At 38.6% G+C, this 144,179-nt stretch overlaps 1 protein-coding gene across 5 annotated transcripts; it reads right to left on the bottom strand.

Moving 5' to 3' along the window:
* Nucleotides 1–24,680: 24,680 nt before the first annotated feature.
* On the bottom strand, nucleotides 24,681–126,388 carry SMAD2 (SMAD family member 2). Of its 5 annotated transcripts, none has more exons than XM_082853099.1 (12): nucleotides 126,118–126,388; nucleotides 125,708–125,791; nucleotides 98,698–98,986; nucleotides 67,667–67,756; nucleotides 66,423–66,616; nucleotides 65,503–65,637; nucleotides 63,059–63,133; nucleotides 37,894–37,947; nucleotides 36,490–36,702; nucleotides 33,593–33,730; nucleotides 33,265–33,409; nucleotides 24,681–29,973 (listed from the first exon to the last, which is right to left on the bottom strand). In XM_082853099.1, the coding sequence occupies exons 3-12, from the start codon at nucleotides 98,931–98,933 to the stop codon at nucleotides 29,850–29,852; spliced, it is 1,404 nt and encodes a 467-aa protein (XP_082709225.1). In that variant the 5' UTR covers nucleotides 98,934–98,986; nucleotides 125,708–125,791; nucleotides 126,118–126,388; the 3' UTR covers nucleotides 24,681–29,849. The 5 variants fall into 5 exon arrangements, with proteins under 5 accessions (XP_082709225.1, XP_082709226.1, XP_082709228.1 ...); XM_082853100.1 differs by lacking the exon at nucleotides 126,118–126,388 and adding an exon at nucleotides 126,063–126,106; XM_082853102.1 differs by lacking the exon at nucleotides 125,708–125,791.
* Between the last annotated feature and the right edge of the window lie 17,791 nt (nucleotides 126,389–144,179).

Here is a 144,179-nt window from a genome sequence, read left to right as displayed (position 1 = left end):
GCCCTGGGAGGGAGGGAGATCTAAAACAGAACCATGGCCGTGGTGTCATGAGCCATGAGACCTTGAGAGCGGGCTCCCTCTGTGGAACACATCCTCACTTGTCACGTGGGGGCATCTCCATGCCCCTTCCTTCAGGAGGCACTTTGCTGAGGGCGGATGGGGGTGCCAGGAAGGCCCACAGAGCCCACGTGGAGGGAGGCCAGAGTCCTGTGGAAGAAGTGCCCGGCCAGGGGTGTGGCTCTGCCCAGCCAAGCTGTGCACCCTGCAAGCTTGGAAAACGGGGCCTGTCTGCACACTCCTGCCCTTCGTCATGTAGCCTCTTTTAAGTGCCAGTGCCTGAGCGGAGGCTGAGAAGCAAAGAGTGTGCGGGCTCTTGGCCAGCGTCTTGGACTGGAGGGGGGCAGCTGGGAGAGGCATCCAGTCGTAACTGCTGCTTCCTTCCTGAGCTCGGCCGGGAAGGGGGCCCGCAGGCTGGGGCCAGAACTTGCAGATCGTCTCTGGGGGCAGAGCCCATGGCTGTGCAGGCCCACTTGTCTTCTCTAACAAGGAAAAGGAGGTTGGGGGAATGGGGAGCCTTCTAGCCCCTTGCAGTACGGTACAGGGAGAGGTGGGCTTAGAGTCGAAGGACCAGGTTCCAGCCTGCCCAGCTTCCAAAATGTGTGATTTGATCCCTGTCCTTGTCTGGAATAGACAGCCAGTGATCAGGACCTAGAGGGTGTGGGCAGACCACGTAGGACAATACTCACCCAAGCGCATGGAGAATCTGTAAGAAGCAGAAAGCCTACCCTCCCAAAGGGCAAAATGGGAGGGAACTTGTGTTCTTATTCTCTCTCTCGCTCCCTCCAGTCAGCTTCAATCTGAAAAGGACAAAACAAAAGCAGGTACCTACAATAGCTGTGGCAGAGGCTCTGCTGGAAAGAAAAATTAAAATGAGCCCTTGTAGAAAGAAAACTCAGTGGCTCTCATTGTTGTCAGAAGCTCCACCTGGACACGGGGGGCACGTTCTCCCCAGGGATCTGAGAGGAAGCATTTTGTCCTGACTGCCTCTGGCCACCCTCTCGTAACTATCAGGGGAGGACCTTCAGGATGAACCTAGCATCTCCCTTACCTCTCTCCTTGTCCAGCTCAGGCTTCATTAAACACACACTCAGTGTCCTGTCCCTTGCTCCCTCTGTCATGCCTCTCTAGCAAAACCCCAATGCTTGTTAAACCAAGAGTCCATCCTCTCTGGACCTGAACTCAGGAAAGGGAATATAGTTGGAGAAAAGCATGCTGTATCAGTCAGCATAGGTTATGCTGCAGTAACAAACAACCCCAGGTCTCAGGGGCACCACTCCAAGGCCAACAGAGAGGAGGTTCACTGCAAGTCGGTGTGGCTCTGATCGCCAGCAGCATGTGACACAGACAATCATTCTGTCTTCCCTGAAATTTGCTCTCAGGGACAACGTTTTTCCTTTGTTTTCCTCCTACTTCACTGGTCATTTCCTGTCAATCTCCTTTACTACTTTCAACTCATCTTTCCAACCCTTAAACTTTGGAGAATCTGGGGATTAATCCTGATACCTCCTTCCTGCCCACACCCACTTCCTCAGTGGGCTCATCAGGCACACAGCATTGAGCACCACCTGTGTCCCAATGTCTCCACTTACATCTTTGCCCAATCATTGTCCCTAAATTTCAGATTTGTACATTCAGCTGCCAAATCAACAGCTCCACTTGCACAGGTAAAAGGTGTCCAAAACTAAACTCTTAATTTTAACCCCCAAACCTACTACCACTGACCCCCAGTCTCCCGTCCCAGTTATTGGCAACTCCATTCTTCGAGTCATTCAAGTCAAAAACCTTGAATATCCCTTGACTCCACAGCCAATTCATCAGCAAACCCTGTTCGCTCCACCTTCAACATACACACAGAATCTGAAAATCTCTCATCATTTCTGCTACCACCCCGATCCAAGACAAACATCCTCTCTCACCTGGACGATTATTGCCAGAGCCCTCTAACTGGGCTCTCTGCTTCTGCCCCTACCCTCTTCCAGGATGGAGTGATTCTTTAAGACTAAGTTAAATCAAGGCACTCCTCTTCTCAAAATCCTCCAAGAGCTTCCATTGCAGAGTAAAATCCAATGTGCTCACCATGGCCTATGAAGGCCTATGTGACCCAGCCCACTGCTGCTACCTCTATGTCCTCATCTCCCTCCATGCCTGTGTCCCCAAACTCACCAAGCAACTTTCACATCAGACCTTTGTACTCGCTCTTCCCTCCACCCGGAATGTTCTCCCAGAGACCCACATGGTTTGCTTCCAGGGGTCTCTGCTCAAATGTCATTTATCAGAGAGGTCTTCCCTGACCTTCTGTATAAAATAGGATCCAATTTCTGACACTTTACATTCCCTTGTCCAGCTTGATTTAGTTTCGTATTATTTATCATCATGTGCCCCTTTTTGTCTCTCTCTCCAAAATAGAATGTAAATACCAAGAGAAGCGATTTTATTTGTTTTGTTCATTGGTGTAGCTCCCGCCCCTAGAGCAGTGCCTGGCATGAGGCAGGCACCCAATACGTATTTGCTGAATGAATGAATGTGTGCCTGAGCTAAAGGGGGAGATAGCAGAGCACAGAGGCAGGAAGTAACTCACTCCCGTGCAACACAGGGAAAACACTATGTTAGACATGTATTTTGTGAGACATTAAGCTTCTTCACTATTTAGGCTATTTTCAATTGAGTTTCTGTTCTTTTCAGCCAAGAGTATCCTAAATGAATCATTGCCATTCAGCCTGATTGGCTGGGAGCAAAAGTGCACAGGCCCCAGTAGGAGACTCCTGCCAGCTGTCCTTCCACAGCAGCGTGGGGTCAGGGAGCTGCCCCTTTTGATCCGGCTTCCTGGGCCTCCCCCCCAGGTTTACATCTAATGTGGTGGGACAGTGCCTCAGAATATACCACCAAGCTGGCAGTGCACCACAAAACCTATGGCCACTCATGCCTCTGGGTCCCTGGGTAAGGAGCTCAGAGAGAGGGAAAAGGTCACAATAGAACTCTGGTACTTTGCCCTGAACATCTAAGAGCAGGCCCCTCAGCCCTGCCTATTCTATTGTAGGGACCAGGTCAGTGCCAGCCTCCCCTGGAGAGAGATGGAGGAAGAACCTGGTAGTAACGTGCCATTGTTATGAGCCAAGCATGCTACGTGCATTTTACCTAGAAGGGAGGCTGCCACAGAGTGCTGTTTAACTCCTAACATCTATCCCTCTTTTTTTCCATTGTTAAGCTTCTCTTAAACTCACTCTGATTAGCCTTTCACCCCCATTGCTTCACTAAATCAGCTCCTGCCGACATTATCAATGACCTCCAGGATGCCAAACCCAGCAATGACTTCTCAGTCCTCCTCCAAATTGGCCTGTCAGCATCAGCAGTATGTGACAGTCTGACCCTTCCCCAAAACACCACACTCACCTGGTTTTCCTTCTTCCTTTCTGGCTGTTCCCCCTCAGTCTCCTTTGTTGGCTCCTCCTCAGTTTCTTATCCTCTTGATATAGGAGTACCCAGAAGCAATTCTGTCTCTGTCCATAACCACTTCCTTGGAGATCTCACCCCATGACTTTGTATTTACTCACTGCTATGGATTGATGTTCCCCCTGCAAATCCACATGTTGAAGCCCTAATCTCCAGTGTGATGGTATCTGGAGGTGGGACCTTTGGGAGGAGATTAGGTCATGAGGGTGGAGCCCTCAAGACGGGATTAGTGCTCTTATAAGAAGAGGAAGAGACCAGAGCCCTCTCTCACTCTACCTTTAGAGGATAGAACAAGAAGGTGGGCATCTGCAAGCCAGGGAGAGAGCTCTCACTAGAACTTAATCCTTCTGGCATCTTGGCCTTGGACTTTCCAGCCTCCAGATCTGTGCAAAATAAGTTTCTGTTGTTTAAGCCACCAAGATTATGGCATTTTGTTACAGCAGCCCAAGCTGGCTAAGACACCCTCCTACTTACCAGTTCCAATGTTCTTCATCCCTTTCTACCTGATATCACTTCCTTTCAGCCTGAAGAACTTCATTGAGCATCTTTTCTTGTGTGAGTCTGCTGGAAACAAATTCACTAGGCTTTTGTTTATCTGAAAATGTCTTTATTTCACATTTGGTTTTGATATATATTTTTGCAGGACATAGAATTCTATGTTGACATCTTTTTTCTTTCAGCACTTCAAAGATTTACTTATTGTCCATTAACTTTTATTTTTCTGAGGAGTCGACCATCATTCTCACTGTTTTGCCCCTATATGTCTTTTTCCTCTTGCTGCTTTTAATATTTTAAAATATTTTTTCTTTATCTTTGGTATGCTGGTTTAGCAGTTTAACTATGTGTAATTAGTACTGAATTTCTTTGTATTTATCCTGCTTAGGATTCACTGATATCCCTAGACCTGTGGGTTGCTGTTTTTGAGGAAACTTGGAAATTTTTGGCTAATATTTCTTCAGATATTTTTCCCTCCTATTCTCCCTCTTTTCCTTCTGGAATTCCAGTTACATGCCGGCCACAATTTCTGATACAAGTCATTGAGGCTCTAAGCATTTTTTCCCAATATCTTTTCCTCTGGGTGCTTCATTTGGAAGATGACTTGTCTTCAGGCTCACTGATGCAGTCTTTTGTTGTAACCAATCCTCTGATTTTTTTAATATAATGTATCCTCCAGTTCTAGGGTTCCCATTTAGTTCTCTTTTAGAGTTTCCATATTCCTCCTGAACTGTCCTATCTTTTTACCAATTAATCCATCATTCCTATTGATTCTTTAAAAGACCTTATCAAATTTATTTTAGAGTTCTTTTCTGCTGATTGCAACATCTGTGTTATCTGTGTCTGCTTCTGTTGACTGATTTTTCTTTGACTATGATCTGCATCTTCCTGTTTCTTTGAATTTTTTTTGTAAGTTTGGACTGTATATAGGATATTATAGATGATTTCGTATAGAGACTCTAGATTCTGTTATCTTCCTCTGAAGGGTACTGTGTGTTGCTCTGACAAACTGTTAAGTAACTGACAGATCATTTTAATCCTGAGGTGGCTTAATTTTAGGTTCTGTTATGGTGAGTCTCTTTCAGTTTTGTCCTTAGTTGTAGGGTAAGTCCCTGAGACCTGGGATGTGTCTTTACTTATGGAGTGTGGGCTTTCTGGAGTTTCAGTGGGAAGCCTGACACCAAGCCCCTGTACATTGGAAGCACTGGAGATGCAGTGGGAAGCTGCAACCTCTGCTCGGTTCTATCAGTCTTCCAGTTGCTTTTTTCCTCTGGGCACCTTGGAGTTTTGATCCCCACATGCCTAGTTAAGGAGTTAAGCAAGGATTCAAGAAGAGTTTATACACAGATTATGGGGATGGGCCAAGCCTGGTGCATTTGAGAAGGAACCAGAGGGCCTGGAAGACTACAGCAGAGTGAATCGGAGGAGAGAAGTGGGAGATAAAGTTGAAGAGGTAGCAGGGCCAGATCTGGAGTACCTACTGGGCCATGCTCCAAGAGTTGGGATTCAAAGAATGATGAGAAAACAGTGATGGTCTTGAGCACAGGAGTGACATAATCTGATTTACCTTTTAAAAAGATCAAATCCTCTTACTATTTTTCACCTTCCAGATGGAAAAGGTTGAACAAGTTTGATTAATAGATTGGGTTGGGCTTCCCTGGTGGCGCAGTGGTTGAGAGTCTGCCTGCCGATGCAAGGGACACGGGTTCGTGCCCCGGTCCGGGAAGATCCCACATGGTGTGGAGCAGCTAGGCCCATGAGCCATGGCCACTGAGCCTGCGCATCCGGAGCCCGTGCTCCACAATGGGAGAGGCCACAACAGTGAGAGGCCCACGCACCGCAAAAAAAAAAAAAAAAAAAAATCCTTAAAATAGATTGGGTTGATGAGGGTATGTGGCAAAAGGCACGTTCTCATTCATACCTAGTGGTAGTGTACACTGATAGAAATGTTACAGAAGGTAACTGCAATAAATCAAAATTGCAAATGGAATTAGATTCAGCAAGTCTACCACTGAGAACTTATCCTACAGATATACTGTATTTGTGTAAAATGACATAAGTACAGTGTTACTCATTGCAACATAGTGTAAAACACTGGCAACAATCTAAATGCCTACCAGCGGGCATTAAATATATTACGGTGTATCCATACAGTGGAATATTATGCAGTTGTTAAAAAAGAAATGAGACTGTTCTTTGCTAATATGGAATAATTTCCAAGAAATAATAAGTGACAAGATTAATTTACAGAGCAGTGGATCTAGTATATTTACATTTAAAATGGGAACTATAGGTGATCATGAACTATACCTTAGGAGGATATAAAAGAAGCTGGTAATACTGACTACCTCTTAGGAAGAAGAAAGAAACCTCAACGTCCACCCTGTTAGGCTTTTTCAATTTTATACTATATCAATCTATTTCCTATTCAAAAAGAAAATGAAAATAAGAACACCATTCTGGCTTCTACTGGAAAAGAGCAGAAACTGAGAGACCAGTTGGGAGGTGGGGGGCTGTGTGGTCCTTCACAGAGAACTGCTGGTGCCTGAGCTCAGGTGGCAGTGGGGGAGCTAGAACATCTTCCAGGCCATTGAAGCCCCTTCTTTTCCAGAACTTCTGTGTGTTACTTTCTCTCAGAGGATTTTTCTGAAGAAGAAATCCTCCCAGTAAAATCCCCTCATCAGGCCCAGAGAAGAGAAGGGCCTTGCCCAGACCACATAACTAGGTGGTGGTGAGTAGATATGAGATCTTAGGTCTTTTGAGTCCCAACCCAGTGCTGACTCAGTTCTAATTACTAGAGTCTTGAAACCAAACCCCACCTGCCTCCTGCCCCACTCTCAAGCCACCACCTTTTCCATGCCCCACCTGTGAACCCACCTGCCTCCTGCCCTGCTCTCAAGCTACCACCTTTTCCGTGCCCCACCTGTGAACCCACAGGTGGCAGCAGCACAGGTTCTGTGGCTTCTGGGGTCTTTTCTCTCTTTAGCCTTCCTTCTTGCCTGATGCCACCTCTGCCATGGAACTCAGTTATTCTCACCCTCCTACTCTCCCTGAGACCCTCACTACACACACACACGTGCACACTTGTGGGGCTAAGCTGTTTCAAGGACCACCACTGCAGTTCCCACCCCAGGAAGACTCTTCAGACCTCCGGCTTCTCTCGCATACACCCACCAGCATCCTCTCCCACCCATCAGGCTCAAAACTTGCCCGTCCTAGGTTCCCGCCCCTTTGAATCCTTTTTCTAACTGATCTAATTAATAACAATTCTACCTGCCATTGGTAACAGTGTGTTTCTTTCATCACTGCCCTGGGTGAGAGGCCTAAGGGGCAGGCATTTCAGGCTGCTTCCGTTCAGATCCACTGAGCACAGGCCAGGGTGTTCCCTACCACACGACCACGACCCCTCCATGTGCCCAGGACGGGACCGAGGCCCCTAAATCCTGTGCTGGCTTTATACTCCCCATTCTACTTCTTATTCTAACATTCAAACTGAGAAGTCAATGGATTAATCCTGCACCAGTTCATAAACATTTGCATGTGAGCCAGAGACTCTGGGAGCCACTAACGAGAACAACTAAATATGGAATGACAGCCACTTGGCAGGCAGACTGGGGTATTTTTCTGGGATAGGTCTTCACCTAATTCCAAAGAGACTGGACACAACATCTCTCCATTCTTTTCCTGGAACATTGCTGGGCTTTAAGGGGTCTCTGGCTTTGCCCTCTGGAAGCCTTCCTGTACAGACCCTGTGTTGTTCATGTACGGTCAACCCTTTGGCTCCATGACACCACATAGCAACTATGAAGAAAATAGAGTGGACAGGCTTCAGTGTAGGCAAGTAGGAAGCCACAGACCTCAAAGCGGAAATAACTCCCGTGTGCTCCCAGGGACCTGGCTCTGGGTGCTAATGCCAACTTCCTCTGTTCAGAGCTTTACACAGTGTGCCCACAAAGTAACATAGGCAACTGTACATCATAAATGCTTTACTGATAATTCAACACACACTGTGCTCAGTGCCATTCCCTGATATGTTTAATGTGCCTATCATTATCAATGCATGGTTCAACGTGCTGTGCAAAATCACAACCAAACCGGCGCACTAATGCGACGTTTCCATCCAGCCCTCATGATGAGTCTGGGATACATCATGCCACACACTTTTCTCTGGTTTTCACTGAATAAATCTGTGCTTATAGCACACTCAGAAGAGGTAATCTCAAGAGGGCTCAATCGGGAAAAATAAATGAATGAATGAACAAATGAATGAATGAATAACATTACCTACATTTTAAAACTTTATGGCCCCTCTCTAGTTTGTGAAGCACTTTTGCAATCATTGTTTTTTACCCACAGCTTTCCTCCCCTACCAGTTACAGCCCGGGAAGAGAACCTAAGAGTCACAGAGACAGTGCCCTGAAGACATCAAAGAGCATCAAAGACCCCAGAGGGCCCTTCGGTCCATTGCTTCTTCTTCTGTACAAAATCACGTGCCCTCCACCCCGAACCTGGAGGCTGCTCTGATCACTACCTACCCCACCTCCTCAAGGGAGATGGAACCACAGAGCAGAAGGCTCAGCGGAGCAGTGGACATAACTAAGGAGACGGGGGAAGGGGTTGCTACAGGAGGACAGCTCAGAAAACTCAGATTCTGACCCTCCTTCTTTCCCATGGCAAACAGGAATCAAACTACCACAGATGGTGTTGAAGAGGGTAAGCAGAGCCAGGCAGCTTCTGGTTCAAATCCCAGGTCTAAAAGTAAGTGACCTCGGGTGAGTTAGCTGGGCTGAGCTTCTGTTTCCTCACTGGGAAAACAAGGACAACCTTGTGTGCTACAATCACCCTTTACATTTGAGTGCACAGCTCTGTAGAGACGCAAATTAGAAGACAGAGCCCCTGCCCTCACGGAGCGCTGGAAATGTGACTATAAAATACAGTAGTCCCCCCTTATCAGCAGGGGATACATTCCAAGAACCCCAGTGGATGCTTGGAACAGCATATAGTACCGAACCCCATATACACTAAATTTGTTCCTATACAAACATACCCATGATAAAGTTTAATTTATGAATTAGGTACAGTAAGAGAATTGCTAGCATCACTTCTCTTGTGCTTTGGGGCCATTAAGTAAAATAAGTGTTACTTAAACACAAGTCCTGCCATACTGCAACAGTTGATCTGATAATCTAACCCGCTACTAAGTGACTAAACAATGGGATACACTGAATATATAGGATGGAGCTGGACAGTGCCAGATTTCATCAAGCTACTCAGAACAGGCGCAATTTAAAACTTATGAATTGCTTATTTCCGGAATTTTCCATTTAATATTTTCGGACCACGGTTGACATGGTTAATTGAAACCATAGTAAGCAAAACTGCAGAAAAGGGAGGACCACTGTAACGTAAATATTCTTACATCAGTGGATCTGTTATGTTCCAATGAGAGATGCCCTTTAAAGTAGAGAGAGGCAACTCGGCATCACAGCTAAGAGCTCAGGCTCTGCCTCCAGAGGCCTGGACTCAAACCCCACCCAACCACTCACCGGCTGAGTGGCCTGGGCAAGACACTGACCTGTGTGTGCTTCAGTTTTGCCATCTGTGAAATGGGGATGTTACTAGGAGGGTTGTAAGGATTTCCGTGAGCCTTGCTTTGCTGGAAATATTTCTGGACTTTAAGAATGGATATCAGAGTTAATTTACAAACAGCAGAGAAAAGCACTCCCATTGCTTCTGTTCCACCTTTATTGCTCAACAGCCCCTTACCTGGTAATCAACTGAATAATTTGGGTTGCTTCCAACAATTTGCCCACTGACCTCACCATAGTAAAGAACTACTAAAGGTGTCGCAGGTAGAGCTCAAGGAAGAATTCTCAGTAAAGTTCTCAACAATAGCATTACAGGAACAAGTCTGTCCTCCAGCATCTTTGTGGGAGTTGGTGGTCAGTGGGAGGGAGATCTGTGCTGTCATGGAAACAGGCAGTCTCTACACAGCAGGTCAGGCCTGAAGCTTCTCTAGTCACCCCCACCCGCCCCTTCCTTTTATTCAGTTCCCTAAAGCATAAGGCAGATGTCAGTTGGTGTAAAGGGATGTCAGTTTTCCAGGCCAGAAGCAGGCAGTGTTGGGAGGTGGGGGATGGGAGGGACACACTTCAATCTGGAAACTGAACCAGGAAGAGGTTAAGAAACCCACAGGGGATTTTAAAGTAGACTAGCCAGTCTAGATATGTGCTCTTATGAAGAATGGCCAAACCTGGCCCCCCTTTCCAGGGGGCTAAAGAGGACCCAGAACCAGAAAGATAATTAAGCACTCTTGAGTCTGTGCCAGGTCTCCCAGACCTCCAGGTCTAGGTCAGAGCTCAAAAATGGGGCAGTGACTCCAATCTTCTAAGAGCTTTGTTGGATGACATCCAACATTCAGCCTTGTCTGTCTGTAACTCTCTTTAAATCTTCTGAGGTTCCCCCATACCAAGCACTCCTCTGCCCCTCTCCTTACCTGATGATTAAGTAGTGAAGGAGATCTCATTTTTTCCCACCACATACCTGTTATTTGGGTGGAGTTTTCTTCTGAATTCTCAACCCAAAATAACAAACTCCCTACTTCCTTTTGCTTCCTGGTCTGAGACGTACTTGGATATGGAGTGGAGTGGAGTTGATACAGAAAACCTTTTAAAGAGGAGACTGGGTATAATTTTTTTTACTGAAGTATAGTTGATTTATAATGTTGTGTTAATTTCTGCTGTACAGCAAAGTGACTCAGTTATACACATTCTTTTTCACATTCTTTTCCATTATGGTTTATCACAGGATATTGGATATTGTTACCTGTGCTGTACAGTAAGACCTTGTTGTCTATCCATCCTATATGTAATAGTTTGCATCTACTAACCCCAAACTCCCAGTCCATCCCTCCCCCACAGCGCCTCCCCCTTGACAACCACAAGTCTGTTCTCTATGTCTGTGAGTCTGATCATTTAAATGCGTGATAGATTTCTACCCCATTTGCCAAGCCATCCTAAAGAGGGCTGATAAAAGTCTGTTACATGCTGGTAATTATATAGTGGAAACAGGTACCCTCGCAGACATGAAGTCAGAGGGCTCCTACCGTCCTGGCTGCCTAGACAGCTCATCTGAGTGCGGTCACTGAGGAGCCACAGCCAGGTACGTGGGGCCCATGCAATGGCTTCTCATCCTAGGAAGGAGTAACCTGACCCAGGAATTCTAGGAACCAAGCAAATTCAAAATTCTACACATATGAAGATAAACTAAATGGCCACCAATCAAGTCATTTCCCTGTCCTAGACCCTCCTGAACTTTCCCTTTGCCCACTCCCCTACCGCTCGTCCCCTGCACACTCACCATCCCCACTGTGCCTCTGCTCAGGCTATGTTCTCAAAGGCGAATGCTACCCACCCTCCCCTCGCCACCTTGGCCCACCCTCATTGCTCCCTCTGGGACCCTGCAGCACTTTATGCCACAGACTGTGCTTTGGATCTGATTCCATACTGCTTTACAGTCAGAATTGGTTACATCCATGACAGCACATCAAGGTTCTCCCAGATAGGTGGTGTTTCTCCTACAAGCACCCACAGTGCGAGGCACAAAAAAAGACCGGTTGATCAACCAACATATTTGATTTAGAAATGTAAATAAAATAGCCCCATGCACCCTCAGGCGCAGCCATGGCTGAACGCTCACACTCTTGCACTGTCTTCCAGATTCAGCATCTTCCGCATTCCCTTGATTTGGGGGGTGCCAATCCTTGTTTTCTCATGTCAAAACAAATTCTGTGCCTGTCTAGCTCTCTAAAGACATAGTTATTGACTTAGAGGTTTTTCTGTTGGAATGAGCACCATCGTCCGCCAAGGATTGGAGTGCCATGGCGTGTTCATTAGGACCACACTGCAGCCTCTACAGCTTCAACTGAGACCAGTCTAACTCACAGCCCCCAGCCCCGAATGGAGGGTAAGGACTAAGCCAAGTCCACTTGGCTTCCAGGGACAGGATGAGAATCACAAGGCTCATGGCCTCCAGTGTTTTGAAAAAAGCTACCCCTGAAACTCAGAGAAGTGCTTTAGCACCTCCAGTTACCATTTACTTCTATGAGCTGGATTGGGTTGGTCCACAGTCCCAACTCTCCCCCTGCTCCCACCCCAAGCTCACACTCATTTCAGGGCTTGCCAAAACCTGTGATCACAAAAGAGAAAATGAGAGCAGCTGATCAAGATGGGACCCCGTGGAAGGCAAAAAAAAAAAAAAAAGTGGAGGGAGGAAAGAAGCATACCAAGCATTTCAAGGAAAACAACTTAAAAATTAATGAGTTGTCAGAAAGGGAAGACATCACAAGAGGGTCAATCAGGGAAGTTTTTCGGAGCACCTGTCAGTCGATCAAGGAACATTTACTGCAGGCCCGCTGTGCATAAGGCACTCCTAGAAATGTTGAAGTGGATACAAAGATGTAGCATATATAAAAAAGAAATGTTTGGGAAAAACTGATTTTAGCCTCTGACGTCAAGGAGCTTATAATCTAAGTGGCGTTCATTAAATCTAAACCACTCTTCCTGAAAGGCCCCGATACTTACAAACTGGCTGTCGAGGTTTCTTTCATGAGGGCCCGTGTCACTCTCTCCCAGGGCTTCCATATGAGATTTTGTGTATATACCTCTCACGAGCATCCAAGTGCTGCGGCCAGTCATTGCTATGGGGGGAGGGAAGTTTCAATAGCGGTGGTTAGGGAAGACTTCGCAGAGGAGATCAAATTTAAACTGGGTCAAGAAGAATGGATAAATTTGGAAGTGCAGAGTGAAAGCTGGAGAGCTTTCCAAGGCAGAAAGGAGCTCATGGTTTAGCAAGGAAGTTAAGTGTACACAGGCCTAATTATAACATGATAAATGCCCTCCCACCAGTATAGACAAATGACAAAGGAAATGCTCAGAAGGGACAAAGAAGTGTGGAGAGAATAAAGAGAGGTCCTTGGTGGGGGTGATATCTGAACGGGGCTTTGAGGGATGACTAACGTTATATCAGGCTGAAGAGAGAAGGACATTCAAGGTACTAGGACCAAAACAGGCAAACACTGAAGCCAGAAAGAGCACGTCTGGGGTAAGAATGTCTATGTAGAGCCAATACTTTGATAATATTAAAGATTCCATCTTCCTCATCAGTATTCCTCCTGCAGTCTTTCCAATAAAGCAAGGCCATGCTTAATAATGGCAGAACAGAAAAGGCTGTGTACTAGAGTAATAGCATTGTAACTACTCAGCTGTGACGTTTAGAGTCTTTATTTATTATTTTATTATTCTTTGATATCTCTAGGATGAAGATAAGGAGTCTTGAAAGTCGGGTTTTATTGAGAATGAAAAGGGAGTTCTAAATTCTAAGAACTCCATTCACATATCAAAAGCAAACTTGGACAACTGAACGTGGAGATTTACTCTAAGCCATAGATACAGGGAACTTGGGATATGAGGTAAGGAGAGTCGTTTCATTAGGGAGAAAGTAGAAAGACTCCTAGCGTAGGGAGAGAGAAGGATTCAGAAAGGAAGAGTAGGTTTTAAAGAAGTAAGAACATCTGTGACTTCACTTTCCTTCCTCTCAGGTCAATACTCGTGTGTGTGTGTGTGTGTGTGTGTGTGTGTGTGTGTGTGTGTGTGTGTGTGTGTGTGTGTGTGTGTGTAGGGGGCAGGATGGGGATGGAGGGTGAGACAGAAATTGCATGATGGGTAAATGGACCACTTTCCTAGGCATAGCCTGGGGAAGATTGCGAGCCACTCAGAGAAGTCCTTCTTGTGACTCAGAGGCATATGCAATACGGCTTAGGGGCACTAGCTCATGATTGGTAGAGGGAGCTGACCAGCTAGTCTGAGAAGACTCTGTTGGCTTCCCAAAGCTTGAGCAAGATGCTCAGGACATCCCAACGTTCCAACCTCCCCCTTTTCCAAGAGTCAGCAGATAAAGAGTCCTAAAGTTGGAAAATGAAAGCTGTTGAAAGGGGAGACCTTGAAACCACGGGCAATGGCAGAGTTGTGGTCAGCAGCGGGACATGCCAACATGTGAACAAAAGCCAAGGAGTCACTCACATGCACCAGCAGATTCAGTAAGGACAGTAGCCACTGAACAGAGACAGCAGGATGGAACAGCAGAAGCAAGACTGCCCAAGGACCTGAGCACAGTCACTGGAGAACCGCTTCCCCCATCACCCAGAGGTGACTTCTACTCCCCCATCCACTAGAGCCATCTCGGGGAGGAAGACTGGAAGACACTTTGAAAAGCTGAGCATTTATTCCAAAGAGGCAATTTGAAGCCCAGCATAAACTGTTGGAATAAGAGAATGAGTTATCTTTGACTGGCAAGTTTAAGGTCATCTACCTCTTCCCACACCCTCCTAAATAAAGCCAGATGGGGCTGATGAGGAATTTTCAATTAATTATATGAAATAAAGAAAGTGCAACTTACTTTTGCACAGTCTAAGTTGCAATGTGTGGGAGGTGGGAAAATGGAATAGCATTGACGGGGCAATGTCTGAAAGCTCACAGGGAAATGCGGTCTAAAGCAGGGGTTTGCTGACTGACAGTCACTTTGGGCTTTCTAAAAATGCAGCTCTCATTGTTCCTTTCCAGACCTGCTAAATCAGAATCCCTCAAGGGAGGCCAGGGAAGCTGCATTTTAAAAGCTCTCCCTGTGACTACATTTCGGAAAACAGTTATCTAAGCACTGGTACAAGAATTAGCCTTGGACAGGACGTCACTTCCTCCCAGTCTGAGGGAAAAGACAAGTGCAGCACCCAATGGCAAGTTCAGTAATTGGAGAAGTGACTTCAGCCAGTAAGGTGGTAGGATAGAAAATCGAGATGGCTGGTACAAACTGGTCTCAACACGCTTGGTTGTGAACAGCAGGACAGAAAGTCGTTACGGGGTTGCAAGGAAGTCTGTCTTCATTTTCCTGTTGTCTTTTAAAGTGGGAGTTACTGAGGACATATAGGCTGCAGGAAGGGGCAAGTGGCCACTGAGAACTGAAAACCTGAGAAGGAATAACTGATTGGAAACCTTCTAGAGGAGCCAGGCAGAACCAGCTGGGCTCAGAGTCCATGGCTTAGTCCTGACACAAGACAACTTTTTCTCTGCCACTGGGCTGAGGAAGGGAGAAAGAGGCACTGGTGGTGAGGAGAATGAAAGTTCTGGAGAGTCACCGTGGGACTAGCGGGGGGGGGGGGTGGGGGGTGGGGGGGAGTCACCTAAGGGCCGATAAAGATACATCTCACCGTGGGGCCTCTTAGAACCTGGAGATAAGATCAACTTTCCTTGCAAATTTTAGCTCCCAGTCCACATTTAGCAAAGACAAAAATACCCAAAGGCTTTCTTCAGGGAGGGCTGTGGAAGTGGATTGGAATGGAAGGAAATTCTTTTTTTTTTTTTTAACTATATCTATGTATTGTTCAGAAGTTTTGGTTTTCATGAAAAAAATGTTCTTATATAACCATGTAGCTTTTTAAAAAAATACCAAAGCGCACTATGACATTTTTGGATTGTATGTAAAATGCCTAATACTTTTGGATAATATAAGTTGGAAAATAAGAAAAGATAGAACTTCATCTAATAACTGCCTAAACAATTTACCGAAACATGAACAAGGAAGTAATCACGAATGGTTTAATGTAATATTACTAATTGATTAACTTGGCATGTTTAATACTATGTATGTCCAATACATTTTCTATGCTCATTATATCCGAACATAATGCTAGCTGATCAATAAAATTCTTTGGTTCCACTGCACACTTTTATTGTAGGACACTTGCAACAGACACGACAAAGAAATGTTTAGCTTCAAATACACTAATGAAAGTATATAGTCAACTTAAGGCACATTAAAAAAATCATGCATAAAAAATGTCTAAAATGTTTATATTTAATTTCAAACACCAAATTTGCGTGTTGCTCAAAGCAAGTTAAAAAAAATTGTCCATTATGGCTTGCTGAATGGCTTAATTTTAGAGATTTTTCTTATGATTTGTAATAGCTTTCTCTAACTCAACGTGCTGCTGGAGATGCGTCAAACATTTCCTGTTAAAAATACATATACATCCAAAGCAAGGAGGAGAAAAAATTACACCACCTAAACAGTGGTTTTCTCTGGTGGTTGTAATCTGGATTATTTTTTTGCTGGTGCTTTTGTATTTTACAAAAATAATGGGTATATTATAACGTTAAATATAGTTTCATCCACTGTGCCGCCCGTAAAAGACCACAGAATATTTCTGTGTATTTACATGAATGTGATAAACAAAAGGAGTTGTGTGGGCATTAAAGAGGAATATGGGGAAGGGGAGCTCATTTAAACATATATTCGAGGAGATATATACTCAGTTCTCTGAAAAATGTGGTAAGGAAACATTGGGCACCTAAAAGTTGAAGGCTGAAGTCAATTCCACTTTCCAGGGCTGCCAAGCCTAGCCATGTCTCCAAAGAAACGCTCGCTCCCCAACTTCAACAGCAGAGACTCGGACCCTCCAGACAATTTTGATACTTGTAATAAACAGGACACAGATAATTGTGGTGTTTCCTTTTTTAAAATGTGTGTCAGAGTTACAACATACCGTGATCCATCATTATTATTGGTGAACCTTTCCTAAAGCACTTCAGGCCTCCAGAAAGGTCCAGCGTTAGGTACAGCAGGCATACAGCTTCTTTGTACGTAAGAAGTCCCAGAAAGGTTTTGGAAGTGGCATTAATGAATGTAAAGTTCATCATTAAGAGAAAACGTTTCTCTGAATCAAAGGCTTCTTTTTACCTCATTTGTGAGGTGGACTCTCCTAGTTCTGTACAAGCCAGGCTCAAAGTTTAGAGGGTGCTAATTCCGGTCATATGATAATGACCAGGGGCAACCGCAAGGAAGAACCTCGAGTAGACAGAAAATACACTGCTTTGGTTTTAACTCACCTTCATGGCGTATGTCAGAAGAGGCTTCTACTTAATGCTTCATGGATTGAAAACACTTGAACCAAATATATCCCAGCTTGGGATGTCCTCAGCTTCCCCACATTTCCCACTCTTCACTGGCAAACAAGTACAACAGTGAGACAGCACAAAGCGTGGGCACGGTGGATTGATTGCTGTTAGGGCCCCAATTCTTCACCCTCCTGGTACCCTCCTCCTTTGCCATTTCACTGTGTGGTGCCTTTCCACTCTGAGCTTTGCTTGGGGCTTGCTTCTGGGGAATGCCGATCAGTCAGTAGGGAGGGTGCAGACTTGAAAGGGGCTCCTGGGACTGGGCTCGGTTGCTGTTCCCTCCTGCCACCTCATGGAAACATGCCTGGGGTAGCTGCAGGAGGATGAGACACAGAAAAGGGCTGAGTCAAGGCCACCTCCCCAGCGAGCCAGGCAAAACTAGAACTACCCAGAGACGCCCCATCTAAATCACTGACCTAACTCGTAAACTAAATGAATGTTTGCAATTGCACGCCACTGGGCTTTTATGGTTGTTATGCATTACTTCTGTGGCAACGGTTAACTGCTCCCATAGGTTTTCATTTACTTGACATCTCTCAGTGTGGTATCTCTTGCCGCTTTTCTGAGGCAGGTTTGGTAGCAAAGACCTTCTTTGCTGCCACCACCTCCTGACACTCCCTCGACTGTGGATTCAGTCCTCCAGCGCTGAGCTTCTACTCTGTGTAAAGTGTTCTCATTTAATCCTCATAACCACCCTGAAAAGCAACTTCCTCATTTTGGGGAATTGGAGGAAATGAGGAACTTGAAGCAGCAGACTGTTGAAATTATCTATCTGATGTCACCATAAATTGGCAGAATCAGGGCCCAAACAGAAGACCTCTGATTCTGAGTTCAGCTGTATTTTCCATTACATCAGAAATGATAACCAAGGCTTAAAACTAGCAGAATGTGATTCTGTCCAAAGTCATTAAAGACAGAAAAAGTTTGTTTTAAAAAGGCAACTGAGTTTTATTCCATTATCCAAGATAACTGAAGTAGTTGACCATTACAGGGCTCTTTTCTTCAAGCATCCCGCCCTTAGCATTTTTGTTGCTTAAATGTCCCTTAAGACATTGCTATTCCCAGTTGAGAAACAGCCAACCAGGAGACTAAATTATATAAATCTTCCATTTCTCAGTTTTATCTAAGATTTTATGTTCAATACCCCTTTTCAGCCAATCACTAATTATGTAAATTGTAAATGTGAAGATTAGCTGTTCCTTGGTTCTTTCCTTTATTCAATAGAATAAAAGTACACCCACAAAACTAGAAATTAAGAGAGGATACACAAAATATGCACCCATTTTAAAGGTGATTTTCAGAAGGATGTAATAACAAGCCAGATTCTTAGCCATCACTCCCTTTTGTGATTTTGGCTCTTAAAAAACAGAAACAAATCAATTAAATATTCTAAGATAAGGCAGTTTTCTAAGGGTTAATTGCAGGAAGTTATAGGGGTAGGATGGAAATGGGGGAAGCAGAACATAGAGAATTAAGTAACATTTTGCTGAATGAAAATCACACCATATGAGATGTCATATAGACACTGCTAGAAACTTTACTCCAAATTTAGTTTACCAAGTCTAGCTTGATTTTATTAACATATTTGATTTTATACTTATGTTAATTTAAGTACCTAGATACTGGAATGATAAAAGACAGGAAAACAACTGTTTAGTTAAAAAGTAGTTAAACTTTTAGAGGATAACATTTTGTCAGTGGGTGTTTCTTTAGAATTTAAAAACTGAATTTTACTTTGCATCTTACTTCCTTTATGCATGTAACTTGGAGCAGAAAATTCCCCCTTTAACAACTTCAGAGCAAAGCAAGAAACCACAGTGGTTTGCAGGCCACTAATTCTGTTACAGATGAAAGCATTCAATTATCTCTATAAAATTCAATTCCTTAGAAAATGTGTTTATGATTGACTAAGTACGTTTTTAAAATGTGGTGATACCACATGCTATTATTCAAGATTTTGATTTAAAAGTTGGAATGAAGTAACTTGTGGTTCTTGGGTAAAACAAAGACACTAATCTGTTTTTTCAATATAAAAATATTTTCATTATAAAAAGGCAACCTAGAATACTTTTATTCCAGATGTTAGGCTAGGCTTGTGTAAATCTTCATTTTTTCCCACTACAGCCCAAACATACTTAAAAACTGCAATCATTTAAAAGTGGGTCATCAGTTATATTAATATCTTATTTACATGGCATTTATGTTTAAAATAGTGTGATCAAATACTGCCAATAACAAGTTAAAATAGCTTAGAGATAAGATCTCTCATGGAAAAAACCTTAACAAGATCTAAAAACAGAGTTAATTCTAGCTTAAGTTCAAGATGGGTGGTCTCAATGGAATCACTGTTGGGCAGTGGTTAAGGCCTCTCTGATGATTGCTACTTCTCACCATAAAAGTCTACAAATACACAAAATTCTGCATAAAATTTCAGAGGGTTCTCTAGATTAATCATCTCCAGCTGTGAGAAGAAAGTTAAATTTCACTTAATACACACACACATACATGTACATGTTTAAACTCCCCCTGCCCCAAACCAGCAGTCCATCCCCAGCTGGGGTTATGGCTGGTGTTCTCATGTCCTCTGCCCCAGCCAGCCAGCTCAGTAGCACAATCTCTGTGTAGATTACAAGACCCAAGGTGTAGAGTTATGTATGGCTTTTACCTCCTGGCTATCTAGGTGCTACTATTAGATGTGGGCTTCACAGTAGCACCTACCTAGCTTGTGGTTGTCAGTTTTCTGCTCACCATTCATAGCAGCTCAGTAAAGTTGTCCAGCTTTCATGCACGTTCAGATCCACAAGTTCTGTTCCAAGACCTCATTTTGACTGGCCCCAAAAGTCCTCTCCATCTATCCAAATTCAACGCATCCTTGAACACTGTGCTTAAATCGTATCTTGTCCTTCCTCGTCCTGCACCACACAGTTCAGAAACAACTTCTCCTTCCTCTGTGACCTTATCCTTCCTGAACTACTTTCTAAACTTTTTAAACAAACTTATTGCTGCACAGCATTAAAGCAGGTACAAAAAAATTGAAGATTATAAAAACTATGGCAAATCCCTCTCTCAAATAAGGTCATGTAGCTTGGACTGGAGCACAGTAACACACTCTGTTCTCATAGCTTCCTAAAGATCGTGTTGGCTTATCACAGAACTTGCTACCCATAAGTCTGATTCAATGTTCTTGCCCTCAGTTAGTGTGGTCCGCTTTAAAAATGTAATTAAGTCTATGTGCAAACTAGCATCCGATCAATTCTACAAGTATTTTCATATCTATTCATTGCAGCAGAAAACAGCTTTTATGTATGCCTTTGACTTTTTCTTTTAGATCCCTACATTTGCAAACTTTTAAGTTTTAGATTGGCTCATCTTGTATTATTTTGATGAAAAGGATGAGTCTGTTAAAAAGAAGCTGGATAACTGCATGGTGCAAATATATTCTTGGGCAGCGGATGAACATGACCTTCACCCTAGTCTTTGGGCACACCTCACGCTGAGAACGAGGGCACTGGAGTACATCTGTGTGATATTAATAGGCATGCTTCCCACACTAGGACTTCCAATTTCTTCTGAAGTGGGAAAAAAGGATTTGCCAACTGGAGAGGAAGGCCAAACATACAAATAATACTTCTCTCCTACCCTCAGCCCCTTGAATATGCACAATTATGGACACTGGGGTTGCTATAAAAAATCTTCCGATGCAGATAACCAGTGTCACTAACACCAGGGTAACAAGCAGGAAAGTTCCCAGGGTGAAGTGACGATGGAAAAGGATCTCTTCTAGTCGTCAGTCAACTGAAGTGATGTTGCAGTTCAATGCTGGAAGGCTCCTTTTAGATTGTTTATAGAGTTGTATGGTGTAGCAATTTAAGTAGGATTTGTTCAAGTAGGTTTCCTACCAACACAAAATTGTTAACGAAATCAAGCTAGGCCCTGGGCTGTTCAATGCCAAGTAGCATAGTGTATTTTAGATTTTGAGGTCCCTTTTGTTGCATCCTAACGTAGGTGTCTTAAATGGTCTAATGAAAGCAGTCTGCTAATGAGAGAAGTATTGATTCATCCTAGGAACTGAGTTCCTGCGAGGCACAAAGAAAGTCTGGTTGATCTAAAAAGTTTGTTTTTCAATTATTTCATGATGATATTAATTATGAGTACACCTTATGTATTATTTTTCAATGAAATCTTTAAAAGAATACCATTTGCTGTTTCTGCTAAGAGTACATTTTGAGGGTAAATGTGAATTTCACTTTCTAGTCCATTTACAGCACAGATCATGTGTATTAGATCATTATTTGGTACAGGCAAGCTCTGAAGTAAACTAAAATGCCTAACCTACTAGCACTATGAGGTGCGTTTTGTGTGTGTATACTAAGCAGTGCGTTATCTGTCTGCCAGGGGAGTGGGATAATCTTTTTATATAACACCAAACTTAAAAAATAAAAAGATGCACTCAATAGCATAATTCCATTATGTGAAAATACACACAACAAATTTTGTTTGTTTCTGTACAATTTAGAGTGTGGTCAGCAAAATATAATCCCCTCTAAAAAAAGATCAGTTTAAGTCAAAATCAATGAAAACGATTAAAAATTAGTCCCATAATAACATGGTAAACAACTCAAATCGCTTTTTTTTTAATGCTAGGAAAAATGTTCACCTTTCAATGGTGACAGTACTATTAACACAGGTAGAGAGCCAACAAGGTAAAAAGTGAAAGCACATACACAGACACACACAAATATATATAAAATTTGACCAGAAATCACAGGACATTTAAGCAACGTTTTCTTAACTTTTTTTTTTTTTTGTACTTTAAATAGACTAAAATATTTGGTGTGGGTGGTGGGAAGGAAATCAGTATTTCACAATTTTAACTTGAAAACCAGCTGAAATAAAGCCTCAGCTCACTGTTTAATTAAAAAAAAAAAGGAAACACATCATATTTTGACAATCATAGGATTAAAGCTTACAAAGAACACATCTACCATCTACATCACAGTGCACAGAGGATGCAGTCTGAGGACTACCACAGGGAAACAATAACAGACTCTGCATCCATCATATTGCATTACAAAATTAATGCCGTCTTAGAAAAATCTCACCTCCCGTGGTCGGTGTTGCAGCTGGTAAGCACCTGAGGGGTAGGAGGCTATCAGAACTTAGGGTGCTGCTCAGTCTGGATCAGGACACCCAATTCCTTCACCTGCCATTGGCTGATGCATTTAATAATCTCAATACAACATTCACTGAGAATAAACATAATAATGCCACATTCTGGCTTCTTGAGCAGGATAGTCTGGGGAATGTAGTAGAGGATAGAGCATCAAAGGCCATATTTTCCCTCAAGAGAGAAGAAATCCACAGCATTACTCAGTTTTCCTTTACTGTGAAAATTTAAATTTAACCCCATAAAGACATGATCTGTACTTACATATACACACAGGTTCTGAAGAACTTTGCTATCTAGTTGCCTCTTCTGTTTCATTAAACCACCAGTTATCTTCCCTGGATTACTGTGTTAGTCTCACTACCACGTTGGTGCCATTAGCTATTATTGGTATAAATCTCACATTCCATACACAATAGTAAGTGATTGGAGGACACATATGCTATAGGGCAGCTGAATTTAACCGCAACTATTACAATGTTTAAGGTGAGGGTAAGTCACAAGAACACTTAAGGCTATCAGCTCCTCCTTGGTGTGCCTGGGGACTTCCTGGGTTTAGCACTCAAAGTCCTGCATCCAGGGGACTGCCTCAGTCCCAGGCACACCAGGGCAGTTGGTCACCCTAAGAACACTACTCACTCCTCCCTTATTATCGCTAGAGAAAGGGTAAGAATTTTCAAGAGTAAATAGGGCTACTTACGAGGGAACTGGCTTAAAAATATTTTTAGGACATTTGCTAATCATTAGTTCCTAGAAATATCTTATTTAACAGTGTCAATTTTAAGAATAGTTGGTAGAACGTAAGCAAATTGTTGAGCAGTGTATAAAAGTTCATCCTTAAAACCTGTTTTCCCACAAATCCTCTACACATTCTTCTGGTTTTGTCCAGTTATATAGCATTTTACCGTATCTTTTTGAGATTTTGAGAGCTAAATGAATAATAGTTTTATATTTTTTCATATTATTTTCTTTTTAGGTGAAAACACGCTTTGCCAACTATTTCCTACATTCTTGTTTCATATATTAACATGAAGACTGCCAACTGGGGCTATTTCCCTCAGATTACAAAGGCCCAGAATTATGTTACTTTTAACTGTGCTCTACCAGAAGGTCTGGCCTTGGGAAAAGATGGCCAAAAAAAAAAAAAAAAATTCTCAGATATGAATGTTTTTATTTTGCCTACAAAATGCTGTGATCTAGCTCAACAACCACACAACTGCTTTCATCTTAATCTTTATAGTTTTTCTTGTTTTGCTGTCTTGTATAGAAATGGTTCGTGTCACAGTTTCACTATCACTAATAAAAAGATATAAATGTTTATGCCTTAAAGGCCAGGGTCAAAACAGCAAAAATGAAGCCTGAGGTAAAGTTGGTCTGAGAAATGACCATTTTGGGTTCTACATTTTGCCAAAAAATAGGGTGTTTTTTAAAAATGTAAAAGCCATGCATGTTACCTACTTGCTATGTATGTGATAATTCTTTCTCCTGATTAAAATTAATGTGTGTATATTAGTTACATAAAACCAACAAATGACTACATTCTTAATGCAGGTACGTACATTCATCAGAAAAGGACCCTAATCGTTTTCACCAACATTTTTTTTTGCTGTTTGAACAATCCAAGAACATGAATAAAGAGAGTGACAAACAAGTATTTTCTTAGGAACTTACTGAGAAAGGAAAATCTCTTTGGAAGAAAAAGACTTCAGTAAGACTTCTATTCCTACGGACAAATGCTGAGAACTAACTTTATGTCACAGCACTGTTATCGGTAGGACTGACAGAACCAGAAATATGGCAAGTTACCTAGTGACTAACGCTGCAAAACCGCCAAAAGCTTTAAAGCCACAGGGAGAAAGAAGAGTCAAGTGTGAAATGAAAACTCTGTAATAGTGAAGCACTTTTAAAATTCTAAACCCTCACTTTTGTCCTTAAATCAATATATTACGGATTTCATGGTTCAATAAATTAGCATTTAATTAGAAAGAGAAAGTAAATCCCTACCCCCCCACCCAAAAGAGCAAACTGGAAATTCTATAGAAAGTAAGAGCTTTTTTTTTTTTTTTTTTTTAAAGAGGGTAGAAGAATATAATTTTGGGGGAAATTTGGTTGGAGAAACATCTAAGAGTCCTTTGTGTAGAGTCAATGAATCCTCACTTCACTCCTAACATCAGTTAGGAGTGAAGGGCCCTTACATCTCAATCAATGGTGAAATTTTGGGTCTATTACGGATCTCATGGCAGCAAGCCAATTGACACTGAAGTTAACTCAGGCTAATACACTCTGGTCAGATCCTCTGTGAATCAGAAATGGCCCAAAGAACTTTGGAAAATCCATTTCTGTTGAGCACAGCTAAGAAAGTCATCTTGAGGCTACCCTCTTCAATACAGGAAAACTTGACTTGGTAGTGGTGCTTCCCAGGGTATCTTAAGCAGCAGTCTTATGCCGGGGGAAAGAGCAGGTGTGGCGGACACACAACCTAACATTATTTAAAAAAAAAAAAAAAAAAGGTAACCTTAAGCAAGTACCTTCCAGAGACCACTCAGAGCTTTTCTTTTTTGATGTTCCAGTTATGATTCTTAATTGTCAAGCTGCCTAAAAATGGCATATTAACTGAACTGCCAAATTAGGACCCTGGCAGAATAAAAAATTTACCCTGATGGTCTGTCCATGAAAGGAAAATGTCTGCAAGAAACTTAAGAATTTTTTTACTGATATGAGATTTAAACAATAGAATCATTGAACACTGTTAAAATGTATGCAAATGACCCCTACTGTTAAGATTTTTCTGTGAGTGTATATATAAATCCATACATACACATTATATAATTTATTTCCTACTAAAAAGATTTAAGGCAGTTATGCTATATATAAAGTCAGCTATAATATCCAAGATAAAACAGTTCCTACTCAAGAAATTATATGAACACATTAGACAAGTTCTCATCATAAAAGCTATCATGAGGCTATCTATATCTAGTATAGCTCACATTTCCTGGTTGAGGTTTCAAACATAGGAATTCCACTCCAAGAGATAATTTGTCCCTCAATCCCCACACACAAAAGGTAGTCTTGAACAGACAAAATATTTATGAAAACTTGAAAAGGAAGATATAAAAGGAATTCAATAGGACTCTGACAACCTCTAGACACCACACACTATCATTATTACTCTTGATTGTACTAAATACAACAACCCAATATGCCCCAAGGTGGAAACAGGGCTAGTATTATGAGGAAATAAATCATTGGCTGCAACTACCGGAAAAGTTGATAATCCTGAACATAATTTACAACAGAATCTGACGATGTACGCTATCATCACAAAAACATTTAACTGGAGAGAATTTCTGAGCCATTTGTAAGATTTAAGTGACTGACCAATCTCAACAATGTCAACCTTCGTGGTGAAGAAATTAGGACCCTGGGATTGAACAGCACCATCCTTTTTGGTCTTTAGTAAAGTTCAAAGGAGAGAAACATTCCGATGTATGCAGATACAACACGGTTGGCAAGGAAGAGGGCAACTGGCAAAACCACTAGGGATACATGTTGTCAAGAGAAGGGAAGGAAGAATAAAATTCAGTTGATGAATATAAAGGACTTAGCAAAATAAAGTTCACGAAGGAAAGAAAATGGGCAATAATGTGTTATGTCTAAACCTCAATGTGTTGCACCAGAGTAAGAGACAAGATCACGGGTTGCTTATGTCCACAGTCTACTTAGTTATCTAAAGAGATACTGGGGAATGGTGGAGGGGTGGCAAACTGTGAAGCTGGAATGTTTAGCTATGAAAGTAAAGACTGTACATAAAGACAGATGCTAAGTACAGTGAGGATTGTCTTGCGTTACATTACTTCCCACCATCAACCAGATCAGGAGGGCACTGATTATTGAGTAAATGCTCAAAGTATTTAGTTATTTAAAAAAAAGAAAGATGTTAAAGGTATATTTGGACAATTTTTGGAAGAGGTAGAGAAACCAACTGGGTATATATACTCTTTTATTTGATTTCAACTAGCAAGAGACTAGACTGATTGTTTTTCAAGTTCAAAATCTTAGTCTTGATGAAACTGACAATAAAGGCACAAATAAAGTGAAACTATCAATAAAATAATTTTAACAAAGGAGAATATCTGGCAATGTTTAAAGGACAGATGAACCAAGCAAAACTAGATATGATGTGAGGTTTAAAAAGAAACCCAGGTATTAACAATTTGCAAATATATACTTAGAATACAGAATAAGAATAAGAATACAGAGTAAGAATATATAGCTTTCAAGAAAAATTAGGCAGATTTTCTTCTGGCAAAGTGACAGGTCCTGAGAGAGAAAGTAACCCCACACGACTAAGATGGCTTGAGAGTCAGTACCAAATCCCAGTCATCTTCTTATTACTCAACATCTATCATACTGGGTAGGTAAAGAACAGGCATCAATAAATGTTTATTGAACGAATGTATATCATAATGTACAATTAGCCCACTAACTGGTACAGTTCAAATCTAGTCAGGAAAGTCACACTTTTTTTTAAGCAGTAAAACTTTTTTAAGAAAGAAATCATTCTATTGGAGTTCCTACGTGGAACTCCAACACAGAATAAAAATGAAGCTGCCACTGGCCAGGCCAAAGTCAGTGGGAATGTCACCAGCCTCCAATTCCCTAAACCAGCCCTAAGGTGTATGTAATCCACTGTGAAAACCACCATTCATCTTAGAAATGTGACAGAAAGCATGATCATTCAGTTCTCATGTTGTTAAACTGAGGAAATTACCAGCACTGTGTAGAAGAAATTCTAAATGATGTTGCTAATCTAAATAAAGACAAAATTCTACAGAGAGATCTTATCACTTAGAAGAATGAAAACAAACCCTATAAAGGGAAAAAACAATCGGCAAAAATTAGGCCACAGTGGCCAAAACAGAATGCAAAACCAGCATCGCATTAAAAAGCAAGGAAGACCACTGAACACACTCATACAAATGTAACCACCACCACCACAAAGTCAACTGCTTGACAGGTCTAACCGCTGAATACATGGGCGCTTCCAAAGAGGTGAGTCCCAGTTTCATACTGTACAGAAGAATGCCACCAGAACTGTAGAGATGTGACCCACTACTGAAATGCTACAGATGGCACTGCTCTGCTTAACATATCAATGCAAGAGCAACTGCCAGGATGTTCTATCACTTTCAACCAGACAAAGAACAGTGTTCCCTAACACCACTACAAGTCCTCTAGTAAGCAAACACTTCCAAAGGGCAGAGCCTCCACATTTCCAACAGGTCTGACTGTGGTAATACCTGGGACATTTACTCTATCCACAGGATGGGCTGCAGAAGTAATCATTTCGGACAGCAGGACATCTGGAAGCAAGCAGCCAGTCACTACAATGGTGAAAATCTGCCCAAGGCAGAACTGAAGAAAGGGTTGTTCAATTAAATGGTATTGACCTGGTGTAAACTTTTTACAGGAAGGATTTGAGGAAGAGGAAATATTAGTGAGAATGACACAGGAAGCAATCTATCACAAAGTAAGGCCACCTTCAACTATTACAAACTGTAGAACCAATCTGATCCTCAAGTTTGGACCTGTGTAGAGGTTTTTGTATAAAGCACAAACACCTAGTAAATTATGAGTTTCCTTTAAAATAAGCCTTTGCATTTGATGCCATTTTCTTTGCCAAGAATGCCTGTTTTTCTCTCCACAAGGCTTGCTCCTTTCTCACCGAAGCGTTAGCTCAAGCATCACTACCTTTCAGAAGCATTCCCCCTGCTATGCTTTATCACAGTACCCTGTTTTATCTCCTTCATAGACAAATAAGCTAATTAAGCATTATAGAAACTGCTATCTCAGCAAAGGCAAGGGCCTTATCTGTCTTGTTCACCTTTACCCAAAGGCTAAGAAAGTTCCTGGCACACATAACAGGTGAACAATAAATATTTGTTGAATGAATAAAAAATTACTATACCAAGTTTACATAAACACATACATGCATACACAAATATAGAAAAATGGGGAATATCTAATAGAAAACAACCAATGCTGAAAGTATTGAAAATAACACCTGTAGATAAAGGTGAATATGGTTTCAAAAAACAAGTACCAAAGATAATCTGTCTTTAAAAATATGAAAACTTACTAGAAGGGGACCAGGAGTGGTTACTTTCCATTTCTACTGAGACGCAAACAAGAAATGTTTAAACTGCAATGAGTTAACAATAAACATAAGGATTATCTGCTGCAGGGTGGACTTCCAACCGTTTCCGACATCTCCTGTCACTGTAGAGCAAAATGCATGGTTGGTTCTAATAGTCACCACATATTCAGGATTAGTTAAGAACAGCTCAGAGTGTAGGTAATTGTAAGCTAAAAAACTTGCTAAACTGCTTCTCCCCCAAATTTTAAAATTCAGAATTCATAATTATGTAAAATAACACAGATTGTATAAATTTAATACAACATACCTTAAAAACAGATGGCCTTTACCTGCTGATCATACCTCAGCATTACTTTTCTAGGTATTCTGCTGAAGCAATTACATTTACAAAAGGTCCATTCCATAATACAATCTGGTAACTAAATCAAATGAAACTCAACTCAAAGAGCACTAGGTTTGCTACTGAAATATTTTAAAATACCTTTTTAAAGAGTGTTTATCTCTATAGATTGAATTTTTAAAAAGGATAAATATATTGAAATAATTGTAGCATATCCCTGAAAATAATTATACTGCCACCTGTGCATTTTTTATGAGGTGTAAAGATAAATCAAAAGACTGCTAGGTTACACAAGTCTATTATCATCTGCTGAAACTGAAATCTGGTGTAAGACAAAGGGACTTACTCCATATGACTTGTTACCGTACCCCAGAATTAACTGGTGCTGGCAGTATCAGTGCAACCATTATTGGTGATGGATGTCACGCTACACTGTTTTGGTATCAGGACAAAAGTGGAAATGGAGGAGAGGTCTGGAAAAATTTCCATAAGGTTTTAGCAGTAAGTAAACAAACACAAAAAGAATGAATATTTAAGACCCACTGAACACATTAAGGTCAAGGATTTCAAAAGTTAATCCACTTTTCTTCCCCCAAGAGTTTATTTTTGGTAAAAGGCAGAAAAATTAGTTTTTCTACAAGGGAAATCTGCTTCTAAATGATAATTTGAAAATCTTGATATATATTATATATTAAAAAAGACACACAAAAATAACGAAGAAGTGGGAATAACAGATTAGGTACTGTAACTTTATAAAGGCTTGCCTAAATCAAGAAGCAGCACACACACACCTAATTTATGCAAACTAAAAATGTATATAAACAGCACAATACTGTGATACTGGATCATGATACATTACCTGTACACATAACTACTACTGTTATTAATAAACCTTTGGGACACTCAGTTTTATGCCCAACAAGACATCAGTAAGTCTTTAAAATCTTCTCTTCCTCCTTTATGGGAGGGTATTTCTAGACACTAATTTTCCCATCTAATATTCAAACATAGGAAACCGATTCCACAAGGTGCTTTAATTGATGAGACCTCAAGTGCTGTTTTCTCTTGAATTTTTGGATAGTAAACAGTCCACGGGGACCACACACAAATACTATGACAGAAGAGTTGGTACATTAAGTCTTTTGATGGGACTTGACTGGTGACAAAGCTTTATGACATGCTTGAGCAACGCACTGAAGGGGATCCCATCTGAGTTAATACTTTGTCCAACCACTGTAGAGGTCCATTCAGATGAAGTTCAATCCAGCAAGGAGTGCTTGTTACTGTCTGCCTTCTGTTAAAAGAATGCAAGAAAATAATTATGAAATTAAAAGAATAACATGGCTATGGAAAAATTTAGATAAATCAAAAGGTTGTATCAATATATACTAAAACCTAGATTCTTTTCTGACAGAGTATCAAGTTTGCATATCTACTATTTTGAAAACTGTTTAATCCTCAAAGTACTTATGTGACTTTTTTTCTTTTAAAGAGAAAAAAACCACTCTTTTCCCCTCAAATTAAAATTAGTAGAGTAACCTTACATCTACCGTCCAAAATGGGACACCTTTAAGAGAGAATGTGGTCACTATAAATAATCACTGCCAGGGCAAGAGACGTAAGCCAGCACTGTCCCAAGCAAACCAGAATATATAAAGTCACCCTACTTATTAATCTCCACAGAATAGAAGATACTCAAATAGCAAATGAAGTCCAAATGGAATAGGATTCAAATTTAAAGTATAGCAAAACAAAAGAGAATTCTGACCCAAGCTTATCACAGAATGTTAAGAGTTGGGGTTCAACTTTCCCTGACAAAGCCAACAACCAACATTCCTTTTAGCAAAATCATGCAGGCTTTTACTAAGAAGCACCTTTAGTACTTCAAACAAAATGAGCTACCCTCTGGGAATCGCAAATTGTTCAGTGACATCCTGTCACTTCCACATACTGATTTTAGTTCTTATTTATTATATACAATAAGTCAGTAAGTCTGCTTGCTTCTTCGACATGACAGCCCTTCAAACATGAGAAAAGGCCATTATCAACTCTTCACCTCCATGTGACACATGCTCAATATAATTTAAAACTGTATTTCAAAGGATGTGGTTTTCTGTAGCAGATGGTGTCACTGCCCCACTATACCCTTCAGATTTTCAGTGTTCTAGTCTAGCCAATTTCCAATTGTAGGCATCTGCATTTCTGTGCCTGAGAACTTCTCTGCTCCGTCCACATATAGAGCAGATCAGAAGTGCCAGGAAATTAACATCCCCAGGAATAGACCTCAAGCAATGACACAGGAATTGGCATTTAAAGGTCCAGTTTCCCTTCCCTCTGGGTGGGATAATTCTGTGTGTTCTTTACTGTTTTCCAAAGTTTTCCTAAGGGAACAGCTCTAGTGACCCACCCACTAGAGTAGATGGGTTAAGAATGGTACTGGCTGCCTTTCCTCCCTACCTCTCTTCCCTACTTCCTCCTTCCTGACCAGTGCTCCCTCCATTTCCTGAATAAACTTCTTGCATGCAAACCCTTGTCTCAGGGTCTGAGACACACATTATGTGTCCCCCAAATGTTTATTCGTTTCAGTACTAATTCACTTAACTGAGACATATTTCTCAATTAACTATGAATTCTTTATACATCTATGTTTCCTGCTTACTTCATGTCCTGATTTTTACGCTAAGCAATCAAGCTGGCAGTAAAGAAACTAAAAGATAGTTTTAGAAATCCAACCATTAGATCTATCTCCTCCGCACCAGTGTCATTAAGGATAAAAGGTTCCACAGTTCACAGATATATGGGTATTTGATTTATTTTGATCTGTAAATGTTAAAGGAAACTACTTTATTATCCAAAGTAGATGTACCTGACTCCATTATCCATGAAAACATACTGTATATTACTGCTTCTCATATAGATTTTAAATTAGCTCTGGGTTAAAGAACAGCAGAGTCCACAGTGAATGAAGGGCAGTATCTCTCTCTACCAATCAAAATTGGTCTTAACAGGAGACCCACAGATATACATGGAATTCTCCCTGACCTATGCAATTCATATCTAATTCCACTGAATTTCTACCATGTTCTTCAACATTATGATCTTTTGAAGAGAAAAAAAAAATGTCTGACCTAATAAACTGGTATCAGATGGTACTATCTGAATCTAATTTTAATATCAACTATCAATCTAATTTAATATCAATAAAATCTAATTTTATTAACAATTTGATAATTTTTTATCAAAGGGAAAAAAACCCTCAGCATTCTTTAAAGTTATCACATCTCAAAGGGGAAATGATTAAAACAAAAGAGAGCTACAGCAAAGTCAAAAAGTGAATTCTTCTACTAACATAACTTGGACAAAATAGTGACAAGTCTTCATTCTAGAATATACATATATAACACATATATTTATAAAAGTATTCAAACCAGTAGATCTCAAATCTCACCATCACAAAAGTCACACACCTCACAAAACTTAATACAGGGAATCAAATTCAAATGAAATGAAATAAATTCTGAAGAAGGGCCCAAACTGCTGAATGAAACAGGAGTACTATTACCATTCTATATGAATATCTTCTTAAGCAGACATTCAGATAGTAAGCAATGTGAACTGAAGAAAGACTAAGTATTTCACTTACACTTTCATTCTTTAATATGCTGATGAAGTATTCCCTGTCTTTGCTGTGGAATCTAATCAACTGTTTAATTTATCAATAGCGTAATCTATCTTACCCCTTGATGACAGATTAGCTTTGGTAAAACTCAATTACATAACTGCTACTTACTATCCTTAGAGAAGAGGTTAAGAGTCAAGCAGAGCTTTCCTCAAGTCTCATCTCTACCACTTAGAATGTGTCCTTGGGCAAACTATCAAATCTTTTCTAAGCCTACTTCCAAATAAATATTAGTCTGGACCATTTTTTACCTTAGAAAGATTGCAACCTTATAAAGAAAGGATAAAGACAGCAACAGTAATTCTTAGCCATGTTGAAAGGCGTGAGATACTGCACCTAAAACACAGCACAGTGCCTGGCCCCTAACAAGTACTCCCTTCTATTACTGAATGAAGTTCCACCTTTTAACCTTATACTGAAGTTGTCTCAACTTATTTGTCCAGCCTTATTCTTCTTTACTTTCTATACTCCAGTCAAACTGAACTGTACTCTACTGCCAGGATCATCACTTCCCACCCCACAAACCTGTGACTACTGAAATCCTAGGCATCTTTCAGAACCCAGACCCTGTGTCATCACTACCTCCCCCAGCCCCAGCGAAACATCTCTCCTTCCAGGAACTGACATAACCCTTCCAATATGCCATTTATGGTATTTAACACTCTGCATTCTATTACAGTACCCGTCCATACACGTTTTAATTCTTTGTTCCATAATGCCAGCACAGGAATTTGCAATAGTTTTGAATCCAGAGGCCTCCAACTTTCTTTTGTTATTTTACATAAAGATCTGCTGACTCTATAAACCTCAAGGAAAATAAATACACATGAACTTCAGAAGATACAAAGAATGAAAGAAAAAAGAATTACGTTGTGGAAATTTAAGAACCGAATATGTATTTCATACCGGTATTCTGCTCCCCACCCTTTCACAAAACTCATTCTTATGGTGCACATTCTAGTTAGCTGATACACGGCTTCAAAACCCTGATTAACAGACTGAGCCAGAAGAGCAGCAAATTCCTGGTTGTTGAAGATCTTCAGGTTACAGCCTACGATTGAGAAAAAGATTTAAAAATTATGTAAAAAGAATATTACTATTAGAAAATCATTTTAAAAGGGCTACAGATTTTAGAATATGAGCATGCAAATCATCTCCTGACTCCTAAAAGTAATAGCAAAGAAAAACTCAGCAAGTTGATACAATAGGTTTATTTACATTGTTGTATCCATACCTGGTGGAATTTTACACACTGTTGCAGGGTGCCAGCCGTATCTCTGATTACAATTGGGGCTCTGCACAAAGATTGCACTATCACTTAGGCACTCAGCAAAAACTTCTCCACCTATGTAATATAAGCGCACTCCTCTTCCTAAAACAAAATATATATGGAATTAGTTTTACAACATTTACTATTTCAGCATGACTTTCAAAGAGTCTTCTCAGAGGATAGTAAAATGACATAAAGTATTTTGATGACTTTTTCCATAGCTATGCTTTTTTGAAATCTAACTTTGAAACATACCACTGTACATTTTTCCAAGTATTTTTTAAAAATGATTTTATTGATTTGTAAAGATAATACGTGCTTATCAAAAATACTTAAGCAACGCAGAAAAGTGAATGCATAGCAAAATAAAGAATTTCATACAAATTACAGTTATTTCTAAATAAAGAATTCATTTGAAGGAATTAACTAATGTCTGGATTAATATGCCTTCATTATAATAAACAGTATTTCTTTAAAGAGCCCACTATGGTTAAGAAAAAAGGTAATAAAAATTATCAAGAGGTCAGAGTCATCTGCCCCTTTTATAACTATATATATTATGGGGGCAACTAGGTCCCTATTTATATAAGCAGAATTAGATAAGAAAAAATTATATTGGGAGATTTTAATATACCTTTCAGAATTTGACAGATCAAATATATACATAAAATATGAGCGGATCAAATATACATAAAATATTAGCAATACAAGGATTAAAGAAAAAATTGTGAAAAGCAGAATTCTAAGATAGCACTTAAGATTCTCACCCCGGTGTATTTATCTTCTCAATTATTCAATCAAACACTAATCTACATACTGCTTAAAGGGATTTTTCAGATGTAATTAAGTTCTCAAATCAACTGACCATAAGAAACTAAGACTACCTTTGGTGGGCCTGACTTAATCAGGTGACAGCCCTTAAAAGGGACTGGGCTGGCCCTGGTGAAAGTGATTCAAAGTGTGAGCAACAGGAATTCAACACAACAGTCTTCACTGCTGACTGTGAAGATGGAGGGGGCCACGCAGGTGGCCTCTAGTTGCTGATAGCAGCCTCTAGCTTACAGTCTGCAGGAAATGAGGATCTCAGCGCCACAACTTCAAGGAAGTGAACTCTGCAATAATCACCTGTGAGCTTGGAAAAGGACCTCAAGCTTCAGATGAGAACACAGCCCAGCTGACCCTTTGATTTCCCTTTGTGAGACCCTGAGGAGACTCCTAACCCACAAAAACTGTGACACAGTAAATTTGTGTGGTTTTAGGCTGGTAAATGTGTGGTAATATGTTACGCAGCAAAAGAAAATTAATAAAAACCAACAAGCCAGATTTACTACATAAATATGGAACCTGGTGCCCAGTTCTCTTAATGACTACAGAATACTTATATAAAAAATAAAGTTGTTCACTTGACCATTAGGAAAACATTAAGTCCAAAAAGTAGAGATTTTTCAGGCTATAGTTTCTGATCAAAAGCACCCAATAAACTAGAAATCAAAAGTAAAAAAAGATGATCCAATAATTACAGCACTCTAAAATTTTGTACAGAAGTAAATGAGGTAGGGTAAACCTTTTGTTAAATGTTTATGCAGAGCCCTAATTAGAACATGGAAAAATCAGAACTGTTTTACTGAAAAGAGGGCAGATATTCAGAGGCCTTCCTCACCTATAAGATACCTGAGTACCTTAGGAAGATGATATAAAATTTATACACCAAGCAAGATTTGAGAAATTCCACATGGAGCCAACTAACAGACCTCTGAAGTCACTAGCACTTTGCAATATCACATTGACTCTTTAGTGATCAGCATTATTTCTCATAGGAGGTGATGGTTAATTAAATGAACAGAAGCAAATTATTATCAAAAGAAGTTACTTTAAGGTGATGAGAACTATGTTAGTTATTTTTGTGGCGCTCAAACTATTTTTTACCTCATTGTCAAAAAACTACTGACGACCCAAAGAGTTGTTGTTTATGTGGATTACATCTATGCAAACTTACCATATTATGTGTGAAAGCTGAGATTCAAAAAAGTTAATTCATTTGAAAATCAAAATAATAAACCCACTACATATTAACATAAACAAGTTTGTGAAAAATAACTATTTTGCAAACCAAAGAAAAAATTAGTGAGAAGAGTAGCAATGTTTTATATTTTTGCAAATATCCTTAATGTCTGGCTTAAGAGAAGACAGTAGAATTCTCATCAGAGTCTACATTTAATTCCTTGCAAAATCGTAAGCCTTGTAAGCCTCTGGAATACTTCACTGTACAGTCAAGAGAGAACAAGAGTGAAAATGGCAAACAGCATCTTAGTACCACTGTGAAAATTGTTTTTACCTCACCAACTTGCTGAAAGGGTGCCTGGGATTACCACATTTTGAGATTCTATGAATTATTTTTGAACAAATTAAATGGTCGTTCTTGTTTTAGATATCCTGCATCAGATTAATAGTGTGCAGATCTGACATATGAATTCACTGAAAGGGGGAAAAAACTAGGAGATGTAAACAAACTGAAAAAAAAATTCATGATTTGTTAAAATTACATCCCTAAAATCTGAACATGACAATTTTATGACTGGTAGAGGCTCAGCAGAGTAAAGTTATTTTAACACGTATTTATTGAAGGACTTCCCAGTATTGAGGGTGCCAAATTAACAGAAGCTCAAGATAAAAGTTCACAGACAGAAGGATCACCAGGATCTACTAAAAGCTGTGAAGCTGTGCACTTCAACATGACTGCCCTTAAGGTGGAAGACAGAAGGCAGGCTTTTTTGCACACAATCTCTTGATGTGGTAAACCACATAATGCTCACATTATGAGTATATGGCATTGGTTTTTCACATAAGGGAAAAAAACATACCTATATGTCTTCTTGTCATTTCTACCGTAGCATTTCTGTTGACGTTAGAGAGTAAACCTAGGCAGAACCTCTCTGAATTTGATGGATCTGTGAAGCCGTCTACGGTGAGTGAGGGCTGTGATGCATGGAAGGTCTCTCCAACCCTCTGGTTTAATTCGTAATACGCTATTGAACACCAAAATGCAGGTTCTGAGTAAGTAACAGGCTGCAAATCTGGGGCAGAAAAAACAAACACATAAAAGAAATGTGTGTGAATAATTCAAGCCACCTCAAGCCAAGAATAGACTGAATATCATCACCTTTACATGTTCTATGCCAGCCTACACTGGCAACAGCCCAGGAAACAGACTTAACATCTACATCACGAACTCCAGATTCCAAAGAGCACTCCAGATTTTCAATTTCTCAAATTTCCCCTATCTCATTAAGTCATTCTAATCTTCAAACAGCTTTCTTAGACTTTACGGTGGATCATTTACTCTAACAGTAGTTTTGCCCTGCTTGTGCCACAGTCAATTTGCATATTATAAAGTTAATTTTGGGTAGGACAGAGTAGAACAAAGCTGAAGCAAAGATTAATGAGTCAAAAGCCACAGGGAAAAAAAAGATGTCATGATAGGACACAAAATACAATATATTTTTGACATTTGTCTATTTTAACATGAGATTCTCACTGAGTTACCCTAGTTACAAAAATAGAAAACCCAAATATACACAAGAAACAGAAAGTAATAAAACATACAAAAAAAAAGAAAACATACAGTATGCAAGTGGAAACAGAATATAAATCAAAAGAATCTACATATTTCATGGGAAAATGAGGATCACATGTATTTAAGTGCTGTCATTTTGATTAAAATGCATCATAAGCAATATCATGGGAAAAAAATGACAATTTTATAGAACAAATTCCAATGTGTAGAAACTGAAAAGAAACTGTGAAATAGTGAGGTAAAATGAAGACCAAGAATAAACTACAGACCGTATACACACATATATACATATGTATTAGCTATCACATATATATATCATCTCCCATACTACATGTACATGTGAGTGATATATGTCTATATATATTTATACACACATCTCATATGAATAATTGCTATTATAAAATACACCAGAAACTAAATATATACATAAAAATCTAGCCATATAAGAACATTTTTCATGAATATGATTTCCATGAATAAAAAGATTATTAACTTCTTATATGTGCCAGGAGAAAAGAGTTTTAGTAATATTGAGGCACATTATCAGTATCATTTTTAGAAAGCACTAAGTTGAACAATCATTTGATTATTCGCTGGGATCTCTTTCTCATATATATGGAAAATAATTACCAGAAAGGACATTTAATTAAAAAGGTATAAAAACAGTAGGGGAAAAGTATTTGCAACTTACCCAAACTATGATTAACAGGGGAAAGAGTAGTAGGAGATAGTTCTGCTGGAGATCCTGAAACAAAAGATTCAATTTTAAAACAGCTGTAAAAGTATTTCCATAAGTTCTAACCAAATAAATAATAAAACTGATTGTATCTGGTTGTAATGGTCACAGATAATACACAGATAATTTACATACCAAGGATTCAAAATATACAACTGCTTAATGGAAGTTTAATTTTGGAAGCTTCAATAGATAAAAGATACAAAAAAGTCCTGGCTTCAAGCTACCCTCTTCCAAAGGCATCCAATGTTGCCAGTTCTTTGTGTACCTTTCCAGAAATATTCTTCAAACCATATAATATATTGTGTTCTGTGCCTCCTGCTTTTTGTGTACAAATGGTAACACAGTTCTGAACTTTGCTTTTATATTACTTATTCTATCAGAGATGTTGATGTTTCCCTTTTACTTATGTATGTATTTATCCATCCATCCATCCATTCATCTATTAGCTGCATAACATTACATATGGAATATTATGATCCCATATTGATGGATATTCAGGTTATCTTCAATCTTTTGCTTTAAGAACCAAGATTCCAATAACTAATCTCGCACACTATGTATATTCTCAATTGTATCTTAAGGGTAGGCTCTAAAAGAGAAACTGCCAAATCAAAGGGTTGTCCATCTGTAACCTGATAAATTTTGCCAAAATTGTCATCTATAGAGGTTGTACCAGTTTACATTCCCAGCAACAACATAAATAGGGGAGGCTCATGTGCTACTGTTGATAAGTAAGAACAAGGTCTTAACAAGTATAGTTTTAATTTGTATCTCTCTTATAAATGACATTGAGCAGTTGAATACTTGTTTATATTTTATTTCCGTCCTGTGAATAGTCTGTTCTTTTCTTTTGCTCAATTTTCTATTGTGGTGTTGATCACTTTTCTCACTGATTTACAGAAGGCTCTTTATGTTTTAGTGATATTAGTCCTTTCATGGTATGGGATGTAAATATTTGGTCATCTGGCTTATGATTCTTCATCCCAATTTTGACTAAGCAGTATTAAATAAAACTTTTATGTGATATAATTTACCAATCATTTTGGGGTATGTCACATTTTGATAAAACAGTGGTGATACCAGAAATTCTTGGCTTACTCTTAACTTTAAGGAACTACTTCTAGTATTTGCCCATTAAGTGTGATGCTGGCTGTGAGGATGAAAGAGAGAAAATTCTTTATTTAGGAATTCTGCATCAATAATCATACGCAATACTGGTCTGCAGATTTATGTTGCAAGCACAAATGTTACGCTGTCTCATAAAGACAAGCTAGAAGATTTAAGTCTTTTCTATGCTCTGTAACAGTTTATTTAAACTACTTAGCATTGGAATAACACATTCTTTAATATTTCAGTAGAATTCCCATGTGAAATTCTTTGCAGTTAAAAATTTTCTAGGGTTTATTCTAAGACACATCTCTATTTCTTCTATGAAGGTTGACTGTTCAGACAGCTCTATTTCCTGGAGTCAGTTTCAGTAAATTATATTTATTAGAAAAGTATTCATTTCTTCCAGTTTTAGGTAAACTTGCTAAAATCTAATCAAGAAAATAAGGGAGGAGGGGGCACAAACACATAAAATAAGAAAAAGAAGGAAGAACCACAGACACAAGAAAAACAGTGACTGAGATTACTTCACTCAATTTCATGCAACTAAATTTTAAAACATATTTGTTGTAAACTGTTGTTAAATAATCATATTATAATTGTAGGAAAAATTTTGTTTTCTTATCATTATTCTCTACATATTTTGAAAATGTTACCCAAAAAAGCATGACTTACAGCCCCCAAGCTTTAAAAATATAGCAATGGCATAGATGTAGAATAAGGTCAGATGCCCCCTGTGGACCTCTCCCCTCTCCACACTATAACCATGACCTAAAATACCAGGCAACACAGGTGAAACAGCAATTTCCACATAAACAAATGAATAAAAAATAAAGAACAGGTGATAATGATTTTTGAGAAGACAGAACAGCCTTCCATAACAAAGTTCTTATGTTCTTTTTTTATTCTTCAGTTTGAAAAATCTGTTGGCAAGTCACAACAGGTACAGCTATGAAAGGTCAAAATATATTTAGAACAATGAACTAAAACTCACTGCTGTTTCCTGAAGCTGAGATAAAATAAACAAAGCCACTATTAGAAATGGAGGAAACTGCCCAATTTTTCATCTTTTAACTGTTTACTCCCTCTATTAAATACTTATAAGAAGTGACTAGTAGAGTCACAGTTCATTAATTTAGACTAAGAGGAGTCCAGTCAGATGTGATAAAAGTTAGAACTATATATTATGAAAAGGAAAGTCGATTAAAATCATATATAAAATTTTTAGAAGTTAAATTAATAAAAATTTATTAGCTAACAGAAGTTTTTAGAAACTTTTTTCTTAAACAGAGCCAGGTTAAATGATGATTAACCTATTAGTTATTCGTATATACATGCTTCTACTGAAGTCTGGAACTTCCAGTTATGAGAAGTAATGATCTCACTATTTAAAGCTAGTTTCTATTACTTGCAGCTAAAACATCTAGAGAAATCCTTGTGCACATAACCTTGCATACAAGTTCACAGATATTTGTAGGATACATTTTTCAACAAGGAAATGTTAGATCAAAAGGAATGTGAGGTTAAACTTTTATAAGTACCAAAGTACCCTCCCAAAATGTTTAGACCCACCAACAGTTTATGAGCGTTTCTTCATGCCATGTCACTACCTTCTGACATATAACAATTTGAAAGGTTTAAATGGGGCAACTCTGATATTTAAAAATTTTACTTATTTTTATTTTGTTATAAATAGTGCACTCATGTTCTTTATGTCCCTTTTCTATTAACTACTGTCTTTTTCCTCTTTATTTGTAAGTTTTAAATTTAGAAATCAGTTATTAGGCTTGTCATACATTTACAAACATTTCCCCAAGATTTTTGGTTTGTTTTGGTAGGTCTTTCAAGGTTAAAAAAAATTTTTTATAACATTATTTTTTAGAGTTTTAGGTTCACAGCAAAATTGAGCATAATTTACAAGAGTTCCCATACACCCATGTACACATAACCTCGCCTGCCATCAGAGTCGCGTGCCACAACGTAAATTTCTTGTAACTGAGGAACCTACACAGACATCATTATCACTCGAAGCCCTTAATTTACATTAGGGTTCATCCTTGGTTCTGTACTTTCTACAAATTTTGACAAATGTATAATGACATGTATTCACTATTGTAGTTTCATACCAAATAGTTACACTTCCCTAAAAATCTTCTGTGCTTACCTGTTCATCCCTCCCTGCCCTCTAGCCCCTAGCAATCACTGATCTTTTTACTGTCTCTATAGTTGTTTGTGCCTTTTCTGGAACATCACATAGCTGGAATCATAAAGTATGTAGCCTTCTCAGATTGGCTTCTTTGACTTGTAATATGCATTTAATGTTCCATATATTTTCATGCCTTTATTTAGCAGTTTTCATTTTAGCACTGAATAACATTCCATTGTCTGGATATGCCACAGTTTATTTATTCATTCACTTACTGAAGGACATCTTGGTTGCTTCCAAATTTTGGCAATTATGAATAAAGCCACTAAAAACATCCATGTGCAAGTTTCTGTGTGTACATAAATTTTCAACTATTTTAGGTGAATACTAAGGAGCATGACTGCTGATCACATGGTAAGAGTATGTTTAGTTTTGTAAGAGTCTGCCAATCTGTCTTCCAAAGTGGCTGTACCATTCATTTTGCATTCCCATCAGCAATGATCTTGTTGCTCCACATCCTCGGCAGAATTCAGATTTTGATCATTCTAACAGGTGTGTAGTGGTAACATTTTAAATTTTATATATTCAAATTTATCAACCTTTTCTTCTATGGTTTTATATGTTGCATAGTTCTTGCTTCAATGCCATGTCCTAGAAATTAGAGTCTCTTTTTTTTTTTTTTTGCAGTACGTGGGCCTCTCACTGTTGTGGCCTCTCCCATTGCGGAGCACAGGCTCTGGACGTGCAGGCTCAGCAGCCATGGCTCACGGGCCCAGCCGCTCTGCGGCATGTGGGATCTTCCCGGACCGGGGCACCAACCCATGTCCCCTGCATCGGCAGGCGGACTCTCAACCACTGCGCCACCAGGGAAGCCCGAGAGTCTCATTTTTTAATTTAAGCATTTTCTCTAAATGGAATTCATTTTGGTATGAGATAAGTTACATGCTTAGTATCTATAACTTTTTGAGAAATATTAAAATTACTTTGAATTTCTTGAGCAAAATTAACGGCAAAGAAATGTATATTTTACTTTTATAAGTTTCAGTGTGTTAACTAACCATAAGTTACTATCATTCAAATAAGAAAATAAAAATAGACTTATTCTTTCAAAAGGCATATATGGAAGGACAGGAAAGTTAAAGGCCTTAAAATCATTTAGTTTTATCTTCTTTGCATTCATATTACAGAGATAATCCCGAAGAACTAAAATTATCTACGATTTTGTTTTTATACCAAAAAAGGCTTAAACATATGCTTTAAAAGAATCTCATTTACTGAATACACAGACCAATCGCATTCACAAACCCTTCAAAAAACTGAGAATCATGATGGATTATTCCTTCAACCATATCCCTACCTAATCACCAAACAAGTCTTACCTCAGCAATATATTGCAAAAGCAGGCATTTCTCCCCATGTCATCTGAAACGAGCCAGAGGAAGTGTAGTGCAGTAGTTAAGAACAGAATTTCTAGAATCTGAGATCCTAGGTGCAAATTCCTCTGTCACTTTCTACCTATCTTTCTATGATGTTCATTGCAGTACTGTTTTTTATGAATTACATATAATGTTTAAAGTTTCTTGTTTTACCTGTTTATTTTTTATAATGAACATCCACTTGTTGCATAATTCAAAATGCTGCATTATAATTTTAACCTGTAAAATACTGTTTAACTTTTATTTGACATGGAATGGTAAAAATGTGAGATTAAGCAAAAATAAAAGAAATAGGTACTATGTCAATTCCACTTTAAAAATACACACTTCCTTCATGTTTCTTTATTATGTTCTATGTATTTCCAAATTTTCTACAAGCATGAATTATGTTCATAATGAGAATACAGTTGCTCTTCTTGTGTTTTTATTTGTTCCTTCTATAGGGTTCCCCTTATGGCTAGAATGTAGAAGACTGTTGGAAAAAACCTTGCTCCTACAATAAGAAAATATCAGAAACACTAAAAAAATATATATTTTTTACCAAAAAGTGACCCCAAAACTGTAGATCCATTTAAGTCTAAGTGAAGTAGTTTAGAGAAGGATGAGCTCTTCCTATTCAAGTAGAGAGTGGTAACCATTTTCATTGCTGGGAGTATCTGCCAAGTTAGGACACAAACACATGTAGGATTGTACTTGCCAAAGGAGAAACCAGCTGAAATTTTAATGGCCACACGCTGGCAACTGGAATCTGAGAAGCCCAACCACAGATACAGTCTTCTTCATTAGCCAATTCTAACCCTCATGTCTTTAGCTGAGTAGTACATGGTAGCACAGGAAGTTTCAGGCAAAGGCTGCAAAGCAGTGAGAGATCCTACAGTCTCACCATACTCATATCTGAAAGACCTGCTGAGGTAGGGGACTGCCCCTCCTTAAAACCTGAGGTGATTTGATGTTAAGAATTAAATTATCACCTATTCAACTCAACTCCTAATATATGGAAGAGATTAGATCCCCAACTTAGCAACCAGAGAAAGAAAAGGGTGAGTCTTTCAATAAGGAAAATATTATCTATATTATACTCTAGTATTATTTTATATACAATATCCAGCATCCAACTAAAAAAACATGAGACATGCAAAGAAGTAGGAAAAACTGACCCATAATCAAGACTTTAAAGTTAACACAAGCAAAACTACATATAAACCAGATACTGGACTTATCAGATAAAGAGTTTAAAATCGAAGTTATGAAACTGAAAAACAGATTATCTGAAATGAAGTCATTGAACTGGCTTAGAGAAGACCAAAAGTTAGACACACATATACCTTATCACTTGATTTTCAACAAAGAAACCAAGGTAAATCAATGAAGAAAGAAAAGTATCTTCAACTTATGGTGCTAAAACAACTGGACAAATGTCTACAGGAAAAGAAGAGCAGAAATGGAAAAAAAGGTAGGTAAATACAAAACATTACTTTTCAATTCTTTAAAATAATTTTAAAAACCTCAAAGTCTAAAGCAAAAAATAACATTTGGGGGTTTATACATATTTATAAATAAAATATATGAAAACACTAGCACAAATGACAGAGGTAGGTGAATGGAATTATAGTGTTGTAAAGTTCCTATATTTCACATGAAGTTGTAAAATATTACAATTTAAGTAACATTCTAAGTAGAAGATGATGATAGGGGATATACACTGTAATCACGAGAACACTCACTGAGAAAATAATACTAAGTGATACTGCTACAAATTCAAGAGAGTAAACAGAGTGGATTCAAATATAAATATATTCGATTAATCTAAAGAAGTCAGAAAATCAGGAACAGAGGAACAAAAACCAGATAGCACAGACAAAAAAGAAACAGAAAAATGGTAACCCAAACCCAATGATTATTAAGAACTACATTAATTATAAAGGAACTAAATACTCCAATTAAAAGACAATGATTGTTGGGCTTCCCTGGTGGCGCAGTGGTTGAGAATCTGCCTGCCAATGCAGGGGATATGGGTTCGAGCCCTAGTCTGGGAAGATCCCACATGCCGCGGAGCAACTGGGCCCGTGAGCCACAACTACTGAGCATGCGTGTCTGGAGCCTATGCTCTGCAACAAGAGAGGCCAGGACAGTGACAGGCCCGCGCACTGTGATGAAGAGTGGCCCCCGCTTACCACAACTAGAGAAAGCCCTCGCACAGAAACGAAGACCCAACACAGCCAAAAATAAATAAATATATTAAAAAAAAAAGAAAAGACAATGATTGTTAGATTAAGTAAGACATAGAAAGGTATCCACAAGAGACACATTTTAAATTTAAAGATGCAGGTAGACCAAAAGTAAAAGGATGGTAAAAGTAAATATACCATGCCATCTGTGAAATAAGAATATATGGTGATGTTTATTATATGAGACACATTTTATAAAAAGGGTCACTTCATCAGCAGGACAATTTAAATGTGCACCACTTAATAACAGAGATTCAAAATACATGAAGCAGGGGCTTCCCTGGTGGCACAGTGGTTGAGAGTCCGCCTGCCAATGCAGGGGACACGGGTTCGTGCCCCGGTCCGGGAAGATCCCACGTGCCGCGGAGTGGCTAGGCCCGTGAGCCATGGCCGCTGAGCCTACGCGTCCAAAGCCTGTGCTCCGCAGTGCGAGAGGCCACAGCAGTGAGAGGCCCATGTACCGCAAAAAAAAAAAAAAAAAATACATGAAGCAAAAACTGACAGGACTAAAAGGAAAAACAGACAAATCCAAAGTCACAGTTAAGAGATTTTAACCCTCCTCTCTGTGACTGGTATAACAAATAGAAAGAAATCAGACAGAGTCAAGATTTAAACAATACCATCAATGATCCTAAGTGACATTTAGAGTAACACTACAATTGAACAACATTTTTAAAAGTATAAATGGAACTCTCATCAAGATAAATAAGCCATGTTGTGGCATAAAATAATTTTTAGTAAATTTCAAAGGACTGAAATCATACATAGTGTATTTGAATCATAATGGAATTAAGTGAGAAATCAATGAACTATATAGAAAACCCCCATACTTCTAAAAGACCAGACTTCTAAATAATCATGGATCAAAGAAGATATCACAAGAATTCGAAAAAACTTTAATGATAATAATAATTAAATAACAATGAAGGGGGGGTGCCTTCAAGATGGGGGAGGAGTAAAACATGGGAGATCACCTTCCTCCCCACAAATACATCAAAACTACATCTACATGTAGAACAGCTCCTACAGAACACCTACTGAACGCTGGCAGAAGACCTCAGACTTCCCAAAAGGCAAGAAACTCCCCATGTCCCTGGGCAGGGCAAAAGAAAAAAGAAAAAACAGAGACAAAAGAATAGGGATGGGACCTGCACCTCTGGAAGGGAGCTGTGGAGGAGGAAAAGTTTCCACACACTAGGAAGCCCCTTCAGTGGCGGAGACGCAGGGTAGCGGGGGGGAAGCTTCGGAGCCACGGAGGAGAGCACAGCAACAGGGGTGCAGAGGGCAAAGCGGAGAGATTCCCCCACAGAGGATGGGTGCCGACCGGCACTCACCAGCCTGACAGGCTTCCCTGTTCAGCTGCCGGGGCAGGTGAGCGCTGGGCGCTGAGGCTCAGGCTTCGGAGGTCAGATCCCAGGGAGAGGACTGGGGTTGGCTGCATGAACACAGCCTGAAGGGGGCTAGTGCACCACAGCTAGCCAGGAGGGAGTCTAGGAAAAAGTCTGGACCTGCCTAAGAGGTAAGAGACCATTATTGTTTCAGGGTGAGCGAGGAGAGGGGATTCAGAGAAACACCTAAACAAGCTCCAGAGATGGGCTCAAGCCGCAGCTATCAGCGCGGACCCCAGAGATGGGGATGAGACACTAACACTGCTGCTGCAGCCACCAAGAAGCCTGTGTGCGAGCACAGGTCACTCTCCACACCTCCCCACCTGTGAGTCTGTGCAGCCCGCCACTGCCAGGGTCCCGTGATCCAGGGACAACATCCCTGGGAGAACACATGGTGCGCCTCAGGCTGGTGCAACGTCACGCCGGCCTCTGCCACAGCAGGCTTGCCCCTCATTTTGTACCCCTCACTCCCCTGAGCCCGAGTGAGAAAGAGCCCCCTAATCATCTGCTCCTTTAACCCCGTCCTGTCTGGGTGGGGAACAGACGCCCTCAGGCAACCTACACGCAGAGGTGGAGCCAAATCCAAAGCTGAGCCCCTGGGAGCTGTGCGAACAAAGAAGAGAAAGGGAAATCTCTCCCAGCAGCCTCGGGAGCAGCGGCTTAAATCTCCACAGTCAACTTGATGTATCCTGCATCTGTGGAATACCTGAATAGACAACAAATAATCCCAAAATTGAGGTGATGGACTTTGGGAGCAACTGCAGGCTTGGGGTTTGCTTTCTGCATCTAATTTGTTTCTGGTTTTATGTTATTCTTAGTTTAGTACTTAGAGTTTATTATCACTGGTAGATTTGTTCATTGATTTGGTTGCTCTCTTCCTTTTTAAATTTTTTAATATATATATATATTTTCCTTTTTCTCATTTTGTGAGTATGTGTAAGCTTCTTTGTGTGGTTTTGTCTATACAGTTTTGCTTTTGCCATTTGTCCTAGGGTTCTGGCTGTCCTTTTGTTTTTCTTTTTTAATATAGTTTTTAATGCTTGTTATCATTGGAGAATTTGTTTTTTGGTTTGGTTGCTCTCTGCTTTCTTTCTCTCTTTTTTTTTTACTTCCTAGTTTTTTTATTTTTAATAATTTTTTTCTATTTTAATAACTTTATTTTATTTATTTATTTTCCTACTTTCTAATTTTTTCTTCTCTCCCTTTTCTTCTGAGCCGTGTGGCTGACAGGGTCTTGGTACGATGGCCGGGTGTCAGGCCTGAGCCTGTGAGGTGGAAGAGCCAAGTTCAGGACATTAGTCCACCAGAGACCTCCTGGCCCCATGCAATATCAAACAGGGAAAGCTTTCCCAGAGATCTCCACCTCAACGCTAAGACCTAGCTGCACTCAACAACCAGCAAGCTACAGTGCTGGACACCCTATGCCAAACAACTAGCAAGACAGGAACACAAAACCACCAATTAGCAGAGAGGCTGCCTAAAATGGTAAGTTCACAAACACCCCAAAACACACCACTGGACGTGGCCCTGCCCACCAGAAAGACAAGATCCAGCCTCATCCACCAGAACATGGGCACCAGTCCCCTCTACCAGGAAGAGGTACACAACCCACTGAAACAACCTTACCCACTGGGAGCAGACACCAAACACAACGGGAACTATGAACCTGCAGCCTGTGAAACATAGACCCCAAACACAGTAAGTTAAGCAAAATGAGAAGACAGAGAAATACACAGCAGATGAACAAGCAAGGAGAACACCCACCAGACCAAACAAATGAAGAGGAAACAGGCAGTCTACCTGAAAAAGACTTCAGAGTAATGATAGTAAAGATGATCCAAAATCTTGGAAACAGAATGGAGAAAATACAAGAAATATTTAACAAGGACCTAGAAGACCTAAAGAACACACAAACAATGATGAACAACACAATAAATGAAATTAAAAATTCTCTAGAAGAAATCAATAGCAGAATAACTGAGGCAGAAGAACGGGTAAGTGACCTGGAAGATAAAATAGTGGAAATAACTACCGCAGAGCAGAATAAAGGAAAAAGAAAGACAAGAATTGAGGACAATCTGAGAGATGTCTGGGACAGCATTAAACACACCAACATTCGAATTACTGGGGTCCCAGAAGAAGATATTAAAAGAGGGACTGAGAAAATATTTGAAGAGATTATAGTTGAAAACTTCCCTAATATGGGAAAGAAAATAGTCAATCAAGTTCAGGAAGCACAGAGAGTCCCAAACAGGATAAATCCAAGGAGGAACACACCAAGACACATTTTAATCAAACTATCAAGAATTAGATACAAAGAAAAAATATTAAAAGCAGCAAGGGAAAAGCAACAATTAACATACAAGGGAATCCCCATAAGGTTACCAGTTGAACTTTCAGCAGAAACTCTGCAAGCCAGAAGGGAGTGGCAGGACATATTTAAAGTGATGGAAGAGAAAACCCTACAACCAAGATTACTCTACCCAGCAAGGATCTCATGAAGATTCGATGGAGAAATTAAAACCCTTACAGACAAGCAAAAGCTAAAAGAATTCAGCACCAGCAAACCAGCTATACAACAAATGCTAAAGGAACTTCTCTAGGCAGGAAACACAAGAGAAGGAAAAGACCTACAATAACAAACCTAAAACAATTAAGAAAATGGTAACAGGAACATACATATCGATAGCTACCTTAAACGTAAATGGATTAAATGCTGCATCCAAAAGATACAGACTGGCTGAACGGATAAAAAAAGAAGACCCGGGCTTCCCTGGTGGCGCAGTGGTTGAGAGTCTGCCTGCCGATGCAGGGGACACGGGTTCGAGCCCTGACCTGGGAGGATCCCACATGCCGCGGAGCGGGTGGGCCCATGAGCCACAATTGCTGAGCCTGCGCTCCACAACAGGAGAGGCTGCGATAGTGAGAGGCCCGCGCACCATGATGAGGAGTGGCCCCCGCTCGCCGCAACTAGAGAAAGCCCTGGCACAGAAACGAAGACCCAACACAGCCATAAATAAATAAATTAATTAATTAAAAAAAAAAAAAAAAAAAAAAGAAGACCCATATATATGCTGTCTACAAGAGACCCACTTCAGACCTAGGGACACATACACACTGAAAGTGACAGGATTGAAAAAGATATTCCACGCAAATGGAAATCAAAAGAAAATTGGAGTAGCAAATCTCATATCAGACAAAACAGACTTTGAAGTAAAGACTATTACAAGAGATAAGGAAGGACACTACATAATGATCAAGGGATCAATCCAAGAAGAAGATATAACAATTGTAAATATATATGCACCCAACATAGGAGCACCTCAATACTTAAGGCAAATGCTAAGAGCCATAAAAGGGGAAACTGAAGGTAACACAATCACAGTAGGGGATTTCAACACCCCACTTTCACCAATGGACTGATCATGCAAAACGAAAATAAATAAGGAAACACTAGCTTTAAATGATACATTAAACAAGAGGGACTTAATTGATATTTACAGGACATTCCGTCCAAAAACAGCAGATTACACTTTGTTCTCAAGTGCTCATGGAACATTCTCCAGGAGAGACCATATCGAGGGTCACAAATAAACCCTTGGTAAATTTAAGAAAACTGAAATCATATCAAGTATCTTATCCGACCACAACACTATGAGACTAGATATCAATTACAGGAAAAAATGTGTAATAAATACAAACACATGGAGGCTAAACAATACACTACTAAATAACCAAGAGATCACTGAAGAAATCAAAAAGGAAACCAAAAAATACCTAGAGACAAATGACAATGAAAACACAATGATCCAAAACCTATGGGATGCAGTAAAAGCATTTCTAAGAGGGAAGTTTATAGCTATACAAGCCTACCTCAAGAAACATCTCAAATAAACAATCTAAACTTACACCTAAAGGCACTAGAGAAAGAAGAACTAACAAAATACAAAGTCAGCAGAAGGAAAGAAATCATACAGATCAGATCAGAAATAAATGAAAAAGAAATGAAGGAAATGATAGCAAAGATCAATAAAACTAAAAGTTGGTTCTTTGAGAAGATAAACAGAATTGATAAGCCATTAGCCAGACTCATCAAGAAAAAAAGGGAGAAGACTCAAATCAATAGAATTAGAAATGAAAAAGGAGAAGTAACAACTGACACTGCAGAAATACAAAGGATCATGAGAGATTACTACAAGCAACTATATGCCAATAAAATGGACAACCTGGAAGAAATGGACAAATTCTTAGAAATGCACAACCTTCTGAGACTGAACCAGGAAGAAATAGAAAATATAAACAGACTAATCACAAGCACTGAGACTGCGATCAAAAATTTTCAAACGAACAAAAGCCCAGGACCAGACAGCTTCACAGGCAAATTCTATCAAACATTTAGAGAAGAGCTAAGACCTATCGTTCTGAAACTCTTCAAACCACAGCAGAGGAAGGAACACACCCAAACTCCTTCTACGAGGCCACCATCATCCTGATACCAAAACCAGACAAACATGCCACAAAAAAAGAAAACTACAAGCCAATATCACTGATGAACATAGATGCAAAAATCCTCAACAAAATACTAGCAAACAGAATCCAGCAGCACATTAAAAGGATCATACACCATGATCAAGTGGGGTTTATCTCAAGAATGCAAGGATTCTTCAATATACACAAATCAATCAATGTGATAAGCCAAATTAACAACCTGAAGGAGAAAAACCTTATGATCATCTCAATAGATGCAGAAAAAGCTTTTGACAATATTCAACACCCATTTATCATACAAACCCTCCAGAAAGTAGGCACAGAGGGAACTTACCTCAACATAATAAAGGGCATATATGACAAACCCACAGCCAACATCATTCTCAATGGTGAAAAACTGAAACCATTACCTCTAAGATCGGAAACAAGACAAGGATGTCCACTCTCGCCACTATTATTCAACATAGTTTTGGAGGTTTTAGCCACAGCAACCAGAGAAGAAAGAGAAATAAAAGGAATACAAATCGGAAAAGAAGAATTAAAGCTGTCACTGTTTGCCGATGGCATGATACTATACATAGAGAATCCTAAAGATGCCACCAGAAAGATACTAGAACTAATCAATGAATTTGGTAAAGCAGCAGGATACAAAGTTAATGCACAGAAATCTCTTGCATTCCTATACAGTAATGATGAGAAACCTGAAAGAGAAATTAAGGAAACACTCCCATTTATCATTGCAACAAAAAGAATAAAATACCTAGGAATAAACCTACCTAAGGAGACAAAAGACCTGTATGCAGAAAACTATAAGACACTGATGAAAGAAATGAAAGATGATACAACTGGAGAGATATACCATGTTCTTCGATTGGACGAATCAATATTGTGAAAATGACTGTACTACCCAAAGCAATCTAGAGATTCAATGCAATCCCTATCAAACTACCAATAGCATTTTTCACAGAACTACAACAAAAAAATTTCACAATTTGTATAGAAACACCAAAGACCCAGATTAGCCAAAGCAATCTTGAGAAAGAAAAACGGAGCTGGAAGAATCAGGATCCCTAACTTCAGACTATACTAAAAACGTACAGTAATCAAGGCAGTATGGTATTGGCACAAAAATAGAAATATAGATCAATAGAAAAGGATAGAAAGCCCAGAGATAAACCCATGCACATATGGTCACCTTATCTTTGATAAAGGAGGTAAGAATATAAGATAAACTCATGCACATATGGTCACTTTATCTTTGATAAAAGAGGTTAAGAATATACAATGGAGAAAAGCCATCCTCTTCAATAAGTGGTACTGGGAAAACTGGACAGCTACACGGAAAAGAATGAAATTAGAACACTCCCTAACACCATACACAAAAATAAACTCAAAATGGATAAAGACCTAATAAAGGGCAGACACTATAAAACTTTTAGAGGACAACATAGGCAGAACACTCTATGACGTAAATCAAAGCAAGGTCCTTTTTGACCCACCTCCTAGAGAAATGGAAATAAAACCAAAAATAAACAAATGGGACCTAATGAAATTTACAAGCTTTTGCACAGCAAAGGAAACCATAAACAAGATGAAAAGACAACCCTCAGGATGGGAGAAAATATTTGCAAACGAAGCAACTGACAAAGGATTAATCTCCAAAATATACAGGCAGCACATGCAGCTCAATATCAAAAAAAAAAACAACCCAATCCAAAAATGTGCAGAAAACCTAAAAAGAAATTTCTCCAAAGAAGATATACAGATCGCCAACAAACACATGAAAGGATTCTCAACATCATTTATTATTAGAGAAATGCAAATCAAAGCTACAATGAGTTATCACCTCACACTGGTCAGAATGGCTATCATCAAAGAAATCTACAAACGATAAATGCTGGAGAGGGTGTGGAGAAAAGGGAGCCCTCTTGCACTGTTGGTGGGAACGTAAACTGATACAGCCACTATGGAGAACAGTATGGAGGTTCCTCAAAAAACTCAAAATAGGACTACCATACGACAGAGCAATCCCCTTGCTGGGCATATACCCTGAGAAAACCATAACTCAAAAAAAGAGTCATGTACCACAATGTTCACTGCAGCTTTATTTACAATAGCCAAGACATGGAACCAACCAAAGTGTCCATCTTAGTGTCAACCTAAGATGAATGGATAAAGAATATGTGGCACATATATACAATGGAATATTACTCAGCCATAAAAAGAAACGAAATTGAGTTATTTGTACTGAGGTGGATGGATCATACAGAGTGGAGTAAGTCAGAAAGAGAAAAACAAATACTGTATGCTAACACATATATATTAAATCTTAAAAAAAAAAAAGGTTCTGAAGAACCTTGGGGCTAGACAGGAATAAAGATGCAGACATAGAGAATGGACTTCAGGACATGGGGAGGGGGAAGGGTAGGCTGGGAGGAAATGAGAGAGTGGCATGGACATATATACACTACAAAATGTAAAACAGATAGCTATTGGAAAGCAGCTGCATAGCACAGGGAGATCAGCTCATTGCTCTTTGCCCACCAAGAGGGGTGGGATAGGGAGGGTGAGAGGGAGACGCAAGAGAGAGGCCTTATGCGGATAGATGTATATGTATAGCTCATTCACTCTGTTATACAGCAGAAAGTAACACACCATTATGAAGCAATTATACTCCAATAAAGATGTTGAATAATAATAATAATAATGAAAAATAACTTATTAAAACTTTTGGTATGAAGCTAAAGTACGGCTTAGAGGGAAATTTTAATTTTAAATGCTTACATTAGAAAAGAATTAATGACCAGTCACTCCCATCAGGAAACGTGCACAATCCTCTTAGACACCCTCATCCACCAGAGGGCAGACAGCAGAAGCAAGAAGAACTACAGTCCTGCAGCCTGTGGAACAAAAACCACATTCACAGAAAGGTAGACAAGATGAAAAGGCAGAGGGCTATATACCAGATGAAGGAACAAGATAAAACACCAGAAAAACAACTAAATGAAGTGGAGATAAGCCAGCTTCAAGAAAAAAGAATTTAGAATAATGATAGTGAAGATGATCCAGGACCTCGGAAAAAGAATGGAGGCAAAGATCAAGAAGGTGCAAGAAATGTTTAATAAAGACCTAGAAGAATTAAAGAACAAACAGAGATGAACAATACAATAACTGAAATGACAAACACACTACGAGGAATCAACAGCAGAATAACTGAGGCAGAAGAACGGATAAGTGACCTAGAACACAGAATGGTGGAATTCACGGCTGCAGAACAGAATAAAGAAAAAAGAATGAAAAGAAATGAAGACAGCCTAAGAGATCTCTGGGACAACATTAAACACAACAACATTCGCATTATTGGGGTCCCAGAAGGAGAAGAGAGAGAGAAAGGACCCGAGCAAATATATGAAGAGATTATAGTCTAAAACTTCCCTAACACGGGAGAGGAAATAGCCACCCAAGTCCAGGAAGCGCAGACAGTCCCATACAGGATAAACCCAAGGAGAAAGACACCAAGACACACAGTAATCAAACTGGCAAAAATTAAATACAAAGAAAAATTATTGAAAGCAGCAAGGGAAAAACGACAAATAACATATAAAGGAGCTCCCATAAGGTTAACAGCTGATTTCTCAGCAGAAACTCTATAAGCCAGAAGGGAGTGGCATAACATATTTAAAGTGATGAAAGGGAAGAACCCACAACCAAGATTACTCTACCCGGCAAGGATCTCATTCAGATTTGACGGAGAAATCAAAAGCTTTACAGACAAGCAAAAGCTAAAAGAATTCAGCCCCCACAAACCAGCTCTACAACAAATGTTTAGGAACTTCTTCTCTAAGTGGGAAACACAAGAGAAGAAAAGGACCTACAAAAACAAACCCAAAACAATTAAGAAAATGGTCATAGGAAGATACATATCGATAATTACCTTAAACGTGAATGGATTAAATGCCCCAATCAAAAGGCAGAGGCTCACTGAATGAATACAAAAACAAGACCCACACATATGCTGTCTCTACAAGAGACCCACTTCAGACCTAGGGACACATACAGACTGAAAGTGAGGGGATGGAAAAAGATATTCCATGCAAATGCAAATCAAAAGAAAGCTGAAGTAGCAATACTCACATCAGATAAAACAGACCTTAAAATAAAGAATGTTATAGGAGACAAGGAAGGACACGACATAATGATCAAGGGATCAATCCAAGAAGAAGATATAACAATTATAAATATATATGCACCCAACATAGGAACACATCAATACATAAGGCAAGTGCTAAAAACTATAAGAGGAAATCGACAGTAACACAATAATAGTGGGGGACTTTAACACCTCATTTACACCAATGGACAGATCATTCAGACAATTAATAAGGAAACACAAGCTTTAAATGACACAATAGACCAGATAGATTTAATTGATATTTATAGGACATTGCATCCAAAAACTGCAGATTACACTTTCTTCTCAAGTGCACATGGAACATTCTCCATGATGGATCACATTTTAGGTCACAAATGAAGCCTCAGTAAATTTAAGAAATTGAAATCATATCAAGCATCTTTTCTGACCACAACACTATGAGATTAGCAATCAATTACAGGGAAAAAAAGTTAAAAAAAACCACAAGCACATAGAGGCTAAACAATACATTACTAAATAACCAAGAGATCACTGAAGAAATCAAAGAGGAAATCAAAAAATACCTAGAGACAAATGACAATGAAAACATGACGATCCAAAACCTACGGGATGCAGCAAAAGCAGTTCTAAGAGGGAAGTTTACAGGAATACAATCCTACCTAAAGAAACAACAAACATCTCAAATAAACAATCTAACCTAACACCTAAAGGAACTAGAGAAAGAAGAACAACCAAAACCCAAAGTTAGTAGAAGGAAAGAAATCATAAAGATCAGAGTAGAAATAAATGAAATAGAGACAAAGAAAACAATGGCAAAGATCAATAAAACTAAAAGCTGGTTCTTTGAGAAGATAAACATAAACCATTAGCCAGACTCATCAAGAAAAAGAGGGAGAGGACTCAAAATAATAAAATTTGAAATGAAATAGAAGAAGTTACAACAGACACCGCAGAAATACAAAGCAGCCTAAGAGAATACTACAAGCAACTCTATGCCAATAAAATGGACAAATTCTGAGAAAGGTATAACCTTCCAAGACTGAACAAGGAAGAAACAGAAAATATGAGCAGACCAATCACAAGTAATGAAATTAAAACTGTGATTAAAAATCTTCCAACAAACAAAAGTTCAGGACCAGATGGCTTCACAGGTGAATTCTATCAAACATTTAGAGAAGAGCTAACACCAATCCTTCTCAAACTCTTCCAAACAATTGCAGAGGAAGGAACACTCCCAAACTCATTCTATGAGCCCACCATCACCCTGATATCAAAACCAAACATACTACAAAAAAAGAAAACTACAGACCAATATCAACTGATGAATATAGATGTAGAAATCCACAACCAAAGACTAGCAAACAGAATCCAACAACACATTAAAAGGATCATACACCATGATCAAGTGGGATTTATCCCAGGAATGCAAGGATTCTTCAATATACACAAATCAATCAATGTGATACACCATATTAACAAACTGAAGAAGAAAAACCATATCATCTCAATAGACACAGAAAAAGCTTTTGACAAAATTCAACACCCATTTACGATAAAAACTCTCCAGAAAGTGGGCATAGAAGGAATCTACCTCAACATAATAGCCCATATACGACAAACCCACAGCAAATACCATTCTCAATGGTGAAAAACTGAAAGCATTTCCTCTAAGATCAGGACCACAACACGGATGTGCACTCTCGCCACTACTATTCAACATAGTTTTGGAAGTCCTAGTCACGGCGATCAGAGAAGAAAAAGAAATAAAAGGAATACAAATTGGAAAAGAAGTAATACTGTCACTGTTTGCAGATGACATGATACTACACATAGAGAATCCTAAAGATGCCACCAGAAAGATACTAGAGCTAATCAATGAATTTGGTAAAGTTGCAGGATACAAAATTAATGCACAGAAATTTCTTGCATTCCTATACACTAATGATGAAAAATCTGAAAGAGAAATTAAGGAAACACTCCCATTTACCACTGCAACAAAAAGAATAAAATACCTAGGAATAAACCTACGTAGGGAGACAAAAGACCTGTACGCAGAAAACTATAAGACACTGATGAAAGAAATGAAAGATGATACAAACAGATGGAGAGATATAGCATGTTCTTGGACTGGAAGAATCAATATTGTGAAAATGACTATACTACCCAAAGTAATCTGCAGATTCAACGCAATCCCTATCAAATTACCAATGGAATTTTTCTAGAACTAGAACAAAAAATCTTAAAATTTGTATGGAGACACAAAAGACCCCGAATAACCAGAGAAGTCTTAAGGGAAAAAACGGAGCTGGAGGAATCAGACTCCCTGACTTCAGACTACACTACAAAACTACAGTAAGCAAGACAATATGGTACTGGCACAAAAACAGAAATATAGATCAATGGAACAGGATAGAAAGCCCAGAGATAAACCCACACACCTATGGTCAACTAATCTATGACAAAGGAGGCAAGGATATACAACGGAGAAAAGACAGTGTCTTCAATAAGTGGTGCTGGGGACACCGGACAGCTAGTTTCATGTACATGTAAAAGAATGAAATTCGAACACTCCCTAACACCATACACAAAAATAAACTCAAAATGCATTCGAGACCTAAATATAATACCTGACACTATAAAACTCTTAGAGGAAAACATAGGAAGAACACTCTTTGACATAAATCACAGCAAGATCTTTTTAGATCCATCTCCTAGAGTAATGGAAATAAAAACAAACAAATGGGACCTAATGAAACTTAAATGCTTTTGCAAAGGAAACTACAAACAAGACAAAAAGAAAACCCTCAGAATGGGAGAAAATATTTGCAAACGAATCAACAAACAAAGATTAATCTCCAAAATATGTAAACAGCTCATGCAGTTCAATATTAAAGAAACAAACAACCCATCCAAAAATGGGCAGAAGACCTAAATAGACATTTCTCCGAAGAAGACATACAGATGGCAAAGAAGCACATGAAAAGCTGCTCGACATCACTAATTATTAGAGAAATGCAAATCAAAACTACAATGAGGTTTCACCTCACACCAGTCAGAATGGGCATCACCAGAAAATCTCCAAACAATAAAAGCTGGAGAGGGTGTGGAGAAAAGGGAACACTCTTGCACTGTTGGTGGGAATGTAAATGGATACAGGCACTATGGAGAACAGTATGGAGGTTCTTTAAAAAACTAAAAAATTACCATATGACCCAGCAATCCCACTACTGGATATATACCCAGAGAAAACCATAATTCAAAAAGACACATGCACCCCAATGTTTATTGCAACACTACATACAATAGCCAGGTCATGGAAGCAACCTAAATGCCCATCGACAGACGAATGGATAAAGAAGATGTGGTACATATATACAATGGAATATTACTCAGCCATAAAAAGGAACGAAATTGGGTCATTTGTAGAGACGTGGATGGATCTAGAGACTGTCATATACAGTGAAGTCAGTCAGAAAGAGAAAAACAAATATCGTATATTAACGCATATATGTGGAACCTAGAAAAATGGTACAGATGAACCAGTTTGCAGAGCAGAAATTGAGATACAGATGTAGAGAAGAAACGTATGGACACCAAGGGGTGAAAGTGGCTGGGGGGCGGGAGGGGGTGATGAATTGGGAGATTGGGATTGACATATATACACTAATATGTATAAAATGGATAACTCATAAGACACTGCTGTGTAAAAAAATAAACAAAATTAAAGAAATAATGTATAGAGGCTCAGACAAGAAAAAAAGAATCAATCGAAAAAAATACAAAAGAATCAATGACCTAAATTTAAGCTACAAGGGTCTAAAATGACCAAATTAAATGGGAAGTAAGTAGAAGAAAATAATGCAGAATAGAAATAAAATCAAGCAGTAAAAAGGCAAACACAAGAGAAAAGTTTAAGAAGCCGAAAACTGGTTCTTTAAAAATATTAACTGATAAAGCCCCTGCAAGACTTATCAAGAATAAAAGAGAAAAGTCAAACTATCAACATTTTAAGTAAAAAATGGGCCATCAAGATTTACTTGATATTGCAGACAACAAGAGGATAACAGATTAGAAATAACTTTATAGCAATAAAATCTACCATTCAGATGAAATGAACAAAATATCTTATAAGACACAAGTTAGCACACCAACACAAAAAATTGAAAATCTAAATAACTCTCAATTTAAAAAACCCTTCGCTATAAATGATGGCTTCTCTGGTAGAAGCTATCAAGTGTTTAAGGAAGAATTAATTCCAATCCTATGCAAAGTCTTTCAGAAAATATTAGAAAACCTCATCCAATATATTATGATCCCAGCATAATTATGATATTGAAACTACAGAAAAACATTACAAGAAAACTAAAGACCAAAATCTCTCATAAACATAGATGTGAAAATCCTTTTAAGAACATTAGCAAATCAAATCCATAAATATTTTTAAAGTATAATTTATCATAACCAAATAAGGTCAAAATTCATTTGTTATTAGAAAAATCATTTAGTGGAATTCACTCAAGAAGAGTAAAACTGTATTATCTTCTCAATAGATGCAGAAAAAGTATGGGCAAAATTCCACAGCCACTCATTACAAACACTCAGAACACTAGGAACAGAATGGAAAATCCTCAATCTGATAAAGATAATCTATTAAAAATCTATAATTAACATCTAACTTATTGGGGGAATTATTAAATGTATTCCCCCTATGATCAAGAACAATGCAAAAATATCCATTCTTAGTATTTCTATTCAATAGTTTACTGTAGGTCTCAGCCAGAACAGAAAAAGAAGAAAGCATAAAGATTAGAAAGCAAGAAGTAAAACTGTCTTTATTTAAGAGATGGCAAGGTAGTATGTATAGAAAATCTTAGGAATCTACAGAATACCAGATACAAAAAGTGATTTTAGCAAAGTTCAGGAAAAAAGATCAACATACAAAAATCAAATTTTATTCTATATCCTAGGAAAAAACAATTAGAAATAAAATTGAAAAATAAACATTTACAATAGCATGAAAAGGTTAAAACAGTGAAGAATGCATCTAATGACAGAAATGCTATATATCTATGCTAAAAACCGTAAAACACTGCACAGATGGCATAGCCAATAAGACCACTACCTTTAAGTTCTCAAACCTGACCCTCCGTTCTTGACAAATAACCTTATTTTCCTATTTTATTTAGAAGATTGTAGTCATGAAGATTAAACTGCTTCTGCTTCTGGATCTCAGTCCCTCAATTTACTTCTAATTTTCATGCAATCAAGTTTCTTCCTTTTTCTTAATGGTTAATTCATCCTTTTATATTTTCTTTAAATATACTGACATAGTATTTACTGTAAGTTAGGAACATTTAACTTCTTTACAAAAATTAACTATTAACAACCCTATGAGTTTGGTACTATAATTATTCCTAATTTACAGATAAGGAAACTGTGTGCCTCGGTCATCTAGCTAGTATATAGCAGAGGGACAATTCAAACTCAGGTAGTCTAGTTCAGAGTCCAACCATACTATCCTGCCGCTATGCATTTGGTTAGAGAAGCTGTCTCCTAAGTGGGGTATGTGAACCTTGTCTAGGGGTATACAAAATGATTGGCTTGCAAGAAAAAAAAATTAGAACTAAATCAAACTTATATTTCTTGTGATGTTCAGCCTGATCCTTAATGTCCACAAACTTTAAAGAATGAAGGCTTGACCGGAGAAATTTTTAAAAAAAGAAAAAGCAAAGCGAAAAATAACAGGTACTTGTTCATACAGTTCTGTATTCTGCATTATTTGTCCTATGGTTACTTTTTTGTTTGTTCATATTTATTTATTTATTTTGGGGGGGGAGGGTCACACAGCTAGATCTTAGTTCCCCGACCAGGGATTGAACCCATGCCTCCTGCAGTAGAAGCGGAGTCCTAACTACTGGACTGCCAGAGAATTCTCCTCTGGTTACCCTTTTAAAAAATATTAACTCCTTCTATTCCAGCAGAGCTTGAAAGATCAATTTAATTATGTCCTTCCCTCAGGGAAGGTATGGACCAGAGTTTAAAAACAGGTTAATTTTGTTCTAAATTGGGACCCTGCATCAGTCAGAAAATTCTTCCCATGGCACTGAGAGAACAATAGATAGCAGGTAGAAGACTGGTATTTAAACCAACTTTTAGCATCTCATGAATCAAATATTCACACTGTTACTGTCATTACACTAAATAATTTTAAATGTGTCATTTTGAAAAGACAGTAACGTTTCCCCCCACTGAAACAGAATTAGAAATATTAGGTTACGTTCAAAGCTAGCCCCAAAACATTGAATTCATTTTAGTTGATTCAGCTTATTATCCACTTTTAGATTTTGACCATTATCATAACCAATGATTATATTCATCTTATTGTTCTTCCCATGTTTCAGCTATATTATAGAATAGGCATTTGTGCACTAACTGGAATCCTTATGGCCTTTTGTGCCTGGCTTCTTTCACCTAATATAATGCTTTCAAGGTTCATCAATGTAGCATGCATCAGTACTTCATTCCTTTATATGGTTGAATAATATTCTAACGTATGGATATAAATCATTTAATTTATCCATTAATCATTTGATAGACAGTTTGGGTTGTTTCCAATTTTGGGCTACTATGAATAATGCTTACATGAACATTTGTTTACAAGTTTAATGTGGACATGTGTTCAATTTTCTTGGGTGAAATTGCTGGGTCTATTGTTACACTATATTTAACTTTGAGGAATAGCAAATCTTTCCAAGGTAACTGAACCATTTTACATTCCCATTAGCAACATATGAAGACTCCAACTTCTCCGATCTTCATTGAGACTTCCCCCTTTTTTGATTATAGCCGTTCTAGAGGCTGTGAAGTGATATGTCATTATGGTTTTGATTTGCATTTCCTTGATGATTAATGATGTCATTAGGGCATATTTTTATTGGCATTCACTTCTAAGTGTCACAGTAGCAACTGTCCATCAACATGACTGATTTAGGAATACAGTTCTTTGACACACATGCATTTCTTAGGAAGATATATTCGGAAATCCAAATGTCATTTGCCGTAAGATATTTGCATTAAGATGTATAATATGGGGAATTCCCTGGAGGTCCAGTGGTTAGGACTCTGCGCTTTCACTGCTGAGGGCAGGGAACTAAGATTCCACAAGCTGCACGGCCAAAAAAAATTTTTTTTTTAAAAACATACGTTATTTCCAATGATCATCATCTACTTTTCTTGGTTATCTACTATTTTGAAAAGCTATAAGTATGATTAGCTATAGCAGAAACTTCTTCACTTAGGAGTCTAAATAATGGAAGAATTTAAACGACAGAATTATTGTAAAAGCCAATCACCCCAGCCCCCACCATGTAAAAAATAACTTAGATTATCATAACTGCAGAATGCTTTAGTATAAACTGTGTAGAAAAGCGGATGCTATAATTTGGGAGGTTGTGATATTAAGGTGTCCAATCCTTAAGATATAACCAGGGTGAAATAGATCAAAACATACAATTACAATGACATCACAGCTATTTCACTGGTAACCTGTTAGTTCTGATGGGTTATATACATTTTATTACATAACAACTGTTTTAAAGCTTTGATGTGTGTAATATCTATTACATGTCAATTTTTTCTTCACTGTGTTTTAAGCTGATAGCTAAATATTAGAAATTAATTGCATTAGGTCAGGTACAATATACAAGGTATTTTGTGTAAACAATCTACTATAATTCAGAACTCACTAGTAAGTTAAAAGAGCACTGAAAAGCTGATCCCCATCTCTTACTTCCAAGTTCCTCTGAAAGCCTGTTATTGGGATAATTAATTAGAATCTTTCATCACAAAGACATTTATTCATAGAGTACCTAAAACTTTAAACAGAAGCACAGAATATCAATATTTTAAAAAGAAAAGTGAGTGTTCTCCCATTTTTATTTGTTTACTCTAATAAGAGAAAATTCTAACCATTATTCTGCAGAGTAGCATACGTTAATCTTTCACTGACTCCTCTCTCTGATGATTCAAATATGATTATTAAATCAAGATGATTCTTTTTTTTGATATGTCCCAACTTCTCTAAATGTAAGGGTTATGAATAACTCTAGTGAGTTTCCAACAAGGCAAAAATGTGTATCTAATTACTGAGGAATTTTGAAAAATATTTTTACCTGTATCCATACTTTGGTTCAACTGTTGATCACTTGTTTCTCCATCTTCACTGATATATCCAGGAGGTGGCGTTTCTAAAAAAGTTTAGAACAAATCACGTACAGGTTCAATTTAATCTCATCGCCTTTTCTCCCAGCTACCAAAGATAACCAACAAATCACTCCAAATAACATACGAATGTTATATAACATCTCTATAAAAAGCAATATTGGATACTGAGGGCTTAAGATTCAGGTTCTAATCCAAACCTTATAGGTGAATCCTTAAAACTTGCTTGTAATATAATTGAGCTCTCTGTGCATATTTTCTTAGCTATTATTTACATATCTGGCTCATTGTCGTATGTGTATTTTCTGGGGCAAGAGCCAAAAACATAACTTCAAAGATGCCTCAGTTCTGATCGGTATGTTTCAAAGAATCTAGTACCCATAATTATGATTATTTTTTAACCTAATGGCCATCATGGATGGGTACTTAAGAGATGATTAAAGGACACACAACACAGCCAAACAAGATTTTGGATTACAAAATAATACAGGCTTACATCTTACATTAGGTTCTATAGGGCAAAATATGGTAATATAGTTCAGGAATGGTCTAGCTTGAATTCTACCTAAAAAGTGTATTGCTCCATGATTGCTAACCAGTAAATCTTGAATGCTTGAGGCAGAAAATTAAATTCAAATACAGACTACTACACAAAACTGAGGCAAACTACTTCCTGAAAATACTTAAGATTCTAATGTGCCATTTCCAATATGGTTTATGAACAAAATGTTTATATTCAGGAAGCATCTGAATAAACTTCATGTAAAATAAAAACATTTATACAATTTTACCAATTATAATTTCAAGGAGGAAAAAATAAGTTTAAATGATGTGGGTTAAAGGCTTCCTTCATAAACTTTTTATAATCTCTCTTCAATAAGCTAACTATAAATTTTAACTTAAGTATCAAACTTTTCTAAGTGTCAGTACCCCAAAATTTTTAATGTGAGAATAAAATAAATTCTTTCATACACTCGAACAACAAAGAATACAAAAATAAGAATAAATACCATTACGTGCTATTTTAAAAGTTAAAGCAAATTAAAAAAAAGAGCTAAGCTTTGCCAGTTTAACCACTCATGTCTCAAAGGTCTAAAGAGGAAGAAATACTGAACTGATAAATATGTTATCTTTCTTCATTTTTCTCCATTATTAGTTATCTATAAAATAATAAACAACAAAGGTACTAGTGTTTTCGAGGAAATGTTAAAATTTCTTTCACGATGGAATAAAAAGCGAATCCCAAGGTTTTGCTGTCAGTTGGAGCTGGGTAAAGCCCCACTGTCCAGAAAAGCAGATAGGTGTAATCCACTTGTGATTTTCTACTTTGTAAAATGCCCAAATCTAAACAAGTAAAGACGACAGGGAAAATAAGCCCAAACATCTCCACAAGTGAAAGCCACTAAACATTCTAACACCCTCCATATAATTATTGGGTAGGTGTCTTACAAGAGTGTATGCTTACACCTCAGTTTCCTAAGTATTGTTGAATTATACTAATTCCCACATCAGAGACTTAAGTACTCCCTCACCCAAAACACTACCCACAACCCACACGTAACCACTTCCAGTCAAATTCTTCTCCCTACTAAATGCCCTTTGTTCATCCTCCTTCCCCTCACCCTGGCCTCCACTCTCCACAACAACATCTTTGCCCTGTCCTCCTAACTTTTCAAAATGTTGGTTTCCCAGCTACCCAAAAAACAGCTTTAAATCCTCTTTTGGAATAGAACAGTAGTAAAAGAAAAAAGCATTAAAATAATCAGAAAACACTTTCTAACCTTAAAATTAGCTATTTTTAAAAATCCTTCCTTTTCCTTATGTTTTCAAAATTATCTCCAATGAACAAGCATTATTTCCATGATGAGACAAAGCAATTTTTTAAATGTAGTTGAAACTCCAAGTTCCTTACATATTTTCAGTTGTATAAAATAAACATAAGAGCGGAATAGATAAATATTACACAAGGAGAAAAAAGACACTAAAAAAATCCTATGTATAGCTAAATGCTCAATCTTTTACCTTTAGTTTGTGCTAGGGAAAAAAAAACAAAAAAAAAAGGAAACAGACAAAAAAGGAAGAAATTATTAGCTGTTGTCCTAACGAACAGTGAAAACTAAAAGAGTAGTTTCCATATCATGGGATATTACTGGACATATAATATAATAGAGCAGAATTTGAGAACCATGCAGTTCATTTATTTATCAGCATTACTGAGTCCCAGATGAAAAACAACTAAAACAGAGGTTTTCTGATTTTCAGCACAACATACGTGTTGCTATGTCTGTAGAACTAAAAATTTTAAAAAGCCAAACCATAATTTATTAATACTTGAACATTTATGAACAAAATTTGTATCTATCCCAAATTTTAGGAGATTCTGAGGCAAAAATACCTGGGATATAATTACTCTGTGGCTCAATTCCCGCTGGGAAATTAGTGTTTTCTGGAATGGAGTGGGTATAATCATCCAGAGGTGGTAGTTCTGTTAAGATCTCAGTATGCCGTGGCACTAACACCGGAGGCAAAACTAAAAGAGTAAAAGAAATCCAAGTCAATGGCAGAGCAAAGGGGAGGGTGACACCTGTATTAAAAGTTTTCATTAATTTTTGAAGTTTAGGATCCACCTACTTGGCATTATTTGGCTATTGAGAAATTGACAAACCTGATTATGATTTTAACTTGTCATAGTCCACAATCTAAATCTCCAAGTCCCAATTTATCTTGTACTTTTGGGGACAAAGTGATCCTGGTAATATTATATTACCACAGAAGTTCATAAATCCTCATCGGAAAGGTTGCAGAAACATTTGTAAAATCAGATTTGGGGTAGTTTTTGAAAATATAGCTGTATTCTTTTAGAAAGTTTCAAGTATACAGCTAAGTAAATTGAAAGTCCTGCTATGAGTTTTACCGAACTGCTTAGATGCAAATGATGTCATTAAAGTACATCAAAAAAACAAAGAGCAAAATTACTGAAAACAGGTAGTACAGCAGACAAGTAATAAGACATATCATTCAGTTCTAAGCAGACTGTGTATCTGTGGGATTAGAATTTCCTAGACATGTACTTTGATGTGAAATGCTTGCTATTCCAAGAAACTAAGATATCTTTCCCTCTAAGATATATTTTCCCATAACATGTGTTAAAAAACTTAAAAGTATTTTTAATTATTGCCAAAAAATATACTGAATTTAAGGTAATTTATTAGTTTTATACCAAAATTTCCTTGGGTCAATTAGGTATAAGAGTACCTAATACACTTAAGTTCAAGCATTTAATTAAAACAAGGGGAAAAAATCTACTTTTCCTACCTGGTGTCTCAACTCTCTGGTAGTGGTAAGGGTTTACACATACTTCATCCTTTTTAAGATTAAAAGCATATTCGCAGTTTTCAATTGCCTTGAGTTCATGATGACTGTGAAGATCAGGCCAGCGCCATAATCGGCAATATATTACATGCGGCAGTCCTTTCCGATGAGATACCTGAAGACGACCATCAAGAGACCTATTGGGAAGCAAGGGAAAAGAAAGGTGGGAACTTCAAAAACAAAAATGTTCTCAATTGAGATAAATTAGTACAATAAGAGCATAAAGAAAGGAATGACAGACGTTTAGTTAGTTTTAGTGAGTACAAGGAAGAAAAATGTGTTATCTAATGGATCTCATATAAAAGTAAGCAGCAACACTAGGGTATGTTTCTTATAAATATGCTACATAAATGACTCAAATGTCAATGAACGGGTAACCGCTTGGGGAAAAAGTGATTTTTTAAAAAAAGTATCATATAGCTATACTTGAAAAACTTTTGTCAACAACTTCCATCTTTAGTGAATCAAACTCTTATTTAGGGAGGCTTTTAAGGGCATTATTTCTGTAGGTGACAGAATTGTCAAAAAAAGGAACTAGTGTGAAGAATGATAAATACCAACAATGATGTAAAAGTAACTTACTAAAACTAATGTAACTCATTACCCAGTTGTGATTGCTTTGAGTACTGAGGTATATTTCTATACAGCTCACACATAAATGCAGATGGTGATGAATATGATGAGATGAAATGGACCAATACCAATATGCTCAAAAAAGAGAATAAGGTGATAAAAAAAAAGATAACATAAAAACGAGTTAGCCTGGCATTAATTGTGATATAAGGGGTTCAGTAAATAAGTATGTACTTATTAGTATACAGATGAGATTTAGATGATAGCAAGAAATTTAGCAAAAAACTGGTTATGTATCTACTTAAAAATTAGGCCAACAACAGATTATAATCTAACCTCACACTAAAATGAGAATATAGTTATCAAAGTTTCTATTCTTTAGGGGATGCAATAATTTAAAAAAGATTCAAAACTAGAATTTCATTGATAAAACATCAGCTGAAACATTTAATATATTTTTAATACTGGCAAGCAGTTATTTTAAATGCCATGCCTTATTTTACATTAAGGAAACATCCGAGGCAAAATTATACTAAGCAACCCACTATAGGTCTTTACAAAACACCCTCCCTCCCACAAGATGTCTAGGATTCGATAGAGGGCAGAATATTCACCTGGTTTGTTCAGAGAAGCTGTAAAGGCCTGTTGTATCCCACTGATCTATCGTATTTGGTGTACTCAGTCCCCAAATTTCAGAGCAAGTGCTGTGCATAAATTGAAAAACAAAAAATTGATGTGAACATGGAAGCATGGTTATTCAAATTACCATGATGTAAAACATGGAAAATGTACAGAATACTTCCTTCACCCAGAAAATATACATTGCTTCACTTTTTCACAGGCATTTAGTGCTGGTTTCTATATTTTCTATATGAAGGAAGCCAATAAAATGGAACATGTGACTCCAGATAAGTTATGATTATGTTTTTAAAATGTGAACACCAATGCTCTCTAGCTTAATGAAATCAATACCTATGCCTTTTCCAATTTCTTCTACTCACAAAGGATCCTATGCCATTAGCCTTACTAACAGTGCTTCATTTTATAACCCAGTTTTTAAAAAAAACTTATCTAAAAATGGATGTCAACTAGTATTTTTAATATAGGTAAAATTCCAATTGAAATAGACATACACCCACAGTTAAGATTTCCAGGTTATTTGTTTGAGATACATATATATTCAGTTTTACTGAAAATTATTATTGCTCTCTTATTACTGTAAAGGACACGGAAATGGATTTTGAAGTCATTCTAGTGCAGCATACTACCTTAAAAGTTTTAAAAAAAAATTGCTATGAGGACTAAAGATACGTGAAAGGACAAAATTCATAAAAGATAGTATGAATATGACAAAGTTGCTCTATCTAATTTTTCTCATTAATACACCTGAAAGGCATACACCAGAAAGATCTCAAAATTTTTCTTCCACATTTCTTTCCAGAACAAGGGCAGCCCAGAGATAAGTCTGCCTATTTTCCCTGCTACCACTTCATCTGTGGGAGAAGAGAAGAAAAGGAGAAAAGAACAGGTGCTTAAAAACAGTCTGGAATGGAACTAATGACAGCCAAAGGGGTCTCAGTTATAACTAAGTCATACTTTTAAAATTAGAGTCAAAAGATAATTTCTGAAACTCTATTCCATTTCTTACATATTACAAAATCATCGAAATTTAAAGGAAGAGAAAGAAATATTTCAAAACAACTTTTGAAAATCAAATTAAACAACTGGTTAAATTCCAGATGTATACTTTGCTAATGAGCTAACTCAATCAGCATTTCAAAGGGCACTGGTGAAAAGTGCTGTCTTCCTGTGGCTGGACAACACATCAAGTGGGCTGCGGGGTTTCAAGGCTTCAGGGCTTCAGGGCTACAGGGCCTTTTGCACAGTCACTGGGCTGCAGAAACATTTCACGCCATGCTTTGGAGGCTACAGTAAGTATAATACTGGGTGGTTTTTAAAAATACATTTTCAGACACTTTCCAGCAGCTTTCTGAGACATTTTACAGATTCTCTTGGTTTTTAGGCTTCTAACTTCCACTTCTCAGACGACAAAAGTCAGAAAAAACCAAACTGGAGGATAATTCAGACCTTTCCCTTTTTCCCAAAGGTGTACTGACTAAACAACCATCACATAAATGGTCCTTTAATTCGGATATTTATCAAATATCTACTGGAAACATACAGCATCATGTAGTTTAAAACAATAAAATCAACTAAATTCTAGAGTCTCATGAATCCAAATTTAAACCTCAGAAGGAACAGTATGCATCTTACTCTTCTCTCTTTGAAAATAATTTGAGGAAAATGATTGATAAAAGAGTAGATAATGAGGCTATTCTGCTCTTATGAGACTAAAATGAACATTTCACTCAAGTTAACTCTGGAACTGACATGAGAACCAAAATGTAATAGGTCATGAAGAGCTTAAGTTGTGCTTTACTCAAGCCTTGAAATGTATCAGAGAACAATAAGCAGTAGTTGTTAAAAACAGGCAATCGATTTAGAGGCAGAAAGACCTAAATCCCAACTCTAACTCGGCCACTTTCCCACTGCCATCACAAGGTATATTTAAGCCTCAGTTCTACTGATCATTATAATCTCGCTCACACAAATTGGAAAGTTTATTTAAAAATAATAAATTTGCTTCTATCAAGTAAAATATTTCCTTGTTTATATATGAAAATTTTTTAAAGAATCAATATATAACAAAATATACAAAGCACCTAGAATAAATGTAATTATGTGTCAAAACTACACCAAGAAATATTTTAATTATTACTAAAGAACACAAAAATCAACTGAGCAAAGAGAAAAACATACATCTTCCTAGACAGAAAGATAACATCATAGCGATATCAGTTCTGTCAAATTTATATATCTGATGCACTCAATAAAAATTTTAAAAAATTGTTTAAGACCCTGATAAAATTACCTGAGATATAATGTATCAAAATAAACAAGAATGACCAGGAAAACTCTGACAAAGAAACTGGCTATTACCAGATCCTGAAACACATTATAAATCCTCAGTAATGGAAATAGTATGCAATTAACAAAAGAATACACAAACAAAACAGAACAGAGATTCTGCCAGTAGAGTAGCCTCAATCGGGGAAATCTTCCTTTGGATAAAAATGAGAGCCTCTGAACAAAATATAATAAAATTAACTATTTGAAAATATAATAAAATCAACTATTTGATAACAGTGGAGAGAGACCAAAAACAGATACAAATTGAAGGGAAGTCAGCCTTTGTAAGGGGGGAACTGCACTGAATGAGAGCTGCATTTGTGTGGCTCTATATCCAAAGGCACCCCACAGTGTAAGCTACCCAGGGCAACTAGACCTTAAGCAGAAAACAGCAGTTTTAAGGACGTGCAGAATCAGAGGGTGGATTTGGGGCTGCTGGAAAGGCTGGAAAGAGAAGAGGGAAATCCCATAATGACGGAAGCCACGAAGGGAAAAAAAAATCTGAATAGGGGTATGAACTCTGCCCAGACCCTTAAACTATGCATGTGGGAGAGACTGCAGAGGCCTGCTGAAAACCAGTGCTTAAAAGTCTGAAAGAACTAAGCTGAGATTTCAGCTGTTTCTTTTCTCAGAGGCAGTTTGGACTCTGAGGTCACCCAAAACTATCTGTTAGAACAAAAATCAACATTCTTCAGAGAAAGATAAGAGAATTTAGTCTCTAAAATATTTTGTCCCAAATATCCAGTATAAAAATCACAAAATACTAAACATGAGAATAAGAAAATGTTACCCCCAGTAAAAACAGACCCCCAAGATGAATTAACAGACAAGAATTTTAAAGTAACTATTATGAATATGTTCGTGGACTTAATGAACAGATGGGAAACTCAGCTGAGTAATGGAAAATATAGAAACAAATTAAATGAAAACTCTAGAACTGAAAATTACAAAATCAGAAATTAAAAATTAACCTGATGGTTGGAGAAGACAGAAGAGTTGGTGAATTTGAAGATGGATCAATAGAAGTTATCTAATCAGAACTGAAATAAAAGACTGAATAACAAAATAAACAGTCTCAGTAACATGTGCAGTCCCAGAAAGAGGGGAAGCAAGAACAAGAAAAAAATTTTAAATTAATAATGGCTGAAAAATCTTCAACTTCAGTGAAAAACTAAACTTAAACTTCCAAGAAACTCAGTGAATACCAAGCAGTTTAAATACAAAACAAACAACCAAAAACATATTGGGAATATCACTGTCAAACTCCTAAAAACAAAAGATGAAAAGAAAATCTTTAAGCTGGTGAGAAGCATAAAAACTTGGCACAAAGGACTCCATCCAAACCCCTGCAGTTAGAGACTTGACCAAACTCTAACATGGCTTCTAGCAACCTAAGGCCTCGTCCCTGGTGTGACCCAGACCCTACTGAGCTCCTGCCTGGAAAAGCTCAAGGCTGCCAAAAGAATTAACCATTTGTTCCAGCCAATACTGGTCCATAGGCCCCTGACCTCCTTTTCCCAGTGCATCTATTTAAAAAGCTTACAACTGTAAATCCTTCCTGTCTCTTTGAAATGTACACATGACTCCTACAACTCAGAAGTGGAGGACCTGAAAACCATTCCTTTGAAATGTAACCAATCACTAGGAAAAATGGGGTCTCCATCTTCCAGTCTGCCCTCTGAGGGAAGGCAGAAGTCTAACTTCCGATAAATGCCATTTAGCAGACACAGATGGCCTAAATCACATGCACACTGACCAAACCTCGTACCCACTTTTTGGGTAATTTTTCACTTCCCTGACTCTGTTCCAGACCCCACTCATTAACCCCTTGCTACTCCCTCATTCTCCCAGTCATCTGTGCAAACTGGAAATTGGGCTCAGATCTTACCCCTGCTGGAATGGTTACTGAATAAAATTTGTTTTTACCACTTTTAACCAACAACGTGCAGTTTTGTTTAATTTTGACAGCAGCCAAACCAGAGCAATCTATACATGTAAAGGCATAAAGACGTGAATAGCAATTTCTCATCAGAAACAGTGGAAGCCAGGAGATAATGGAACAGCAGCTTTAAAGAGCTGCAAGGAAAAAACAAAACCCTCAACCTAAAATCTATAATCAACAAAAGTATCCTTCATAAAAGAAGTCAAAACAAAAATGTGTTCATATAAACAAAAACTGAGAGACTTCTAGCGGACTCTGCACAAAGAAATGCCTAAAGGAAAATTGTTCAGGATAGAGAGAAATGACAACAGATGGAAACTCTAAATCAGGAGGAAATTTTTTTAAAAACTAGCCAGTATAGGTATGTAAGTAAATATGAAAGACAATATTCTGTTCATCTCTTAATTTCTACAAAAAGGATATGACCAACTACAGAAAAAAACTGTAACTCTAAAAGCATGTAGTGTAATTTATGACAATGGCAGCAGAAGCAACAGGAGGTGTTTAAAAACCACTACATTATTGCAAAGCTAAAGATGCATATTGTCGCTGTGAAAGCAACTCCCCCTCACACACACAAAGGGCAAAAGAGAGTAACTAAAGAGCATATAGCAAACTAAAATGAAATACTAAAAAATAAGCCCAAAGGAAAGAAAGGAGAAAAGAACAAAAAACAGATAACCGAAAATAGAGTAAAGAGTAAAACAAAGAGTAAGTCCAACCCATCAACGATAATGTTATACATAAATACACCACATACTCCAATAAGCCGGAGACTCGTCAGAATGAATACAGGATGCAAAATGTCTACAAAAAAAGATGTACTTTAAATATAATATATGGATGGGCTGAAAATACAAAAGTGGAAATACAAAGTTCATACAAGCAATAAGTTTAATAAAGCACAGTACCAGAAATAAGACTTCAAGTCTAAGAATATTACCAAAGTAAAAAGAGACATTAAGAGGGACAATTCATCAGAAGACATTAACAATCCTGTAAGCATTTAAAAATACAGTTTCAAAATACATGAAGCAAAAATCGACAGATCTAAAGGAAGAAATGAACAAATCAGCCATCAGAGTAATCTCAGTAACTCTTTGGACAGTCACACTACCAAAAAAAAAAAAAATCTATGTATCATAGAAGAGCTGCACAATACTATCAACCACCTTCTAACTGACATTTATAGAATCCTCTTCAAGTGCACATGGAATATTTAAAAGAGAGCAAAACAGTGCCTGACAATCAGCTGGTGGGTGGGTGGGTGGGTGCCTGGTTCTTTAGAAGAGGCTAGAAAACTGCCTAAATTTTTCTAGAAATGCTAATTTCTTCCCAGAAATGGCTTTCAAATTACATCACTCAAAAAACCAGACCAAACTTAGGACAATTTTCTCTTCCCTTCTAGTCTTTGTGTATGGGGACATGTAGTTCAAGACCTCCCAAGGGAACTCTATCAGTTTTCATCATTATGTATTTAAAAAAGAATGGCATGTAATGAGAAGTCATCCATAGATCCTATGGTATAGTCAGTGTTTTTTGAACAAAGTCAAAGGACAAGATAGGATCTAGCACAATAACAGTGACTCAAAAAATACTTGATAAATGAGTGAACTTTATGGGGAATTCCTTTATATAAAACAGATAAAGTAGAAAGGCTCCATGCTTACTGTAGGCATTAAACAGAAGCACAGAATAAGAGTGAGACAAGAGTACTACTACCTCTGCCTTCCCTTTAGGCCTGAGGCACCTCTATTTAACACCCGGACCCAAGAGAAACTGATCAATAATTATCTGGAGTCAACAGACAATGATCTAAGATCAATGAACTATTTCAGACAAATGGTTTGCATTATTAGGTATCAACTGAAGGTTAATGAATGAATAATCTACAGAGATCTAAACTGAGTTTACTTCTGAGTTACATATTGTGACGTTCTTGGTTAAAAAAAATACGAGAGACCACATGCTGAGGACAGTTAATTTTAAAACTCTGAAATCCTATAGATTATGTTCTTTGGCCATAAGTGAATTAAATTAAAAATCAACGATTGAAAGATACTTAGAAAAGTCCCAAATATTTGGAAATTAACAACATACATCTAAGTAACCCATGGGTTAAAGAAGAAATGACAAAATAAAGTAGAAAATACTTTATATGATAAGGACTCCACAATATAAAAAATTGGGGAAAGGGGGGCTAAAGGCTATTGCTTAAATGTTTATATGTTTATATTAGAAAGAAGAAATATTTTAAATTAATGACTTAATTTTAGTCAACAATGATATAGTTCTAATTAACACTGTACTGGAGGTCGTAGCCAGTGGCGAGAAAAAGAAAGACTATTAGAAAGAGAAGAAATAAAACTGCTTTTTTACAGCCAAACTCAAAGAAATATAAACTAGAATGGTGGTTGTCAGGGGTATGGGGGAAATGGGGAGATGTAGGTCAAAAGATGAACTAAAAGTTCTGGGGATCTAACGTACAACATGGTGACTATAATTAACAATACAGGTATACCTCATTTTATTGTGCTTCACAGATATTGTGTATTTGGGTTTGTTTGTTTGTTTTTACAAATTGAAGATTTGCCCTGAGTCAAGCAAAATCTCCTGGTGCCATTTTTCCAACAGAATTTGCTCACTCCATGCCTCTTTGTCACATTTTGGTAATTCTCACAATATTTCAAACTTTTTCATTATTATCATATTTTTTATAGTGATCTGTGATCTTTGATGTTACTATTGCAATTGTTTGGGAGAACCATGAATCACACCCATCTAAGATGCTGTATGTGTTCTGACTGCTCCACCTACCAGCCATCTCTGCCCCCACCACCTCCCCATCCCGAGACAAAACAATATTGAAATTAGGCTAATTAATAATCCAATAATGGCCTCTATGTGTTCTAGTGAAAGGAAGATTCGCACACTTCTCACTTTAAATCAAAAGTTAGAAATGATGAAGCATAACGAAGAATGTTATGTTGAAATCCCAGACGGGCCAAAACCTAGGCCACTTGCATCAAACAGTAAGCCAAATTGTGGATGCAAAAGAAAAGTTCTTGAAGGAAACTAAAAGTGCTACTCCTGTGAACACAAAAATGATTTAAAAAAAAAAAGGTAAAAACAGCCTTACTGCTGATACGAATCACCAGCCACAACACTCCCTTAAGCCAAAGCCTAATCCAAAACAAGGCCCTTTCTTCAACTCTGTGAAGGCTAAAGGAGGTGAGAAAATAGCACAAGAAAAGTTTGAAGCTAGCAGAGGTTCGTTCATGAGGTTTAAGGAAAGAGATGAGTCATCTCTGTAACATCAACGTGCAAGGTGAAGGTGCTGCTGTAAAAGTGACACCAAGGTATCTAGAAGATCTAGCTAAGGTAACTAATGAATGTGGCTACACTAACCAACAGACTTTCAATGTAGACAAAACAGCCTTATATGGGAAAAAGATACCATCTAGGACTTCATAGCTAGAGAGAAGTCAATGCCTGGCTCCAAAGCTTTAAAGGATAGGCTGACTCTCCTAATGACTCTCTCATTAGGGACTAATGCAGTTGGTGACTTTAAAGCCAATGCTCATTTACCATTCTAGGGTCCTAGGGTCCTTAAGAATTATGCTAAATCAACTCTGCCCATGATCTATAAATGGAACAACAAAGCCTGGATGACAAAGCCTGCATTACAACATAGTTTACTGAATAACCTAAGCCCACTGTTGAGACTTACTGCTCAGAAAAAAGATTCCTTTCAAATTTTACTGCTCACTGACAATGCACCTGGTCACCCAAGAGCAATGATGGAGAGGTACAACAATATTAATGTTGTTATCATGGCTGCTAACACAACATCCATTCTGCAGCCCATGGATCAAGGGGTAATTTTGACTTTCAAGCCTCATCATTTGCGAAATACATTTCGTAAGGCTGTAGCTGCCATAGATAGTGATTCCTCTGATGATCTGGGCAAAGTCCACTGAAAACCTTCTGGAAAGAATTCACCATTCTAGCTGCCATTAAGAACATTCACAGGAGTTTGGAAGAATTTGATTCCAACCCTCGTGGATGACTTTGAGGGTTCAAGACTCCAGTGGAGGAAGTAACTGCAGATGTGGTGGAAACAGCCAGAATTGAAGCCTGAAGACGGGACTGAATTGTTGCCATCTCATAAGACTTTCACGGATAAGGATTTGCTTCTGATGGATGAGCAAAAAAAGTGGTTTCCTGAGATGGAATCTACTCCTGGTGAAGATATGGTGAAGGTTGTTGAAATGACAACAAAGGATTTAGAATATGACATAAACTTAGTTGATAAAGCAGCAGCAGGGTTTGAGAGGACTGACTCCAATTTTGAAAGAAGTTCTACTGTGGGTAAAATGCTATTAAATAGCATTGCATGCTACAGAGAAATTGTTCGTGAAAAGAAGAGTCAATCGATGTGGCAAACTGCAGTGCTGTCCTATTTTAAGAAATTGCCACAGCTGCTCCAAGCTTCAGGACCACCACTCCGATCAGTCAGAAGCCAGGAACATTGAGGCAAGACTCTCCATCAGCAAAAAGACTACCATTCACTAAAGGCTAAGATGATGGCTAGCATTTTTTTTTTTTTAGCAATAAAGTATTTTTAAATTAAGGTATGTACACTGTTTTTATTTTTTAAGATATAATGCTATTGCACACTTAACAGACTACAGCATAGCATAAACGTAACTTTTTGTATAGACGGGAAAGCTAAAAAATCCTAGTGATTCACTTTATTGAGATATTTGTCCTATTGTGAGGTCTGGAACAAGCCCACAATATCTCCAAGGTATGGCTGTACTGTATCATATATATGAAAGTTAAGAAAGTAGATCTTAAAAGTTACCACCACACACATACGAAAAGCTAATTATGTGAGGGGATGGACATGTTAACTAACTTAATTGTGGTAATCATTCTGTAATATATATGTGTATCAAATCACCACACTGTATACCTTAAACTTATATTTTTCATATGTCAATAATCTCAATAAAGCAGGAATAAAAACCCTTTTTCTGAACAATGACATAATTGTTTACATAGAAAGTCTCTGAAGCAACTTCTAGAACTAATTAGTGAATTTAGCAATGCTGTAGGATTTAATGGCAACTTATAAAAATCCATTATATTTCTATTACAGCAATAAACTATTTGAAAATTAAAAATTTAAATTCCATTTACAATGGTGTCAAAAACATTAAATACTTAGACAAAAGGTTTAATTAATGCAAGATGTGTAAGACCTGTTTACTAACAACTAAAAATCTTGCTGAAAGATATTAAATAAACCTAAGTATATAAAGGAATACAATATATTAGATTAAATGACTCAAGATGTCCATTTTCCCTAATTCCCTAATAATATTTGCTCTATTTTTTCAAATCCATTGCAATCATGATTTCAGCAAGGTATTTTTATAGCAACTGACAAGCTGATCTAATACATATATGGAAATGCAAAAGATCTTGAAAAGCAAAACATCTGGAAAAAGAAGAACACACAACATGGACGAATCTCATAAATATTTAGTTGACCAAGAGAAGCTGAACATGAAAGACTAGACACTGAATGATTCCATTTACATAAAGTTCTAGAAGGGGCAAAACAAACTGGAAGTGAAAAAAATTTCAACACTGGTTGCCTCTCGGGGGAAAGAGGATGAAAGAACTTTCTGGGTGATTGAAATGTTCTGTATCTTGATACACTGTATATGCATTTGTCAGAGCTAATCCTACTAAGCATTATGATTTGTGTACTTTACCATTTGAAAATTTTACCTAAAAATACAAACAAGGAAAAAGAAGAACTTCAGACAATGAAATAATAATCAAAATGGAAAGTAGCAACAAAAAAAATTCGTATGTTTATTTAGTATAACGATAAAGTTCCCTAAGAATTGATAAGGAAAGATCTCTAAAATATAAATTAAGTGAAAAAAAAATGTACAATATTTTAGTAAGCTACTCTCTGTGTAAAAAAGGACAATTAAAACTTTAAGTATTTGCACATGCATATGGGGACGGACACACACACACACACACACACACACACACACACACATGAACAGGAGTTACTTGAGGTGGGGAGAGGGAGGGAAGGGTAAATTTTTCGATGTTTGTTTGTTGTTTTTATGTATGCATGTACACATAAAACATACACAGATTTTTAAACCATGTGAATGTATTGCCTTTTATCAAATTAAACAAATCAAACAAAATAATACTGCCACAGAATAAAATGTAAGTCAAGTTGTCTTGACATTTCTATTAAAAGATATGCTTCTAACCTTAGATAACTAAGAAGTACAGATTGTTATTTCCTATTCTGCGTCATTTCAGCTCACTCTGGGCATCACTAAAGGAGGTAATAAAATGCCAGCCTGAGCCCTGTTTATTCTCTTCTAGCAAAATGTCTTCTCTATATAACATGGGCCTTTGGTACCCATTTTCTTCCACATGTATTTATGTCAACAGCCCCTTCCTAGCCACCTTTTGACTTAATTACTAATTCTTTTTTAGGTATACCTAGCAAATCAGGTCAATTTTTAAGACCTAGTAGTCTAAGGGATTTTTTTTTTTTTTTTTGCGGCACACAGCCCCCTCACTGTTGTGGCCTCTCCCGTTGCGGAGCACAGGCTCCGGACGCGCAGGCTCAGCGGCCTTGGCTCACGGGCCCAGCCGCTCTGCGGCATGTGGGATCTTCCCGGCCCGGGGCACGAACCTGTGTCCCCTGCATCGGCAGGCAGACTCTCAACCACTGTGCCACCAGGGAAGCCCAGTCTAGGGGATTTAAATCAGGTGGTTTTAATCATTCCCTCTTCCTTAAAGATTCTTACTAACCAAAGTTTTTATTTATGGGGAAAATAATCCCCATCAGACCTTGAGCTCCCAAAGGTCTTTGTATACCTACCACCTAGCAAGCAAGGTATCTGGTGACTAAATTAATATTTTTATAGCATAAAAACTGGACCACAACGTTCCTAGGCACACTAAATCATAATACATTAAACAACAGTGGGGAAAATGGATCTCTCAGGTTTTCAGTTTGTTCACAAGGAGTGGCAAGTTACAACTGCAAGTATGTACAGTTCCTAAAAGATATTAAAAGAAACAAACCCAGGAAAAATGTTAGAGAAATAGCACTGATTGTAACAACTATTTTATAAAAGTCTTTTGCACATTCCTTATTTCAATAAATCTAAAATGCAACATTATCTTGTGTTAAACTTAAAAGGAAAAACTTCAAAATTTATTTATATGATGCACCCCAAAGTGAAAAAATGTGCATCTTAAAACCAATGAAATATGTAATAGCAATTACCTTCATAAATTAGCTGCTACATGTCAGGTACTATGTAAGACTTTAAATATATTATGGACCTTATAATCACCTGCAAGCTGTGCATTATTATCTCACTTTAAATTTGAGGAAACCGAGCCTCAGAGGGACAGTAAAACAATCTCACCAAGGTCAGATTCCTAACAAGTGGCAGGGCCAGGATTCCAGCCCACTCTTGTCCAACAATGCTCTCCACTCCACCAAGAGCTTTCTGAGCTTTTATTTTCTCACCACCTACATCAGCATTTCTGTGACTAAAACCTGGGGATCCCTGGGCACCTCAAATATAGTACTCTCAAGGGTCTGTTTGGTTCCTACAATAATTTTTTAAGTTACATTTTTATTCTGAGTAAATAGTAACTTTACATAAATCTTCTAAACACATATTCTGGATAACCTGGTAAGCACTAGTCTTGTTCGCCTGCATCATCTCGGTGTCTGGGTCTGGATCTGGGTTTGACAATCACCTCAGCACCAAAGGTAAGTAGAGAGATTGACTTAACATGCAAATGATGAGATCACTCCAAAAAGGCCAAATGATATCAGGATGTGCTAAATAAATTATGTTTCATAGTAGGCTTAGAGAAAAGAGGTAGAGAATTTAGCAACACAGGGCACATGGTAGTATGCCGGCCTCAAAAGATCCTTAGTCATTCAGCAGCACAATCACAATGGAAACAGAAAATCAAAATTAACAAATCATTAACTTGATGTTAGAATTTTCTTGGTTATAGAACTCAGTATAAATCAACCTTTTGATAAGCATAAGTTTACACTAAATTATGTTTCTAAACATTTAAACAGGGCTTCCCTGGTGGCACAGTGGTTAAGAATCCGCCTGCAAACGCAGGGGATATGGGTTCAAGCCCTGGTCCAGGAAGATCCCACGTGCCGTGGAGCAACTAAGCCCGTGAGCCACAACTAATGAGCCTGCGCTTTAGAGCCCACGAGCCACAACTACTGAGCCCACGTGCCACAACTACTGAAGCCCGTGCGCCTACCGCAACAAGAGAAGCCACCGCAAGGAGAAGCCCGTGCAACGCAACTAAGGGTAGCCCCCGCTCGCCACAACTAGAGAAAGCCCGTGAGCAGCAATGAAGACCCAACGCAACCAAACATAAATAAATAAATGTATAAGCATTTAAACAACATTAAGAGAAGTCCACAAGAAATGTCTATACGTTACTTGAACGTGAAACGTATCAACCTGCACAACACCAAGCTGTTGACAAGTAGTAAGGAAGAGAAGGATGGGTCTGAAAACATTAAACTCATAAAAATACCTGCTAGGTGAAATCCACATATCCTAAAGAAAGTATTAGACTTTATTAATTACAAAATTAACTACAGTGATAGCACTATCCCATACACATTAGCTCAACATCTCCTAAATTTGACTATCTGACTTTAGGACAGTCTAAAAACTCTTTAGTTTTAAAAAATACCATGCTAATTGGTTAAAAACAAAATTGGTCTCAGATAAATTCTACCTGCCTGATAAAAATTTGATATTGTTCATCAATGCAATTAACATAGATTATAAATTTATGTTGAAATAAGATGTAATAGACCGTAAGTCATCTACGATGCTGTCCCTGCATCAATTCACAGACAGATGAGCAAGCATGTCCATGTTAGAATACCATGCAAAGTCCAATCCTTTGCATGAAACACAATTTCTTAAAGGCAGATTATCAACTGTGAAACTTTCTTGCTTACATAGACTGAATTTTAAAAATCTGGGAAAAAGAGGCTGGAACAGCTATTAAAATCATCAGGACACTAAACTGCCAAAAAAAAAAAAAATGGCATATAGTATATTAGTTGACCACTGGACTAACCAGATGACTTTGTAGTAAACCTGGAAGAAATCCTTATAGAATTGCCCTGTAATCACTTTTACAATAATTATCAGCAAAACCATTAAAGCTTTTTTTCATCTAAGAATAAACCTTTGAAAACTGAAGTTAAAATTTAAAATCTAGTGTACAATTTACCAACCATATATATGTATAGGTATTTTATACACACATCTACATTAACATTTTGAACTTTGGTTCAAACAGACATTGTTTGTTAATTAATATACTTTTTGAATTAAGGACGTATATTTATTTGTATACTTGTTATCAGGAGATAGAAGAGAAGTAATGTGAACTAAGCTCAAGAAAATAACACTGACTTTGAAGGCTCATACCACAGAAGCATATAAACCATTAAACAAGCTGTACTGTCCCTACAGTATTTGCACAATTTACTGCAGCAGTTAAACCACCAGTGTCAAAAGTAATAAGCCTCATTGTGTTTTACTAATTCATTATTTTTCACGAACTTCTTGTCTAAAGAGTATATTTCTTCTACAAATCAAAAGGAGTAGGATCTAGACTGTCACTGGGGAAACCCATATAAGCAATGCTGAACACTGAGTAAAATGAAAGGGTTCAACAAAAGAAACTTCACTTGAGGCTCCAGCTCGATTACTGATGTACTCATGAAACACGGACTGCTACAGAATAATCTGCAACCACCCATTCAAAATATTTTTTTTCTAAAGCATTCCTGTTTTTATTTATTTTTTTAAAATGTATTTATTTATTTATTTTTGGCTGCTTTGGGTCTTCGTTGCTGCGTGCGGGCTTCCTCTAGTTGCGGCGAGCGGGGGCTACTCTTCGTTGCGGTGCGCGGGCTTCTCACTGCGGTGGCTTCTCGTGTTGCCGAGCACGGGCTCCAGGCGTGTGGGCCTCAGCAGTTGTGGCACACGGGCTCAGTAGTTGTGGCCCACGGGCCCAGCTGCTCCGTGGCATGTGGGATCCTCCCGGGCCAGGGATCGAACCCATATCCCCTGCATTGGCAGGCGGATTCTTAACCACTGCGCCACCAGGAAAGCCCCACCCATTCAACATTATTTCTACTTATAACAGATCAGTCCTTCCATTTTGTATATGACTAGTAAGACTAAAAGTTTATATCACCACAGGAATCAAGAGCTGATAGCTGTAATAAAAAAATAAAGTCTCTGTAAGTATATGTACTACGTGTGTCTGTATACTTCACTTCACACCATTATACAGCTGAGGGATGGGCAATGGAAAAAAAGAAAATGCCTACCTCCAGATAGTTCTTTTTTTTTTTTTTGGCGGTACGCGGGCCTCTCACTGTTGTGGCCTCTCCCGTTGCGGAGCACAGGCTCCGGACGCACAGGCTCAGCGGCCATGGCTCACGGGCTTAGCCTCTCTGCGGCATGTGGGATCTTCCCGGACCGGGGCACGAACCCGTGTCCCCTGCATCGGCAGGTGGACTCTGAACCACTGCGCCACCAGGGAAGCCCCCTCCAGATAGTTTTTAACCTTCACTCCATCACCAAGAAAGGAGCTTTAGGTACAACCTTGTTCTTAACGAATTAGCAAAGGATACAAGTGAACAATTAAGAAATTTTCATTGGCTACAGAAAACTTAAGCAAATTGCCAACATTTAATTTAAGCATCTGCTACGTACCTGGCACTGTTCAAAGTGCTTCATATGTATTATCTAATTTATACTCATATCAACCCTATAAAGTGAATTAACATGACCATTATTTTCATATAAAGAAATAAATGTGAGCAGTTAAATAACTCAAAAAGTGGGCTTCCCTGGTGGCGCAGTGGCTGAGAGTCCGCCTGCCGATGCAGGGGACACGGGTTCGTGCCCCGGTCTGGGAAGATCCCACATGCCGCGGAGCGGCTGGGCCCGTGAGCCATGGCCGCTGAGCCTGCGCGTCCGGAGCCTGTGCTCCGCAAAAAAAAAAAAAAAATAACTCAAAAAGTCACAAAGCTATTGAGGTAACAGCCAGGATTTACATCCACTTCTGGCTGGCTTAAAAGCCTAAATTTTTAAAGGTATACTTCTGCAGAATGATAGTTTAAAATCTGTAGTTTCAAACTTTTATAGGAACATGTATTAACTATGTTTTCTTATTTTCTGTATCCTTGATACTCTGGCATTTGAAGCCTTGATCCTGGAGAGACTACCCCTCCCAGGTCTAGAGGTGGCAAGAGACTCCCTTGAGAGCTCACCTTTGAAACACAAACCAACCGATCCAGAGCTCACACCCCTAACTGTTTAATCAAACTCTGACACACACCAAGCCAATATTCTTCCTGCCCTAAATCACCCTAGGGCTAGGTACTGGACAACTAGGAACCAGCCCTACAGTCCAGAGACTGGCCAAAATAACTAAAAGTATCTAATCCTAAACTTAACTCAGCATATCTACCCAGCACTATCATTCCTTCCCTGGAAAACTCCAATAAAGGCTCTGAGCCATGCTGTCCTTGCCCCAATATCTATTTATCAATCCATCTTATTTTTTGATGCGTTCAAAACTGTCGTAGATACTTCAAATCTAGACCTTAAAGAATGTGTATATTGTTAACTAGAGCTCACGGATCACTCTTTTTTTGAGGTAATATTTACAGTGTCAAACAAATCTTAATGGTACCATTTTGTTAGTTTTATCAAATACATAAATTGGGTAACCCTCTGTCCTGCCAAGAATTCCCTCCTACCCCTTTCTCAGTTAATCCCTGTAATCCCCTCCCCCACCCCCAAAGGCAATCACTGATGTGTTGTTTTTTTCCCCACGATAGGCCATTCTGGTGGTTGTGCAGTGTATTTCACTGTTTCACAATCTGCGTTTTCCTGATGACTAACAATACTGCACACTTTCCATTTGCTCAGTGGCCCTTTCTATATCTTCTTTTGTGATGGAAATGAGCAATCTTTTGCCCATTTTTAAAATCAGGATATTCCTCTTCTCACTACTGAGTTACAGAAATTCTTTATAAAGTGTGGATACAATCCCCTTCTCAGAAATATATTTTGCAAATATTTTCTTCCACTCCATGACTTGTTTATTCATTTCTTAATGGTTTTTGATGAAATACTTTTTTAATATTGATGAAGTCTATCTTAACAACTTCCTCTTATTGCTTTCCATATCCTTTAAAGAAAAAAACCCTTTGCCTACCTCCGTCACAAACGTCTTCTCCTATACAAGCTTGATAGTCTTAACTTTTAGATGAGAACTATGATCCATTTGGAATTAATTTTTTTGAATGGTTTAAGGTGGGGCCAAGGTTCATTCTTCCAGATGGAGAATCCAGTTCTCCCAGTATTATTTATTGAAGACTTTCCTGTCCCTACTGGATTGTTTTGGCAAATCTGTCAAAAATCAAACAACCACATAAGTATCTATTTTAAGGTTCTCTGTTTTATCCCATTTATCTACCTGTTTGTTTTTATGCCAGAAACACAATGTATGATTACTGTGGCTTCACAGAAAGTCTTGAAGTCAGATAATTTAAGTCTTCTAACTTTGCTGATCTTTTTCAAGATTGCTTTGGACATGCTAGGTCCTAAATTTTAGGATAAGTTTGTACATTCTATGAAAACCATATATATTTTTAGGGTTTGATGGAGATTGATTTGATTCAGATTAAACTGGGAGAGAACTAACTTAATACTACTGAGTGCTCCAATTCACAAACATGGTATGTCTGTCAATTTATTGTATGGTAGTTCCAACATGAAGGTTGTCTCAGGGTTGGTTTCCATTGGTCTCCTCCTGAGAAAGGGTCACATTTTCTTTGCTCTTCATGCGTTGAGTAACTTAAAGTCTGTATGCTGGACACTGTGAACGTTACATGATAGAGATGCTAGATTCTGTTATATTCCTCTAAGTGTTAACTGTTCTTGTTTTGGCAGGCAATTAACTTGTTCACACTCAAACTCTGTCTTTGAACAATTCCAATTAATTTTTCACCAGCCTAGTGATTTCAGCAAAGTTTTTAAGGAAAATGTGGGGCTCCCCTTCTGTGGCTCTCTCCATGCCAGAATTCTCCTCTCACTCTTCAGCAACTGTGGTTGTCCTAAACTCTGATCTCTGGTTCTTCAGGACAGAAAAGGCAGGTTTCATATTGAAATTGTAGCTACCCTGCACATTCTGCATGGATAAAAGCTATAAGAACAGAAAATTCACCTCATGTCACTTGCTTCTTCCAAGGGTCAAATCTCCTTCAAAATGTCTATTTTGTTTGTTCATTCTCTAGTGCCTTATTTTTTTTCTTTTTATTTTGTGCAGAGTTTATAATTGTTATCTAGGGAGTCTAAGTCTGATAAAAGCGTATCTGGCTATATGAGAAGAATTCTCTCCCCATTTGTTTAGTCTTCTTTAATTTTTCTCATTAAGGTTTTGAAATTTCAGTGTACAGATCTTATGTCTTTAAAAAAATGTATTCCTGGGGCTTCCCTGGTGGCGCAGTGGTTGAGAGTCCGCCTGCCCATGCAGGGGACACGGGTTCGTGCCCCGGTCCGGGAAGATACCACATGCTGCGGAGCGGCTAGGCCCGTGAGCCATGGCCGCTGTCCGGAGCCTGTGCTCCACAACAGGAGAGGCCACAACAGTGAGAGGCCCGCGTACCACAAAAAAAAAAAAAAAAATGTATTCCTAGGTATTTTATTGGTGCTACTATTCATAGAATTGTTTTCTTAATATTACTTCCATTTGTCTGCTGTTAATATTTATGAAAATACAACTGATCTTGTAAGATGAAGCCTTGCTAAATTTACTTGTTTGCTTTAGTGACTGTTTTTGTAGATTCCTTAAGGTTTCTTACATAATCATATCATCTACAAAAAGCAAGAGTTTTGACCCATTCTTTCAGATCTTTATGCCTCTTATATTTCATTTTCCTGCCTCACTGCACTGGCTAGGTCCTCTATTAAAATAATGAATTGAAGAAGGCACAAGAATGGACATCCTTGTCCTACTTTTGATCTTAGGGAAAACATATTATTTTGTGAGTAAGTATATTCTTAAGCCGTCAGTTTTTCTTAAATGTCCTTTATCAAACTGAGGAAACGTCTTTACATTTCTCATTAGCTGGGAGTGTTTGTCATGAATGGATGAATTTTTGTTAAATGCTTCTAACCAAGTAAAGTGATCAACACTGTTTTTCTCCTTTGTTAGTGCTGTGCATTACACTGATTAATTTTTGAATATTATAAACTAACCTTGCATTGTTGAGCTAAATCTCACTCAATCATAATGTCCTCTTTGTATACTGCTGGAGTATATGTTTTGTTAACAACTTTTTAAACCTATGTTCATGACAAGTATCAATCTCTAAATTTTCTCCTTTTGGTGCCATCTTTGTCAGGTTGTTATCAGGGTTATACTGACCTCATAAAATAACTCTGTTTTTCTGAGTTTCTATGCGATTGATGTTGTTTCTTGCTCAAATGCTTGAATTTACCAGTAAAACCAACTGGACCTGGAGTTTTTTTTGTGGGAAAGATTTTGATTATGAATTCAATTTCTTTAATTGATTATAGGGCTATCCAAATCTTCCACTTCCTCTTGCACCAGCCAGGGTAACATGTTTTTAAAGAAATTTGACTATTACAAATTGTTGACATAAAGTTGTTTAAAATATATCCATAGTATGCTTCTAATGTCTGTAGGATCTAGCATGATAATATCTCTTTCATTTCATACATAGCTAATTTATGGTTATGGGCACTCTCTTTTTTTTCTCCATCAGCATTATAGGAGTTTATTCAATTTTATTGATCTTTCTAAATAATCAGCTTTTGGATTTATCATCTCTGTTGTCTCTTTTCTAATCATTGATTTTCTGCTCTTATTTTTATTATTTCTTCCTTCTACTTACTTTCCATTTTCTTTGACCTTTTTCATAGTTCCCTAGGTGACGTCTTAGATAACTTTTCTGTTCTAGTATAATTATTTAAAGCTATAAATTTCCCTTTAAGCACTGCTTTAGCTGCATCCCACTTATTTGATATGGTATAACTTGATTATCATTTAGTTTGATATATATTCTGATTTTGCTCATGGTTCTCTTCTAAATGACCCATGGGTCAAAGAATTATGATAACTTCCATTTTTAATATGTCTTGCTGGTATTAATTTCTAATTTTGTTCTACTGTTGGCAGAGAACATACTCTGTTGATTTCAATCTTTTAAAATTTATTGAGATTTGTGCCCTGCAAATAGTCTTTCCTGGTGATGTTACCAAGAGTACTTGAAAAGACTGTTACTATACTGATTTTAGATTTAGGTCTTCTATGCCTTTACTTACTTTTTTGGTCTAATTGAACTCTCCAACTATTACCACAATTTTTTGTCATTTTGACCCATTAATTCTATCCAGTTTCACTCATGTATTCTGAAGCTTTTTTTATTAAGTAGATACACATTTATGGTTATGGCTCCTCAGAGATATCATTTTATAATCTTCTGACCCTCTCGCTTCTGCAAAAGGTCACCTGTCCTTCACATCATCGTTCCCAGGTATATAACATGTCATTGCTCACGGCTGCTTTCAAGACTTTCTCTTTCATGGGTTTGACTATGATGCACCTAGGTGTGGTTTACTTTTCAATTATCCTTATTGAGTTTAATGAGGAATCTAACTCCATTCTTGATATGTGACTGCTAAGAGTTTCGAGTCCCATCATGTCCTCATCCCCTCTGCCTCAAATCTGAGCAAGCTGATAAGGAAGCCCTTGGGGCTGGTGAGAATTTTAAACCAGGCAAGTCTGGGCACACACAGGAGTGCAGGAATTATCACCCCAGCCCCATGTCTCCTGTCACTCCTTTCTCAAGTAATTTTTGGACCAGTTTGGAAGCCTGCCCTGCTTTCCCCAGAAAGCCTTATCATATGAACAATAATCTTTTTCATGCCCTTTCATTACATGTTTGGCTTCATCAGTCTCACATCAAAATCAAACTTGGGGAGGGATCCACCCCACATATAGTTCACACTGATTAAGCACTTACTATATTTCAAGCATAGCACTAAGTCCTTACACATACTGAATTACTTAACCTTCCAATAACCCACAATTTAGGCAGTTACCCCATTTGACAAATGAGATAATGGAAGCACAGAGATGAAGTGACATGTCTAAGGTCATACAGCTAGCAAGTGGCGGAGACAGAGGCTGCATTCTTAATTACCAACACTATTCTGTCTCTTATATAGTTTACTAAAATTAAAAACATAGCAAGACAAAATTAAAACAATAACTTTGGTATAGAATTTCTGATAAGTAAAGCACTATAGAATGTGCTTAATTATAAAAACTAGAGATTTCACTGTAAGAGTTATAATTTCTCAGGAAAAAAAAACGCTTTGGACAAGGAAATTAGTAGAGCTACTCCCAAATTAAAATACGGGGAGACACTAAAATTTCCATAGAGTCCAATAAGATAAAACTGATACTCTTCTTCTTTGGTTTGGAACAGCTCTTTTTAGAAGCAGAAGAAAGGACCAAGTGATGATTGAAAAATTTTTTACCTTTCCCTTTAAAGTTATGTTGAAAACACACTTTGAGATCTTGCTAGATGTTTCTACTGCCTTTGAAAAATAACAAAATATCTCCCACACAAATAAAATAGTCCCTATCATTGAAAAGATTTAAATATCAATTCTAAAAATAGTTGCTCAAAATATTTCAAGTCCTGGGCTTCCCTGGTGGCGCAGTGGTTGAGAGTCCGCCTGCCGATGCAGGGGACACGGGTTCGTGCCCCGGTCCGGGAAGATCCCAAATGCCACGGAGCTGCTAGGCCCGTGAGCCATGGCTGCTGAGCCTGCGCGTCCGGAACCTGTGCTCTGCAACGGGAGAGGCCACAACAGTGAGAGGCCCACGTACCGCAAAAAAAAAAAAAAAAAAAGCTACATACTTCATGCAGATGTATGTAACATTCCTCCATTCTCCCCATATAGTCTACCTGTCCCCAGCACCACTAAATTTGGATTCCCAAGTTTTCAAAAGGAGAATACAGACAGCTTATTTAAAAAGCTGGATTTGTTGAGTCTTCCCATATCATTACCCTCAAGCAAGCTCCTGTCAAACTGTTTTCCTCCTTTCTGCGTAAAATTTCAGAAAGATCCCATGGCTGTTCTAGTCACACCCAAATAGATTATATATATATAACACAATAAACCTCTTTGCAGAAATTAAAATTTTACTACCCTGATCTAAATCAAAACTTTATTCTCTCATTCAATTTTGCTAATTTCACCTCTTCCAGGACTCTCTAGCTGTTACCTCTAAGGGCCCTGTAGGTTCTGGAACATCACGAAGAGGGGGTTTTAGGGGACGAGGGAACAGACTTATAAGGTCAGAAACCCAAATGCAGCCTCTTCCCTGTAGTTAGTTCCTGTTGCAGGAATTTCTCTGGCTGTTTGGCTTGGGTCACTCTGACTTTCCAAGTTGAGCCTCTTGATCTGTTCAAGACAAGTCAACTTCAACTACCTTAGTAAAGTCCACCTGGCCCATGGGAAAATTCTTGCACCTTTGATGCACTGCACTCTGAACGTGCAGACCATTCCAACAGTGCCCTGCCTTCATTCTACTGATGCAGGAGCAGCTCCAGCTGCTCTCTCACTTTTTAGCCTTTTTCAGGTGACAGTCAGGTACCAGTCTATTTATCTCCCAAACCTCATGTCAAACTGAGAAGTTCCCTGAAGCCCCTCAATTTGGATAAAGAAAGGGGAAATGCCACAGCATACACTACTCGCTCCCAAGTTTTCACATGGGATCCCTTCCACAAACTCTTATATTTTATTTACATGGCTCAGAGGTCAGTGATGGGTTAACTGTAGCAAATACTTGTCTCAGCTAATCCTTTCTGCAAGTCCTGCATGAATGGTATAGCACCTCAATTCTCAGTGTAGGTTACTTGCAATCAGTTGTTCTCCAATTTCGGGTCTCTGAATAAATACCAGAAGAGTCCCACTTTCAAAAGCTGTTACAATTTTGCTTCCACGTAAGACATAAGCAGGTCATAGCAGGCTAATGTTCCCTATTGCAACAACTAGGGGGAAAAAAGTAACAAAAAATACTTATTCAAAGACAACGGAGAGCTATTAAAGTAATGAGATCCAATGAACAAAGACTGCGAGAAGCGAGAACACTTTCTGGTGAACTGATGACTGTCTGTCATTTCCTTCCCTGGGGTCACCTGCAGATTCTAGGTACACGCTGAGCATCAGGCTCGGTCTGGGAAGAAAAACTCAACTGAAGAAAATAACACAGTCAAACATTTGACAATCACAAGATTCTCCTTCCTCAAAGACATCTGCCTGATTTTAAAAATGCAAGCAGCAGGAGGCCCAAGAGCCAAACTCAAGCTATGGAAGAAGAGTAGAAGTGAATCTCCCACAGTGTTTGAGGGAGTGGAGGACAGAGACCTGCCAGGCTTTTAAGCAAAATCCCAGGAGAATCTTATTTGCAGAAAAGGTACGTGCCAGTGTAGACTAAATCAAATTAAAATGGCAACCAAGCCTCAACCCTGCTCAACCCCTGAGAAGATTAAGGTGATCAGCCTATCTACCTGACAGGGGAAAGCATCATTTGCAGCATCTATAATTCTCTTGTATGCAATATATGGCGTACAATCAAAATTACACAGCACATGAAGAGGCAGGAAAATGTGATGATAATCAAAAGAATGAACGGACAATAACAGAAGCAGACCTAAAGATGATCCAGATATTAGAGATGACAGGGACTATAAAATAACTACTATAAATATATTAAAGAAAATTCAGAAAATAGAAAAAACAGGTGAAGAATAGAGATTCAGAATCTATAATATCAAAGGAACATACTAAAAATGAAAAATATAGTATTTTAAATTAAGAACTTATTGGATATGTTTAACAGAAGACTGAACATAGCAGAAAACAGGAGCAGTAAACTCAAACTTAGGTCAACAGAAAACATCCGAACTGAAAGAGGAAAAACAAAAAGAATGTAAAGATCAGAGTATAAGAGACATGTGGGACACAGTCATTTCAGTCCAATTACCAGGTAAGATTTAACACAAGATTGAAGAATATCCTAAACTGGTGTTTTACTACTATTTTTCATCTTCACAGTCTATGTGTGGTACTGTCAATTTCAGGTCCCTTAGATCAGTGGTCCCCAACCTTTTTGGCACCAGGGACCACTTTGTGGAAGACAGTTTTCCTACAGACCGGGGTAGGGGGCTGGGGGAGGTGTTTTCAGGATGATTCAAGCACACTACGTTTATTGTGCACTTTATTTCTATTATTGTTACACTGTAATATAAAATGAAATAATTATACAACTCACCATAATGCATAATCAGTGTGAGCCCTGAGCTTGTTTTCACTTGACACTGATAGGGTTTTGATATGAATCTGCAAGCAGTTGATTTATTATGGTCTCTGTGCAGTCAAACCTCTCTGCTAATGATAATCTGTATTTGCAGCCGCTCCCCAGCACCGCCTCAGCCCCACCTCAGATCATCAGGCATTAGATTCTCCTAAGGAGCATGCAACCTAGATACCTTACAGGCGCAGTTCACAGTAGGGTTCACACTCCTATGAGAATCTAATGCTGCCGCTGATCTGACAGGAGGCGGAGCTCAGGCGGTAACGTGAGCAACGGGGAGCAGCTGTAAATGCAGATGAAGCTTCACTCACTCACCCACCGCTCACCTCCTGCTGTGCGGCCGCGTTCCTAACAGGCCATGGACCAGTACCAGTCCGTGGCCTGGGGGTTGGGGACCCCTGCCTTAGATGGTAGTGGTACCTTTACTTGTATTACCAGCGGGGACGACATAGGCCTGGAAACACTCTACTACAAGACAGGCAGGAGAAGGAGCAAACAATATAGTTAAATGTTGTCCCCAATAATAATGATCTTCCTAGAATGTGGTTAGTCACATAGTCTGGGCAAACTGAAATGGTTCCAGATAAGACTGGAAAGAGACCAAAGATGCTGAGAAAATAAAAGATGGTTATAATTTTTTAAATGCTTATTATTTTAGCTAGGTTGATTCTAAGTTGAGAAATGAATTCTTTAAAGCCAATACGTTACGTGAATGGGACAAGGAAAGTGGGGATGACGCTTGTTGCATCGAGCGTTAAATTTAAAATTATATATTAATTAACCTGGGTAATAATCCTATAATTTTATAAAGGAACCTAGGTCCTAGGGCAGTTGGATGTTTTCCCTGATAAGGTAAATGATAAAAATGCCCTACCGAAGAATATATCATATACACAAAAGGGCTCTGAGCACCAGGGTCCTAGAGCATGAGCTCCCTCAAAAAAAAGAACTGTAAATGTAGGCACCACATAAAGGTTAAGGGTCTTAGCAAAGTGTCCTTCAAATTGTGTTTCACAGGACCATAGTGAAGTGCTCATTACAAGCGCCTTCACAACTTATACACAGAACATATAGAAAGAAAATGACAAGTTGGATGCTGAGGCTGGTAATCTCAAAGTTCTAGTTTGCATTTATAAAATGTTTCATTGCTTTGATGAACTGATTTTATAAATAAATGTTATACTAAATTATGATAGCTGTCTGGCAGAAATGTTTACTAAGCAAAGATAGACAATACAATTTAATGTGAGTTCTTTTAGAAAACCTGGAAGGAAAATGAAGACATGGAATATCTGTGAAAATTTCAAACAAATCATATTCATGGCTGTAGTGCTTTATAGCTTACAAACTAAACTTAACATTATTTCAAAGGACCCAAAAATAGTACTGTGAAAGAACTCAGATAGTACCACCCGTTTCACAGATGAAGAAACAGTCAAAAGTATAATCACATGCCTCAGGATTCACATTCATCAGTACTGAAGAAGCTGACTCAAAAACAAGTCATCAAACTTCAGAGTTCTTTCTGTCATAGTATTCCATATATATTATCTCATACACACACACACCCCCACACACAGTCTATTTCTATGTGTGAACGAGGGAGAGAGAATTATTCTCTTCTGAAATAACAAAAAAACACTAATTTAAGAAGAACTGAAGGATACTACAGTTTGGTTTTAAAAGACTTCTCTTTAATTCTTCCTGGGTTATCCAGAGAAGTAAAAGGGGTAGTAATACAAAATCAAAAGTAAAAGTTGACCATCTGCATAAAGTTTATTTCAATTACTCTGATATTTAAAAATTTAGAAGATGGAAAACAAAATCCAAATGTTAGCAACAGTATTAACAAGAAACATATCCTGTAAGGATATATAAGACACTAGTAATACAACTAGGTGAGGAGACGGGTGACAACAGGAGTGGGAGGGACACATTTTTCCACTGTATAATCTGTGTTTGAATTTGGAATCATGTACACATACTACTTTGTTTTAAGAAACATACTTTTTGAAGGAAAAAATATAAAGACATTTATTAGAATGTTAAGAAAATGAAAATATAACTGCCCTTTAACAGAAAAATTGACTTAATTTAAAGGGTAAAAAAGCAAAGCCAAGAATAGTCTAAGTATTGCCCAAAAGTTCTTTTTAAACATTTAATTGGGCTTCCCTGCTGGTGCAGTGGTTAAGAATCCGCCTGCCAATGCTAGGGACACAGGTTCAAGCCCTGGTCCGGGAAGATCCCACATGCCACAGAGCAACTAAGCCCGTGAACCACAACAACTGAAGCCCACATGCCTAGAGCCCGTGCTCCGCAACAAGAGAAGCCACCGCAATGAGAAGCCCACACACCGCGCCGAAGAGCAGCCCCGGCTCGCCACAACTTGAGAAAGCCCGCGAACGGCAACAAAGACCCAACACAGCCAAAAAATAAATAAAAATAAATTTTAAAAAATTATTAAAAAAAATAAAGTAAAACAAACCATAAAAAAAAATTTGATTATGCTGACTGCAAAAGTAAAACATACTTTCATGGATAAATATTACGGAAAAATTACAGGACGTTTCTTTTTTTAGGTAATCCATAAATAATCACTATTAACAATTTGATGTATTTCTCTCTAAAGTTTCAAGATTAAGTGTTAACATTTTTGGAAGTATTGCTTTATCAAGTTAAGAAAATTCCTATTCCTAATTTGTTAACATGAATACTGAATTTTATAGAAAGCTCTTTCTAGATTCACCAAGATCAGAGTGTTCATAAATATGAATACAGAGTATCTTACATTAATGGATTTCCTGTAGGTGAATCATACTAGCATTCCTGCAATAAACCTTACCTAGTCATGATTTTGTGGTTTTATTTTTATAATTCAAGCTTTTTCATTTATAATTTTTGCATTTGTTTTTATGAGTAAGATTGATATAAACTTTACTTTTACTATGCATTTTCAATTCTGGTATAAAATGAGTTGGGTTAAGTTTCCTTTATTATTACAGTTAAGGAAACTGTGGGTTAGGATTGGGTTTCTCTAATTCTTTGCTATTATAAACAATGCTGAAATGAACACCAGAAATCTTGGACCATATTCCTGATTATTTCCTTAAGATGAAAGATCAAAATGTAATTATGTGGTCAAAGTACCACCTTAGGAAAGCCCTTATAATTTATGTTTATGAAAATAAATTCTTCATTTATGTACAATGGATATTATCAAATTGGCATTTCAGACCTCACAGCCACTTGTTTTAAACTTTACAAGCTCTCCATCCCCACTGCTGTTTGGATTTTGCTTTACTGTAGATTAAATGCACTGAAAGTCACTTTTTTTTCTTCTGACTGATTCATTACCTAAACATCAATTGCCATTCTGATTTTATGACTGAGTTGTCCTCCATTTGTTAGTCTCAAAAAATTGAGATGGAAAAGCTTCATGAAACTTTATACTATTCAGCTCATTGTAGCTTAATAGGTTAAGATCTACCCATGAATCACTTTGTGTCACCACATAAAACAGTAGGAAGGAAGCAGTGACACATATGGGTAGTAGCTTCTATCCCTTCAGAGACAAAGCAATGAAGGCAGAGTTAATTATGTGAGGGGGATGGGAGGGATATAAAGTCAGGACTATGTTTCTAGCCGCAATTTAGTCCCACTCTAACATTAGAAGATGGGGGTTGGAGGAAAGGAAACTGTTAAGAAGAGTCAATGAAACAGGGATTTTTAAACAGAAAACATTTGTCATTTTAAAAAATTAAGTAATTTATGTTTCATGTTCATTAATACGTGATGAGTACATCAATACGTTAAGGTATTTTATTGACAACTTATTTGCAATTTTAAGTTAATAAGCTTACAGTAAATCCACCATGAATTACATTTTAAATAATTTTGCTTAAGCTAGGGTTTGGATTCCTCTATAATGGACCCTTTCCACACCCATTCCCCACCTTTTACAGTCTATATAATTAAGAGTTGACTGAATGTTTAAATACATTTAGTAGTTAAGAGGTGACTAATAATCTGACACAATATAACTGTTCTATTATTAAAAACAAACTTTATAAAATATATGGCTCCAGAATATAGTGCAAGAAACTTAAGGTTTTTGATAAACAGCCAATATTAACAAATCTACATTTCTTGAAATATTAAAAAAAAAAAAAGACCACCAAATTAGACAAGCAAGTTTCTAAGCTTCAAGGAACTTTTAAAGAGTGAAAAACAAGATACTGGACAAGCACCACTTCACTTTCATTACTCAGGTAAAAGTGCGGGGAAAAAAATCTTTAAATGATGAAAAAGCCCTAGAATATGAAAAAAAAATCTCTAAAAACTAGACTGGAAAATGAAGACTGGAAAATAAGGAAAAGAAATTCGACTAAAGGGACTTCTACAGTTTAAACAGAAGGCCTATACATTTCCATCATGAGGCTGCTTCCTACTGTATCTCCTTAAGAGACAGGACTGCATGACTCTCCTCTCAGTTCTGTTCTGCCAACAACCTCACCGCACTGGCACCGAAGCCCTAGATGAAGCTGTGCAAAAGCATGGCCCCCCGTCTTCCTGGATCACACAGCTCCCTTGGATGAGGAGACAACATACTAACTGGTCTCCCTGCCTCCACTCCTGACAGTCTCACAACCATTTTCCTCACTTCTTTACCTAAGACTCTTTGACAACCCCCCCATCACTCAATCACACTCATGTTCAGTGTGAACCCCCCAGCGCGCAGGATGTGGTGCTTCCTCCCTACCACACAGCCTCTGAGTCCTGCCATATCCCACCTCCCACCTGGCACTCCCAGGACCCCCATCACCAGTCCTCTCAACACCCCAGGGCCACTCTGGATGAATGGAGCTTATCCTGACTAAACTCCTCCTTTACCTCCACCCAACTCAGGCACCAATCTTTCTCCAGGAAGAAACCTTCCACAAGCCGCAGAGCAGGGAAGGGTCCCCACTTTGGAAACAGCTCCCTAAGCATACATCTTTCAGAACACCTCCTGCACATTATGAAATTATCTTTCTTATTTTTTAAAGTTTACCTCCCTTACTAGGAAGTAAGCAACTCAAGAGCAAAGACTGTATGTTTATAAATGTTTACTGAACTGAAATACCAGGCACTATACAATAAAAAGTGAACACAAAAAACCTGACTTATTAACCAATTCATTAGCAAGTCCTGTCAGTTCAACTTCCAACCAAATCCATCCACTTCTGGTGGCAGCACAGCCTCCATGCCAGCCCAACCTCTGGCATCTCTGTTTTGGACTGCTTCAATAGCCTCCTCATTTCCCCGCTTGCAGACCACTATACCACACCAGTCTACTACACACACACATGCACACACACACCACTACACCACTACCCACCCCCAGCTCCAACCACGTGTGTCCGGCAGCCAGAATGATCTTTGTAAAAATATAAATGTAAAAAATTCTTTAAAAACGGATTAAGGGCTTCCCTGGTGGCGCAGTGGTTGAGAGTCCGCCTGCTGATGCAGGGGACACGGGTTTGTGCCCCGATCCGGGAAGATCCCACATGCCGCAGAGCGGCTGGGCCCGTGAGCCATGGCCACTGAGCCTGCAAGTCCAGAGCCTGTGCTCCGCAATGGGACAGGCCACAAGAGTAAGAGGCCCACGTACCGAGGAAAAGAAAAAAGGATTAAAATCTGAAAATCCACTTAAAAATCTTTATTTGCTTTCTATTACATTGACACTAAAATTCAAACTGCCCTACGATGCCCTCTATGATCTGACCCTTTCCAAGTTTTGTACTCATTTTGTATCACGCCATCTCTACTGCGATACAGTAAGTCCTCCAATACAATAAGCTATATCCTGACTTGGCATCTTTACACTCACTCCTTCCTCTGCCTAGAAGACCTCCCTCAGCTAGCTGCTACTTCTCAAAGCTCAGATTAAGTGTCACAATCCAATCCAAAGCAGTTTTACCCCTCAGTCGTTGTTTTCTTTGTACTCATTACCATCTCCAATTAGATTAATCTGCCCACTTGTTTACTGTGTACATCTATCCCTGAGGAGGGCAGGAACTTTGAGTTTTGTTCATACTGTATCTATCCCATGTGCCTAAAACCAGTGCCTTGTACACAGCAGGCATTCATAAACATTTCTAAAACGAAAGAATATACCAGGAAAAGTGACTCTTATTTAAGAAATACATGAAACAAGTGAGGTAAAAGAAATGGATAATTAACCTACCAAACAAGGGAGGAAACATTCTACTCCTAGTATTTGCAAGCAGACAGGCTGGTGTTATTAGGATCTATTATCAACAAGCATCCAGAGTGTATTTCCCAAAACTCATTAGAAACGTGTCAAGTAGAATGGTTTTACGTGCCATATGCTAGCCTATGTGTATGACACTGAAAACAATCATTTTTAGAAAATGCTATAAACTGACACTCCCGCAAACCCTGTAATATGCACAACTATAGTAGTACACATTAAAACACTTAAAAACCACTTGCTACTTTATGTTAAAAAACAGTATTTCTGACAGTGGTACTGATCTGTAAATGATTAAATTTACACTAATAAAACTTCAACCTCTTAAGTAACAGGTCCTTCTCATACAAGAGGTAGGTCTTCAAGACAGGTTCTGACCACCTATGACACCTAGGAAGCTGTCTCACATACTGTTCTTTGTTAGAAGTAGTGCTGCAACTCAAGCAAAAACAATACAAAATTCATCACAATGTTAGCAGCCTCTGTTCACTCCTTACTGAAGTTTTGACCAAGGGAGGCGAAAACTGTCAGTCACTACTGCACTGGTGATAGAAGAATCTTTGAATCTTTATTCAAATGTCATTCAATCACAGAAATTAGGATAACATACAATGAAGCATTTAGGCAATGAAGGTAAATGAAGACAGTGAAGATAAAAATACAATCTAAGTATTTTATTTTGCTTGATTAAACCTTCTCACTGTTCAAGAAAATGCTTTGTAAAATAAACAAGTCTTAACGAGTTAAACAAAATTAATACGACAGGTTAAAAATAGCTGTCATATTTTAATAATCACTATTGACAGGTCACTTGAAAGTAACAAAATTTCAATAACTTCCCTTCAGATTCCTTTAAGCAATTTTCAACAGTATGGCCATCAAATTTCTGATCTAACAACACTTACCTTGGTATGGTAACACATTTAGTATTACAATTTTGAGTGGTGATGGCTTTCTCAAGCTCATCTAATCGTCCTGTTTTCTTTAGCTTCTTCACCAAACTTTTAACTGCTTTCTCACACCACTTTTCTTCCTGTCCATTCTGCTCTCCACCACCTGCTCCTCCAGATCCACCCGCTGATTTCTTCCATCCCAGCAGTCTCTTCACAACTGGTGGAGTGAATGGCAAGATGGACGACATGTTCTTACCAAAGGCAGCGATCCACTCTAAGAAAATATCCTCCTTAATCTAACCTAGAAAAGATATGGAAAGGATAATTTAGAAGCTAACTTTACAATCAACTACTAGTTTCAACATAGTATCAAAAGCAAATTACAGAATACAATAGAAATTCAAATTATTTCTTTCACAACAGACATTCAGAAGTTATCTTTTTCACCCCTGAAAATGACTTTAATAATTTAAATGAATTGTGGAAACAAATCCTTCTAAAAACAAGACAGTGTTATAAGTGGACAAATATAATAATTTTGCAAGTAAAATCTTTTATCTTTACCAACACTGGACAAGTTTATCACTACCCATACTACTTTATTTTTAACTTAGTATCAATAAAATATCTTCACCAAAAGAAAGTTTTCCTCACTTTTTAGAATTTCAATCCATTCTCAAAACACGTAACAAAAATATTTTTAAAAATTTACAAGCTCAATATCCCCAAAGTTTTAAAGTTTCATAACCAAGTATCATAAAGTAAAATGTAAAGTTATAACAAGGGAAAAGGCATGAAGTGTGAAGTAAACAAGAAGAAGAAAGACATAGGGACTTCCCCAGTGGCGCAGTGGTTAAGAATCCGCCTGCAAATGAAGGGGACACGGGTTCGAGCCCTGGTCTGGGAAGATCCCACATGCCGCGGAGCAACTAAACCCGTGCGCCACAACTACTGAAGCTTGTGCACCTAGAGCCCGTGCTCCGCAACAAGAGAAGCCACCGTACTGAGAAGCCCGTACACCGCAACGAAGAGTAGCCCCCGCTCACCACCACTACAGAAAGCCCGTGCGCAGCAACGAAGACCCAAAGCAGCCAAAGAAAAAAACAAAGAGTTAAAAAATATAAAAATAAAGAAATAAAGGTAAAGAGAGTCTGTGATAAAAAGATTTGGTTCACTTTTACCACCCCTTGAGAAGATTTTTAATTAAGCCTCTTTTAAAAAATATTTTCATTTATATCTAAGTAACAACATGCATAGTGAGTAAAGTCAAATATAGATCCTCTTCTCACACCAAGAGAACCTTTTAACTTTTATTCTTGCTATTTATACCTCAGTAATGGTATCCCTTGAAATAGCAAGTTTAGATACATCTAGCGATTTTTCTACAGAAAATGAGGATTTACACCACGACCACTTGCTTTCCTCCAAGCTTAAAAATAATTATCTCCCAGGTAGTTTTGTACCTGATGAGATTAGTAGTTAACTACTACTGTATAACTACTACTGTATAATCATGTTTCCTTTTTTGTACAACTCTTTCCTTTCCCCAGAGCTAATTATGTTAGTTTTTCATTTGCCTAGTTTTCTAAGCACCTACTACAAATTCTTCCCACACTTTCCACCAGCCCAATTAAAATTTAATGTCAATGGCTTTAATCTCAAAGTAAGAGATAAGATAATTTACCACTTGAGGACAGAACTGGAGAGTTCAGATTTGAGAAGAATGGAAAACATTTTGAAACCTAGCTCTGAGAAATACGGTGTAAACTCAACTAGGGTGAAGTGAAATAACAAACTTTATCAGGTATTTGCCAATTATATATCAGAAAGTATTCCATGAAGGAGTTCCACTTCTAATCAGGAGATACAGAGTCACAATAGATCATCACTTTCACCCTAACAATCAAAACAAGACAGAAAAGCTATAAAATCATGGTTTTTCTGAACCCATCAGAAAGTTTAAGATGCAAAGAAACCTAAGTGAAACTAAATTCCAGAAAGTGTTGAGTCTTGATAGAAGAGGGGCCCACAGATGGTCTCTTTCCTGGTAGAGTGGCTAAGGAGGAATAATCCCACCACAGTGAAGGTACGGAGAAATCAGCCTAAATTTTAGTACATTTTAACAGTAACATGTAGGCTGACAAGACATTAGAATTCCAAGGATTCCACAGAGCAAGTCTGCACCACTCAACCGCTCAATCCCACAGGTCTGCACCAAGAGTTGGCCAAAATATGGCAAAGGTTGGAAGACAGGGCAGGAAAGCTAAAAGATACGCTAAGAAGCTTAGGCTCTTCCTCAAATGCCCTGGGGAGGGGGTAGGGGGAGTGGTGGTGGTGAGATGTGAGAGAAATCAATCCAAGAGACTCCAGACATTCAGCTGCCAAGGGCTGAGGTGGGACAAGACAGCTGAGACAGAAACTTCCATGCAGATACTCTGGAAATTGAACTACCAAGGCTGGGGTAGGAAAGGACTGCTGAGAGAAAGCACTGGAAGGTATTACTCGTACCGAGAGATCTCACTAGGCACAAAAGCCTGGGGTAAGACTAGAGAGCAAAAAGAACTCCAGAATGACCAGGAAACCAGTAGCTAGGCTGTAAAGCAGAGAAGTCACCACGGTTCAGAAAGCTGATGGCTCAGATACAAAGCATAAAGAGATAACTGAAATTACACTAAGACAACAAATCTTACAGAAAGTAAAGTCTTAATCCCACTCTCAAGACACTTGAACTAATCAAAATAAAGTTGCAAATAAGCCCAGAACTAGCTGACTATGCACACATCTTGTTGACTTAGCCCCACAAGAAATGATGGGCCATTTCGGGGAAGTAGATAATATATACTTCAACCTGTACTGATTTTACACAAACATTCAGCATTCAATCAAAAATTACAAGACAGAGAGAGTAGCAAACCAAAGTCAAAAGATGAAGTATTAATATAATCAGATCAGAGAGGGCCTAGATTTGGGGATTATCAGACATACTTTAAAATAACTATGATGAGAACTGATGGAAGAGATAGACAACATGAATAATGAAATGGAGAATTTAATCACAGACATTGAAGCTATTAAAAAAAAGATCACAGGGAAACATTAAAAATGAAAAATACAGTATCAGAAATTAAAGATTTCTTTAGATGGATTTAAAAACAGACAGAAATAAGCTGTGAATTTGAAGACAGGCCAAATTAAAATGCCCAGATTGAAACATGAAGAGAAAAAAAAAAAGTGTGGAAAAAAATCCCAGAACATCCAAGACCAAATGTCAATTGGGGTTTAAGTGGAGTGTAACTGGGGTCCCAGAAGGAGATGAAAAGAGAGAATGGGGCAGAAAAAGCTTAAGAAGAGATAATGGCCAAAAGCATTTCAAAAATGATGGCAGATATCAACCCACAGATGGAAAGGAAACATACAGTAGTCAATCTGCTGAATATTAAAGATAAAAATATAATGGCTGAGTGTCACTTAGGATGGCAGTGAAAACCCAGACGAAAGGGGAATCTGCACTCATTCACAAGCTCTTTTCAAAGGCTCTCAACTGAGTTCTCTTGAAAAAGAATGGCATGGGGCAAGAGAAGGGAGAGAGCTCCTCCCCTTTAAGTGGCACCTAACATGAAGCAAAAGCCTTCAACCAGGAGGGGAGATGCAGGAAAGCCTCCCACACCCAGGGCCCAAGGAAAGTTTCCCTGCCTGAAAGGGAAGAGTAAAGCAAAAGCTGTGTACTATTTGAGAGGGTGGGGGGAGCAGAGCCTATTTGCCCACCTCCCACATACAAACAAGCCTTTCACCATGTAACATAACCACAGTCTACCCCTAGAGGAAGACAGGAAACACTGCCACCACCAGTGGCAGACAAACATACCCTGATGCTAAGGAATGAATAGAAAGCAAAGCTATCGATATGACAATGGGCCAGGAGCAAGAAACTGTCTTTGGCCCAAGATCCTGCACTAATACAAAAAGCAAAGGTCTGCTACTACTAGAAGGAAAAATCCTTAACAAAATATTAGCAAATCACACCCAGTAACATATATAGAAAAAGTAATCATCATCACCAAGTGGGGTTTATCCCAAGGAGCAAAACTGGTTTAACAGTTAAAAAAAAAAAAAAAATCACGCACCTCATTTACAGTATACAGGAGAAAAATCCTTATGATTCTCTTAACTGATGCAGGGAAAAAAAAAAAAGGCATTTGACAATGTTAATTTAATATCTATCCATGATTAAAAACCCTCAGAGAACTAGAAATAGAAAAGGGGAAGAAGTTCTTCATTCTGGAAAACGACATCTATGAAAAACCTAAAGCTAGCAACATATCTAATGATGAAACATTGAGTCCCTTTCCCTTATAACTGAGGATACGACAAGGATGTCCACTGTCACTACTTCTATTCAATAATGCACTGAATGTTCCAGCCAGCACAATAAGGCAAGAAAGAAATAAAAGGCATAAAGATTGGAAAGAAGTAAGTATATTCTCTGGTGATATGACTGTCTTCATTGGAAACTGCACAGAACCTACAAAAACACTAGTAAAATTAGGAAGTGAATTTAGCAAGGTTTCATGATAGAAGGTCAACATACAAAATTAAGTGTATCTCTACATACAAGCAAAGAACAAATGGAAAATGAAATTTAAAGAAATACCAGTTATAACTGCAACAACAACAAAAAAAACCTATAGGTCAATCTAAAGAAAGATACTCAAGACCTCTATACTAAGAACTGCAAAATATTGCTAAGGTAAATGAAAGAAGACTGAAATGAAGAGAGACCATGTTCATAGACTGGAAGACTCAATATTATTTAAATGTCCATTCTTCCCAGTTTGATATATAAATGCAATCCCTGTTGAAATCCCAGCAGGATTTTTTAAAAAGAAACTGATATGCTGATGCTAAAATTCCTATGGAACAAAAGAGATCTAGAATAATAAAACCAAGCTTGAAAAAAGAAAAAGGATTTTTGAGGACTTATACCACCTTATTTCAAGACTCACTGAAAAAGCCTTAGTAATCAAGAGTATAGAGTGGGCATAAGAAAAATAAAGATAGTGAAATAGAAGAGCGTCCAGAAATAGACCCATACATATACAGTCAACTCATTTTCTACCAAGGCGCCAAGTCAATCTATTTTCAACATTTTTTCAACAGCTTTTCAAAAATATGGAAAATAGTAAACCTCAAGCACTATCTTATACCATCCTCAATAGGAAAGCAAAATCTTAACTCTTAGAGGAAAACACAAAATACTTTTATGTCCTTAAGACATAAAAAGCACTAACCACAAAAGAAATATAAATAACACAAACCTCATCAAAACTTAAAATGCCTGCTTACCAAAAGACACCACTAAAGAACGAGTAAGTCACAGACTAGAGAAAAAATATTTGCTATAAATATTTGAGATAAAGGGCTACCATACAGAATATATAAAGAACTGCAAATCAAAGAAAAAAGTGCACTCCATTTTTTAAAAAATAGGCAAAGGACAAATTACAGATATTGCATGAAAGAGGATACACAAGAATGGCCAATAAGCACGTTAGGAGGTGTTTAATATCAACAATCTTCAGGAAATGCAAATTAAAACCACAATGCATTTCGCACCATCTAGAATGGTTTAAAAATATTCTGACACTGTCAAATGTTGGTGAAGATGTAGAATATACTAGTTTCCTATTCCTGTTGTAACAAATTATCACAAACTCAGTGCTTTAAACCACCACAGATTTAGCAAAATGAGTTTCAATGAATTCAAGAAAGTCAAAGTATACTCAGGACTGTTTCCTTCCAGAGGGTCTGACGGGAGAATTCGCTTCCTTGCCTTTTTCAGCCTTTAGTGGTCTCCCGTATTCCTTGGCTTATGCCCCATTCCTCCACCTTCAAAGCACATCACTCCAATCTCTGCTTGCATTGTCATACTGCCTTCTCCATCTCAGGTCAAACCTCCCTCTATCTGCCCTCTTATAAGGACACTTGTGATTACATTTAGGGCTCACCCAGATATTACCCAATAATCTCCCCATCTCAAGATCCTTAACCACATCTGGAAAGTCCCTTTTGCCATATAAATAACATTCACTGGTTCTGGGGACTAGGACCTGGATGTCTTTGGGGACCATTATTCAGCCTGACATATGGAGCAACTGGAAATGCTCATACCCTGTTGATGTGATGTAAAATGAATGGTACAGTGCCTTTGGAAAACTGGCAAGTTCCTAAGAAGTTAAACATACATCTACCCTATATCACAACAATTCCACTCCTAGACATATTCAAGAAAAATGAAAACTTAAGTTCACAAAAAAAGACTTATACAAGAACGTTCATAGTAGCCATAACTCATGATGGCCCCAAACTGGAAAGAGCCCAAATCTCAAGAAAACTGAAAAAAATAAAACAAACAACTGGGTATATTCATACAATGGGATACTGCTCAGGAACAAAAATGAGTGAGCTACTTACACACTTCACAACATGGATGAATCTCAAAAGTATCATGCTGGTTGGTGCTTTGTGACCACCTAGGGGGGTGGGATAGGGAGGGTGGGAGGGAGGGAGATGCAAGAGGGAGGAGATATGGGGATATATGTATACGTATGGCTGACTCACTTTGTTATACAGCAGAAACTAACACACCATTGTAAAGCAATTATACTCCAATAAAGATGTTAAAAAAAATCATGCTGGGAAAAAGACACTCAAAATATATACTGATTCCACTTATGACTTGCAACAACTGGGGAAACTAATACAGTGAGAGAAGTCAAATGACTGTCTCAGGAAAGGGGAGGAACACACAGAGAAATGCTTGGTCCGATGCACAAATACCTTTCTGGGGTGATAAGACTGTTTTCTATCTTATTTTGAGAAGTAATTACATGTGAGTACACAAGTATCAAAACTCACAGAACTGAAAATTTAAAGTTTGGGCATTTATCAATGTAAATTACAATTCAAAAAAATTATAAAGCATCTAAACAAATACATTAAGAAGTTTCAAACAAGCAAAGTTAAATGGACTTCTTTATTTAAGAACTTATCAGACCTTCAATATGCCAACGCATACTGTAAGTTTCAGAAGGGAGGACGTGGCAATTGACCAAGGATGTTAAGTAAGCCAACAAGTGTCTGCCCACAACTTGGAGGTGAGCCTCTGCAAGCACATCTAGGTATATGTTGGGGAACAGGGCCGTGGATGTGGGAGGGATTTTTTTTTATTATTTGAGAACAAACAGTGAGAGCCCAAATGACATCCAATCACAAACTTATCTGGGGCAGCGGTGGCAAGGCTGCTGCAACAGAGGTATACCTTTACTTTAAAAAAAAAAAAAAAGTTAGTATAATTCTCAAAAAAGGACTTTGAATTCTCAAAAGACCATTCTCAAAAATGGTCTTCCAAACTGAAGATACTTAGGCCTTGGTACAGTTTGCTAGAAAATAATGGTCACAACCTAATTAATAATCACATTCATTCCCGTCAAAAGGGAAAAACAATTAACAGGTCCCAACCTCAATTCAGGAAGACTGTCCCAAGGGTCTCCCACAAGAGGTAATATAGCATGCCAAATTTCACAAATTTATTTGGCCATAGTAACCCTTTTATAGGGACATCTCTGGAATTCCACATAACAATGCTGCCCTGGCACCCCTGATAGCCCAACTGTGGTTTAGATGCTAAAAATCTGAAAGGAGCCAAAAAGCAGGATTATGTGACTTTCTTTAGCAATACAGCAGAAATAGTGGGAAAGTGAGGTTTGCCCAGTTAGGGAACTGTAAGATAAGTAAAGAACAGCAACGAGAGCTTGACAGCAGGTAGCACCATTAAGCTGTCTAGAGTGGGAGATGCTATAATAACACACATAAATAAGTATATATAAAAATGCCATACATTATAGTACACTATAGTAAATACTATAATTTAAAAATACTATAGTATATGAAACTACAACTTGAAAAAATAAAGCAAACACAAAAAACTACATCAAACACAAGTAATAATCCACCAAAGTAGACATCTGCAACTACCAGGCAGCAAAAGGTGTATTTGGCTACCTTTGACCTCTGCTGAATTCCTACTCTGTGTCACAAAGCACGCTCTAGTGGAGCCAGCTATATAAACCTCAGTACCATGTGACAGTCTTATCCAAGCACAGAGAACATGCTTATTAATTCAACCTTTGGAAGGGAGAGGTATCACAAAAGCAACACACAGCAGAAGTGTGAATAGAGAAAGAGAGAGAGAGAGAATACCAGGCAGAAAGTTCAGCAGGTTTTCAAGAGACAGGAAACGTTTTAGGAGTTACCCCAAAAAATGTAGGTATTACTAGAACTCAGAGTACAAGGAAGCAACGTGGTAGGAGAGAGGGGAGAGTGAGGCAGCCCAGTTTAAAAAACTGAAGACAAGTTAGTGCTAATGTTAGTAGTATTACTTCAGTGATTTCAGAAACAATTCACATGTTATTGGCCAAGTGGATGTGGACAGTTTAGGGGAAAGGAGGATTCGAGAATAATGGCCACTAACCAATGTAACTGAGCAGTGTGGAATGATGCACTAATCCCTATTCAGAACACAGAAACAGAAGCAAATCTGAAGGCTAAGGTTACAGGGTCAGGATTAATACATGGCTTTACGTAAGTAACTGTGTTCATCACATAACCAGGGTGCAGCAGAAAATACAGCAGAGGCTCAGAAGAGAGGGTAGTCAGGGCAAGAGAGCACGCCCAAGCAAGGCAGAGCTAGTCCTGCGGAGAAGGCTTGGATTCTGAGGGCTCCGCAGGCACTGTTTCAGCCCCACACCGATTTTATCCTTAGAACAAAACTCTTCCTCCGTTACACGAGGGATCCCTGTTCCTTGCCAAAAACTGACAGAACAAGCAAATATAACAAGACTCTATCTAAAAGTGCCTATAACTTTAGTTTAATTAATCCATCCATGAGAATTCAGCCTAGGAAAATGAATAAAAATTAAACTTTTATATATGCAGCAAAAATGAAAGGGATTCCCAGTGTTAGGAAGAATCTGAGTAAACAGGTTCTCTGTTAGATTTCTGTTAGAAATGTTTCTTGTGAGTTAAGATGTATTCTTGGGGATCTGAAAACTTTCTGTAAAATCTTTAAAATATTTTTCTTCATGGAAATGAAAACATGAAATGTTTACGCCTATTCTGGGTCATCTGAATAACCTCATGACCTAGTATTGCCACATGATTTCAATGTCCCATGTCTTAGAAGAGCAGTTATGACCACTTTGGAACTATGTGTTCATTTAAAGTTACCAGCCTTAACTTGTCACGTTTTAGTAATCATGGCTGGCTGACTCCTGGCTAATTATCTCTGGAGAATTTTTCAATTATGCAATAAAATAATATTTTTCAGTAATGCTGATAATACACTTTAATTAGCTGAGCATTTTAAATAGCTAAGGTATCATATTTAGCCAATAGTTTTGAAATGTAAACAGACTGAGTTTAGGTTTTTTACAAGGTATCGACTTCTCCATGTTCCCAGTTGAAGACAAAATGGAGTAAGAAAATAAGAAAATTAGATTTATGATCAAGTTATCGAGATGTGAGTCATTTACATAATATACAGATTTCCTTCAATAGTGTGGCAGCAAGCTCTCTACTAAAGTTAGAAATGTTTTCCCAACATCTGCAAGAATTGAAAAATAAGTTCAGATTCTAACTCTGTTCCTAATTCCAGCTATAACTGATACTTATACAATGCAAGTTTCAACAGAATAGGAAGACTATCTTTACAGCTAAGTAAGAAAGCTTATCAAGTGATACCTTAGTAAAATTGGGATTCCAAGATTACTCACTGGAAAGTTTCAGTTAAGTAAGAGGTCTGATTATCCTGAACTAGCAAATAAAACCTTCAAATTATTAATAACTGTAAAATAGTTTTGCAAATAGCATTCTCTACATGTCTTATTAAACTACAGTTCATTTTCTTTGCAGATTCTTCAACTTGCTATTCTTTGCATACTGTTTTTATTCTGATATAAACCCTATCACTGAATATGTATTACAAAAAAATCTCCAAATCCTTAGAATGTTTTTTCATTTTCTTACATTGTCTTTTAGTATATACAAATTTATATTTTAATATAAAATCTTTAATGCACAACTGTGCTTCTTTTTAAAGAAATCCCTTTCTGCACCCAAATACAGCAGGAAATATTTATTGAGTGCTTACTCAATGACACGTTAGTGTAATAGTCTGGTAAGCATTAACTCATTAAATTCTCATAAGAATCCAGTGGGGTGGGTACTATTATTTACCAATGAGGAATCTGAGACACAAAGAAATACCCTGATTTTATAAAGATATTGCTCCCTCTAGATATTCTTGTAGATACTTTAGATTTGCCTTTCACATTTAGGTGCCTAACTTATCAGGAATTTCTTTTTAAGGGTTGAGATGACGATCTAAATATCTCCTGTAAGGACAGCTTATTTAATCAGCACCATTTATTAAATAGTTTATCTTTCCTTTACTAATTCAAAATGCCACTTCTGTCACATACCAAATCCCTATAAATAAATGTCTGATTGTGGACTTTATATTCTGTTCATTGGTATGCTTGTTCGTATCTACACTACTACTACTACTACTACTTTCAAGCAAGTTTTGATACCTACAAGGTGAGCGCTCCCTCATTTTTCAAATTTATGTTAGTTATTCTAATTTGAGCTTGTCAAATTCCACCAAAACCCTATAGCACTTTGGAAGTGCGATGAATTTAGATTCATTTATGATATTGCGTATTCCTATTTATGAAAATGAGATATTTCCATTTATTTTGGACTTAATACCCATCAATAAGTTGTCTAATTTTCTGTACATCTCATTAAATTTGCTTATTCCTCCATCTTGGGTTTTATTGTGGCTGGAACATTAAAAAAAAAAAAATTTCAGTCATACAAAAAACTCAATACATTGAAACACCCTTGGATCTCCCATCCAGCTCTGTCAACTCTCAGCATTTTGCAGTATTTGATCAGATGTAAGAAATAAGACATGATAGATGAATATAGCTGAAGTCCCCTATGAACACCTTTATGATCCCACTCTCCTCCCTCTTGTTTCTCAGGGAGAGTCACTATCTTGACTTTCCCCCATGGTCATTAAAGGGTTTTGATACATATGGTATCCATACAATAAAGTTTTGCACATTTTATAAATCTGTGTCAAACTTTTAAACACTGCTCACGTAACTTCGCTTTTTTCACTCGTTATTATAACTATCCATGCTGATAGTTATAATATAGCATATATTATACATATATAATCCTCAACTCTAATGCATTCATTTAGCTGTCATATACCACTCCATTATGTGACTCTATCACAGTTCACTGTCTAGTCTCCTTTTGGTTTCCAATTTTCCACTCTTACAAGCTGCCATGAGTAGTCTGGCATATATCTTCTCATTCGCATATGAGAGCTCTTTAAGGACAGAAACTTCTGAACTTCTTGATCAAAAAAGAAGCTCCACAGCGAGAAATACAATTTCACACTGCAACCTCACACACACACACACACACACACACACACACACTCTTAAGAGACATTCTACCATATGTTATCCTCTGCCATTTCTCTAAATTGAGGGTTGTGAACCCTTAATGAATATGAAATCAACTTAGTTGATCCTGAGAAGTATCTTTTTTAAAAGAACAGAAAAGAAAAAAAAAGAAAAACAGAATACAGTAGAAAACAGAGCACACTCAATTATTTCAAAAATTTTAATTCAGTCTGTGTCTCATGTAAAACATATTTCCCACCACAGGTCTGTAAAAAAACATATGAAAACCACTGCCTTAGGACAGATACCAAGGAGTTGAAATGCTGCATAGTAGGACATGCACATATACAACTTTACCAAATACTATCAACATGGTTACACTAATTGTCATTCCCACCAAGGAAATATGAGTTCCTATTTTACCCAGTATCACTAACACATTATTTGGTCCCTCAAACTTTTGTCAAAAGGATGGGGTGCAACACAGAGGGCTGTCGATGTTTAGCACTTCCCCAACTACTAAGAAGTTTGAGAATATTTTCATGTTTACTGACTTTTCAGGATCCTATTCCTTTGAAACATTTGTTCACATTCACCATCTTTTTCTTAATTCACAGGAACTATTTATATATTCTGGATAATAGTCTTTTGTTAATTACACATGTCACATGTATCTTCACCTAGCAAGTGACTTTTGATGGCTTTTTTTATACTTAAGTAGCTCACTTTAATGTGCTCAAATTTATCAGTATTTTAATCATATGTATATATTTGTACCTTCTTAAAGATCCTTCCATATGCTGTCACCTTTTAAAAGTCAAAGTGTAAAGTTTTGCTTTTCACACTTGTAATTTTTTTGTGTGTATGATGTGAGGTAGGTATCTTCCCCTCAACAGAAATAATCAAGTACACCAGCACCATATACTGAATCTTTTCCCTAGTGATTACAAATGCCATTTGTGTTTCTAGGCTTTTTTTCTTTCCTTCCATTAGTCTATATCTGAGACAAATACCATCATGTCTTAACCATTAAAGCTATACAATAATGTCTTGAAATCTGATAAAGTGAATTCTCTTTCACCTGTGATTTTAATTGGAATGACACAATTTATAAATAAGTGGAGGAAAACTGACACGATACTGGCTTCTATTCATAAACACAAGTATATCTTCTTATAATTGAATATTATATGGGTCATATAATTTTTTCCATTAAGGTCCCATGTGTTTTTATTTTTTCCTAGGTATTTGTAGTTTGTGTTGCCATTTTAAAGGGTGGCTTTTTAAAATTTAGATTTTGTTTTTTGCTGGCATATAGTAATGCACTGGTTTTTATATACAGTTGACCCTTGAACAATGAGGAGGTTAGAGGTGCTGACCCCCCATGCAGTCAAAACTTCGCATATAACTTTACAGTTAGCCCTCTGTATCACGGTTCTGCATGTGAGGATTCAACCAACCACGAATAGTGTAGTACATAGTTACTGAAAAAAAAAATCCACATAGAAGTGAACTGGCACAGACAGTTCAAACCCATGCAGTTCAAGAGTCAACTGTATTCTTCTTAAAGTCAACTTTATTGAGGCACAGCTTACATACAATAAAATGCACAGATGTTAAACATATAGTTCAGTGAGTCCTGGTAAATATATACCTCCATATAACCACCATCCCAGTCAAGATACAGAATATTTTCATCATCTCAAAAAGATTCCTTGGGTCCCTTTTGAGTCAATCTACCCTTCACACCCATGATTTCTAGCAAAGTAATTTTACCTGTTCTGGAAATTCACATCACTGGAATCATGCCATAGGTACACTTCTATTTTTTAAACCAACACCATTTACTCAAATTAGGCAAGTTCCCTAATTCCTAATTTTCTAAGAATTTTTGTCAAGAATAAGTACTAAATTTTATCATATGCTTTCCTTCACCCACTGAGATTATCATACGGTTTTTCTCTTTTGATGTGTTAATGTAATGAATTTCATTTACAGGTTTTCTAATGTTTAATCATTTTTACATTCCTGAGACAAACCCTAAATAGTCACAGTGGTTTTTTTTGTTTTGAGCAAATACTAACATTTTTACCTAAAATGTTATTGCCATATTCATTAGTGAGATGTAGCCTACATGTTTCCCTTCTGGTACTACACTTGTCTCGATGGCTGGGAGGGTATCAAGATTACAGTTGCCTAGCAAAATGATTTTTTCTATGACATTTTGTATAACACTGGAATTACTGGTTCTTCCTAAGTTTAATAGAACTTGCCCATCTGGAATTTTCACTTGGGGTTTGGGTTTTTTGTTTGAGGATTTTTATTTAATTTCATTTTGGTGTAATATCTAACTATGAATTTAAATTTTAACATTATAATCTAATCAAGTTTCTTATCCTTAAGCCAATTTTGGTAATTTATTTTGCCAGAAATTTCCATTCTACCTGTTTTCCAATCTGAAAGCAAAAAGCTGCTCAGTGTTCTTAGTTTTGAAATCTCAATTTGGCCGCAGTCCTATCCCTTTTTCATTTCTAACACATTTGTGCCTTCTCTTCCTCCTCTATCAAACTTAGTCTTTTCAACTTAGCACCTTATGCTTAGTTGTTCCAGTTATATCTATTTTTCCCCTATTAATATTTCTCAACTTTATTTCCTTCCTTTTTCTAACTCATTACATTGTATAGTTAACTTATTTTTCTTTACTAAGTAAACATTCTTAATTCTTTAATACACATTTAAGGTTGTAAGTTTCCTAGACAGGCAAATGAACTTTTGTTGTATCCCAGTTTTCTTTGTTTTTTGTTTTGCGGTACGTGGGCCTCTCACTGTTGTGGCCCCTCCCGTTGCAGAGCACAGGCTCCGGACGCACAAGCTCAGTGGCCATGGCTCATGGGCCTAGCGGCTCAGCGGCATGTGGGATCCTCCCGGACCAGGGCATGAACCCGTGTCCCCTGCATTGGCAGGCGGATTCTCAACCACTGCGCCACCAGGGAAGCCCTGTATCCCAGTTTTGATAGTATTTTCATCATCCTAAACATTTTCTAATTTTTTTGAGTTGCTCTTAAATTTAGAAGTATGTTTTTTTCAGCATACAACTGTGGATTTGGGAGCTGTTGTTGCTATCCTCCTGTTATGTTTCTAACTTAACTGCACTAGGGTCCAAGGACATGATTTTTAAGGTACAAATTCTTAGGAATTTGTCAACATTTGCTCTGAGGTCTAGTACATAACCAAGTTTTGTAAAATTCCATGTGTACCAGAAAAGAATATATTTGTAATTGTTGCATGCTTGCTAACTGCACATTTCCAGTGCTGTAAAACCTTATTTTTTACCTATCTCTTCTTAAATTACTGTGAGGTATGTTAAAATCTCCTACAATGATTATTACACATTTGTTGACTTACCCTTGTAATTCTGCTAATGTTACCGTATAGACTGCTATAGACTGTCCCTACCACACCTGCCCTGCCCTGCCCTGCACCCAAATTCACATGTTGAAACCTAATTCCAATGTGATCGTATCTGGGGGTGGGGCCTTTGGGAAGTGATTAGGTCATGAGAGTGGAGCCCTCATGAATGGGATTAATGCCCTTATAAAAGAGACCCCAGGGAATTCCCTTGCCCCCTTCTGCCATATGAGGTTACAGCAAAAAGACAGCTGTCTATGAAGTAGGAAGCGAGCCCTCACGAGACACCAAATCTGCTGGCACCTTGAACTTGGAATTCCCAGCCTCCAGAATTGTGAGAAATAGATTTCTGTTGTTTATAAGGCACCCGGTCTATGGAATTCTGTTACAGCAGCCCAAATGGAGTTTATGCCTAGTACATCTTTTTGCATCTTTTCCCTTTACTTTAAAACTGTGTCATCATAGTTTCAAGTGTATCTACTAATAAAAAGCATTTAGTTAATTTTTAATTTTTCATTCTCCATTAACCAGCAAGCTTAATCTGAAATTATATATTGGTTTATGGAGATATTTAAGCTTATTTTCTATCATCTTATTTTGTTTTCTAATTCCTAAGCAATTTCTTTGCTTCTTTTTTCTCCTTTCCTGCCTTCTAGTTGAATGATCACATATTCTTTATTTCCACCGCCTCATCCCCACTGATTTGGAGTTATACATTCTATTCCAATTCTTTCAGAGGGTTATCCTTAAAAATTTTTAATGGAAAACTTTAATCAGTGGGTTGCAAGTGAAGACAGCAAACAAAAAACAAACTCAACACACAATAAAGGAATTTTAAAAGAAAAAAGAAAAGACCATTTCATGAGGATAGGGAGAAGAGTAAGAAGAAAACAAGCAAAATTTTGATAACTGGAAAATGGATGGATGAGTAGTAACTGTGAACAGATCAGAGACTACTTACTAACTCTAGGCTACCTGTGGAGAAACATCCTGATTTACACAGCAGAATTCTCAAAAGGCTAAGTAGCAGACACCACCAGTCACAGCAGGAACTGAGGGCCAGAAGGAGGAAGGAGATAAAATAGGCAGGATTGGGTGAGGGATATTTGAGAAGCAATCAGATACTTAGATCCACTTCCCCACTCTATGCCACTGGGTAACTGCTCCTCTCCTCTCCAGAAGACTAAATGTTTATTCTTGGCAGAGAGTAAAACAGTCTACCTGTACTAGGAGATGGCCTGGGTCCCGTTAGGAGAAGAAAGGGAGTAAATGAACATAAGCACACTAAAAGCAGACACTCCCAACCCCCTCCTCCACTGAGTTCTGGCTCCCAAGATACTAGCAGCCAGACCTTTACCCATTTAGTCAGATCAAGACTCCTCTCTGGGTTACCTGACCAACCCAGGAGGAAAAACATACAGATACTAATATTGAGAGTTTACCAACAAACGGTCCACTCAGATCACTCTACAGTGAAACTGAAAGAAGACCCACATGCTTAGTTTCCAATCGGCTTTTTAGACCCCACCTTCTTAATCAAGAATTACTTGGTTTATCTGAGAAAAAATGCAAGCAAAAACAGAAAAATGCAACCTTCAAGAAGTTTGAGACTATACAGAGAAAGAAAACATCGTCAAAATCATCACTATACCCAGAGAAACAAGAGAGGATATAGCAACCCTGAAGCAAGAGCAGCATGTTCTACAAAGGAAACATACTTTACAAAGGGAACATTCAAAGTATAAAAGAAGAGCTCTTGGATGACTTGATAGCAGAAATGGGGGGGGGGGGTACAACAGAAGTGTGGGAAGATACAGTATAGGAAATCTCCCAGAAAGCAGAACAAGAAGATGGAAAATAGTGGAGAAAAATGAAGAAAATTAGAGGACCAGTTCAGGAGGTCAAATGTCCAAACAGAACTTCCAGAAAGACATCAGAGATGATTGGGGGGGGGGGGGGGGATTATCAGTCAAAGAAATCAAGAAATATCCCCTGAACTGAAAGATGGGAGCTTCCAGATTGAAAAGGCCCATCAAGACCCCAGGACAATGGATGAAACACATCCACATCAAGGTTGGTGGCTATGAAACTTCTGAATGCTAAGAAGAGCCAAAAGTCTCCAGGGATAAATTTTTTGAAAGGTCATACAGAAAAGAATCAGAATGGATTTGATTTTCGCAACAGTAACACTAAGTGAAGTCAACAGAGCAATGCCCTCATGATTCTGAAAAACAATTATTTTTAACCTAGAATTCTATTACCCACCCAGGATCGAATAAAGGTATTTTCAGACATGTAACATCTCCAAATATTTTCCACACACACTCTCTCTCAAAGGAAGTCCTGAAGGATATGTTTCATCAAAAGAAAGGAGAGCAAAAGAATAGGAGATCTAACAAAGGAGAAAGGCTAAGGAACCCCATAAAATGACAGTGAACCCCATAAAATGACAGTGAAGGGGGATCCGAGGACAACTGCTGTGTACTAGGTGTAGGCAACCAGTGCAGATTGGAGCAGGTTCAAAAACATGTAGCAAAAGTAATATCAGGGGACTTGCCTGGTGGCACAGTGATTAAGAATCTGCCTGCCAATGCAGGGAACACAGGTTCAATCCCTGGTCTGGGAAGATCCCACATGCCGCGGAGCAACCAAGCCCATGCTCCACAACTACTGAGCCTGCACTCTAGAGCCCGCAAGCCACAACTAATGAGCCCACATGCTGCAACTACTGAAGCCCATGCGCCTAGAGCCTGGGTTCCGTAACGAGAAGTCCGCGCACCGCGACGAAGAGTAGGCCCCGCTCGCCGCAACTAGAGAGAGCCCACTCACAGCAACGAAGACTCAACGCAGCCAAAGATAAATAAGTTAATTTTTTTTTAAAAAAGAGTAATATCAGGCTTCTCTCTAAAGTGGACAAACATCGTAAAAGTCAATGGAAGCATGACCTTCACTGATGAGACCCACTATGATCATGGTAAATGCTGAGAGTAAATGTGACAGTAAAGAACCACCTGGTATGTTTTCACCAACGTCGAGATTTCTGATGCTACAGATTATAATGCAAAGGAAAAAAAACCCGGCCTGATAAGAGGAATTCTCATGCATTCAGACTTGTTTATATATATATATGGAATTTCTTTAAGCCAGAGCCATTCAACAGAAATAGAATGCAAACCACACATGTGATTGTAAATTTTCTATTAGCTACATTAAAAAAGTAAAAATAGTTAAAAGTAATCATTTTAATAATTTTATTAATATACCCTACTATATCTCGAAAATATTATTTCAATGTGTAATCAGTATTAAAAATGGAGATATATTACACTCTATTTTTAATTAATTATTAAAAATCTAGTGTGTATTTTACAAATGCAGCCCATCTCAATTTGGACTAGCTACAGTTCAAGTGTTCAAGAGCCACATGTGGCTAGTGGCTAACTATTGAACAGAGCAGCTCTAGAAGGATATGGAACTGGGTAGCAGGAGTTAAGAGATCTGAAATATTTACTATTTTGTCCCTTTTGAATTTTGCACCATGTGCTCTTACTACCTATTCAAAAAATGAATAAAGTACATTCCCTAAAATAAATAATACAAATGTAGATATCCTCTGACCTACTTCTAGAAATCTATCCTATGTATGTGTATAATGATGTATAAACAAAGTTATTTATTACAGCACTATTTTTAATACCACAAGACTGGAAATAAATGTCCATCAACAGAGGACTGATGAAATGTATTATAGACACCCATACAGAAGAATACTGTGCAACCAAAAGAAAAAGTTTAAAAGCACTCATTATGTACTGACATGGAATAATCTACAAGATGCATTATTAAGCAAAATACAGAACCACTTTTTGTACTAAAAGGTAATATATGCACAAAGTTGCTCACATATGCATAAAATCTCTGGAGCAATACAAGAAAACCTAGTAATGCTACTTGCCTTTGGAAAGGCAACTGGGTGGCAGGGACAGGCTGGCAAAGAGACTTTTCACTGTATATCCTTTTGTATCTTTTGAATTTGGAATTTTGAATCTGAATACAATAATGTATTACCTATTTAAAAAACCCACTATGCTACATCTAGCTAGTGTCTGCTTTTAATTTACCCTGCTTGGCCTTCATGTGATATTTAAGTCCCTCTACAAAAACACTACAAACTAGTGTTTTTCTAGTTTTTCCATAGAGAAGCTTGAGGCTTGTTTTTCTCAGAGGCCACAGAAGTTTCAATGATATCGGAACAGAGATATAGATATATATATATTTTAGTATACAGTTCCCAGAATTTTATCTCCTTTCCCCAAATGGCATTACAACCCCAGCCCCAGCTACTGAATTATTTATCTAATAAATGCCCCAAGGCCAGCTTTTCCTTGACACTAACTGATTTTCTAAATTTCTGGTACCTGGGGACTTTTCTCTCCCTCTCACCCCTCCCTCTCTAGATCAGCTATATATATATATATATATATATATATATATATATATATATATATATATATATATATATATAAAAACCAAAAATGTTTTACATTTTATCCAACATTTGTAGCAGGAGGAATGGACCTAATCTATGTCTCTTTAGGTGATTTTTTAGAAATCTAGATAAAGAGAGTATAGTCAATGATGCAAAAACACTGAAGAAAGTAGTACGATAATGAAGAAAAGACTGCTAAACTTGGCAATTCAGAATTCAGTGATGACTTCTAAAAGGGCAGCAGGAAGGCGAATATGAGAAAGAGTGGCAAAAAACACTTCACAAGGTTCAAGTTTAGAACAAAGGAAGTCATTAAGTATAGAAAGTAAATGTAGATTTCAAATATCTTCAAACTGCAAATACAAAACATTCTCCAAATACCTATATAAATATTTATTTCAAAAGAAAATCAAGTTAGATATTTCAACATAAAATACTTGAAATGTGATGGTGCTGCCTCATAACGAACACCTAAGTTCCTGCTGAAATAGTATAAAATCACTATTAGATTTTTGGCCATCCACATTCAAACATGTATCACACGTTTACTAATGACCTGGATTTTTATAATTGTTTTAGTCAAAGAAACCAGGACAATAGAAAGCATTAAAAAAAAAAAAAGTAAAAACTAGTTTTAAGAACAACAACCAAAAACAACCCAGATTTCTCAATTCTCACTGTAACTATGCTTTTTTTCCAAAGTTGTACGCTAGTAAGGAAAGACACTGCCAACTGGAAACCTAAGTTGGCCCCATGGAGAGTGATGGGTAATGTGCCTTTTAAAAGCAAAGAGAAAACATTCATGTGTTCAGTTTTATGGACTGTTAAAACGTAATGTTAGAGCTTGAATTTAACCCTAAAAGCAGGTCATTACTTCAGTGAAAGTCCCCATTATATGGGGACTGCTGTGTAAAGAGACTCTATCTGTTCTTTACTTGAGTTACATTCCTTTCACCTTTAATGAGTTGTGTGGAATCCATAGGTCTATATTCAGCTTGTAAACATAAAACTACATACTAGTTTATCATCCCTGGACTGTGAAAAAGGATCCAACTATTAAGAGACTACACAAGCCCAGACTCAAATCAGCACAAATATTCAGTACTCCAATCTCCCTTCGAACTCCCAGAGTCTGTATTGACCTTCTGCTGAAGCAACAAATTACACCCACATCAACTGGGTACAAGTCCTCAGGGTGTAAAAGTGCAATTAAAGCAAAGGCTAGAGTAGCACTGCCCAACACAACTTTCTATTAAATTAAAATTAATTAAAATTAAATTCAACATTCACTTCCTCAGTCACAGAAGCCATAGTTCAAGTGCTAAATAGCCACATGTGGCTGGTGTCCACTATATTGAATGGTGTGGGTCTACAGAAAGTTTCTTCTCTACGATCTACTACTGCTCTAGAGCTTCAAAGGCTTCCTGGGGGCCAAAGAATGAGAGGAAAACTGAGCAGGCAGGGCTTCAGCAACTGTCACTTCCCTTACATTTTGAGATTCTGCATAATGCTGTTGCTGTTGCTGGTAGGAGCCTTCTCTCTGGTTGCTGTTGTGTGCATAAAGGTATGTGTGTGCATTAGGTTTGAAAACTAGTTTAGAGCAAATATGGCCAACGCACAAACCTTCAGGCAAAAGCGGAACCCTCCTGATACTTAAAACATTTTATAAAGAAAAGTTTAATTGGCAGGCTTACATGAACTACAGCCTAACCACCTGTCTACAAAGTAAAAGGTTGGTCTAAACATGAAAAATTTGCATTCACTGCCATAGATAGAGCACCTCTAGTCAACAAAAAAGTTTCCATAGTTCATTCAAATCAAGGAAGAAAGCCCATGGGCCCAGCTTCCGTTGCACCATTCATCGGGAGTTTATTCTGTGAACTTTGAAAACCAGATTCACCTCCCCACATTTTATAATGAAGGATGATTAAGACGGAGCATTTCCTTAATATTTACAAGTCCATAACCATTATCCCGTTATAGAATTTTTGGAAAAGCTGAAGTAGCATATGCAAATGTACTTTATCTTCAACGGGCAAACTACAAGATCACAGATTTACTATGCTACTTCCTCAGATCGAGTTTCTGAACTGAAAGACTCAAGGTAATAAATCTGATGAACTTCCAGTGGCTCCTCCCAGTTATTCTTCAGCCATTAAACCTGAAGCTATGCCCTCCCGCCGAAAGAGAAGGGAGGTCACAGTAGGGCACTACAGGTTTTCAGATGCAAACTGGACATGTGTACTGAACAGATCAAAACTAAAGTCTGCACTCACTTTCCACTGTTCTAGTCTTGAGGCCAAAGTAATTCTGAGATTTTGAAAATTACAGAACTATCTGGAAGAATTTGTGACAAGTTGACAGTAAACTCACAAATTTTAATGAGAATGAATCACTTCAGGACTTATTTTCTTAAAAGCACAAACTTAAAGATCTAAATTACCAGGCATCTGTCCTGTCAGGGTGGCTCACTTATATCTAAGAGGAACGCGTACACACTCTAGAATGTAAGGCACATATGTGAGCCACAATTACCTTAACTACCTTAATATTTCTGGCTAACTAGCCAAACCAGAGGCAGGGTCTAAATCCATCTGGCTTGGCAAAATTACATTCTCCCTACATGAAATTACTGAAATTGAAGCTCAGAGCTATCCTTGAGATGTCTACCTATAATCAGCATTGAAATATGTCCTAATTGAACACATCACAATTATATCAACCTGGAGTAATGATCAAAATTGATCAGAGAGGGCTTCCCTGGTGGGGCAATGGTTAAGAATCCACCTGCCAATATAGGGGACACGGTGAAGTTCAAGTCCTGGTCTGGGAAGATCCCACATGCCGCGGAGCAACTAAGCCCGTGTGCCACAACTACTGAGCCTGCGCTCTAGAGCCTGCGAGCCACAACTACTGAGCCCACATGCTGCCAACTACTGAAGCCCACGCGCCTAGAGCCAGTGCTCCGCAACAAGAGAAGCCACCACAATGAGAAGCCCGCACACCGCAACAAAGAGTAGCCCCTGCTCGCTGCAACTAGAGAAAGCCCATGCGCAGCAAAGACGACCCAACACAGCCAAAAATAAATAAAATGGAATAAATTTAAAAAATTGATCAGAGATAAGCAATAAGCCTCAAACTGTGCATTTTTAAACAAAAAAGGCTGGATAACTTTTGTACTACTGGTTTAAAAACAAAAGACCCTTTTCTTTTTTCCAAATAGCTAAGGCTATAAATTACAAGGTCACCAATTAATATTTGATGGAGTAGATGGTTTAGAAAGTAACCCTGAGATAGGAAAGATGAGGATCAAAAAAAATTACCAAGGCTAATATTGGAAAGAAGTCACATAAAAGAAGCATGAAGCCCCCAACAGACAGACTAGCCAACTGTCCACACTTGTTCAGTCCTAGAAATCTCTAGCATACTTTATCCTAAAACCTGAGTGAAAAGTTGTACACGACACCCCTGCAGACTGACAAAAAAATGACTTACTCCGAAGAAAAGGTGTGGCCTGGGGTGCAATACCATTTAGATCACCTTTCTTTACTACTGGCCTAGCATGAAAGATTTTTCAGTCTGGAATCACGGCACTCTGAATGGCAAAACAAATGAAAAGCACCTTGGTCAGAGCAGGTACTTTGGATGTGTCATAAGTCATTAGAACCATGTTCTACCCCTTTAAGAACATTTGTTAATCATCCCGAATGACAATCTAAAGTATATTATGTAGATTACCGCTCTCTTTAAATAGATTTTCCCAAATATGATTTAATCTAATCGATGAACTTTCATTACTATGTTTTCAGGTCTGGTCCTGCACTGAATGGTTCCAGACATGCTAGTTAGGCTCTGAGTATTCGTTTTGTGTCTTGTAGATTATCTCCATTATCCTCACCAGACTGTTATCTGTTTTTTCTTAAAATAGACAGTAGGCTAACAGTTCCCCATCCTCCTACCCCACCCCTCACTAGACTCCCCTCAACCTCCCACATGACCCACAATCTACTTGTCTCTAATCTACTATGGGTTTAGAAGCAAGATAACTTTGCTTGTTAGAAACATTTGAAATAAATGCCAACAGGTTCTAATTAAGGGTCACAATCTCTCTCCTATGACTAGAACTGAAAGGTATGGACTAGGACAATTTGCCTACCTTAGACCTTTTCGCTAAGTGTCTGTTTCTCAAATGTATTTTATAATAGATCAAGGAGAAGAGTGTAGGAAAATCATCTGAATTAGAAAACAAGTGAAAGCTACAACCAGAAGAGAACAAAGGTCTTCTGACAAGACCCTTAGTCTGAGGCACTGTGCTTAGGTATCTTCATCACAATCATTTACTCTTTGTATGTAATAACCTTAAGAGGAAGGTGTTATTACCTCCATTTTCAATCAGAAAACCAAGGCTCAGGAGTTAAGTAATTTGCCCAATACAGTGACTGAGAAACTGACTATACGCCTAGGTCTCTCTGACGCCAAAACCCAGGGCCTTTCCATTACACAAGATTGCAGTCCAATCCTTTTTCTCGGTTTAGCTAATTGTTTTTATACTTTATTTCTGATACTTCCATTAGAACCTGACCGATTCAGGTTTGCTTTCTTTCCCTAACCAGTTTCTATAAAAGGCAATGGATAATCAAACTAAGGCCAAATTAGGCTTAGCTCTACAAGTGTTCACCTGCTCAGCAACAAATATACTTCTGAAAGACTAGTCATATCTTCAATCTGTAGAGATTGTGCAAAAATGGTGACAAGTTCCCCCACCCCCAAAAAATACACTACCTATTCCCGGTGACAATATGAGTTAACACGTGACACCTTCCCTAGTGCTGTCCTCTAAACTCAAAAGAAAGCCGTGCAAGCATACGTTAGGAATTGGCTCAGTCCTGAATTTGTACATTAACATGATCTTCCTACTCTAAACACTGGAGGACAGGACAAGGAGATATGAAGACTTTCCACTTTTCTAATCCCATCAAGGAACAGGGATACACTTGTTCCCAGGGCCTGACACACAGCAAAAGGCTGTTTTACTGTTTAATAAATGAATAAATGTTACCTGTTCAATAAATACAAGTTAGTTGTTGAATAAATGCATAACCTCTCCTGAACTGGTTTTGAAATCTTTTTATTTCACATTTTCTGACATACCTTTACAATGCAATACTTACAATCTTTCCTCTTACAGATAAAAATGGCTCCTCTACTCCCATCAAAAGACATGCCCTCCGCCATCCTCTAAAAATGACTCTTGTCCCAAGAATAAGAATGAGACTCCATCTGCCAGACTGCACTAAATACGACTTTTATATGCATTACAAAAACACCTGTATAAAAAAGCTGCTACAAAACGAGACGTCCTAAAGTACAAAGCCAACAAAATCAAAACCAAACAAGAATAAGGAGTGCTTTCACACCGTTAGAAAAGCCAAAGCTGAAAATATTTGCAAAATGTAAAAATTCAATAGGTCTTTGATCAGCAGGTTATGTAACTAAACTATTTTTCACTCACGGATTTTCCCCCAATGTGAAGTAACAAAATTTTAGCAACATGTTTGTAATATTTACAATATGAAAATGAAAAGGGGACCTTTTGCCGTCTTGAAGCAGAAACAACCTTTGTTCTTACTAAAGAGAATTTCTGCTGAAATATACAAAACTATCCCCAAATTCCTACTTAAGAGTTAAAGCACACACCAAGCCTGACAAGCCACAAACAACAGGAAATTACTCTGCACAGTTTCTTACAAGATTCTTATTTCATGAACCTTACAGATTGTGTGTGTAGAGATCTGACCATTTATGACTAGGCACAGGTTAACTTACAGCCTTGAAAAACCAAACTTTGTTGAACTCCTATAATGTGAAATCACTGTACAAGGTAAGAACGGAGTATAAAAACCAAGTTCTAACAGCAATTTCTTACTAAAACAAGTCCAGAAATGGATGTTACCAATCACATTACATTAATTAAAACAGACCAATGAACTACTTTAAACTCAATTTTAACATTAAGAGTGTAAGTGGGTAATCACCTTAGATATGCCCATAGACTTGAACTATTCTTACTTACTACCACAGCTAATTTTATGGCAAAAAAAAAAAAACACTAAGGAACTTTAAAAATAAAATCAGTGTTACTTCCTGAATTTAATATAAATGTTTTCTAAATGACCTTTTGGTGGAGAAAATTCTATCAATACCCTGTATGGTTTTTTAAGACAAATGAAAAAAAAATCCTCCAACCATGATACATTTATGAAATCCATTTTACATTATTTCTCCCATCTCTGTGTATATTTGTTTCACTTATTTATTCACATCAAAACTTACCAAATTTAATTTAATTATTTGCCTTACACATGTATGTGAGAAAAACTTTTTTTTAAAGGGTATCAAAACTAGAAAATTAGCTAATGTATTTTCAGAATAACAGAAAATGTATTATCTTATTAGTCTCAAGGAAAGCACCCTTACAATCAGTGGTGAAGGTTCAATTCACATGAAATCAGAAGAAAAGGAACTAATCATTCAGAATTCTGGAAATTAATTCAAATTTCAGGGACCATTTTTGGAAAAATGGAGTTTGCGTGATCACTTGTTTATTTATTAATTACTTGCGTCGTTTTAAAAGTTTAAAACACCAAAATTTAGGATACTCCAAACTGTAACAAACATGCCAGGACTTAGATGGAAAATGCTACTTCATTTTCGTTTTACCTGGAAATTTTTTTCTTTTTAAATAAAGGTTTAGTTGACAACAAACCGGTAGTATTTAGCTTTTAAAGGGTCAGGAGGAAGAAATAACAAAACTAACCTAAGTACTGTCTTTCTTTTGTTTAGGATCAAAAGGAAACCATAACCACAAAACGGTTAAGTAAGTAAAAGACAAAAGTACTCAACCCAAGGGCAGTATCCCCCAGGAGAGAACAGAACAAAGTTGCAGATTTGAAAACCAAGTTTGAAATACGTGAAATCAATCAGCGTGCTCTCTAAAGGCGTGTGATAAAAACAAATAGGCTCCGCTCACAGAGCAACTTTCACAAGCGAGTAGAGAAGGATCTGGACAGAGTATCAGCCGTGTGCGTGTTTGTGTGATCACGAGCACACACAAGCGATTCTGAACCCCGAGACCAGAATGGTTAACAAAGGTTACAGCACCAAAAAAAAAAAAAAAAGTGGAAGCAAAGTATCGCACGCTCCTAACTCGGCTTCCCAACAACTCCCGAAACCAGAGCTCCGTCCCTCCGGGCTTTGCAAATCACAACCACAAACTACCGAGTGTGTTCGCGGCGCAGGGGACGGGCCACAGCCGGCCCCCGCCCCGGGCGGCGGGCGGGCGGCAGCTCCGAGCGCCAACCCCTTCCCTCCAGCTGCCGACCCCGTCCCTCCGGCTGCCGACCCCGTCCCTCCGGCTGCCCCGCCCTGCGCTCCCGCACCCCGAGGGCCCGGCGCCCCGCGGCCCCGACCTCGCCACACCCCAGCCCCCGGCCCCCGAGGCCAGGTGACGCGGCGAGCCTCACCGACCCGAGCCCCACACTGACACACCCCAGCCCCATGGGCCCGCCGGGCGCCGCGGCGTTACCTGCACCGAGGCTCCGGGTCCCGCCCCGTCAGAGCCGGGGGTCCGGGACCTTTTGTTCCTTCCTCTTCCGAATGGGATGAGGGGCTGGGAGGGGAGAGGGGAATGGGCGATTGGAGGCAGGACTGAAATCACTCTCGCGGCCGCCCGGCCACCCGCCCCGCCCCCCAGCCGGAGCCCGGCAGTCGACCCCGGCGCGCGAGGAGGGGGCGCGGGCCCGGACGCCGCCCGCGGGAAGGAGGGGGTGGGGACGCGCGTCCCGCCACCGCCCCTCCTCCCCTCGGGCGCGCGCCCGCCTCGCCCCCACCCCGGGCGGCCGGGACGGCCGAGTCCTCCCCCGCTGCGCCCGCCGGCCCACCTCCGCTTCCGCCCTGCGCCCTCCGCTGCCGGCCGCAGCGGCGCGGCGCACCCACCTCCGGGCGGCTCGCTCGGCGCTCGCTGGCTGCTGGCTGGGAGCTGCTCCTCCGCCGCCGCGGCCGAGCGGTAGACCCGCCTCCCACCCCGGGCCGCGAGCCCCGCCGATTCGCCGGCGCAGCCCCGGGGCTGGCACCCTGCCGCCCGCTGATTGGCGCCCCCGGCCGCCCGTTAGGGCGCGAGGCACGCCGGCCGAGCGCAGCGCTCGGCGCGTACGGAAGAACGGAGGAGGGAAAGAAGGAGGCCGAGCGCCCGGGAAAGGCCGGGGCGCGACCGGGGCTCACAGAGTCGCGGGCCACTACCTCCCCACCTCCTTTCCCTTCGGCCGCCCCGCCCTCCCGGCCGGACCGGCGGCGCGTGCAGCCAATCAGCGCACGGGGTGCTCGGGGTGTGAGCCGCGCGTCGGGGGCCTCGAATCGGAAGGGAGACGTCGCTCGCTGATTGGTCCCGCCTCCCCCGTAGAGCGTGAGGCGAGGCGTGGCCGGCGGGGCGGTGGAGGAGTAGGCAGGGTGTGATGCCCGCGGTTTCGGTTGGCTTAGTCTCCTGCGCGGTCCCACGAGAGGCTCTGGGAAGGGGAGGGGAAGGCACGTAACCTGCTGCGCTAACGACCACCCGTCCCTCACTACCTCGGCCCTGACCTCCCTCCCGGTCTCTCGCCAGCGCCACTGGGTGGGGCCTGTCGGGGGCCGCCTGGCCCACCTTCAGTAGTCAAGCCGGGAGTGGATACGTGCTCATCCCCGGGGAAGCCCAGAGGACGGGACGAGCCACGGGCAGAAGAGGTTTCTGCAGAAGCTCGGGTACCGGACCCACTCTGGGCGCGCCCTTCTGCGAATGAGTGGGCGGGGCCCTCGTGGTGGTAAACGGGGGCGGGGTCCGAGATGTAAATAAGCCCAGGGCTGAGATCTTTTCTGGGATGTAGGGCCAGGGAAAGGGGATGCCAGGTGTTTTTCTTTAACCGGAACCGTCGTTCTGTCTTCGTTAAAAATGGTTCTAGTAATGCATGCTCTGAATGGTCTTGTGAAGTCTAGAACATAAGTGCCTGGCACGATGCCCCTCAATTGCTGAGTTATCTTCCCTTCCCCTTCATTTCTGCACTGTTCAGGCACTGTTATGCCCCATCCTCGCTCATCTGCACGACAAGCCGCTAAGCCGCTGGCTTCGCAAAGCTAGTGGAGTCATAACCCCAATCGGGTAACTTTGTCACTTTTACCTTACAGACACCCGAGCCTCTGCCGAAATATTGAACCCAACCAGTCACATCAAGCATTTATTAAGCACCTACTGTGTTAGGCAGAGAGCACCGTAGAACTGAAGGTGAAAAGAAACTTAGATCTCACTTAGGTAGTTGGTGGCAGAGACAAGACTAGAACACGATTTTCTTGGTTCTCTGAATGGCACTCACTCTCATGTACTCCTTGCTTCGTGGATTTAACCTGCGACTCAAGTAAAGGGGCACTAGCAATGCAAATCAGTAAGCAGGAAGTACCAAGTGACCACTTCAAACAGTAAGACTTCTTGAAATATATTTTTTTCTGAAGTGAAGGCTTCCCTGAGGAGGGTACCTTCAGTTGAATGTGGAGAGATATTTGGTCATCCTCTGAGTCTTACAGGTTTTCCAAATATCCTTAAAAATCTCCTGCATTTCCTCCATCTCTCTCCTCAAACATGGAAGTACTTTTCTCATCGAAAGTTTGTGATGAAGAGCATGCTCCAAATATGTGACCTTTGGGAAGTGAAACTCACCTGCAATGATAGCTACTTAAATATAGTTGAGTGATGATTAAATAAAGTAATAATTATGAAAGTGACTAGCACAGGGCTAAGTTAGAAGAAAACCAATAATCATTATCCTTTCTTCCCTTCTGTTGCCTGCAACACATATGCTAAGATGAACCCATTCAGCAGAAATTCTACCTTCAAAAGTTTACCCCCAGGGTGGTGTCTCCCATTGTCAGTTTAGAGGCAGCTCTACTCACCCCTTTTTAAAAACAGCTTGCGAAGGGGATCTAGGAAGCCAATCGGTGGAGCTGTTCCACATCCTAATACTTCTCTTTCCGCTTCCCAGAGCCACCAGGGAGGATGTTCTAGGGCAAAGGCTATTCGATTTAGAAGTAGGAGGGCTGTTTATGGTTTTTGGTCCTTCTCCCTACTAACACAAGCCAACAGTTTTTATATGAAATGGCCTATAAAAAGCTACCCTGGGTCACACAAGTATTTTCTCCTATGTGACCAGGGTGTGCATTTGGGTGTCTATGTGGGTGAATAGAAATAGAAACAGAAGCAGATCTGGCTGGAATTCCAGAAGAATCTGCTCCCAGTACAGGAGTTAGGTACTTTGAGGGGCACATTAATTCAATGGATAATATGCTTGAGGTCTAAGACCATCTCTCCAAAGTGTCAGACTTTGGATCCCTAACTCTTTCATTTAGGAAGCCTTCCAGGATTTGTAGGATTGAGGAAAGGGGAGGAGGGGCAATCTGGCTACCAATGCAGTCCCCAAAAGGCTTAGAAAAGGAGCATCCCTTCTCAGCTAGAAATGCATCTAAGCCAAAGTGGGTCAAGATAGAAACTGAAGGCAGATGGAGCAGGGATTGCCGTGGCAACAATCAACTTGGAAATCCACTAGGGTATCTCAAGACCTATCAGTAGGTCCCTATTGTATAAATTATATTGAGTAAGTCTTATGTTTATATGGATAGACACCTTGTTTAACCTTTTGTTGTGCATGATACTGAAAAATCAAATCAAAATCAATTGAGAATCTATTTAAAAGTAGTAAAATGTACTGGAAAGACATATAAGGAAAATGGTAATGGTGGTTGCTTCTAGAAAGAGAACCTTGAAGTCATGAGTGGAAAACTTAAATTTTATCATTAATTCTTCTGTAGAGTTTTAAAGAAGATATATATGTGTATTTATATATACACACACATATATATGTACATATATATCTATATCTATATATCCATGTATTGATTTTTCAAAAGCTAGAACTCATATTCAAAAGCTAGAACTCTGCTAAATTTGTAAAGCTTTTCCTGGTTACTCCAGCCCAAAGGATATCACTCACCTATAAATTTTCTCTCATGGTCAGAATGATTTACATACCATGACTTTGCTTTGAGTAATGTCTTGATCTGTTAGTTTAGTCTTGAGCGGGTTTTTAACTTCTCATGTGAGTGTTTTGTCTCACCATTTAGATTGCAGATTCCTGAAGGACAAGGACGGCAAGCATCTTGCTCTCAGTTGTTTCCCCACAACCTAAGATAAAAAATACCACGTAATTGAAGAAGTGTGAAATACAACATCTGTATGGCAGAAAAAGGCTGTATGTGTGTCAAAGGTCTGCAAGCATTCTACGTAGCTTTGCCCCATCCTTCCAGTTTGTAGTTACCCTCAGTACAACTATTGAGTATCTTGTCAACATCCAATCTCTATATATGCTCATCCTCGTGGAACTAAGTTGCAGTGAGTATTACTACATCTTAAAGAAAGATCCAGTTATTTGCAACTGATTAAATGAAATAACCTAAGTACAAAATGTAAAGAACAAATGTGTGGGGTTACTTTTGTTGTAAATGAAGAAATCCAACACAGCTGGATTTTTATCTCAATACAATGAAATTTGATATTTTAAATGAACTTATGTTGAAGATGTGTCCACCTGCCTCTACACACACACACACACACACACACACACACACGCAGAGTCCTCATTCACATGGTAATTTTTATTAAGATAAAAAATATTTAATATCTGATGGGAAATGCTGGAGACAAGAATATAGCATATACAAGAAAAAAATTAATTTCAGCAAATATTTATCAGGTATCTGTTATGTGCCTATCATAAAAGCATTGGTTTTTCATGGTGGAAAGTCCTCATTCCATGGCCAAAATCACTCAAGAAAATAAAACGTACAAATAGGTTTTTTAGTTTAAAGGTAATGACATTGGGAGAGAAGCTGGCTCTGGTTGAGAGAAAAACATTGGGAGAAAACAAATTATATTTCTCATCGTTCTCCAGGCATCTGATAATTAATATTATATTTCTTGTCTGTACATTTAAAAGCATAAAGAATTACTGGATAATTTATCATTGGATAGTTAATCCAATGATTGTTCAAATACTACTTGGAAAATTATGCAGTGCAATGAGCACTCCCATAAAGGCATTTAAATGGTATCTGAGATCTCCATATTTTGGAAAAAACTAAACAGGGGCCAATGTCTAAACCCTGGAAGAACAATGGACAAATTATTCAAAGTTCTATTGTGAGAGGGATAACTTGGTAGTCAGATGTCAACAATAGGGCCTTATGCCTTGATTATAATTGTCTGTGTGTGACAATATTGACTGAGCCAGGCGGCTGCTAGGCAGGATAAGTGTATGAAGGTATAATACTCTTAGAAAATTTCAACCTTATTAGCATAATTGCTCTGATGAAGACTGAAGAGCTTATTTAACATAACTGACTAGAGTAGACAATAGATGCATAATCAGTGTCCTAATGATTGAATTAATGAGCCCCAATTGTTTGTCCTTACTGTAAGGAGTCCTCAGCTATGAAAAAGACATTTTGCTGAAAGAGTCTGACAATTGTGTTAGCTGATGAGTGGCCAGAATGTAATTAACGATGGGAGAGAGACAATTACTACTGGGTTCTAAAGACTGCAATGGTGGCTTTCAAGGGGTGAATTACATAGCTACATAGAAGTTTCATATCAGCTCCTCCTTGCCTTCATACAGTAATGGAGCCTGATCAATGCTCTTATTTTGCAGCTAAAGAAACCGAGGCCCAGGCTTTTCCAGAGACCCATGACCACTTTGTGTCAGGGGTTATACACATAGTGTCTTACCTTTCCTGCTCTGATACTGCCCACTGACTCTTTGACCTGTCCCTGATCTACAGCCTCACCTATGCCTTTGCTACTCTCTTCAATCTCCCTTTTACCTTCTATGCATATGTCCTGACCAACTATTTCACAGCTAAAATGGGGCAAATATCCTCTCTCCACCTAAACCCCAACACTAGACAAATATGTCTATCTCCACATCTATTCTCCCAGGCACTTCCTGTGGAAGACCTGCTCCTCCTTCTGGAAAAGGCTTTTTCGTCTACCTATTCTCTGTTCCCTTGACCACCCAGTCTAGATTAGAACCGCCCACTCCACACACGCATTCCAGTCACACTATCATATCACCTTTTAAAAGTTTTCTTTAAAACTCTTTATCATTATCTAGAATTATCATGTCCACTATTTCTGTACTGTGACTTATTATTTGTCACTTCTCCCTGCTGAATGTAAGCTCTTTAAGAGCAGGAAACATGGCTGTTTTGCTCACCAGAATATTCCTACTGAAGCATGTCTATTTTGTCCACCATATTATCCCTACTTCAAGCATACCTGGAGGCACTCAATACATATTTTTGAATGGATCGATAATTTTCCCTCAAGCTCAAAGCATGTGAAAAATAAACTCATCATCTTCTGTTTTCCTTTCTGGGTGTGTTTTAGCCCAGTTCCCTAGAAAACAGACCCTGATGCAAGGATGCTGATCCTTTCTTTAGGAGATATTATCCCAGGGCAGGAACAGGGAAAAGGCAAGGAAGAATGGAGAGCTATGCACAGGGATGCATTACTGTGCTGAACACTGCTTCATGGAAAGACTTGAGGAGATACAGCCAATCTCTTGACAGGTGCAACCACTTGGCCAGACAGACAATATGGAGGACTCATGCCTTGGAACAATTCAAGGAAGAGAGGAATTTTATCTTTGTCTCCTGTCTCTTTGGCATTGGTCAAAGCTTGTCCCACAGGGAGCTAACTTTCCCATACTTCCCAGTTGTGTTATCCATATTCTTTGATAGTCACTCAGAAAGCAGGTCCCTGCCCTGGAGTTCAGAAGTGGTGGGAAGAGACTGTTGGTATGTGGCTGGTCATCCTTGGGCTGTCAAACCACAAGGGACTTAACTAAGTCGCTCATGGTGGCAGCTGAGACAGGAGCAAGAGGCCCAAAAAGCCTGAGAAGACACATAAACGGGGCCTAATGTAGAGTACTTGTTACCACAACAATGGTAGGAACAGGTCTGTTTGATTCACTGCATTGTATCAGCACCTCCCACAGTAAGTGATGATTAAATGTTTGTTGAAGGAATGCATGCATAAATGGCATCACCATCTCTTGATTTATTTAAGCCAAAATCTTGGAGTCATCTGTGATCTTCCTTCTTAATTCCTATATTGAGGACAAAAATTCCTCTACCTCCTTAATATATCTCAGATCTAATGCCTCTTGTTCAAGCTCACTGCCTTGATTCAGAACTTTAGCATCTTGTAATGCTTGCTATAGCTCCTTAATTGGTCTTCCCGTCTCTGGTATTCCTCTCCTCCAATTCTTTCTCTTTCCTGGCAGAATTTTCTAAAAATTATAGTGTGTTTTCTTTTCTTTTTTTTTTTTTTTTTTGTGGTATGCAGGCCTCTCACTATTGTGGCCTCTCCTGTTGCGGAGCACAGGCTCCGGACGCGCAGGCTCAGCGGCCATGGCTCACGGGCCCAGCCGCTCCACGGCATGTGGGATCTTCCCGGACCGGGGCACGAACCCGTGTCCCCTGCATCGGCAGGCGGACTCTCAACCACTGCGCCACCAGGGAAGCCCTATAGTGTGTTTTCTGAATGCAAATCTGATTATGTCACTATGTTGATTAACCTGATAGTTTGTTTAAAAGGATCAAATCAAGACTCTTTAGCGTAACCCAAAAGATCCTTCACAATCTGTCCTAGGCTAGTCTCTTTAGCTTTACACTTCACCACTCCCCACCTTGTCCTTATATCCCAGCCAGACTGAAATCCTGGCGTTTTTCCCAATACACCATGCTCTCCCATTCCTCAGTGCCTACGCTGTGCTCTTTGTTCTGCCTGGAATACATTTGTGCCTGAGGAACCTCTACTCATACTTCAAAACACTGTTTCCAGGTAGCTGCCTTCATCCACTGATCAATCCATCCCCCACCCACTCACCCATGCAAGATTCATTGTAACTTTCAAGTTTCTTAGTTGCAAGCAGCAGAAGAAACTGACATTGCTGACTTAAGGAGAGAGGCAGTTTGTGAAAGGGTATTGGGTGGCTGACAAAATTGCTGCGAAGTCTGCAGAAACAGGCTCAGACAGTAAGCAAGAGCAAGGAAGTCTGGGCAGCAGCTAGGATCACAACCAACATCACAGCACAACACATTGAAGGAGGTGACCACCACCGTTCAAAACAGGATACCTCAGCTTACACTTCCAGTTCGGTAGCACTGGACACAGGTACCATCCACCATTGGCACTCCCAGCGCTATTGCTCCTGGAAACCAGATGTCACTGCGGTGGCTGTTATTGCCCCCAGAATGGATTCTCCACCAAACCTACTTTGTTTTACTAGGGCTCCCTCTTTGAAGCCTGTGGCGGATCCATTAGGTTTACTAAGCTTAACATACGTTCCTTGCTCTAATTGCAGGCAGGTCTGGGAAAGTAAGGAGCTGACATTTTTTGAGACCTATATTGTAAATGGGATCTGCTCCACTCCAATAATCATTAGGTTACCCCCCAGAAAGGAAAGGAGGTCAGATTTTGGGAAACCCCAAATGACAAATGTTCTCAAATTCGCTCAACAAATAAATTGGCATCTGCCCGTACTGGATTCTCTTTGAGGCACCAAGGATACAAAATTGACTGAGGTGCCTATACCCACTGGGATGTATAGTCAAAAAGACAAAAAATAACAAGTGTTGGCAAAGATGTAGATAAATTGATGGGAGGAATGTAAAATAGTGGACTTTGGAAAACAGTCTGGCAGTTCCTCAAAAGATTAAACAGAGTAACTATATGACCCAACAATTCCACTCCTAGGTGTGTACCCAAGGGAAATGGCATCATATACTCACTTAAAAACATACACAATTGTTCATAGCAGCATTATTCATAAGAGCCAAAAGGTGGAAACAAATCAAAGACCTGTCAACTGATGAATGGACAAAGTGTGGCATACCCATGCAATGGAATATTATTTGGCCATGAAAAGTAATGAACCACATGGATGAACCTTGAAAGCATTATGCTAAGTGAAAGAAGCCAGTCACAAAGGGTCACATACTGTATGATTCCATCTATATGAAACATCCAGCATAGGCAAATCTGAAAGGATAGAGAGTAGATTCGTGGTTGGCTAAGTCTGAGAGCCGAGGTGCATAGGATAGGGACTAACTGCTAATGGGTACAGAGTTTCTTGCTGGAGTAACAAAATGTTCTAAAATAGATTATGATGTTGACTGTACAAATCTGTGAATATACTAAAAACTATTGAATTGTATCCTTTAAATGGATGAATTGTGTGGTGCGTCTCAATAAAGCTGTTTTTGAAAAAATGACTAAGATAGAAAAGGCTCTCTTTCCTCAAGGAGCTGAAATGCTTGTGGGACAGCAAACAAGCAGGAAACAATACAACTTACCGGTCAGCCTCTTCCTCACTCCTACGTCTTCTTTCTTTATTCCTCAGCAAGGAATAGATCCCCTCCTCCCTGTCACAGGACTTATTATATTTTTTATCCTCTTTCTCTGAAAAGTGAGATCCTTGAGGTAGGGTATGTGTCTTTGAACTTTAAGTCAACAGGGCTAGACGCAGTGCCTGGCATATAGTGGGCTTTTAATAATTGCTTGTTGAATGGTGAATAAATGACATAGCCAGGACTAGAATGAGGGTGTCCTAAGTCCCAGATCAGCACTCCTTCCAGTTACATTGGTGCCTGAAATGAAGACTCCCTAAATCGGACAGCCAGCCAGGAGAAGTCTACACAAAAACAATAGTGCTTTTGCAAGCTGTCAGTTTGCACGTACGCGTTTACCTTTTCCTCTGTACACGTAATTTTGCTCTTTTCTTCCTCATTATGCTTACAGCTTTCCCCCTTCAGTTCATCACGCTGTAGCAGTTTGGCTGGCATCTGTAGCATCATGTAGTTGTGACCCCTCCGCAGTGAGTGGGGCTCCCTGGGTTACACACACAGGGGTTCAAAGGCCCAGACTTTAGAGATTTGGTTTTTCACTTACCAGGAAGCACCAAGTAGAACTCTTACAAGTAACGCTTACTTAGAAAAATATTTTTTTTACAGCCTACTCAGGTGTAACTTTGCAACAAATGCTCTCTACAGTTTTTCCAAAACAGCTTTATTGAGATATAATTCACATACCATGCAATTTGCCCATTTAAACTGTACCCTTCAATAGTTTTTAGTAGATTCACAGAGCTATGCAGGGATCATCACAATCAAAGTTTAGAACATTTTGTCACCCTCAAAATCAACCTCATACCGTTAGCATTCACTCCCCTTCCTCCCTTCCCTTACCCCAGCCCTAGCCAACCACTAATCTAGTCTTTTGCTTTTATATATTTGCTCTTTGTGGATGTCTCATGTAAGTGGACTCATACAGTATGTGGCCTCTTGTGACTGGCTTCTTTCACTTAGCATAAGTTTTCAAGGTTCATCGATGTGGTAGCCCGCCTCAGAACTTCATTCCTTTTCGTGGCCAAATAATATTCCATGGTGTGGATATACCACATTTTATTTATCCATTCATCAGTTGATGGGCATTTGGGTTGTTTCTACTTTTCAACTCTCCTGAATAATGCTGCCATGAACATTCTTATATAAATTTTTATACTACTCTCTAAATCATAACTTTATTCTAAAATTTCCTCTCCCCTTCTGACCAGCTCTAAGTGTGCTGTCCATCAGTCTACAAGATTCTGCCAGGCTTTTTATAAAGGATTATTCATGGATATTGAAAGCTTGGCAAACGTACAGCCTTGCTGCTATTGGAATTGGCTGCCAATATATAAAATATTTCACTGAACTAATGAAACAATTATCTCTCCAGTGACATTTTGTGACTTCTGTTCAATGATGCCAAGTTTTCCATTCATTCAACAGAGCTATGTGTTCCTGGAAAATCAACCCTGTCTTAGGGACTGTGCACTGTGCTGGGAAGAGAAGGAACAGGACACAGTCCTTGTCCTGCAGGATCTGTTAATATTCTGTGGAGGAGGCGGCTTACTGGGTTTGGTCAGGGTAGGCTTCCCAGAAGAAGAGGCAACTATAGCTAAGATAATACTGACAGGAGTTAGCCAGGCAAGGAGTCAAGAAAGTGAAGGAAAGCAGATGTGCCGAGGCCCGGATGTGAGAGGAGCATGTCTGCGTGGGAAGGAGGAAGAAAAAGAGAGAGAGAGCAGAGGGCATGAGGAGGTGGGGAAAGAGCTGGCACTGAACAAGGATGCCAAGTAAAGACAAGACCACTTGCAGGAGAAGGGTTCAAAACTCAGCAGAAGTCAGCAGTCGATGTTTGACCCTCTTAAAAAAAAACAAGCACAAGAGCTTGTTGAAAAACATACACTATGAAAGAGAATTCATGATTTGTTATTTTTCAATCTTCTTATTAGAAGCAAATATGTTTCCTTTTAATCAGAATGTTCAAATTTGGTGCCAACTTGTAATAACAGTAATGTGTTCAATTGTTATATTTTATCATTTAATAAATATGGATTTAGACCCTCCTATATACAAGAGATTACTCTGATCTCTGCGGCTATAAAATGTTTCCTAATGCTTGGTTCTTCACTTGCAGGTATTAAATGGTAAATCAAGGAAGACATGAAGAAAGTGAAAACAACCACAAAGATATTTTATATATCATATATATTTAATGAATTACTTATTTAGAACAACAAGCACTACAAAATAATTCAAAAGAGTCTCAGTACTAATCTCTCTCCTTAGCACAATTATAATTAATACAATTTTTTAAAAAGAGCCCTATACCAAGAGGCCTTCAACTAAGAGTCTTTCAAATAACTTTGCTTTGGAAATCTTTGCATCCTCTGGTGCAATTCAGGGTGGAACCATGGGAGTGTAATAAATACACATTTATTAAACATTACAGGCAAAGCACTATCCTGTGAAGGAAACACACCTGCTGGAGTAGGCGTGGAGGGCTGTTTGCAGTTTTCAGTAACATAGGAGCTGAGACTTGCGGGAGGTGAAGGAGCCAACCATGTGGAGATCTGGGGAAGGAGGCTCTCAGGCAGTGGGAAGAGTGAGTGCAATGGCCCTGGGGCAGGAGCATGCCAGGCAGGCCAGTTAAGGCACAACAAGGAGGGGCAGAGTGAGCAGGGAGAGAGTGGGGAAAGGGTCGGGGTGAGGGGGTCAGGTAGGGGCCGTTTTAGGGACTGTGACTCTTAATCTGAGTAAGATGAGGATTTCTGGCATATGCAGCTGTGAGGTTGCAGGTGTGGAATAAAGGGATAGTAGGATTAGCCAGGGTTGGGCTTTTGCCACATGAAAATAAAGAATTGGGAGAGGGGCAAAGGAATGAGGAGTAATTACAATGCTGAATTCTTCCACTTATCATTGTTGTGTAACCAGCCACCTCAAAACACAGCAGCATGAAACAACTGCAGATCCTGTGTGTCAGGAATTGGGGCAGGACACAGTGGGGATGGCTTTCCTGTATTCTACGACATCTGGGGTCTCAGCTGGGAAACCCGAGGGTTGGAGGGCAGGCTGATCCCTCTCATGCTGGCATCGTGTGGACATATCTTCACTCCCATGTCTGGCGGGTCACGCTGACTGCTGGCCAGCACACCTACACACATGGTCTCTTCATGCGGCCCAGCTTCCTCACAGCCCAGCAGCCTAAAGGGCCTCTCAAGGCTCCCAAAGTGAATGTCCTGAGAGAAAGTGGAAGCTGCCGGTGTCTTAAGCCCTGAGCCTGGAAATTGGCACAACGTCACTCCCACCATGTTCTACTGGTCAAGTAGTCACAGAGCCCAGATTCAAGGAGAAGGGACTTAAGTGGCAAAGAAGAATCATGTTTAAAATACAGGACCAGTTGAACTCATTTAGAGAAAGAGTGGTTATAGGGCAAGAAAAGGCCATAGGAACATACTTGGAGAATACTCTATCATTTGGAAGTAAGAAATATGAAGAGAATCTGGCCAAGGAGAGTATGATGGTAGTAGAAAAACCAGGAGAATACGATGATTGTTTCAAGAAAAAAGTAATGATCCACTGAGCCTAGTGTTGCTGATTGATAGGTCTGAAACATAAGCCTGAGAAGTGACCTTGGACATGGCAAGGTGGAGAATATTGATATTGTGACAATGGCAGGTTTAGTAAAGCTATGGGGATGAAAGTCTGATTAGAATGGGTTAAAGATAGAATGGGGCAGAGAAAGTAAGGACAGCAAATATAAGACATGTCGTTTGAGTTATTTTGTAAAGAGTAATAGAAAAATAGGACAGACCGGTGAAGGGAGATGCAGGTTAAAGGAGGATAAGATGGAATATATAAGATTTTATAGGCTGAAGTGAATGATCTAGTAGAAATGGGGATATAATGGTACAGGACAGAGAGGATACTGGTGGGACTGATGTCCTTGAGTTGGTGAGAGTGGATGGGACCTGGTGCACAGTGGAGGGTTTAGCCTAAAATGGCAGCATGGATGGTCCACCTGATGCATACCTTCTCCATGGGCGTGAACGCTGGTTCTTACTCTCTTTATGTCTAAAGCTCAGACATACATATATTACATAAACAGATATACAGTATATCTGTGGGATTAATATTTCATGGGGGCACAGTTAGGGGAAAATATATCTAATAAAGACTCCTTAAGGAGCATGGTGATGAAAAAAAAGATTGAGAAATACTGATCTATTATAACTGAAAAGAAGACAGAGCACATGAATAGACAGTAGGTGTTCGGATGCCATGGTAAGAAACGTGGAAGCTCTCTCTGATAACATCTATATTCTTAGTGAAAGGAACAAGAAGAATCAAATATGAGGAGATAAAAGGGAGTTTTGCAGGTTTGACAGGGGATGAAAAAGTTTGAAATTGATGTTTTGGAAGTTAGAAGGAATTAACTAATGATTCACTTTATGTTGGTGGACATTTTAATGTGAGACCCATTGGCACATTTGTATGCTTTTCTTCAGCCACATTCAGCAGCTCAGTTCAAGAAGAGATTGGGCAGGGATGTATCCAAAAGAGTGACTATATCCATCATCGATGTCCCACTCAATCCCAGTGGTCCCCATAACTGAATGTTATCGGGTTGTACACCAAGCACCTGCAACTCTCCATCTGAGAACTTCCTGTTGGCCTGTGTTCCAGCCAGGCCAGAAGTGCTGGGAAGACAGTGCCCCCAGGAGTAATCTTCAGCCAGTGTTGGATGGGATGCCCCCAGTTTCCTTGCCCCTGGGTGGGACAGGGGAGAATAACCCCTGATGAGTGCTCTGCACACCTGCTCAAAAAATGCCATTTATTCAGTTCCTTCCCTTCTGTTTCTGACGTCTCTATACCCCTACTAATGCTTTCTGAGATCACTTCCCAAATATACTACTCACACTCAAATCCTTATATGAGGGTCAGCTTCTGAGAGAACCAAACCAGGACAATGACAAACCATAGTTTTTAAGCCATGTAATGAGAGAATTAAGGACATGATGTAAGGGGTGGGAGAAAAAGGGTTGAAAGACAGTGAAAGGTAATAGGACCAATGGCTTTCAGGACCCAATGAGATCAAAGAATGTTGGAGTCAGGGCACCAGACATAGTGATTATGAGATTATGAAGTTATTGGTGAAGACAGAGTTTAAGGTATGACCATGGGGATGTGTGACTTGGTGGGGTGGAGAGTAAGACCATTGCAGGTAAAGGATCAAGGAACTGAGAGGCCAAAGACTGGGCAAAATCACATATGGAAGAATGATTATCTTTTACTTGCCTTCTGCCTCTCCCATAGAGTTACGCTGAAGAGTAAATAATATAATCCACCTAAAGGTGTTAGTATAGGGTTTGGCACATGGTAAGTGCTTAATAAATGTCAGTAGAGGCCCACAGTGGTCAGTAGAGGCACGTGATCCAAACCACACCAGTCAGTCCTTCCCAAGGAGTGTTACAACTCAATCCATTGAAGAAGTGCTCTCTTTCCTCTTTGGTTGTTGGAAAGTTGCAGCTGCCTATGGCAACCTACACTGCCCCGCTGAGAGAAAGAAGGAGTTAGCATAACACAAAGACTGAAGCAGAAAGAACATGGAGAGAGGATCCTGGCAGTTTGATTCCCAAGAGTCAGTTCTCTCTACAGCTAGATTTACCCTCCCTTCTTTACAATGATTGTTTGGTTTCAATAAAACTTTTGTAGAAACTTTCATTTTGGGAAGCAACCTAAGTGTCCATCGACAGATGAACGGATAAAGAAGATGTGGCACATATATACAATGGAATATTACTCAGCCATAAAAAGAAATGAAATTGAGTTATTTGTAGTGAAGTGGATGGACCTAGAGTCTGTCATACAGAGTGAAGTAAGTCAGAAAGAGAAAAACAAATACGATATGCTAATGCATATATATGGAATCTAAAAAAAAGCATGGTTCTGATGAACCTAGGGGCAGGACAGGAATAAAGACACAGACGTAGAGAATGGACTTGAGGACACGGGAAGGGTAAGGGTAAGCTGGGACAAAGTGAGAGAGTGGCATGGACATATATACACTACCAAATGTAAATTAGATAGCTAGTGGGAAGCAGCCACATAGCACATGGAGATCAGCTCTCTGCTCTGTGACCACCTAGAGAGGTGGGATAGGGAGGGTGGGAGGGAGATACAAGAGGGAGGAGATATGGAGATATATGTATATGTATAGCTGATTCACTTTGTTATAAAGCAGAAATTAACACACCATTGTAAAGCAATTATACTTCCATAAAGATGTTAATTAATTAATTAATTAATTAATTAAATAACAAAAAAACCCACTTTCATTTTGGATTTCCCTGGTGGTCCAGTGGTTAAGACTCCACGCTTCCAATGCAGAGGGCTTGGGTTCAATCCCTGGTCGGGGAACTAAGATACCACATGCAGTGGAGTGGCTAAAAAAAAAAAAGAAAAGAAAAAAACTTTCATTTTGTTTTGCTTCAACTAGTTCGAATGGACTTTCTATTGTTTGCAACAATAATAGAAGAATAAAATAATAAGGGAATTCGCCTCTTGCCTCATGCTGGCCAAAGTGATCTGATGCATCGTTCATACATGGAGATCTTTCAGAGTCCAGTGAGGAGGAAGTATGATGAGATTTGAAGAACATCTGACTAAGACTCATACCTGAGTTTGTCTCAACTCTGCCATTTGCCAGCTGAGCATCATGCCTTGGGATTTCATTGAGAAACTCTCTAAGAGTCAGCCTTGCTAATTTAGGTTGTAGCCAAGCTGTTGGCTGCATTATCTACCTCGATTCACACAGGAGATGATGCACACGGAAGAAATTTATTTTAGAATTTTTTGCCAGAAAAAACTTTACTTCTCTCAAAGAATTGACAAAGTTTTAAAGAGAGAACTACGTAATCAATTGTTTGTTCACTTTAGCTCTCCTGGAAGCTCAGAGTCAAAAATACAGCTCAGCATGGATGAACTTATAATCTGCATGTGTGAATTTTATATTTTCCTCCTAATCCTAGTATTCTATTCTAGTCTATATTTTCCTTAAACCTTATTTATATTTTACATGTGTTATATAAAAATTCCTCAAATTATTTATGGAATAAAGTATAAATAAATAAGTACACATGCTAGCGTTCAATCTGCAGAATATCCCTTCCCCTTCTTACTGTAAAATAATGGAGTTAAAATTTCCAGTGGAGATGGCAAATTCTGAAGCACCCATTTTACTCCAAAGTATAGCAGTAATAGTTGACTATAAAAAATAAAACTAAAATAACACAACCAGGTTCAAAAACAAGTTAAAAATCTCCATGACCCAGAAACAATAGAAACATCAGGCAATAAAAAGGGCTGAAGCCACTGTTTGATGGCCTTCTGGTCTAGAGGCAGTAGCCATGGCTAGGGTTTCAACTCCTGCAGAATAATGAGGACCAAATGTGCTCCACATGAGATGGAGTATTGAAGTCAAGAACACTTACCTGACCATGAAGGGAAGCTGAAAAAGAAATCTGTGCTGACTAATGTGTGAGCTTATAGCTTTTATAAAGGCAGGAGGGAAGTCTAGGGAGGTAGGAGACAGAAACACAGGCCCACAACCAGGAACTAAAACAAGCTGCTCACTGGCCTGGTGACTGGATCTAAAGCATCCTCAGTATCATTATAGGGCAGGAAACCCAACCACATATATATAAGACCCACATTTTCAAGACCTAGATTGAGATACTGGGGTTAGGGTGGGGGAAAACATAAGAAGCAATCACAAACCTACTAAATAAAGAAGGGAGAAAAAGAAACAAATATCCCTCTCAAAATGAGTTTACAAACTAAAATTACTGCAAGGCATTTGAAGAAATTTAAGGCTAAGAAGACTACAATCATAATCAGTAGTGAAAATACAAATTTGCTCCATTAGAAATACATTTTAGAGGCTATTTTGAAAAAGACTTAAACGTTAAGTATTTTAGCATGCTAAAATCACATCCATAAAAAGAAAGACGGAAAAACAAACAAGCAAAAACAAGAACAGCTATACATGGCAAGAAGAATTGATTTAAAAATTTGAAATAAAAATATAGACTTTGAAATTAAAAACTTAATAGGCCACTTGGTACTTTTAAAGAATGAATTAGTAAATTTGATGACAGTATCACAAAATTCTCTCAGAATGCAGCACAGAACACATAAAAAGTTTTAAAGAATAGTTAAGAAATGTGGAGAATAAATTGAGAAACTACACAATACATCTAATAAAATTTCCAGAAGAGAAGAACACAGGGAATGAAGGAGAAACAATAATTGAAGAAGTGGTAGCTGAAAATTTACCAGAATTAAGGTATGATACATGTTCTTGGTTTGCAAGTATGGAATATCAAGGAAGAGAAATAAAATTAAATCCACACTTAGATACTTTACAGTAAAACTTCAAAATATCAAAAAATGAAAAAAAATTAAGAATTGTTAGAGATAAAGATAGATCGCCTAAAACTAAATGACAGTTAGACTAATAGCATGCTTCCTGTTGGCAACAATACAGGCCAAAAAACAATGGAATAATATCCTCAAAATACAAGAAACTATATTTGGTGAGCCTGAATTTTATGCTTAGCTAAACTGTCATTCACGATGCACAAAATATAAACACACCCACATAATCTGAGAGAGTTTACCATCTACAAATCCTACTAAAAGAGGATATTGAAACTTTTTAATTTAAGGAAGTAAAAAATGAAGATGAGAAAGAAAAAAGGAAGAAAATATTAAAAGAAGGAGAAGCAAAGGCATGGAATACAGGCATACCTTGGAGATGTTATGGATTCAGTTCAAGACTGATAAATAAAGGGGAGATCACAATTAAGAGAGTCACACAAATTTTTTGGTTTCCCAGTGCATTTAAAAGTTATGTTTACACTATACTGTAGTCTATTATGTGTGCAATAGCATTATATCTAAAAATAACAGTGCACATACCTTAATTCAAACACCCATTATTGCTTAAAAAATGCTAACCATCATCTGAGCCCTCAATGAGTGGTAGTAGTAACATCGAAGATCACTGATCACAGATCACAATAACAAATATGATAATATTGAAAAAATTGGAAATATTGCAAGAATTACCAAAATGTGACACAGACACAAAGTGAGCAAATGCCGTTGGAAAAATGACGCTGATAGACTTGCCAATAGAATTATTCTGTACGTGGTTGCCACAAACCTTCAATTTGTAAAAAATGCAATATCTTTGAAGCACAATAAAATGAAGTGCAACAAAATGAAGTATGCCTATGCAAGAAAAAATGGTGAGTACAGAATGAGAATGCATGTTTGCATAAATTTAAGTAATACTGACTGTAATAAGAATAAAGATAACTGATTATATACATTTACAAAGGGAGGGTAAATTAATATTCTAAACAATAATTAGAAGATTGTAGGCACAGTGTGCAATAGCTAAAGTGTATTCATGCTATCATGATTTTTAAAGAAGGGTAGAAATATTGAATAATTAGTTAAATACATACAAA

The sequence above is a fragment of the Leucopleurus acutus genome (genome assembly GCF_964270905.1).
Source record: "Leucopleurus acutus genome assembly, chromosome: 13".
In the NCBI taxonomy this organism is placed as follows: domain Eukaryota; kingdom Metazoa; phylum Chordata; class Mammalia; order Artiodactyla; family Delphinidae; genus Leucopleurus; species Leucopleurus acutus.
This window is presented reverse-complemented; position numbering and strand designations above follow the sequence as displayed.

What these genes read in the sequence shown, in the direction of transcription:
- SMAD2 (XM_082853099.1), bottom strand. Translation starts at nt 98,933, where the DNA reads ATGTCGTCCATCTTGCCATTCACTCCACCAGTTGTGAAGAGACTGCTG. An exon ending in GAACCAAAGTATGGATACAG is followed by an intron (nt 37,948 to 63,058) that starts GTAAAAATATTT and finishes CTTTTGTTTCAG; the next exon opens with GATCTCCAGCAGAACTATCT. An exon ending in CCCTGTTAATCATAGTTTGG is followed by an intron (nt 36,703 to 37,893) that starts GTAAGTTGCAAA and finishes TTTCTGCCCCAG; the next exon opens with ATTTGCAGCCTGTTACTTAC.